Below are 125,991 nucleotides of genomic sequence, written 5' to 3'. Positions count from 1 at the left end.
CTATGAGTAATGCTACTTGCTAGCCACACTCACCAACTATTCAACCAATTATGTCCACCTACTGGAATTATTTGTATTTACACACACACACATCATAAATGTATTCCATATAAATTTCCTTTTGGGATTTTTTATTTTGTTAGTTATAAATTATAAAAAAATTTTCATACAAGACAAAATAATACACAAAAAAATATTAATATTATGAGTCAAAAAACTTAAATTTTAAAACTTAACATTAAGTATTCTAAAAAAAATAATCCAATAAGTAATAAATTATAAAACCATTCGACGCGTCGTATCATTTAAAGTTTTGAACTCTTCAATAACGTCATCAATATTCACAGAGTTTGTTTTCTCTTGTTCAACCAACACATTACTAACTATAATCAATGACCCATGGTTTTACTCATGGTTAGGTTTCTAGATTACCGTATATAATATACCTATTATTATATATTATACAAGACATAACATATTAGAATACCACCTCTATCTACTCCATGTATCCGAGCGCCTGTGTAGATAACATGTTACACTATCGATCACGGAAAAACCATGTAAACAATAGTCAATGATATTGTACGCAGCATCGCAGCATAGTAATGATTAGTAATCGTTATACCTTACATGATACGCAGTATATATATATTTTATTTACTGTGAGACTACGCAAGGTTTATATTATCATTATTATTTATTATCTATAAACCTTAGAGAGTAGGCTACCGCCATTATCATTTAAAAGTTAACATTGATAATTTTTCAAATTTGGCATTGGCAGAATTTCCGATGAAAATTGTAATTTGTATGTTACAATGTTATATTTTATTTTCATTTGCTAATTATTATATAACCCCTTGGTAAAATTTTTGTGGCGGCTGAAATGTCAAATGCAGCCAAGGCTGCAGTGGCTGCACCCGTAAAACCGCCTATGATAACTAATAATTTATTTTAATTTTTTTGAAATGTTATTAGTAATACACTAATACATTTGTAGGTCGGATAATTTATTGTTGTATCTACTATTTCGGGGGGGGGGGAGTGTTTAAACCCCTCCCCCCGCGTTCGCCCCTGGCGCCAGTTGTTCTCAAGAAGGAAGTATTCTTGGATCTTGGATGTGTCATGTGCTATTTATTTAAGGAAAAAAATACAGGCAAATAAATATGACGGTAGTTTGGTAACTATTCAGTTGTATGTAAAATGTGACAACTGTCAACTACTAAAACATTAACGTGTCTGAACTATGAAGTGTGAGTCATAAAGTAAAAGTCTTCGAGTAATTATTATTATAAGTCTTACTATATAGTATGAATCTAATCTTGGAATGTTATCGCTTGTAGATTATAATATTTAATATTTTAATAATCGGTGCGTTTACATACGTATATTACAAGCGCAATGCAATAATTTTATTATGGTCACCAGTGCCTAAACATTATAAGCACCTAAACGTTTCAAAAGATGATATCCCTTGAAAAAATATTTTAATTCATTGAATAGTAAATTAAGTTTAAGCTCAAACTATTATTTATGTTCTAAAAGCTATAATTATTAAAATAAAAATATAATCTAAGTACCTAATTATTACTCTCATCACTATTATTGCAAGTTGAAAAAACAAAATATATTGAAAATTGATTCGATTAAAACATGGCGAAAATAATGAATCACGATTAATTTTTAAAATTAAAATCTATCTAACCAAAATCCTAAAGTTATGAAAGTCAATTATTTCTATAAATATAATTTTTTGTATGGTGATTGCTATGTAGTTCCATGTTAAGGTTAACACTTTAGTATCTATATCGATTAATGTCTACATACATTAACTAAATAAAAATATATTTTATATACAAAATACATTAATTATACGGTGTTTTCTTTATTACTATCACGTTTATACGAAATTCCTGATGGGTATTAGATTCAGTTAATTCGGAAGTTAGGGCCACTATAAAGGCTAGTTAATGTGTTTTAGGATAATACACATCTTTAATTATATATTTAATTGAATAAATGACTGATAAAATCGAATTCACTTTTGTGCACATTAAAAAGAGCGTATTTAAACTTAGTATGTAACAACATTTTTAATACTTAATATAATTTAATATTACCAAACATCCGAGAAAGTTAATTTATATACATTTTTAAAAGTTAAATTACCTAGTAATTTTTGTAAAGTATTAAATATTCAAAATAGTACCTATTTTAAATAGGTAGTGTTATACCTAGGTGATCTTTAAAGTACATATATCAGTGAAAAGGTACATAGTGGAATATATAATATACATGAACGAACAGGGACATGATATATAAATAAATATATACTTCTAGAACAATTACTGTGAGACACTGGTGAATTTTAGGGGGCCCGGGGGGTATGACGATTACCCCCCCCCCCCTTAGGGCTTTTTACTCAAATTATAGCACTGTATGATAAAATGAATATAAAATTCTTAAGTCATAACTATAACTTAAAACTTATAAAGAAATGATACAAAAAAAGGTATTTTTTTTTAATGAGAAAATCGGAAATGTGTATTCAGTTACGTCTTTGTTAGTACCTATCAATCTATGATACCAAATCACACACTCCTCAAATAATCTTCAGATCCGCTACTGCTGTGAGACACTTTATAAAATATAATTTATCCTGGCTACGTCTAACTATTAAATACAAAATATTGGAGAATTAACAACATTTTTAATTTCTGTCCTTGAAATGTAGATATAGAAAAACTGATTCTGACGAAATGTTCATATAAACTAACAGATAATGCTGGAATAAAAAAAAAAAAAAATGGGCCAATTTTTATTATCTCATAGTCAGAGCAGTCAACATTCATTGATATAATGAAAAGTTAATTGTTTTAATTATTAATAATTTTTATTTGTAAAGTAATTATTCTATTAAATGTTTACGGCCTTAAAATAGGTACGTATATGTAATAAACACACACAATTGGGTAGAATTGCAGAATCATCGAGAACGTGAAAGGAGGGGGGTAGTCGTATCTAATAAAACCAAATCGACTTATTTGTTCCTACGCGCACCTTTTTATAGTTCATTCGTATATGTAAAACCAAATAATCTGTGCGTTATGTGGTATACTACCATGTATAAATATTAATATCAATAATATAGGTCAAGTACCAACCAAATTATAAAACCCAGGATGACATAGTTTAAATAAAAATATATAACACCTATACATATAGATAGCTAAAACTATTGGTATAAATTAAAAGTGTATCATATTACATGATCTTGGAATCATCTTAGACAATATCAACTTTAGTTTTTAAATGATGCAAGTTTATTGTCATAAAATATGAATGGGTAGGTAGGTGGTAGGTAGGTATTAAAAATAATAAACTATTGTTAAACTCCTATATTGAACACTAGTTAAAGAGTTAAGCCTGGTCCAATTTGTTTATTTGTCTATGAACACGTTTGTAATACAAAAAAATACTAAACATTTACCTACCCAGAATAAGTCCTTAGCAAATTTATGTCAAATAATTAATAAACGAATAGCATTTTGCTAACAAAACTTAAACAATTGTAATGCGGTTTTAAAAATAAAGATTGTCCATTTTTAATTTTTCATGTGTTTTCTAATGAACAGAAATCCTCATACAATGGTCACAAATACATAGAATATAAAATAAAAATATCTCCTAAGTAATAATCATGGGCACATTGGTACATAATATATTTTATGATAGAAGAAATTTATAAAAATGAAAACTGTTTTTTTTTTTTTTTTTTACTTATTGGCTCTGGAACTGCTACACCAATCGTAATGAGTATTATTGAACATACTTAATTGTAATAAAAAAATCAAAATATGTGACAAAATTTGAAAATAATATGGAATGGGGGCTTACCTACTCCGCATTAGCTATACTTACTTAAAGTAGTGCGAGTTCAAAGTCTTAAATGTCTCTAATTTCTAATTATTTTCATATTTTTAGTATAAGATTTTTTTTCAGATAGGTATAAATGCAAATTGCTTTTAGCTAAATTTTCTACTAATACGTGTTCTTGTGATTTTAGATTCTGAGCGGAGCGAGGAATGTATTGATTTTACCATGATATGTGTTTTTTTATTTAGATTTTTTTGTGTCTGTGTTCACGATAAGTTGTCGAGATAATGCTTCAATTTTCAACCTCAATAACCTATTCGGTTGGAAAGTGAATTTAGTTGGTGCGTTGGGGAGGTCAAATTTTGAAATTTCAAGTAGTTTTTAATAGTAACGGGAAAGACAAAAAATAAAAAAAAATAAAAAATAAGGAAAGCTGAATTTTTAAGCAAAATCGATTTTTGAGAAAATCTAGTTTTGATATTGTTGTAACTCTAAAAAAAATTACCGTATACACATGAATTTTTCACTGAATGTGGCATTTTCTATACTTGATAAAATTTTCAAAATATTTCAAATCTTTTTAATTTCTTTCTGACACTCAGAAAATTGGACATCTGTTCGGACATGTAAAGTACAAAATCGATGACCATAATATTAATAATTAGTATAATATGTGGGTCGCCTCAAACTGGAGCGGTGGAGGTAAAATTTTTTCGTCTATATACGGTTGCCGCCGCCGCGGTAGCGCTTGAATGTGTGCGGCTTCTTTTTGCCTCCACCGCCATCGCTACCGCTACCGCTGCAGTGTGTGGTATCCTTCATTGTTAATACCATGCAGTGTGCTGGAGGTAAATTTCAAATTTATTATTTCATAGTGATTGCTCATCGTGGTACCGCACAGAGTGCAGCACCGGCGGTGGTGCCCGTGTAACCCACCGCGAACGGACAAAATTGATCGTTGTACATTGACGACAATACTACATTTGACGCACATTAGTTTGAGTCCATAGTAAACTCGTATATTGTACTCGTCCATGAGTAGACTCATTCTACGGCTTTCACTCTGTTCAACTGTTGTTGGCTCATAGTTTATAGAAGGCTCTTCGGATACTGACGGTGGTTCGTGACGGATAAACTGGCAAACGGTAAACTTCCAAATAGGTGAGTCGACTATAACAGTCTTGTCGTTTTTCATTCACTCGCGCGTCCCCGCCATCTTGGTTTTACTTCGACGTTTGACAACTGCTACGAATTACAATGTTAACAATTCGGAACAATGTTTGATGCTATATCCGGATCAATGTTTATAACTGTAGCGCAGGTAATAATGGGCGTTGGGTACCTACTTGGGTAACTATAACGTTCTTCGGTCTATTGCTATGTGGCGTCGTGTGCGTTGTTCGCGGTGTTTCTCGCAGTTGATAGTCAACAGCCGACATGGTGGTACAATAACCAAATCCGTTATTGTTATTATTATTATTGTGGTTATTATGAAAATAATATGCAGGGACTAATTGCCCTTTGTCTTCAGGCAGCCATAGATAACTCGGGTCGACAGATAACCCCAACTCCGACGAAATGGCGTCCGCATTATTGTTGTTCTATACCACTTACGAATATTCTTTTTTTTAAAGTGATTGCGACGGGCGTCTCGTGACTTTACGTGTTAATTATATATACTTATAGCGTACTCATGCCTTACATTGGTGAAGAGATCATTTGTCATAATAAATAATATTATAGTGTAGTAGTGGTATATGTCATATATATTCTAATATATTCTATTATATTATAATACCGTCTTAATTTTTTCAGTGTTATCAAGAATTGTTTGACCTCATCCAACACTAATATCGCATAACAAGTACCTAACAATCATCATTTTCCAGTCATGTCAAATCAATCACTGTCCAAATCGGATGCGACTAATTCTAATTGTTCAATGGCGGACAACAGCAATCCCACTGGTGTCAAGCAAACTATAAATTTTGAATGGACTACAAAACTTGAGAAATGTTTGCTTTATAACATGATACGTCTAAAGCCTTGTGGTAAGTTCGATGTGTCACTGTTTGCATTGGTTGTGCATCAACCTAACCTCTCCTCAAATCAATTCATTATTGATTTTAAAATAGCATCGACTAATAATGATTATTTTTATTGTTGATTGTTTAGGTAAATTAGTTATTATAAAGATATACCAAATGTGTATCATAACATATTATCTTAAATAATTGTAAAAATAATCATTTACAGTAGATTCTCGTCATGTCAAATCTCAAGGGAAACAGGGCTAATTTTGAAATATCAAGTTTCTTAGTTGTTGTGCATATTTATTTGCTTTTTCAAGTAGAATTTCTCCATTTAATAGTATGTTATTATCTTTTCAAAGTAAACCACTTTAATAAAATTTGACTGATAGCAATTAAGAAGTCATCCTCATTTTACATATTTAAACAATTGTAATTCAACATTTTATCTTTCTGTTGAATAATTGATGATATTGTATTTGGTAGAATATTGAATTCATTGGCGATTTCAAATTTTTACGGTTATCCTTTTTCAATAACTATCTAAATAAATAATTTTTTGTTCTTACCTTAAATAAAAATATTATTTGTGTACTCAAGATAACAAAAAATGATTCAATGTATATCGATTTATCAAGAGCTAACATCATCAAGTGTAATGGTGGTTTTAAGGGGATTTAAATGTAGTTAGAGATAATGAAAGGTTTGAAATAGCGACGTTTGACTTTGACATAATAAGAATTAATTGCATATGTAATAAATTAATGTATATCATAATTCTATATTAATAATAATTATAATTATAAATACCTTGTACATATTGTATATGTTTTTTATTATTTTCATGATATGTATGCACATATCAAATATATATAATATTAATGTATATATCTAGTGTTAAAAAAACTGTAATTTTGAACTAGGTGCCCTATTATTTCAGATAATTGAGATTCTGCTGTACAATTATAATATACATAAATACACAAATTATATTCATAAATTATAACTGGTAAAATATTGTATTTGGTTTCAGGAATTAATAAACACTTGAGTATGCTTCTACTACAACAAAAAATAAATAAAGAATTAAAAATTAATATACCAATTGATGTCTTATGGAATTATTTGTCAACTAAATGGGATATTAGAGCTGCTGTAAATAATAACCTTATTGATGATATTTCACCTTTCTACATAATTAAGTCTAATATTTTTATTTTTATTTTTAGGATGTTATAGAACATATAAATTTTAATGTTACTGAGAAAGACTTTGTTTTACCAGAAGAATATGACCAGTTGATTGCTGAACAAGGAGAAAAAATTAAAAAAATGGAAAAAGAATGTAAGTTGATTATAATGATTTTTTTAAATTTTTTATCTTGAATATTATTTAATTGATATTATTTTAAAGGTTTACTCGAGGAAGCTAATAAGAAAAAATTATTAAATTGGAGTGGTAAAACAAGATCCAAGTCTAATTCGATGTCCTCTGTAGATTCGAAGGAAGGTCTCAATGAGACAATTCCTTCAACATTATTAGAAAGCTCTCCAGCTAAGACAAATGATGTTGGATCTGATGATGGTCCATGTACTAGAAGATCATTGCGTACAAATGATAAACTAGAAAATAGTAAATCTGATGAAAAAAATAAGTTAAAAGATTCAAAACAGTTAAATAAAAAAAATTCAAATCAATCTAAGGATGTGGAGAAGATTGAAATAACCTCAAATTTCAGAGGTCGAAAAATGAAAAGTAGAAACGTGTCAGAATCTAGTTTCAGTTCTGATAATAGTAAACAGCGTAGGAATCATAAAAATAATTTGACAGATTTAACTGTTTCGGATAGCTCATCTAGATCAGTAACTCCAGAGAATTTTAGAGGTAAAACTTCAAACCGTTCTGTTACACCTGAAACTACTAGTAGAAAATCAAACTTGCGCTCTAGTGATAAAGACCAGAAATCTAAACTTGCATTAGAAAAAGCATGTCTAAAGTTTGGACATCAAGTCGATCTAGTTTTACCAGAAATAAAAATTGAACGCCTAAAACCTGAAAAGCAATTTGCATCTTTAGCGGAATCAAAATCTAAAAATTTGATACAAGGTAAAAATGAAGCAAATAACAAAGTAAAAGCTAAAATACGTAATAGAGTAACATCCGATCTATTAGTAGTTCAACAATCTCCAGATATACAATCATTAGGTAGACGCTCTTGTAGCAACAAAAATTCATAAATTTTTAAAATGACTAATGAGTAATGGAACACAAAATATGACCTTTTTGTTAAATCATTTAACATTAAATTTTTAATGTTCAATGTGACTTATAACATTTCTTTAATAGCACTTATATGATATTGCAGGTAAATTATGTTATCCTAAATATTATAAATATTAATTTCTGAAAACGTGTACATTAAAGTAAAATTAATATTTTTTTCATCTCAGTAAATATTACCTATTTAGTATAGATAATAAATTAAATATTTTAAATATAAATAAAAAAATTGTATTTAATAATTTCTGGTTTAACTAGAAAATATCATACAATGTTGTTTACCAATTATTAATTATTCACAAATCATGTCTTAGATAATTGTTTTTCAAGGAAAAATATTTTTATTTTTTTTTTACTGGTTAACTACTAGACTTTTTTAAAACAAGTACAAACAATTCATTTAACATAATTTTATAATACATATGAAATCTTTAAATTAGAGAAGGTAGTAACTTAAGTAATTAATTTTTTTATTAGTTTCTTTAATTCATTAAGCTTTTAAAATATTACCTGGTAATTTTTTTTCTTACAAATACAGTCTTAAAAAATCAAAAACAAAATCTGCTCATTACTTAAATGTCCTTAAGTACTTTTCTAATAAATAATAATATAATTCTCTTTTTATTTTTGTATTCAAATAAATATAGTGTGCAAATTAAATTGCTTGTATTTTCTGTTTAACTTTGGTAGAAATGTCCCAGTGTTATAAGTTATACATTCACTTAAATACTAAAACAGTTATGCAAGTTGTTTTAAAAACCAAACTAACTTTTATTTTATTGATTTTTACTCCATAGCACATTATAACAATTTTAATAATTAATGTGTACCATAAAACTTATTTTTGATGTATGTATTTTGATAATGTTAGACTTAAACACGTTTAATTATATATAAATATATCATTGTATCAATGATTTAAATAATTTAAACTACGTTATTTTTATTTGTGTTCAATATTTGACGTTGGCAACAATCCCTTTCCAGATCTCACGATTTTCTGCCGATCGAATTGCCTCCCCCAGTGGATAGCCATTGATGGCTTTGATCTGGTCTATCCAACGCATGTGTTCTTCCGCGGCTTCCTTTTCCTTCTATTTTTCTTTCGATCACTAGCTTCTCCAGGCTTGATTCATCCCTTCTTATAATGTGGCCAAAGAATCTTAGGATCCTCTGCTTACACAACACTGGCAGTCTTGTTTCTATAATTTATTTGTTAATTATTCAATTCAGCAATATTTTTTTAATTTCTTTTATATTATTTAATTTATACATTAAAATAATCAGTGACGGTAAAAGGGAGGGATGAGTGAAGTAGATCCCCCATGATCTTTTTTCAATGTAAAATATCTAGTTTTTTATAATTAAATAGTCATTGTTAAAAAATCAGTCATAATCTCCTCCATGACAAAATCATATGACCGCCACTAGAAATAACTTTGTTTTGATTTTTATGTTTGGCTGCAATATTTAAAATTAAATTATTTATTCAATTTGAGAATCGTCATCAAAGGTTCAATTAAAATTAAAATCAACACATCTAACCAGACTTGCTTTTTTTGTCAAATTTTAATGTAAATAGATTTGTAAAAATGTAAATAAAAATTATTACATTCGTAGAAAATATTATTTTAATAATCTTAATTTTAATTTTATATTGAATCTATTCAATAAAATAAAATAACTTAATTTTCTAGTTTTCTTTTTATAAATATAAAATTGTACAATAAGTAAAATGTAATTTGTAACTAGTTACAAGTTACAAAACTTATTTACATTAACTATGTAACTATTACTCAAACTTGTACATCATGTGAAGACCACATAATTGTATAATATTACCTATGGTGTATTTTTGAAAATATAAATTATAATTTAATTTGTTCAAAACTTTTGATTTGGTTTTTTCCTTGTCTTAAATAATAACTTATCAAAAAAGCATTTTTTTGAAAAAAATTGTTGACTGGTAAAAAGGACGCTATTAGACGTTAAATATCAATTTATATATACTTTATATTACAAGAATGAATTGTGGCCTTGGAGCCAAAAGCGTCTGTTTCTTTCTGACAAATAACAATTATATAGTTTTCTCTGTTACTCTTCTCAATAGCCGATTAAAATAAATTTAATTTTCCGTTTTGTGAGAAACTGCAGCTGTTTAACTATATATTTATTCTCATTTTGAAATGTAAAGCATGCATTTTAACAAGTATACAAGATGTAACTGATAGAACTGACATTTGGACTAATTTTTTTTCACTTTAATATTATTATTTTATTTTTATTTTTTTTCATTCATTAATTGAACCTAGCACTACATGTATAATACATTTTTTGTTTTATTTTTTAGTACTGAAAATAAAAATAAATAAATTTAATTTAAAAAATGTTGGATAAATTCAAAATAGCCTATTTATGAATCTGATTATAAGAACAATTTTGATGGTAAAAAGATTTATCTAAAACAAGTAGTTTATTTTTCTTTTTGATTAGATTAATTGTGAACGCAATAACATTTAAAAAAATATAATTTTTGAGAATTTGCTGACTTGAGTATATTTCTTAAATTATTTATTCATCATATAATATTTAAAAAAATTGTCATACGGTGAATTGGCATAATTATTTTTTTCTGGTCAGGTCTTTCTGTTACACCCTGTATAAATCAAATTTGGAAGCATTATTAATAAATCGTGGTAAATCTGCGCATAAACTACTGATGACATTATATTAATAGCAAGAATTGTAAGTGCCATGAGAAAAGCCTATTTTAATATTAAAAGCAAAGGAAGTTGTATAGGATTAAAAATAGCACAGATAAAACTAAATACTTGTAACTATCTGCAGTAAAAGCACGGCGAAGAGTAAAGAACATTACAATTGGTGAGAATAACTTAGAAGTCGTTGAGTAATAACTTTGAGTTTCATGTACCTTGGTTCTGCACTCAATAATACTAAAAAATGTTCGAACAAATTAACAGAAGAATTAGGGCTAGCAATCATGCATACTTTACCAATATCTTACTCTTTAGATCAAAGCTGTTATCGAAAACCACAAAGTTGAAGTTATATAAAAATCTTATAAAGCAGGTATTGTGCTACTTAGCCGAAACTTGGGCGTTATCAAATGCGAATAGCAACAAATTAAAAACATTTGAAAGAAATGTAGTAAGGAAAGTATTTAGTGCTGTGTTTGAAGAAGGGAGTTGGAGGATAAGAAATAATGAAATAGAACAAATATTAAAAAATAAAATATATATTTAGATTCATTAAGGCAGGAAGAATAAGATGATTAGGTCATGTACAAAGAATGGACGAGAAGGATCTGCAACAGCTGGGTATACAGAATTAGAGAAATGTAACTAAAGATCGTGGCCTGAGACAGGTGGAGAAGAATTGTTTTGGAAGCTAAGGGTCATTATGGGCTGTTGTAGTAATCAGTAGTAGTAGTAGTAGTATATACTTTATATAGATACATCAGATTCTATAGAGTCTACATCCGTGGTTTAAATATCGAAATATATATTATAATAATATATGTTTTATATTATTTAATATTTTATTTATATTAATTATTATAATATTTTTGTTTTTTGAACATCACTAGCTTCATTGGGTGTTAAATGAAAAATTAAACACAAATTTTGTATCATATAGAGTTGGTATTTTTAACGGGTAACAAAGTACAAGAGTATCAGATAGTATTTTATAAATATTTCTACAATATCTGCATTATATTTTGAATAAGATTTACTGACTTGAGTACTTTACAAAAAATGGTTAATATATTGGAGTATCATATATTCAGGCGAGAATGGACTAATGTAATCTATTATAATATACTCTGTTAGCCTGTTCCTTAAAATAAGAACGCAGAGGGACAAAAAAATTATCAAAACTCGCATTTATAACTACCTCAAGCAATCTTTGTGACCATCTGTTCCGGCATTGATGGTTGCGACTGCAGCAGAGCAATCACAGATCTTGTTATAGGGGAGGTAATCGGAAAAAAAATCCCCAAAGCAACTATTTAAAAAATTACATAATTATAATAATATACCTAATTAGTATATTAGACTATTAGAGTATGTATATTAGTTGGTAAAAAAAAAATAATAAATAATAATAATGATACATTAATATACATATACAGCATAAAATATTTAATTTCTATACAATTATACAATTACATTTAAAACATTAAAATTTTTTAATAAATATGAATTTTTAATTTGTACCAACATATTATTTTATAAGAAATGCACTATAAAATGCATTTAAATTATATTTATTATATCATAATGTAGTTTAAAAATTAGAAAAAAATTGTATATATATTGTTTTTATTTTTATAGTGTTGTTACTGTAGTATTTGTTACTTGTTTAGTTCTGGGTGTACTAATTGGTTACTAATTCAGTATTAGGTACCTATCGAGGCCTATGATAAAATATTGTTATCGACAATAACTTGTCGTGCTATATAATTTATTATTCGTACCGTCGCCGTCGCGTCGGTAGTTTGCAGAAAGTTTCTTTTTTAATCGCAACAATTTTTGTTCATGTTATGAACGAAATTGGAAAAATTTTTTTTACCTACCAGCTTAAAATATAACTAGGTTTATCTCAAATTAACCATGACAAAATAATTACAATTTGAGAACATATTTATAACACATAAATATATAAGTGTCCTAACTATATGTAAAATTATTAAATTAAAATAAATCTTACCATTTTTATTGGCAGAATGATTGTGTTCATGGATCTCCCTTGGATTACTATTTTGATGCGATGTTTTTAAAATAGCTAAACATTGAAATGAACTATATTTTGCACACCTCCATCTCTTGAAAAACTTACAGTCTTTTTGGTGTACATAAGTATAACCATTTAAGCAAATTTTATCGTTCCCTTGATTAGATTTAACGACTTCCATAGTCGCACAGTCATACAAATTAAAGTTACTTAACAGGAACTGAAGATGTACTAACCGTAACCATTATAATAACGTATAGATAGACGTTTAAATAATCATTTTATAACTTGTATTTTCCCAATTTCACATTTTATTGCTCTATGCAACTGGCAGCCCGTGAACCTTTTTTATCTGTAAAACGCTTTCTTATTGCACACTAAATTTGTGGTATGAATGTGAACATTTTGGTCGGTAACAGTCATATTTATGTATTTATTTATACGTGTTCTTATTTATACATTTATATTTTTATATTTTATATTTTTTTCATACTTAATACAAATACTTTGAATTTTTTAATATAAATTTTGTAAATGAATATTTGTTGCATATATTAATTAATAATATAGGTATAAAGATATAATATAATATAATATTATTATTTTTATTATTATAATTTAAATACTAATTAGTTGCTTTGGGGATTTTTTATTATCATTATTATTTTTTTCCGGGGATTTTTTTTATGGGGATTTTATTTACCGGGGATTTTTATTCCGGGATTCATAGGGGAATGGGAAGAGGGTACGACTCATTTAGATTTGCCAAATGGTGTATTTTATGTATTTTTTTGAATAGAGTATTTAGTAATATACTGTATGACAAATTATTTTATTGAATTAGACTAATTAGAGTGATAATTAATATAATATTATATAATTTTTATGTGATTTAAACTTGTAAGTTAAACCAGTTTTTTCAAACGATTGATAAAATTCAAATTTCAAATAATTACTATGATAAGTAGTCTAACACAAAAATATATTTCAGTGCTTTAAGACTTTAAGTACACAGGAACTTAATATGCAATGATACAAGATATAATTAATTCTAAGATTATAACGGCACCCAGTTGCCAAACATATCACCTTTAAATTATTAGCTTGTTAAGGTTGTTTCTGGGAAGAGAGTTATTAAATGTTCAAAAACATAGATGTTTCCTGAATTAGAGGTCAGTAACTAATGTTACTTTTTACTACAGCTCACAATGGTATAAAAGATAACTTGAGCAAACTAAAAGGCAAAATAACTATTTTAAAAAAAATTGTTTTTTTTTTTTTGTAAATAATTTTCTTTTACAATATAATTAGGCTAAATATAGAATTTTAGATAAATAAATTACTCTACTTACACTCGACATAGAGCTATTTGTATAAAATAATACATAGATTATTAGATTGATATTTTCAAACTTGAATACATTTTTATTCAAAATAATTATTTTTACCATTAAATGTCATTATAAAATTAATTTTTTCACTTAAAAGCAACAAGATACTATTATTTTTTTATTTTAATTAATTTTGCTGTTTGTATTTCTATATTATGTTGTTAATATTGATTGTGTTAATGGTTTTTGAACTTTAAAAAAATGATATTTAAATTTACTCAGTTTTACAAATAATTATTTGATGTACATATTTTATGAAAGAAATTGATAGCTATTTCAAAGTATAATAAGTTTATAAATTCAGTTTCAACAATAATTTATAAAATGGTTGATGATATAAAAATTGCAGTTTTTACAATAGTATGTAATATTTATTAAAAGTAAAAAATTTTTGTAAATTACTGTTGAAACTAAATGCCAAAAAATATTATATTTTTAAATAGCTATACATTCTTCATAAGATATAATAATTAAATAATAGGTAAAACTATGTTTAAGTATTATTATTCAAAAGTTAAAAAACTAATAATATATGTATTGATTTATTAGCCACTGACACTATTAACAATATAATGGCTTATCTGAATATTATAAAATCAATGACACATGAATTATTTTTACAATATAATATGGCAAACATTAAATAAAATATTAATCAAAATAAAAAATTATATGTTTTAATTACATTTAAGACAATATAACAACTGTGTGAAAAAAAAAATAAAATGTTTTATATCGATTAAAGAAATAAATTATTTAAAAATGTTTAATATTTGAAAATATCAATCAAATAATGAATATATTTTTAATCAAACATCTTTATAAGCTAAGAGTGTAATTGTTAGATCATTTGAAATTCTATTATCAACCTAAGAATATTGTCAAGATAAATTAATAATTAAGAGGACACTACACCAGCATGTGTGGTCTCTCTTACAAATGTAAAACATTGTGAAAATGGTTTTGCGCGGTAAAGAACCACTCAAGTTGTAATCCGAGCTATGTAACCAAATTTTCATACTATAAAGAGGAGAATATTTACAGTGCAATGTGTTTTTATTTTTTCAATATTAGAACTAAAAAAAGTTTGAAAAACTCAAAAATAATGTATCCAGTAAGAACTTTTTTTGTATTCGTGATATCGAAAAATTAAAAACAACTTTTGCACAGTATAATTTCTCCTCTTTATAGTATGAAAATTTGGTTGATTAGCTTGGATTACAGCTTGAGTGATTCTTTCCTGCGCAAAACCATTTTCACATTGTTTTACATTTGACCAGTTTTTGATAAAGCTTTTGAGTTGAACTGAGCTTCTGGCCAATTAAAAATATGATATTTTGATTGTATCTGTATGATCATAACCCATGTTCATAATAAATAGTTCAATAATTTACAAAAAATAATCATATTAATGTAAAATTGGCAACGCAGTTTTAACTTATGACATAAATCATAATGATGAGCAAAACTATAACAACATTTAAATTAAATTAAAAAGTAAGTTTTTATAAATTGTAGTTAAATATTTCCAATAGAAATCCAAACTCACGTAATAGTTCATTTTAAAACTAAATTATAGTAAAACAATTTTAACTAAACTGCAGTTTAATGAATGAAGTGTTAATTGTATAATTATACATGTACATATAAAAAAATATGCATAGCATAACACTACTCTGCAATTAAATTAAGATCAGCCTTTGATTTTAACTCTCTCATAATGTAAGGTATCTTTTCATAATCAATAAGACCATCCCAAACATCCATTGATATTGGTAAAACTCCTATACCCAAAGCTTCAATTGTTTTGTTTGTAAGCATGTATGGACCTCTTAAGCAATTTAAATTGATGGCATAGCTATTTGGTTTGTAAAGTAATATACCAATTCTAAAAATAATAAGATATAAATATTATTGTAAACTAATGTATAAATTAACAGTCAGTGAGTCAACTTACGCAAGATTATCACTAGAATCAACAATGTTTTCCAACAACAATGATTTACTATCTTTGATTTCATTTTTAATGGCAACAGGGTATCCACCAGGTCTCATGACTACTAAATGATCTAAAATCAAATATGTTGAATGAAGTTAAAATTAAATTTTATGTCTTAAAATAATATTACGAACCAATAAAATGTCCCAATTGGCTTCGGACCCCTGTTAACACATAATCACTTCCACCCAAACCATGTTCTAAGGCAGCTTTTAGTGGAAAGTCATTGATATTATGTTGATAAATATCAATAGCTTTTTCAATAATTTCCTGAGGTGGCAATGATCCATTATAACCACCAGGATATAAAGTCTTTGAAGCTTGGTACAGTTTAAGCAACATAATATGATCATGTATATTATCACCTAGTTAGATATATAAACAATAATAAAAGATTTAATTGATACATTAAACTGAATAAACTAAATTAAAATGTAGAATAAGTTTTTTTAATTGTTAAAACAAATGTTAGTTACTACTTTTTATACTTCTATTTAACCCATCATCGATATCGGTGTGTTAGCGTTTGCTAAAATTAAACTTATTTTAGAAACCACTTGTTCAAATAAAAATAGATTGTTTTGAAACTCAATATACCTCTTACCTAAATAATAATAAATTAAAATAACAACAAAAACATATATAGGTAGATATTATGACTGGTAAAATTACGCAGTACCGATTAGAATAGTGTCCCGCTCACACGATACTAACTGTATTATAATTTTTTGAACATAATTTTTTTTTGATATACTTATAAATAATGGAAAAAAATTGTGAAAAAGTGTGTGCGTGGTTAAGTGAGATTGAGGATGATTACAAAGTGATTTGTTTTTTATTTTCATATCGAAAATTTGGTATTAAACAATTATCTATTGTAAGATACAACCAAACAAATATTTTTATCTATGTTTCACTATTCCCAGTTAAATAAATAATTCACAGAACCAACAAAACGATAATGTTAGCGTAACACTAATACGATACCAATCATGTTACAATATATAGTGATACCGATGACAGGTTAATTTTAAACTGGTAATAGATTACTTCGTTTTAAGAATCCATAAAGAAAATCTCTAGAAAATACTCTTTCTAAAAGTTCTTCTGACCAACAGCCTAAAACAGCCAAGTCAAATGTCACTACCAACCATGGTAATTCTAAAACATCCTGAAATAATAAATAATACAATTAATATAATGAGTTTATTAAACTATTTATTAATACCTTTTGCATGTTAAGTCTTGTCAAAATAAGTGGTTTTAACTCTTCGAAACCTGGTGGAATATAATTTGCATTAGCACATGCTGCAATGTAAGATAATAATACTCCAAATTTAACATTCTCGAAGATATCATGTTGACTTGTTAGTTTATTTGTCATGTAATCAAGTAATCCACGGTGAACAAATCCCTAAAAATACAATGATTATCAATATTCTATTAATTTTATAAAATTGTAAAAAATCAATATAACTTACAATCCTATTTAATTTTTTCAATATGAATGCTAGAGGTTCAAAACTCTCTTCCTTCTTTATCGCAAATTTCACAGCTGTATTAATAAATTGCTCATTATAAAACAACTCAGAATCTGTAGAATACTTATTTATCATTCTTGATAAGACAGCATTAATATCTGAAATTTCAGCTATATAATCTAGATGATTTGTATAATATTGTAAACATCTGTTAATTGTATCAATATATTTTTCAGTTGAATAGTCTTTGTAATATAAACAAAGTAATAAACTTTGAACAATTTTAGGACTTATTTGATCAATATTTCTTATGATTCTTGACATGACAAAGTCATATGTTTCTTGAGACAACCTGTGTTTAGCAATATAGTTGAGGAATTCAACTTGCCAGTATAAATTATCTTCTAATTTGTATTGTACTTGTGTTTCAAAAACTATTGGCAATGCAAGTTTTAAGGCATCAACTAAAGGGCATGATGATAATTCTTTTAACAAAAAATGTAAAAATGTGATTTGCTGTAAAGACATGTCATTTATCATTTTACTAATCAACTGTAATAACATCTGCATAATGTTACTATTAACAGATACGCCCAAATAAGATAAGCACTTGACACTATTCATTACATCATTTAGATCAAGATTTCTTGAATAATTTTGAATTTTGCGACACATTGCTGTAAATTCTGGGCTTCTTGTTACTTCTTCATTTGACAGTTTTGTTCTAAAATAAAAACAAGAGTGTTGATTAATTTCATGTAATATATACTATGCATTTATATTTTGGTCACATTTTTTTTTTTTTTTTTTTTTGATAATATAATACACAATTTGTAACATCCCAATGGTGAAAAAAAATCATTTTGTTTTAATATTTGAATGAAGTTAATAATAAAATGATAATTATTTATACTTTAAAAATAAGGATAATGTAAAATTTGCATAGTTCATAATTTAAAAAAATGTAGCACCAGACTACATTACAATATACTTTAATGAAAAACTTGATTTGAATTATTGAACAAATCGTATAACAATGATATAAAAAAAAAAATATTTTCCTTTCAAAATACAGTGAAAACTCTTTAAAACAAAACTCGTTACAACGAAAAACTCTATATTACGTAAATAACATTAAGTTAACTTATAATGGTTGGTTTGATTTAAAACCTATTTATTACTCTGTATTACGAAAACTCTCAATAACAAATGAAATTACATGGTCCCTTCAGGTCCGTTATAGAGAGTTTTCACTGTATATATGTTAAAATAATACTAGATTTCTTGATGTTTAAAATTATTGCATTTATTTTTATTTTTATATGTATTAACTAATCTCAGCATTGAGTTAAATTTCAACAATAAATAAATTAAAATTTACTATTTATTTACCTTCTGCTTTTTTGTAGTAGAAATAAAGAATTTAATGCTTGTAAATGTTGTGGAGCACTCATTGCAGTATTATGAAGCCTTAACATTTGTAACACATCACTTGTTTGTTTTGCACTCTTTATACTAGTTATTAAAATATCATTAGAAGGAATTATGTTAGATAAACCCAATTGACTAGTAGTATTTGATAAGTATCTCATTGATTTAAAACCTGTGAAATATTATAAGCATTAAACATTATTATAAATAGTTCCTAAAATTAATTACTTGAAGAAAAATATAAAAATGTTGAATTTGTATTAGTTGAAATTTGTTTTTGATTAATTATAAACTGTTGCTTCAAAATATTTGATGATAAAATATGAATTTGTCGCAGATACTGCACATACTTGCTGATTGTATTCATAGTAAATTTGTAGTCTAAAAATGAAAATGAAATTATTAGCCAAGCAGTAAATTAGGTATATAATATTATAACAAATAATTAACAATTGATATTTGACATTTGTACACTTAATTGTATTTATTTAAGTAGGTATACCACTAAAAACAGTAGTAAGCATATTAACTTTTTAAAATTCATTGTTATTATTATAATTATTAAGTATACAATATACCTAAATCTTAATAATGTTATTTCAAATGAGCTTAAATGATGGTAGTATGGAAAATAATCTATGATTTTTACTAAAATATAACAATTTAAATACATTTAAAACCATTTAAATTTGTTCTTAACATTTTTATAATACAGTAGAATTTTGAGAACTCAAAGCTCAAAATTATGAATACTGAATAGTATGATTACTATGATTGACAAAATGGTACAATATTCTTAAGTTGACTTATCCATTTATTTAAACAATGCAAATACAAATAAATTTAGAGTTTTATAATTGTTTATATATAATAATTAAAATAAACTAAACCAACTGATTTTAGCTATTAGTTCAAGTAATAGTAATATTAATATTGCTAACAATAATTTACAAAAATCTTAAAATATTTAATAAAAATATTACCTTTGTGTAAGTTGTCAAAATAATTTGTTTGATTATTATGACTCAGGTATTACTGAAATTAAAAGCATGATTAAAAGAGTAGACGCCTTCAAATTAATTATTGTAAATATGAATATTATTAAATATTCTTGAAGGGTATGGTAGTATTTAACAGTTTCCAATACTTTCCAGTTTTTAAACGTAAAATATCTTCATAACATGGGTTATTTATTTTTTAATTTTGTTTCTTTACCCAATGGCCAATATTAATAATTCAAACATAGCCTTAAATTATTGATAGAAATTTTGCTTATCACAACGATTAAAGATAATATATCTTTGATCGAGCTTATCACTCGAACACAAATTATCATAGATAGGTATTGGGTTGTTGTACCAACATCCAAAATTATTAACATCTCCACTAAACCATAATGTTGAAAGTCGTTTAATAACCCACCTAATGAATTATGTTATTTGGACATCTTAGAATATAATATTTCGTTTTGATTTATATGTAAAGTTCAGAATTTGTTTAAAAATCGTTGAAACTTGTCTACATTGTTTTCAAACTGTTTTAGATCTTGGATACAAATGTACAATAGTCAATGGTATATGCAATCTTGTATTGCATTTTTAAAGGTCAAATAAAATAGAACATTTTTATGAATTTCTTATACAGATTAATTAACAAATATTTGTGATCTTTACGTATTTTGTCAAAATTCCTACTTCATACGCTCATAAAAAATTATTGTGGATTAACGTTTATTTGTTTTTTTAATTTCCGTACTAACAACCACTTACGAAGAACCTTGTATTACATGTTTAAGTTTTTTGTTCGAGCGAACATTTTTTTTATTGACATGGACTAAAATAAAACAATAATAATTGAAAATTTCATATGCCTTTAATCTAAACATGTATCCAATTATTTATAAAATGTTATGGTGTAACGAATTTGCTAATATAAACATTCAGTGAAATTTCATGTATCTACAGTTATTTTTTTTTTTTTGAGTTACCTATACTAAAAACAAAAATGGATTTTTTATTATACTATTCCAAGACGTGATGATAAACACAAAAAACTCACATCATTGTAAAATTAATAAATTTATCGCACTGCTCAGAATCTAAAATAGATAAAGTTTTTTTAAATTTATATTAGTACCTAATTTTGTATTATATTTTCATGTAACTAAAAAAAAAAGTTAGTTTTAAATAATAATAATATATTGATTAGGTAACTTATTCACACCAAATGCTTAGTTTTAGAACAGAACTTAACAATATAATGGTGTAATTTTCATAGAAACATTGCAAATTCTACGACTTCTACATCCAATATATTTATTATTTATTACCTAGTATTTCTATTTTAATTTCATTATAGATAATAGACGTCTTGTTTAATGTTGAGTACTTATTACTTACTACTTGCATTATGAATGCATTATAAACCATAAGGTAGTATTATTTAACTGCCGTGCCGGTTAGTATATGTCTTTTATTAAATTATGATCATTACATAATAAACACTAATGAGGTACCTACCACGGTCAATGACCATCCACCCAAATACCCAATTATAAAGTGTATCGACAGATAAACTTTGAGTAGGTATACCTATATGATAGCCACCACTGTTATAGTACATGACAAATTTCGTTTACAGTTCTGTAATGGCTATAACGAAAAAATAGATAAAACACATTAACTCAAAATCACGTACTTTGAGTAAACTTAAACCAAATAATCACTCATTATACAAAAATACGGAGAACAATATTTTTAAGGGTTCTGCTTATAAATTTGAACAAAACATATTGTAAACAATTCAAGAGTACGTAACAATGGTATTTGTTGTCTCCGTCTTACCAGTGTGTAATATAGCAAATTTACGCTCAGCAGAATACTTGTAGCTCCTTTAGTTTAAAAATTAAAGTGAATCGATCTATTATGAAAGTGTATGGTCGTATGGTGAGTACATTATCTGTGTTTGTACGTTGGTTTTTTACGATAATTCAATTTTTAAGTGAGTTATGAGCATATAAAATATACACTACATTAAAAATGCTCATAACTCACTTAAATATTGAATTATCGTAAAAAAACCAACGTACAAACACAAATATTGTTAAAGATACAGATAAATTTAAGTATCCACGAATAATATTTTTAAATTACAACAATGTAACTAAAATTGTCGTTCTTGATTATTTAATATGTAATTTCATCGAAATTTCAACTTAAAATAACTATAAAAAAAACTGTATTTGTATAGTTTTTAGATTCTTTTTGGAGCAGAATCAACTACTTACGTGGAACCTTGTTTTAAATTTTCAATATTTAGCTATAAAAGTTAAATGTTTTATACATTTTTAACAACTAAAGAATTTGTAAATTTGCAATTCAATACATTTTTTTGAAATTTGAACTTTAAATGAAAAAAACGTGCCCATGTGTTTTTAATATTTTCAACTGTTATTATATTAACTTAAGGAGAACATTGTATTAAATTTTCAAGTTTTATGATTCAAAGAACACAATTTTATCGAAATTTATAGAATAAAAAACTAACAAAACGGAAAGTTTCAAATTCTGTAAATAACTTAAAAATTGTTGAAAATTTTATCAAGTATAGAAAATTCCAGTATAAAAATTTAGTGAAAATTTCATGTACCTACGATAACTTGTTTTTGAATTATACCAATGTCTAAAATCGATTTTATCAAAACTCTTGTTTTTCCTTAATTTATTTTTTTATTTTTCCCGGTGCTTTTGAAAATCACTGGGAATTTCGAAATTTATCATACCTCAACGAACCAACTAGATTCACTTTTCAACCATTAAAGTGAAGTTGAAAATTGAAGCACTATTTCGACAACTTATCATGTACACAGATACACAAAAAAAAAGCGGGTAAGTGGATGTCGCTCTGCTGTACAATAGGTGGTGGCGTGGACCTCTGACTAGGGTAGGTTAGATTTGAATGCAATGATAGGTATCATTGTATACGAAAAACGATTCTGAACGGAGATGATTTGTCAGTCTAGGATATATTATAGATTATTAAAATTTTTCTAATCTTTGATTTAAAAAGAAAATTTTGTATAAATTTCTAGCTTTAAATAATTTGCGAATTTTCGTAATTTTTACGTATTTAGTCAATATTTGAACTTCAAATGCTAATAAAAAAAAATTGTGCCTATGTATTTTTATAATTTTTTAATTACTATAAGAATAACTTATGAGGAACTTTGTATTCAATTTTCAAGTATTTTGATAGGGCCAAAAAAATTGTATCAACCCTTCAAAAAAATTTTTCAGAAAAATTGAAAATTTCAGTTGTCTATAAATATCTCAAAAAAAAGTCAAAATATTTTTAAAATTAAATCATGTAAAGAAAATGCCAATCTAAATAACTGATAAAATTTTCACGTATCTACGACTTATACTTTTTGAATAATAACAAATATTTAAAATCGGTTCAGGATAAATCGTTATCGTTACGCTATTTGGTAAAAATTTAAAATTCAAACGCACTTAAAATTTTTCCTATAACGATGCTTCGAGTTTTCTCTATAGCTACTTGAAGGAAAACTTAGTTTTGTATTTTTAATCCTTAGTTATAGACGTAAAAAATTTTATGATTTTTAACTTCAAAATTACTTGCAAATTTTCGCGTTTTCGACAGATTTCGTAAAATTTTGAACTATAAACGCTTATAAAAAAAAATTATGACTTACGATTTTTAATATTTTTTAGCTACAATAAGAAACTAAAAGAATACTAGAATACTAATAATTTACAGTTAATAATTGATATTGGTATTAACCACTAATCAATATTATTTTTAATATTAATTCTTCACTTAATTCGTCAAATTACACAAAGATCCTAAACTACTAACTAATATGATATAGAATATAGTCTGCAATATAGAATTAACATTCACTATGTATAGAAAATTAATATAGGTATGGTTCGATATAATTGAAGAAAAAAAATGCATACAGGTAAACCTTATTCAACCATTTCAAATTAAAGAGAAATTTATCTGATCGGTATAACGTTCAAACAGTAAATGTGAGTAGGGGAATATTTCACGATCAATTAAAAAAAGTTATACCTATTATAAAATTAGAATATACAATGTATGGTACCTGGCATAATTGTAGAAGAAAATTATTTTTAAAAAAGGGGGAAAGTAGATAACCGCTCATCTGTCGTACAGTAATAGGTGTGGGAGTATGTTTTAAATTTTAATTAAATGAACAATCATTGGGTTGGAAAAACGATTCTGAGCAAAAACGGTTTGTCAGCCTATATTTCTAGGTAATACCTATACTTATTCTATGATGTTATCAAAGTAAATTATTTTACTATACTCAGTAGGTAAAAAGCATTGCATTTGAAAATTAAATTTTGTTTATAAAATATATTGAAATATATTAAAAGTTTTAAGTTCCCACTAATAATAATATTTCTAAATTATTACAATAAAGTAATTAAAATCGTTATTCATTGATTAAGCATTTAATTTTGTCCAAATTTGAACTTAAAAAATATATCTAAAGACAAATTGCTGTGTTCATATAATATTTTAGTTTTTTGGGTTACAATTATACAGTATGAACTACTTTTAAGCCTTATATTACATTTTGAAGCGTTTTAACCGTACGAATAATTTCTTATCGACGTATATACATATACAGAAAAAACATGATGGAAAGCTCGTTTTGCGGGCATGCTGAATTCCCGGTTTCCAAACGCATTTTAATACAATGTAATAAACTTTAATTTCATAAACACGAACAGTGGGGCGGCGAGGCCCATTATCTTCTTGAAGAATAAAATATAAAAATATAAATAAATTAATTATGCAAATTAAAAGTGGTTTGGTAACCTTTTTATATAGGTACCAATATGTTTTTAATTCTAGCTAGTATACGAATCTATACCTATTAAATACTCAAACATTACTACTTTTTAATACTATTTAGTATAATTTTTTTTTGAATAGAACCAATATATAATCTTATATAATCTTAATACAAGCAATTGTGACTCTAAGTTATGACAAGAAATAAGTTTACGGGCTATTTATAAATAATACCTACTAGCATCAACAATATTATAACCATGTGCTGGTAACTAACGAACGAATGGACCGAGGACCGATGCGAATTGCGAAGGAAGATATAAGGTGTTCTAAACCAATGTTTAGAAACTTAAAAATAAAACTAAAAAAAAATACGAATATAAACATTTTGTGAATTTTTGAACTATATTTACTATCTAGGGTCATTTATTTTTCAGTGACACTAATAAAATAAAATTGAATTTATCAAATACTGGTTCTGCATAAAAACCTTTATTTTTTCTAGCTTGATCCCCTTCTTTTCAAAGTTCCGAACTTCCATTCATACCAAATTTAACCTAACCTAACCAATAACCATAATAGCCCTCAAAGTTGAAAGTCAAATCATTTTTTGCCCCAAAAAGTGATTGCAGACAGAAAAAAAATACACATCATTGTATAAAATCTATACATTCATCGATAAACTCGAAATACAAAATAGTGAATCGTTTATATTATGTATACGATCACACAATTATTACTTAGTATAATATATTTTATCAAAATTCCACTTAGGAACCTAAAATTCTCAAGTAGGTTTATAGATACCTGACCAAGTGAACAATCTCATACAATTTTTTTGTACTCACAAGTCACAATTGTATAATATGTGTAAAATACTAAAATGTATAGGTACCAGGTACCAGGTACCTATATGTATTTAATTTTTTTTTATTCAAGATAATATTTTATTTACCCCTCCTCCATTGTGCTTATTATAAATTCCTCTTACAGATTGTACAAATTAAATAAATATGTTAAAAAAAAGATATTTTTGAGCTAACCAATTTTTTTATCCGTTGAAAAAACTACTATCGTTGTTATATAGTTACTCATTAGAATTACTATACGATAATAATGATAATTTGGTGAATTAGTTGTTTAAGAGTTAACAAATGTGGTTTGTAACAAAAAAAAAAAAAAAATAACGGTGGTGTATTGTTACGTTTGTTTTTCAACGAATTTCCGTCATTTTATATTACTGGAGGTTTTTTTTTCTACCTGTTACATGGTGTACTGAACTCAGCTGAACCGGAACACTGCATAAACCCCACTCGTTTATCAGTTCCGGAAACATTGCCACCGATGTAGGCGGAATGAAAGTGTTTCGTCTTAATTAAATCGGCCGCATAATATTATGATAGTGGGAAAAAGCAGGATCTCTGAAAGAAAACCGGTGACTTCCATTATCGCAGTGGCGGTAGTGTGTTGATTAACAGTGTCAGTTAAAGTGACCGTACTAGATACCTAAAAACATAGTATTAAATTCGAAGCAACGGTTTAAGTCACTGCTACATTAAAAAATTTAATAAACATAAAAGCGCACATACCTACGTTAACATCCGTTTAATTCAGTGAATTTATAGTTGTATATAATATATATTTATTTTTTTAAGATTTTTTGTTTCGTTACTTACGTTTTTTGTTTAAAGACGTGTAATATTCGACCAAATGTCGTTCTATTTTCGTACGAGTAACTGTTGCTAAATTTAATTTTTGAAATCGTTTACTGCTGCAGGTTAGGTACTTGTGATGGCGAACAATCGAAAATTGATAAAATTGTTATTGGTGGTCAATATCGTGTACATTTGTATCGGTTTTACATCGACGAGGTCTCCGATTCTACATCAAAGTAAGAAAATGTCATAATAGATCTGCAATGTAATTATTACCTACCTATAAAAACTATAGGCTTTTATTATAGGTAGGTATCGATAGCCGACTTGATATACGTTCTATACTGATTATACATATCATTAAAAATACACATGTCTAGGTATAGGTATTAGTGGTATTACATTATAATAGGCACTATATTTGTAGGTATTCGTAATCTAATAAAGATTTAAATAATGCTATTAGATCGATAGACAAATGGCTTGTTATATTCATGTAATCGCGTGTTACAGTATATAAGTCTTATATAGATACACAATATACTACCTATGATTATTGTTTTTATAAATTACATTTTTATAATTTTATCAAATTAGGTACCTAGTCAGAGAATAATAAGTGAACGTACAAAAAATTACAATCCGTAAATTATGATTTTTTTTTTTACCATACTTGATTTGCGTATATATATATATGGCGATAAAACAAAGCATTACGAAAGTCGTCAAGAAAAAAATTGTACCTAGCCTAATGTACGCCTATGCTTAAAAAATTTCAACATAGATATAAGCATAATATAAAATCTAATATATCATCTTATTTGAAAATTGGGTTTCACGACTTTATATAATATAATTATATTTATGTTTAAAACATTGTAATCTAACAGTAATAAATGTTTGTTTAATACATAAATAGTTTTTAAGATTAATAATAATAAGTCTTTAAAATATTATACTAAAACTTATATTAATTTGTTGAAAAGAAATTAACTTATAAGTACCTAATTAATATGGTAGTATAAAATTTAAAATCTAAAAGTTTTTTGAAATTGTTTTTATTTATGCAGATTTAATAAATATATCTAAAACTATAAAACGTACAAGGCACTATTAATGATTATTAAATTTAATCTATGGTGAAAGTTGTATACACAATCTTTTGAACTGAATAATGTATATTTTCTTCTTAGGGTCATATTTTGAATAAATTATAGTATCAACATTTTGGCAAACTTCCATACCCGTTATTAAAATCTCAATTAAAAAAAATCTATTTGACCTCAATATACTATTAAAAACTAAACTATACACAACAACTAAAAATATAATTCACATAGCGAGTAGGAATGTTTACACTTTTTACAAATTGTAGGACTAGGTCTAAAGCCTGGGGTTATTTTAAGTTAGGTATTTAAAAAGGTAATAATAGATACAAATTATTGTAAGCGTACACAAAAAAAAAGCATTTAAGTTTGAAATTTAATTAGATTTATTTAATACATTAATTAATATTATAATTTTGAAACAAATATACAAAACACAATAAATACCTTGGAATATATTTTAATAATTTATCTATATTTACATTTTTGATAGAATACCTACTTAGATATTAGGTATGTCAAAGATAATGATGTTCACCACATAAGAGGGTACCCTATCAGGGTGATTCATGGAGCGTTCAACACTCATTATTTCCAAAAGTGTAAATGATTTTGAAAATATAATTTTACATAGCTTCAAGTCGTTTACAAAACCATGTTTTTATTAAAAAATTGTATTTTTAACATTTTTTTATCCCTATAATTTTTTAAGTTTTTTACTTTTTTGAATGACAACATGTAGTTTTAATTTGATATTCCAAAACAGAATATTTTTCTAAGTATTTCGATACATAAAAATTGAATTTAGGGCAAGTAGTTTATGAGTTATAAATATTTAAAGTATAGATGAGCGGAGTAGTGGACAAATATGTCGCGGGGTAACCCCGTACCACTCTACTCTACTCTACACTTTTTGAAATAATGAGTGTTTTACGCTTCATAAATCACCCTAATACCTAATACCATAATTATGGGCCTTTTCAGAGACTTGCTAATGTCTTATATGTTACCTACCTGAAATAAATTATCATTTAAAAGATAAAATAACATAAGATTTGATATAAATAAAATGTTACAAAACATATAAAATATAACATATTAGCTATGCAATAAAACCATAATCACGCATTTAAGTTAATATGGTCATCTTTTAAAATGCTTAAATTTAATAAACGTTTTTATAAAAAGAAAGCTGTAACTAGTCAGCTATGAGCTCATTGTGTCAGTTTTTAAATAGATTGAATCAGGTCGTGACGCTGAGTAAATAAATCACTGAATAATTACATAAAATCGATATTTGTTAAGTGTACCATGAATACAATATACTATATTGGTATATAGTATATGCTGGTATCTTTATACTAAGATGTCGAATAATGTCAATACTATTGTTCAATAATAGTTACCTACCTAAATCAGAAAAAAATGCAAAAAAGTATGATATAACAATTACGACTCCGTATAATAAACATTCTAAACTATTAAAACTTAAAACGGTTCAAGCTATTCGGTTGGATAATTATTTGAAATAGATCAATAAACGCTATTAAAATTGATCATCCATTAATCAATTTATAATATTACCTATGCGATAATATTCCCCTTTAGACAAGCATTATGTTTTTGAAAGAGAGACTGTTCAACCTTGTATCTGACTTTAATATTATGTTTTATGTTAAAATTGTTGACGGCAACAAATAAATAAATTATAATATACCATAATATAAAAATAAATGAATAAAATATTACTAGGAGTTATACATATGTGATTTAACTTACACGCACGTGAGCATTGAAACCAAATGTTGTATTTCAGGAAAATTACGAATTTTCCAATAATTTCAAGCTAATTATAAACGAATTTCATCAATGTAATTATGTATTTGAATACTTTGAATAGGTACATTCAAGCTTCATTTCTACATCGCCACAGCAATAAAAATTTTGGCTGTGTACTAATATAGTTTTTTGAATGTTTAAACTTATCTACACGAACACTTACTAGACGACAATACATATTATTTTGTAAAATCTATTTTATTAAAGTCAACATCAAAAACCATAGTTTACTGAACTACGTAATTATTCATCATTGGTATAAAGTATAAATTATTATGTTTTAAAAAATCCTCGTAGGTTGTATGGTTAATATTATACTAAAAAGATTTTGAATGTATTAAATGCTATAATATTTTGAATATGAAATATTAATAAAACATAAAGAATATATATATATATATATATTTGAATATTTCACGAATTTAAGTTATTTTAAAAACGACAAATCTTGTATTTTAATAAAATATAAAACGTTATACAATAAATTTACATACACCAAATGATATTTGACATATTTATCAAAGGCAGTATAACATAATTACAAACTTTAAATACAAATTAATAATTAAATTTTTCAAAAAAAAAAAAAAAAAATAAGAAAAACAGCTCAATTTCAAATTTTTTTATTATCTATATTATAAGAAACAATTAAATAATTTGTTATGGGGGGGCTAAGTCCCCAAAGGCATATCCTCTCACTGGTTGTGTTCATGCTTTAAAAAATATCTAATTTCCGTTAGACAAAAAAATGGCGAACAAAGCAGAGGAAGTCCAATCGATTGAAGCCGAAGCACCTGAAGTATCGGAGGCAGGAGAGAATAACGAAGAACCAAGTGATGTACCGCCGGAAAACGGTAGATTAAACATGAAACGACGACCGAATGGCTGTCCGTATTGCGATTCCAGTGTATACAGTTACTGCTCTGACAAATTGTTGCACGATGCATGTTGTTGCTTAGATCCACACGGTAAGTAAACGAAGCATACTATCCTTAGGTACTATTGTAACCGAATATTAGGGCATAAAATTTCAATTGTGTTTTCCACTAAAATAGACATATCTCGTGCCAATTATACAGACTAACCTAGTAATCAGATAAAAATTCTGAAATAGCGTAGACGAACGCGAATTTTTCTTGAGTTTTATTTAAACTTTTTTAAAGTTAAACACGTTACACATGTTAAATCTATCAAAATCGGATTTTTGGGGGTGTGTAAATTTAATTGTGTCGGAGGATGCGAAAGGATAAGAAGTCGGTTTCAAAGATATCGTGTGACAAAAGAATAATTTTTCAAAAAATATCATTACAATTTAAATAGGAAAATTATATTTATACAGGTTACAATCATTGGTAAAAGGTTGAGACCTACCTTAAATCACAAACAAAAATATTAAAATAATATTCGTGTATGTGCATGTTTTTTGTAATTTTTGTGTAACTACTTTGTGAGCTCTCAAATAATTTTATTGCACATTAATAAATAATAATGATTACTTACAACGCAGTACGTATACGCATTAATTTAGGATATTGCCTATATTGATCTCCTTAAAAACGGTCGGAATTGAATCCCCTTAATATGTTATATTTTATTATGGATACATATGGTTGTAATGTTGTATCATATATTATATTTACGTCTATTTGAGGTATTTGTTTAGTTTTATAATATATATGTATATATATATAAGACATAGCATATTATTAATATTATGTGAGTGTTAAAATTATCTTTATAAGTTTCTGAAAAAAATAATGTAGCTAAATATATATATGTATAATAAAAAAAAATTTTAAAAATTTAGATTTATAGATTCACCTTGCTAGATCACTATATTAGGTATTCTCAATTTGTTTAATGTATAATATAACAATATTAGGTATATTTTTAAATCATTTTATGTTAAAAAAATGATTATATCTACTTAATGTATTACTTAATAGATATTATACACTTACAATTTGACAAACGATTCACGAACAATAAATAAATATAATATACAGGGTGTCCCGTGAGGATTTACCCATTGCGATATCTCCCGAAATAATGGTGATATCGAAATTCTGGTTTTGTAATAAGACTCACAGGGATAAGAACTACAATTATTTCATATTTTAATTTATTTTAATGTTTTGGTAAAAAAGTTAAAAAATATATTTTTTTATTTAATTATTTCAAAAAAAAAAAAAATTAAAGATAGCCATTTGGTTGAGTTAATTTTTCTGAAAATATTGACGTTTCAAAATTTTAATTTCATTAATTTCCAGATTTTTAATATTTTTTTTAGTTTCGAGAAAAATTGTGAATTATTTAACACCGTAATGTTATCAAACATATTGTGACCCGGCACGCCGCGTACATTCCCATACGGCCGGCCGAATATTTTCCGTGTTCCTTATAGTTATAAATTTATAATCATATTTTATTTCTTCAAAACTAGAAAAAATATTAAAAATCAGAAAATTAATGAAAATAAAATTTTGAAACGTCAATATTTTTAGAAAAATAAACTCTACAAAATGGTCATCTTTAATTTTTTTGGAAATAATTAAATGAAAAAATTTATTTCTTAAATTTTTTACAAAAACATTAAAATAAATTTTAAAAAAGCGGGTAAGTCGTGGATGTCACTCTGCTGTACTGTAGGTTACTGTAATGGATGGGATTAAATTTGAATGCAATGATAAGTATCATTGTATACGAAAAACGATTCTGAACGGAGATGATTTGTCAGTCTAGGATATATTATATTTAAATATTGTCATATATTCTATTTTGAAACAAATATTTTATTTTTCAATTAAGACGCATTTTGCATAAGACATGGTTAATCAATTATTGTAGTTATAATGTAGTTATCATAATTCATAATACCTTATATTATCAATTATCATAGATATACGAATACCTGGTTTGAGGATAAATCGTTATCATTATGCGATTTCATAAAAATTTAAAACTCAAAACATTTTTCCTATAATGACGCTTCAAATTTTCTCTATAGCTATTTGAAGAAAAACTTATGGAAAACTTGTTGTTAAATTTTATAACCTTAGATATAAATACAAACAATATTATGAATTTTGAACTACAAAATAATTTGCAAATATTCATGGTTTTGACGAATTTTTGTCAATATTTGAAATTCAAATCCTAATAAAAATTTAATTTGAATTTCCGGTGGACATTTTTTTTGTGATAAAGATTGACTAATTTGTAAGGAATCTTGTATTAAATTTTCAAAGCTTAGATTTAAAAAGAAAATTTTTTATGAATTTCTAGCTTATAATAATTTGCGAATTTTCGTAATTTTTACGTATTTAGACAAAATTTGAACTTTAAATGCTTATAAAAAAAAATGTGATTATACATTTCTTGATTTTTCAACTGCTATTGTAAAAATATTTTAGGAGCCTTGTATAAAATTTTCAAATCTTAGGTATAAAAGGAAAAGTTTTTATGAATTTCTAGGATAAAATAATTTACGAATTTTTGTGATTTTTACGTATGTTGTCAAAATTAAAATTTGAATACATGTAAAAAAAAAATTGTGGCTATACATTTATTTTATTATTCAACTGCTATTATAAAAATATATTATGAGCCTTGTATTAAATTCTCAAATCTTAGAATTAAAAAGAAAAACTTTTATGAATTTAGATCTAAGATAATTTGAAAATTGCCGTAATTTTTACGTATTAATTCAATATTTGAACTTCAAATCCTAATAAAAAAAAATCGTGCCTATGTATTTTTATAATTTTTTAATCACTATAAGAATAACTTATGAGGAACTTTGCATTAAATTTTCAAGTATTTTGATAGGGCCAAAAAATTTTTATCGACACTTCAAAAAAAAATTTTCAGACAAATTGAAAATTTCAGTGGTCTATAAATAACTCAAAAAAACTCGAAAAATTTTGAAAATTAAACTGTGTATATATATCACTAACATTAATATTTGGTGAAAATTTTAAGTATTTACAGTGATTAGTTTTTGAATTACAACCATATAAAAATATCGATTTGGCCGAAAACTGGTTTTGCGTAAAATCATTTTTGTTTTGTTTTTCTCGATTTTTTTTAAAACTGTTGGAAAATGTTTACTTTTGACCTCTATAATGCGCCAAGGATCTTCAATTTTACATCAGAAACCATCCCCAAAGTTTGAAATCGAAGCATTATTTCGACTAGTTATGCTGTAACCAGACACAAAAAAAAACACACACACATCATTGTAAAATTAATACATTATCACTTCGTTCAGAATCTAAAATGAAGTAATTGCAGTTCATATCCCTATAAATCTTATTATAAAACCAGAATTTGATATCTCCATTATTTCGTAAGATATCGCAATGGGTAAATCCTCGCGGGACACTCTGTATATATTAGGAAGACATTTCTATACCTATTATTATTGAAATTAAATGCATATATCAAAATTTTAAAGTGCATATTTTCGAGCATATCTATGGCATTTTCAATGTATAATTGCATATTTTTAAGAGCATATTATTTCATCGTTTTTTAGGGCATATAAATCTGTTCCCTAATAATAATGAATAACTATGTTTGACATTCAATAACTTTCTAGATATTTTAATTACATTTTAGACGTACTGCAAAACATATTATAATGATTAGTGTAATTAACTAATGTTTATAATTTTTTTTTTGACGTCCAAACGGCCACGTCCATTTATTCTAGATCGTATTATTATACATTGTTTCAATTGCTATGTTGCAACGAAAATTCAAGTTATTTTATTTATTAAAAACTAATAAATATAAATTTAAATTAGTACTCTAAAGAGATGACATATTTTTCTCCGTCACTAATATACTTTTATATTTGATCAATATTTATTTTCGGTCATCTAAACTGTCTAGCCTCTAATAATAAATTTACTATCTATACATTTCCTTGCGTAATTTTCACTGCAGAGTACTGTGCGTGTATAATGTATAATACTATACTTGTTACATAATTTTTGAATATTTACTTCAATAATTTAAAATCATATTTTTAAGGTGCTTATACTTTAAGTAAGAATTCATTTAAATGATTTATTACAAAACTTTCGTGTCGTTCTAATTATTGTCAATAAATATAAATAAAGTGGTCTTAACTTATAGAATTAAAAAATAAATATTTTAACTATAAGCGTAAAAAATGACAAAGATTAGGAAAATGTTAAGATATGATGAATAATATATTTTTTTTAAATATAATTTAGACTATCCTGTACTGTTGGTATTATTATACTTATATTTGGTTAACTTAACACGTGTGAAGATTGTTTATCATAATATAGGTACGAAGATAAAATACGTTTTAATCGTTATCACAATCACACATTGTATAAAATATGAAAAAAATTAAAAAAATATATGCATACTGCATAGGTATAGTGATATATTATGATGAATGATAATATTAATACTTATACTAATCCTTATATACTAAATGTATATTACATATGTTCTAACTTATGCTAAATTATGTTTATTTACCTAACAATTTATTTATCTATGATTTGACTAGATTACAATATAAGTGTATAGCCATATTATAAGTGACATTATAACAGTAACACAAATCAAAAAACTTAAAATTTTATGATTATAATATTAGGCTTGTGTTTTTTAATAATTGAGGATATAGAAATATATACACATTTTTAAATTGCTCTAGTTTTTTAGAAATGCTATTAATTAAAATCTATTACGGTCTTAAAATTGGAATATGAAAAATGCAGTATTTAATTACTTAATTAAAAATGCATTTAAACTATTAATTTGAACTTTTTAAAATTTCTAACCTAGAGAATTAAATTACTGAAATGATATTAAACATTTACAGTGGCTCATGAAATAATTATTGTGTGTGGTACATCGGTCCAAATTGATTGTTTTGTATGCCACCGCATTTGTAATATATACGAATAAAAAAAGATATTTTTGTGATTATAAGTTTAACATAGAGCTGAATACAAACTAATTATTCCGAATCCTTTATTCTTGCTATTAATAAAACGATGACGGATTTTCGAAAATCATTGCGTCAACTGCCTTTACATTTTAACGCTAAGTTATAATATATGTATATAACTCTATATAATATTATATATTCTTCTGTGCATCACATATTTTGTAATCTTATCCATGTACAATGTAAAGATTTTATATTAATATAATATTATCTCAATGTCTCAGTGATATGATTATAGTCGGTAGTAGGCACGTGTAATAATATCGTTAAAAACGAGTATAGGTATTATTTTATGGCGTGCCTATTATACTCTTACAATTTCATGGATATTACACATTTTACACAACGTGTGCGGGTAAAACTTGCACACTTAATTCATATATTATACAAAGTATCTCGATATCAATATGTTTATCGCAAATTGTTTTTTTTTTTTAAATAAAAACACGGTATTTAAAACTCGAACCTTGATTTTGGACAAACGATTTATTTGAGTACATGTGACTTAAGAAACAACAACAGATATTCTGTGCTAGTAACACGTGTACAATATAAGACAATAAATTAATATTATATGTTATTAAAATATGTATTATAACATATTATTATCATTATCCTTCTGAACGCGTGCCAATTGTATGTAGGTAGTTATTCACTTATATTATATATTAATATAAGAATTTTTTTATAGCACATTTTATATACCATGATGAAATTATTATAAAACTCTCAAGAAAATGCAAACTTAATAAAATATTAATCAAACAATGACTCTACAGGCATTATGTCGTTCTATATCAGTAGTATAATATACTCGTTTGTCCCCTCGAATAAATTGTTTTTTTTTTTCATGAAATTTATATATTATAAGAATCTATTGGAAAGTTATAGGTACATCTTCAATTTTAGTTTTTTTTTTTTTTTTTATTGGTCTTGAAATTTATACAATTTCTGCTTCGACTATTAGGCCATTAGCATATCACTATAAACATACATTAATTATACATATAATAAGGAACAGAGCAAAGAAATAAGAGAAAAAACAAAAACAAAAAAAAAAAAGTACAAGAGAAATAATTAGAATTAATTTGTTTGGTATTTTATACATTGAAAGGTTGGCTAAAGTCAATTTTAGTTTATACTTTATACATATTGTATAATTTTATTTGAATTCGTATATGATCATATTATTATGAAACCTTTTAATCTACTGTTTCAAATATTTAAACTAAAGACAACAATTTTATTTTTTGTTTAAAATTTTACTACTTTTTAGCTGACGATAGTTGAAACATTATAAACACGTTTTGTAAAAACTAAAATAATAAGGACAATAGAGGCTTCGGCCCGTTAGCCGCCCCCTGAAAATACTATACTGATAGCCGATAGGTGTTATATAGGACATTAGGTTATTACTTATTACTCTATTAAGTATCTATATAGGTATAAAGTATGCACGTAATATACTATGTATAGATAAGGTTAGGATATTATTGTGGATTGTGTAACCATTGTATAACTAGGTGAATTTTTTTTGTTATTTATCATGTAAAAATACAAAATTTGACATGGATATCGATTGAACGGGTTCAAATGTTCCACTTAAATTACCACTGCAGATATCAAAGCTAAAATTATATTCCGATCTTTGAATTTAACAAAGTAAATTTCTGTTTCACTCATAAAATGTAAACATTTTATATCACTCGGTACACCGCAATACCACATAGTATAGGTATATATATTTTTTTTTATGTAGAATCATTGGTGGCATGAGTAACTATTTTATTAGGTGGGCGCCTCATGCATAAGTGGAGGTAAGTATCCCAATGACCAGGACCTAGACGCCCAGACCAATTTGTATAATTTATGATGCTTACATAGTCACATACAAGTATACATCCGTTTAAGATGTGTGAAAAATTGGTGGTTTGGATACTTATTTAAGGAAGTTTTTTCATAAGAAAAAAGTTAATGCTGCCACTGCTGCACGAAGGCACGATCATACGAAACATACGTAACAAGCTATTGTTATGAATAGTATTGTTATAAACTATTGAATTGATGATATAATATTTTCATACAAAATATGAAATGCATAGTATCAAATATAAAATTTTGGCATTTCGCTGAAACGATGCCAACGAGTAACGACTATAATATGAACCGCTATAAGTGCCTACAGAACAGCTTCACAAAATATTGTTTCATTTAAAAAAAAAATGTTATACATAAACATATAATTATAAAGGTATGTGTAATATAATATAGCTTAAGTATAAAACAAAATTGGTCCATCAAGACACAATCTAAAAATAAAAAATTGTCCTCTAGTTGATGATTGCTCATCTGAACCTCTAAAACAATAAATTGGATTGTGAGTGTAGAATCTACCTCTTAATATTTTAATATTACCATTAAATAAGAATGACTGAAGTGTAAATGCAGTGCGCCGTACGGACGACCGAAACGACTACGAGCACAACAACAACAACAACACCAATAACAACAACAAGTACAACAATGACGACTACGACGACACCTTTTCAGTGGTGGTAACAAAAAAAAAAAAATATTATAATATTATAGCACTTATACCATTTGGTGTAATGATGATGATATATATATATTAAAATACGCGCGCGCCTGTAGTGTCTCGCCTGTCCCCCGTTGGCGTCGGTGATCGGTGGTGGTGGTGACGGCGGCGACGGCGGCCAACGGGAGATTTGGGTGCGAGCCGGGTCAAGGTTACGCGCACCGCCACGGCCGCCCCTTGACGCTTCTGTCTGTCCCATCATGTGCCGTCGTCGCGTCATCCCGACACGCGTCAAGACAAATGCCGTCGCGTAGGGTTCGGATTTACCGCCGCACATTATCGCCCGTCTAGCGATCATCAGGCGTGGCGGCGGCGACGGGCAGAGGAGGATCGCGACGACGCACGTGTCCCCGGATCGACGGCGTTCTCGTGGAGGAGACGGACGACGGTTTTTACCATACGGTTACCCGAAAAACCAGTTTGGTTCTTCGGCGACTCGTTCCGCGCGATCGGCGTCGCCCAAACGTGTACGTTGATTAATAACAATAATAATACGACAACGCTTGTGTAAATTGTTATTGCTTTTCGTCGGACGGCCGAAATTTTCGACCGCGGCTGTCGTCCGGGTTTGCGGCCACTTTCGCGGGCGGGTGATTCCGCGAAAAATCCCTCCCCCTCGCCGCGGCAAATCGGCTCACTGGCGCCACCCGATCCGCGACGGGATTACGCGTATAGGGCGCGACAGTAGCTTTTGCATTCTTCTGTGACGAATTATTTATATTATTTCGCCCGGACAACGCGAAAGATGAACAAAATATTATAATTATTTATTTATTCATGAACAGCAATCGGAGCTTTTAATGACAATACAGGGTGATTTTATCAAAGAACACTCATTATTTAAAAAAGTATTGACTTTTTTCAAAATATGTTTTACACGGTTTCAAGTTCTTAAAAAACCAACGTTTTTATTAAAAAATTATATTTTTAAATATTTTTTATCCTTATCATTTTTTAAGTTTTTACTTTTTTGAATGACAACATAGAATTTTAATTTCATATTCCAAAGCCGAATATTTTTTTAAGTATTTTGATTCATAAAAATCGAATGTAGGACGAGTAGTTTATGAGTTATAAGTATTTAAAGTTAAGCCAAGCGGAGTAGTGGACAATAATTTTGCGGGATAACCCCGTACAACTCCACTCTGCCAATCTATACTTTAAATACTTATAATTCATAAACTACTAGCCCTAAATTCGATTTTTATGTATCAAAATACTTAGAAAAATAATCGGCTTTAGAATATGAAATTAAAACTCTTTATTGTCATTCAAAAAAGTAAAAACTTAAAAAATGATAAGGATAAAAAATATTTAAAAATATAATTTTTTAATAAAAACGTTGATTTTTTAACAACTTGAAACCTTGTAAAAAAATATTTTGAAAAAAGTCAATACTTTTTTAAATAATGAGTGTTCTTTGATATAAGAATCGCCCTGTATAAGTACGAGTGAATATACATTTATTGAGTTGTTTATTTTAGGGAACAAAAATTCCATTTATACATTTTACAATAACTATAGCATCATATTAAGCCATAAAATATTGTAATAGTTATACATACAGATTATATAAATATAGTTAGGTACATAAAGCTAACATAAAAATATTATGCACATTTAAACTGTGTGTATCATATAAACGTTACAAATTCAATTTGTAGGTAGGTACATTATAATTATTAGACTTGAATACTTAATGTCATTGATATTGCAAGAAAAATCTAAATTAGGAAAATTACTAACAGACATAAATTATACGGTTAAAGGACAGAGTAAGTTATCTATTAAATATTTTACTCGAGAAAAATGAGTCATTATTTCGTGCATTAGTAAATTTAGTAGCATTAATTGTAAAATTTAGTTTTCGTTATGTTTAGCTATGATTGATATTCAAAACACATCCCCCCAAAACTTTTTTCTGCGTACGTCACTGGCCACGAAGATATTATTCTCTCCAGTTTGTTATATGACCATTTGAAAAAGAAACCGAAAATGTCATCATTCGCATTCATAGCCGAAATGTGTTATTTTTTAAACAGCATTAATTATGTATAGAAAACACGAGTAAGAATTTTGAATAAAAGTTTGGATTTGAGATTGCACATCGGTGTTCAGCCAAAGATTCCAAACCAAGTCTTAGCTATAGATGATTATTGTATATTATACGGATTGTGTGTGATATAATATCATTATGAGTGTGGCCAGTGCGAGTCATGCCCCAACAACAATTACATTTTTACCCTGAAATATAAAATGAAAGCACAGGTGTTTTAATTTCAATTATTTTCGTCGGTGTACAAAATAATGAAAATTATGATCGGATAAAATAAACACTATTGATTTTGGCTCTTTGAGTCTTGTTCACGGCTTCGTTGTCTGTGTCTTGTCCTATAAAAAGATGGGACGTGGATGTAGTGAAAGATACCACATATTATTATTATTATGATTACTATAACCGATCAGAACACGATTGAATGATGGTACACGATACCGGTACGGCAGAAGAAATATCTGCATAGGCGTGCGCAGGGGGATGCTGGGTATGCCATGACATTCTCCGTAGATTTATCGTAATCTGCAAAGTTTTTAGCTGTACGTTCTACGATCAGAATTATTATAAGCTATCAAGATAGATCATAGACGCATAGTATCTTAGTTCATGATTAGAACTCGAATATTTTTATTTTTGTTTTATGGAAATTAGATTAATTAGATTTCCTTGTTACATTTTCATATTTTCACTAATATTTTTTGCAATATTTGACAAGTTATTTTATATTGATAGGTTTTGGGAAGTTATTTTCTTGTATTTAGTTAGTTAGTCGTGTCTAAAAACACCGGCATACCTTGCGAAACAAATCTGCTCACGCCTATGCATATTTATCGCGATTCCATTGCGTCTCGAATACGAATAAAAGGTATATATCGCGCACAGCTTGCAATAATAATATAGCATTATACCTACCGCCGTGTAACTGCTATATTAATAATTGCATGTGTAGTAATGTAACGGTTCTCACGGTCAACGATCGAACACGATAACAATAATAAAAATAATAATAATATTGTCGTCAGCATTCTCGGCGGCGATAAATGCAGTGACTTCCGGACAAACGGCTTTACGCACTTGTTGAGTACCTACCTATGCATATTCTATTATATAATATTATTTATATACGTCGACATGTTGTATAATAATATTACATTAACATGCGTGTATGCGATTTATCAAATCCATCATAATTTATGCACCCGAAGGGCGAAGAGTATAATCGCTCTCATCATATATTATCATAAAACGAATGTGCAGTTTTCTATACGTACCGGCACTACCGAAGCTGAATTTCGGTGAAATGCTTCTGAATGGGTCGTCTGCCTATTCAAAATCAGGTGCTACAATCGTCTGACCATACATTATAATAATGCATAGATTTATTTACTATAGATATGGAAATATCTCGAATGATCTAAAAATGTTAATACGGCCCCTCGAGTTGGATGTCTTCCACGAATTTCAAAACGTTACCACGCATTTGAAACCTGTTGTTGTTTTGCTTTGTAATCCTATATAGGTTCTAATGCGCCTCCTCCTAACACCACAGCCACAGCCAAACTACATACTTAAAATGGGAATATTTAATGAGAGATGACTATAATATTATGGTGATTTATCATACTTTTAGCCTTTACTAATTGAATTTTAATGAAATATAAATTGAAATGTATAAAATATGAGAGACAGTGGCGTAGCCTGCAGGTTTTCTTGTTAGAGGGGGGGAAGGGCTGATAATGTTTTTTCGCCGGGTTGCTTTAAATTGGGTTGATAATAAGTTTAGCATACTGATACTGAGGTTTTATTTTAGGTTTCCGTTCCTGTACGGTTGTACAAATTTGTATTTACAGTAACTTTCGTAGATCATGGAAGTTGTTTTTAATTTTCTTAACATTTCGAGGCAAGGATAGGTACAGCTCCCACTGCTCCCAGAATTCTTGGCTTAGCTACTGATAAATTTAATTGCACTCACAAAAATTTATATTTTCTATACTTTTCCATTGTATTTAACTTTGCATAATTCTTTATTATATTAATTATTGTTTTGTTTTTAAACATTTTAAATTTCAATATTTTTCCATTGATATATTTTTTACTTATAGCCACGTTATAGTTAAAACATGGTATAAAACGTCAAAACGAACTATTGATTAAAATTATCAGTATCTCTTGAAACCCGAGGGCATCCTGTCATGACACCTTTATTAGGTGTGTAAAATTATGGACACAATAGGACTGTAATAAAAATATCAGTACTAACATTCGGTGAACCCACTTTCAGGGTTCTTAAAAACGTACTTTTTTGAAAACCAGATTCATTTAGAGTAATGGCTTTTTTAAATTCATCCTCGACGATAGGAAATTGAAGGTGAATATTATGATGGTTGGTAAACGGTATAAACGATAAGTAGGCATCTACATGGTAAACAAATATTTTTCTCGGCTTTCCCTCGGCACTTGTTGAATAAAATTTAAAAATAAATAAAAATCCACCAACTAACCGAGTATCGTCTTGAGTATTACTTTTCAACAAAATAATAACGCACATTTTTTATCATATCATATACATCGCATACATTGTAGTTTGGAAATAAAATCAAGTTCGCGGGAAGTAAAGTGTTTATAACGCATTGTGTACTTGTGTAATATTATATCATAACAATTTATAATAATAATACAATGCCCCTCGAGCACAGCTCAACGGAATTCGGAAAATTAAGTTAAGCATGTAACGTCATGACGTGTACAACGCAGTTACCAGTCCGGTAGGTCATTTATATTTTGCGTAACATACGTGTAGGAAATTATACGTTATAAATTTATATATATGTATATATAATACCCAACAGATTGTGGGCACATACGACGCGTAAATCTATATCTCCCGACGACGTAATCGGAGTTGTCTCCATGCTATTTACTAAGTGCGAGATTATATTATATATATTATACCTAAGTATATACGCGTGTCTCGATGTGCAAACACTTGTACGTGATGTTTGTATCGCTTAAGTGCACACTCAAAACAGACAAAAAACTCTCAGACATGAGACATGACTGATATTACTGCAGTAGTAATCTGCCACGACAAACTAGCGCGGTCACACGAATCATGCCTATAATACGACCGACGTACCTACATACCGGGTATAATTCTTTTGACAATTAAACATTCATAATATCAAAAAGGATTGACGTTTTTGAATTTTTGTTTTATTTATTGCAATGACAACATAATATTTTTTTATTTCCTATTCCAAAATTTACGAATTTTTCTGAGATTTTTGAAATGTACAAATCGATTTGACTGAGTTCTAAATTAGTTATAATATATTACTGTCGTACAAAAAATTAAAATATTTTCAAAAATAATATTTAGTTATGAGTTATATTACACATACTTTTGATATTAAACGAGGGTTTACCGTTAAAACTCAATAATCACCCTATGTCGACACTATTCTGTCGAAAATCATCCGTCGAGACGACTGATCCATGACGATCGTCGCTCTATACTAATGTTATAATATTTTACTGTCAATTTTGACCAAAAGTCCAATCGATTATTTGTAACGTATTTCGATAACAGGTGATCTTTCCTATATAGAATTAGATTTTAATAATATTTACTATAATTTTACGCATATTATAATATATGGCATGGGTATAATATATTATACCGCCATAACTTGTATCACATTTTACACTGCAGCAGTGTCACCCATACAGGTTAGAAAGTATTGCAACTGCATGATGTGCTATTGAGGGGGTAGGGTATAAATTTCTGGTGTTACAGGAAAATTTGTAAAATTTATAAATTAATAATATAATAAACTATATATAGTCTAGAATAATTAATTTCCATGAACTACTGTGATTAATAATTGAGTTATATATACATAATATAGTTGAGTAAATTGAGTTCAATCGTGGAGTGCAGTAAAAATATTTTTTTTATTAATAAAAAAAATTGGTGGCTGGTTAAAATTTTTAAGTTTTAACTACATCTGCTCTCAAAATACCTCTGTGCGCAACTGTAGCAATGAAATCTATATTACATGTCTATAATAATGTAGTCTATAGGTACACGCTGTTAATAGTAATTTTATTTTATACTATTTATCATCAATCACAACTGTGAATACAACTGTGTCAGATAATCAATGATTTAAGCTCGTTGTTATGCGTTATAAATTTTTTTTACGGTTTAATAATATTATTATAGTTTATACATATAAGAGCTACTTAAAAATTAAAATTTATACATTGGAATGGCTGTGACGAAAACATATTTATCTCGTACTCGTGAAAGTAAAACGTGTAAAACAGTTAGGTACATTCTAAGAACGTTCATTCCTAAAAAAAATTAATATTTTTTTTTTACCACAATGAATTAAGTTTTATTGATACAAAAAAAAAATATTTTAAAGCTAACACTAAAACTATATGTAAAGCATACGGATTATAAGAGATTCACGTGTCAGTATATTAAGCATATCCTTAAATTTGTTTTATCCTGTAATAGATACATTTTTAATATTATAATTAAAATATACATTGCATATTATTATATATTATACTAATAATCAATAAATATTTCAAACATAGAAACAAGATTGAAAGGTATTTATATAATTAATTATGTTATAACATTAAATTTAAATTTCAAATAGTTAGGTATCTACACAATATAATACGTCAAGAAATCTAAACAATGTAATTTTTGAGGCTGAGCTTAAAAAATAATCACTTTATCTAGTTAAATGTACTACAAAAACTTTAGATAAGATAGATGTTCAACAATTACAAATATCTTGTTAATACTGACCTGAGAGTATTCGTTAGATACAGAAGTAAATTTTGGAATATTGTCCAGGTCAGTTCATAAATGACGTCATTGGACTTATGACACGTGCCAATGTCAAACTATGTAGACAATCAAGGTGACTTTAGTCTTTAAGAGCTAGCTACCAAAATGAAATTTGCTATTAATTAACTTAGCAATTTTTCATTTTTAACATTTCTACTTAATACATATCATATGACATATATCTACTTATACATTTTTCATTATTTTTTAATGTCTATAACATTTTTTTAATAAGGTCAAAACAATATTAAGATTCATTTTAAACTATTAGTGAAATGCTTATCATTTCATTATTTTATTATGAAGACTGGTATGTTTTTAACTTTCCCCAAAATTGTCATTTGTTTTTTTCCAAAATGAAATTATTGGAGAAAGATCAAGTTAACTACAAAAAACATAATCGAAATTAAATCGAGTTTTATTTGAAAAAATCTGTTAATCAACAAATTAAATATTTGTAATAAAATGTTATGTCCAAAATAATAATTGTAGTATTTAATTACTTTGGCAAGATGCAATTATTTTATTTTGTATACTTACTCGAAAATAGATTGTATTTCTTAATATTTAATAGCTAAAATTGTAGACCTGTTTGATTAAAAATGATTCAAATATTTTATTTATTTTACAGACACAGATTTACCAAATGAATGTCAATTCGCGGATTGTAGTTTTCTTCACTCAAATACTTGCCGAGAACATCGTCTGATTACTGCTTGTTGTTGTAATCAGTTCCTCGCACATAAGAAGTAAACATATATTATTGCAGCTATACATTATTACAGCTATATATGTCGTTGAACTTAAATCAATAAACATCAAACCAATCTTTTGCGATTACAATTTTTAAATGTTTGAAAACTGGTATAAAATAATAACAACCTATATTGATGTTATAAGAACCAATAGTCCTATTATATTAATATAATAGCCCTTATACCTACATATTTTACATTTTAAAAATTAAAAATTGTACAGTTTTATAGATCTTTTATAGTTTATAATTGATATTTAGAATTATCATAATTCATAACTTACAATATTTATAAATATGTTTAAATTAGTTTTTTTTGTATAACTACCTTGGTACTTCATTATATTTTTATTTTAACTGCATTTGAATGGATGTTTTTACCGATAATTATAATGTTTAAATTTTAAAATGTCATTGTTATGTAAAGTGGTATTCAGATGTACTATGTAGGTCATACGGGACATTTTTCCATCAAAAAATTCAAACTTTCTTTTATCCAATAACATTATTTATAGATCATTGTAATCTGGGGATATCTAAACACTTAATACAATTGTGTTTGTGTATTAGTAAACGCCGTTTTTTTATAATTTTTTTATGTGCTGTTTATCTGAAAATGTTGATTATGATAAAAATTTGAAATTTGTATGGTATACTTTTTATAAAACACGATTATTTATATACATCAGGGTCTAAGTGTTTTAGATAAATTTAATATTCTAAAATATTTTTAGCCTCAATAAACTTCTGCGGACGCCCTTGTAAAAAAAATCATATTAATATTTTTTATTATAATATATATTATATTGGTATATGACCACTTAAATGGTTTTACATAACACATATTTTAATATTTTGGTAGTACCTATTTACTATTTAACGCAGGTTAGATTATGTGTAGGATATCATAAAAGTGTTATAAACTATTTTACATTATAACTTATAAGTATTATAAAAATACGAGACATTAGAAAACTAGAATTTTAAATTATCAGTTATAAAAATTGACGATCTATCTTAAATGAAAAAAAATGATTAATTGAATATTAAAAAAACAATAATACCTAGTTATTATTGTATTTTGATTGAAAGTAAAATTTTATTTTATAATTTGTTAATTTTTATGTTTTATTCAGGGAATAATTGTATATCTAGTAGGTACCTCATATTAATTTACAATTTTCCAAATTAAATATTTAGTTATATTTTTATAATGTCTAGATAATTTCAAAATGTCCATTGGATACAATGATTTATACTACAAAAACATAATATTTTAGTCGAATACTTTATTCTCATTATGCATGGTTTATTAGATACTTATATAATTTAATTAACAACAGTACTACTATATTAAAGTACATATTTTTTAGCACATATTAATTATTATTGCAGATATTGAATACTGAATAGTATGACAAATTACATAGGTAATATGTTTTATTTAATATACCTATATTATATGTCTGATATATAAATTAGCAATTGTTTGATCATAAGCTTTATTTGATATCAAATTAAAAAATACCTTTAATTCCCGCAATAAAGCTATAATGAGATGTCTGTATATATATTGTTGTATCTATTAATATTATATTTTGAAAACTGTACTTTAGCAACTGATCTTATCTATAAAAAAAAAATTGTTTACGTTATTTTTAAATTATTATTTTGTCATTTATTCAGTGTTTTTATTTTTAAAATTGTATTTCTGAGTTGAAAATAATAAACAGTGAATTTTGTATTATGTATAAATTAAATTAATTTTATTAATATATTACCCAGTTCACAGTTGTACATAATACATATGTATTACCTAATGGCGTTTACATAACCAACAAACGAGATTTTTTTTCAATATTATCATAAATTGTCACAAGTTATTAAATATTATATTAATTGATAACTTAAAACAAAATAAATATAAATTTGTAAATATTATTTATTTGCCTAAATTTATTTAATATTTCAATATTGTTAAATGTTTAATATCTCTAATGTTTCTTTAATAGTTATAGTTATAATTTATCAATTATCAGATAAATAATAATATATTTGGTTATTGTTTACAATTATTTTTACAAGGTATTTCACTTTAAATCAGTATACCTAATAATATCTATGGATAAATATGCCATATGACCTAGGTCTTGGGGGCCAGTACTAATATTATGTATTACCTAATTTTGTTACTCATACGATGATTACAATAATTCACTTTTATATACAGATGTTATGTATTAATACTATTGTATCTATTAACTTCGATACTACAGACTACCTATATAGTTACTTTATAAGTAATGTAAAAATAATGCTATTATTTATTTCAATATTTGTAGCACCTTTTCTATTTGGAGACGTTTTAAAGTATCATCATGACTACATACGCAATAATACATTAAAATCAGAAAGGTAGTTGAATCATTAGTGATACAAACAATACACATAATTTATAAGTGCCTACTATATTAGAAATTCGCTTCAATAATTTTTTTTGAAATGAAAGCAAACATTTTCACTTACTAAATTATATTAAATAGTTGTGGTTAGGTAAAATAGTTATAGGTATCCATGATTATCAATAAAGTTATTTCAATAAATTATACGTTGGACTATAGGAGTAACAAATAATAAAAATGCAATTTAGTGTTCTAAACTTGTAACATGGAAATTAAGTTAAAGAACCGTTTATTCTCGAACATATTTTTAAGCTTATATAATTATAATTTTAGTATACGTAGTTACCAATAATTTGTCCTCTTGGTTAGTTATAACTATTCATCATGAAATATTTTTTTAAAGACTTAAGAGATTGTATACTTAAGTCTTTACGAAACAACATAAAATTAAATAGATTAATGCACTTCGTCAAAACCCTGCACAAAATAATAAACAACACTAATTAGTTCAGAGTTATTAATTGTGAATTAGTCTGTAGTCCTTGGTAAACACGGAAAAATATGAAATCTTATATAATTATAAAAAAAAATGACCATAATCAGATTAGAATACCTATGTTCCAATGTTCAGAAAGTCAGTGTAAACAATTTCAAAAATGTATTTCAACAAATTACATAATATATGCGTAACATATTATTTGTTAACTCTTATTAATTGAAATAAAAGAATCTAGGTAACAAAATAGTAATAATATTGATAAATTATAATTAATTGATTGAAGAATTGTGCGATACGGCAACGCCTAGAATATGTATGCATATATGTATACATACGTAATAGTGTAATACCGTATGCATTTTTCATAAATTTGCGAAAGGAAATGTTAGAGTTGTCTAGACACATAATTGCATTTAATGATATTGATAAACCGCCGTACAAAACAAATTAAAACGAGAGTAGTAAGTGATAAAGCAAATTTTTTTATGATATAATGATACTATATTATAAGTTAGAAATATTTTATAAGTGTACTTTTATTTATTTTTTTTTTTTATTGAAGATAAAAGTTTATTTACAATCTATACATACAGTGTATAATAAGTAAGTGTGGTGACTTAAAAAAAAAAAAAAATAACATTAATTACAGAGAAGGAAGGCTCCCAGCAGTGTTACCTGACAAGAAGTTAGGGTTTGAGTTTATTTATTTTATTTTTTATAATTAGGGTTTTTAATTTTTTTTTTTTTTTTTTTTTAAATTAGGTATTGAGCAGATCTCTTGGCCATTGCCTTTTTAACCTTCTAGGAATGATTGAGGTAGAGTATACTTACAGTAAATAAATAAATTAACGAAGCAATCAAATTAATATTATATTTCCCAAAGTAAAAATGGCTATCTTCGTTGTCTTAAGATATCGCAGTAATTTCAAAAATAATTAACATTTAATAATGGCATAATATACACCTATATATAATTATTAATTTTGTATGTGATCCTTTAAAACTTCAATTTATATAGACACAACAATAATATTAATAAATAATGAAATAAGTTGAGTGGTTTAGGGTATGCTAATATCCAGATGTTAGTCTATTAAGGTAAAATAGTTTCTTGAATCCACTCCTTTTTTTTTAAACATTGGATGAAACAGCTAGAAAATATATACATAAATTATAAATACATATATATTATTTATTTACCCATCTATACATAAAATAAATACAAAATGACTAATATAATTAAGTATATAATAGTAGAATATTAACCTATATTTACTTAATAGGTATACTATAATATATAGATATAAAATCATAAACGTATTATTATTTATTATGATTTAATTTAAACAATAACTATTATAATTTGTAATACCTATAACATAATCAGTTATTTTCACGAAGCATGCTTCCGACAGTAATATTTCAGGTGAATATATTGTGATGTATGGTTTCATATTTCATTACAATACCACACGCAAATAATAAAAGTGCATAATATTAATATTTTTTTTTTTTGTAATCTTAAGACATGCAAAAAATTTACAGCAATGATAAAATTATAAATTATACTTACGTTACATCTTAATATACTTATACATGTCTAAACATATATTAAGAAATATTAAGATGTATAAATTATATTATTCTATATTAGAATCATAAAATATAATGCGATACCAAATGTCTTTAATATATAAATATACTACAATAATCACTAGTGCAACTTACTAAGACATATGTATCTAGTGATAATAATAATAATTATAATACATACTAGATATATATCAAAAAAAAGGTACAGAATAACCTGGGAGTGGGGCAACACATGAGGTAAGAGTCCAACTTTGCTACCTATTATAAATTAAATTTGAAATTTATGGTCAATCTGTTTATTATCAATCAATATTTTATCATTTATCTAAGCACTTTCATGCGTTTGCACATTGTAGTAACATTATTTCGTTGAAATGAGGAAGTTTTAATCATTCAATCATCTGATATTATTATAATATTCCATTTTTTTTTTCTAAAGTTAATTGTGTGTATAGGTACTAACTACCACTTGTATTAGATATTTTTATTTAATTACATTATGTAAGCTTTATACATAAAGTGTGTAATATAGTATCATTACAAAGAGAAAAAGATGATAATGATGAAGTTATAAATTTTGATTTGAGGTAAAAGTACGAACCTAACCTAATGTAAAGAGATTATTGTTTATTTTTTTTTCACGCAATTTAAGTAATATATAAGTTGACTGTAAATTAACTAAGTTCTTTTTACATTTTGATTATTACAGTGGAACCTTGATAACATATTATATTGTAAGGCAGCGGCCAAGGCATTCCTTCGATTAATAGGAAATTCAACTTACAGGGGTTCGAGTTATCGAGGTTCCACTGTATTTATTGTGATTAATATTGTCAAAATTATTAGTACTTACCAAAACGTTTAACTAAGATTGTATTAATTTCCCATTAGAATCTTTGCCTCAACTCATACATCGGGTAAATTTCCTAATTTTAATTTTTTTCAATTTTTGTAAATCATTATACAGAGGTATTTAAAAAAAAGTTTACCAAATCTATAAATTGACATTTTTTATAAGTTTATCTTTTAAAAAGTATCACCTGGGAGGACTTTAAAATATTCATCACACTATAAAAACCACCAAATAAGTAGAAAACGTTAATTTTTATCCCAGCCTACTCTAGTATAAGTACTAATATGAATGTATTTATAAAATTATTACATTAGCTGCTACAAATAGAAGCATATATAAATGTGATTATGGGATTCATTACTCAATAATTTGCGTATCGTAAATGTTAAATTGCTTTTATACAAATATATGTAACGTGTAATACTGCTTGTCGGTAATATTTTATACACGAAACTCACAGTTTTTACTATCTGTATAATGTAATATAACAACAAAAGTTGGCCATATGCAAGTTTTTTATGCCAAAGTTTAAATGCAAATAAAATCTATGTTTAGCTTATTTCGGACACGTGTTATTCAGTATTTGTATATTATATATTTTATTTTTAACCAATATTATGTTTCTTATTCGATTAAAATTTCGTCGTCAAAAGTGAAATTTATAAATAAAGTAGTGTATATTTAAATAGTTAGAGACGAATATTCTATTCTTAATATTAATTTTCAGATTTTTGTTATTCATCAAATGAAATACCTAATATTTTTCAGGCTTAACGATTTTACTACTTAGTTATTAACTAACCATCCAAAGGTAAAGTAGTTGAATATTAAGGCACCTTCACAGCTCATCATGAAACGTGAAAATGATGATCTGAGTATCGTTGAACTCAACTATAGAAACAAAAAATAAAATTTCATTCAACCGCATGGTTCAACCAACCATAGATATAGAATATTTAATAAGAATTAACGGTCCACATTTTCACCGCGAAAAGCGAAAACCTTTATGCAGTAGTGAAATTCCCAGGTGCTGGGGGAGACCCTTGCTCCGCTACAAATAAAAAAAGTGTTAGGTTTGTGCGTAGATACCTATCATATGAGGGATCCTAATTGCTGGTAAAGGTTAAATATTTAATAATTTTATTGATGTAAATATAATATTGTAAATAAAATAAAATTCATAAAATTCATGATGATTAATAATTAATGGTGGGTGCTGGATGGTAAATTTCTAAGTTTGTTCCTTTGTGATTTGCACAACTACTTTCATTAATTTTTTAATATACGAGTATTATGGTGACGCGCTAAACACACGGTTTACACTCAATACAATGACAGTACCGGGTCATTATATCATATTCTGTATTTTTCATATGTATCCATAGTCTATAGGTAATAAAATGGTGGTAACATATGTTTGTTACCTATAAGTTGAATACGTTATTTAACATTATACGACCCTGGTGTAATGAGGACCATAAACGTAATTTCGATTTTTATTGAAACTGGTCAATTTTAATGACAATCATGTGGGGTTTTGCCTCTCCCCCAACCAAACTTTGGCTTACAATTAATATATTTTTTGAAATCTCATTAGATTTTTATACTCAAGTCTGTCTAGAAGAAAGACAGTCATCTTGTCATACTTTTAAAACAAATTCAGAATATGAATTTAAATACTTGGTATAATTTGTATTACTTACTTTCAAAAGTTTTTGGATATAAATCTAAATATTTTTTAAAAGTATTCAAAATACTTTACAAATAATTTTTTTACCTCAATAAATCTTAATAATTTAACCATAAACATTGGAAATATTTGATCAAGCATCATTGCAGAAAACGAGCATAAAGTAAAAATAAATTAAACGCCTATATGATGGATACAATAAAATTAGGTAATATTATAAAAAAAAATAATACGTTTCAATGAAAAATATAAATAGTTGATAAACATAGTATGATATATTAATATTTAGCTTACAGTAGCTGAGGATGCAGTTTGCCAGGTTTTAGTGACAAGTTGATAAAATGTTCTTAGCAGTTTAAAATTTAAAAAAATTATATTTTAAATGATTATTATTCATTATGCAATGAAAAATTATCTGATCTAAGGGTGGTCAAAGAAGCTTTGGTGGGTGATAAGTCTCCCTTAGCCACAAAATTTCGCTTACAGACTCAAAGCCCTGCTTAACAATCCCAAGTTATGTGTTGCCAGTCATAAACTCGTATATATTATTATATATTTTATTTATATATATTATAATATATTATATTAGTCATAATAAATGTTGTGAATGATGTGTGTTGTTTTCATATAGATAAATGTGCGTTACACAAAATTACTAATTTACAAATCACTGATTAAGCCTATAAAAGCCCCTCAACGGCAGTACATAATAATATTGATAAACTTTATCGTCAGAAATACTTTAATTTTCAAGACAAAACTTAACGCAGAATATATAATTCCTACGTGTTTATTGAAACTGTCCATACTACTATACTAGTCGTAAACTTAAAACTGTACATGAAGAAGCAAAGAAATTTCATGAATAAAGATTTCACAACAAACTATCTTCCCACTCGAATTCCAATACATAACGTTTGTATAATATAAATAAAATCTGAAAAATAATTTGAAACAGAAAAGTTTTTGTCGTTTAAATATTGTAAGGTAGTACAAGCGTCCACACAAGAAAAATCTCTAATGACAGAAACAATCCAAACACGTTAGGTATAATATTCTTTATACATTTTTTTTTGACAATTATTTCATTCCGTCAATGTTAAAAAAAATATTGAATGGTCATTGAATATTTAATTAATTAGTCTTACATTATAGGCACCTGGCACAAGGTTAGACCCTGTTTAAACCTATTATTTTTAAGACAATTTCTAAATTATTTTTTAGTTAAAAATGTATATAATGTGAAATTTTCACAGCTAAAGATTGAAAATTTAAAACATTGTTCTAATTAGTATTTATAATAATCTAAAAAATGTGAAGTCATGTTTTATAGGCATTTTAAGTTTCCGTTTTTACAAATTGGACAACACAAACATACAAAAATAACTTTTTTTTTTTAAATTAAAACTTTAATGTTATATGTAGGAACATGAAATGCTTCGTCATTATATAAAATATTATTATTAACTATGCGCACCCAATTAAAAATAAAAACAATATGTTTAATAATCTTGAACTTTTGATATGACAGACTTACTTTTTCACTGTTCTTCGGCAGTAACATTAAATAAAATAATATTATCATATTATGATACATTATTCGCTATTAAAATGTAATAAGACTATCTTTTTTTCTTCGATTTATATTGATAATATTATCAATTTTATTAATTTTGCTTTAAAAATCTGGCCAATCAAATAAGATAGGTTCACTTATATGTGTGATTTTTATAGCAGTTACAAAATATCAAAAAGTTACTCGTCGTATATTTTTTAAATGTCTGTATTTTAAATATTAATGGAAATTGTCAAAGTTAGTACTTAAAGTGTATAAATATTGAAGCCAAGGCAAAATAGTTTTTAACAATAATTTCAAAAATATTTTAAGCGTTAAGTCATATTTTTGTATATTATTTGGGATTTTTAAAAAAAATAACAATTTTAACATATTCTTTTATAATGATATTACCTAGTTATTTTGTTGTAATTCAAAAAACATTAACCTTGAGAACTTGAAACATATTAATTTTACTTAAATTATCAGTTTCAATGCTCAAAAGTAGTTTTAAAAAAAATTAAACTAATTTTAAAGTATTTTAGGAAATCAAATTTTCTAATTTTTTTAAAAGTATTGTTTAACATTTTTCAAAACGCCTGAAAATATAATAAAAAATCCGTTATACACGTAAATTTTACTTACTACTATTAAATAATATCAAAAACTCATATCTCAATTTTTCTTGACATTTCAGATCAATTGATTATATAGTTAAGCCATTTATGTAACAAATTTACGATTATATTCACGCATCACGCCGTTCTACGTTAGACAGTGACTAAAATATATACGAAAGAACTATTAGTTAATTACACACAAAATATGTGATAACATTTTATCATCATTAATAACACAATACATGTATGAAGTTTTTGGCAAAAAATAAAAATTAGATCAAAATATCGTAGCTACTTCTAACGAATTATAAAATATTCTCAGAAATAAAAACGAATAAAACGAACTATAACCCTTCATAAGACACATCTATCAAAGCTATTAATAGTGTTTAATTAGATGGTTTAAAAACTGGGATTTTCGAAAAAATTAAAAAACAAATTTTGTTTATTTTTAAGTAGACCTACAGTACAATTTCCTGTCGAACAATTATTCACAGTTAATTTATAAATTCAATTTCAGCTAGAAAATGTTTACTAAAAATAATAATTTTACTGTTGCCTGTGACAATTTTCAAATATGATGTGAATAAATGGAGTTTAATACAAGTTACATAATACGTAGATAGGTATTTATCTATATTTGTCTAAACATGATTTATATTTTACATAAATGTATTCTTACTGAGAATTTCGATTTTATTTTTGAAATGCCTTATTGATAGTTATTCAATTTATACTCTATTAAACCTAAACATCTTAATTTGGAAATAGAAACATGAATTATTAAATTATTAAAAAATGCTTAGTTTACCGGTGTGTATAGGTATTAGGTATACACAAGATTATATATGATGCGATATAACATATTGAATTCAAAAAACTGTGCGATTTAAATTATTGGGCTTACAATAATGTGGTTTACTTGGAAAGCATTTTTTTTTAAGCATCATATGTTTTCTAAATGTTTTATGTATTTCAATTATTAAAATTAAACACAAATGGTAACTACTTCAAGTAAAAATTTATTGAATTTTAAATTATAAAAATTGCAAGAAACTAATAGACCTAGTTTTATACAAGCAACATTTTTTTTCAATTCAGTGATTTTTTATTCTTTTCAAACAGTATAAAAAATGATGATAAAATACTGAGTGCTAACTGTTTTTTCCTTTTTTAAGAATTCGCTTGTATAAATGCGGTTTACTTAATTTTTGATTTATTGCACACATATTTTTCGCAGTGCTATCATTTTATCAAACAGTTCTCATTATAGTTACATCAAACCAAACCAGCATCAGTTGCATTATTATAGTTATGGGCGTGTGTTAAAAAAAAACGTTGTATGAAAAAACTCGCAGTTTTACTAAACAAATAAAATATGCAAAACAAGAATAAAAAACATATTCTAAGAAGAATATTTTAAATAGGTATCTGATATTGGACAAGGAAGAAGAAAGATTTTTTGTGTGGTAATTAGTATTGTGCCTTCATAAATATATGAGGTTTAAAAATATATTAATATCTTTTACTATTACCTAATTATTTAATATAATTAACATTCAATAACAATCGAAAATAAAGATCTGCGATAATAATCATAATAAGTGTATACAATTATAAAAACAATTTATTTTAGGAAAATATAATAAATGTATTAAAATAAATTGCTTAAAATTCACGTTTTTTATATAAAAGATTTTAAAAAATACACATAGCTTAATTCATTGTAAGACTAATTGTTACGGAGTTATGTATAAGAATTAAATTAAAAAGAAAACAATTTTTTAATATTAAAACGATATACACCCTCGGCGACATAGACCATTGGGATACAAAATTTTAGTTACTTTGGGTTGAGTTTACACAATGCTAAAATTATTATGCTATTATTGCTATAATTTATTGTGCTATTTAAAAAGCTTTGTATATATCTTATACCAATAGTTTACATGCACTAGATTTTAATATTTATATTTTTATAAATATTTCCTGGTAGAGTATTACCTAGTTAATATTAAAGAATAAATACAGATAGATATCAGCGTTTCAAAATAAATTATAATTGGAGAATTGTAAACTCACTGTACTAAAGTGAATGCATAATATTTTCAATACCTACCTACTTAAATATTTTACGTCAGTTTAAATATACCGTACACACTAAACACGAGAAATGGCGTATACTGTATACAAATAGTTAAAATTAAATTAATGATTAAATATGTAATTATAATTTTTATTAAAATTAGGTTTTACTAAAAATAACTAATAAATATCATATAATATCATTATACAATATATAAGAATAAGATTTGGACAAACCAATATTGGTATTTTAATCAAAGTTAATCGTAGGTACGCTATGTACCTATCTAATTCGCATCATGTTTTTATTATTGAACAAATAGGTTGCTAAATCATTTAGAATTTAACTATTCAATACATCGGAAAAACAATTATAACCCTGTCAAATTCTTTTGCCTCAAAGTATACCACTGATTAATGATCATTGCTTTTAAATCGGAATTAAAAATTACAATATAAATAATTTTATAATTCGTTTAAAATATTTAATAGTATTATTTCTGTTTGAAATTTTTTTATAAATTTATTATGGCTTAAGAAAACATATTGATATTAAATGACTAAATACCTACATGTTGTATTAATCATTTCGATTAAAATCCTATTTCTTATTTTCTGATGATAATATGCATTAATAACCTTTTAACTACATGTTAAAGATATTATCAAGTCTAAGAATTTGCGCATACCTAAAGAAATATTTTATTGTACATACTAATAATCATTTTTTTTTTTTGAGCACCTACGCTAATAGTGTACCATAATAGTGTAGACAAATTTAAACATCAAAATACAATTATTTTTCTTATTAATTATAAAAAAATTAGACACTTTTGTTTTGTAGGTTAAATCAAACTTTTAGGTGGGGTTTTTCATATTTAGACTGTGTTGTAAATGTCTGTGTTAACATACAAATTCTATTTTCATAATTATTATAGTCAACGTAAACTTTTAAAAAAATAAAATAAAAAAGTTGCCGTATAATAGCACACACAGTAAGTTTTTAGTTACCTAGTTGACACGTTTTTGTTGCAGTATTTTTTCATGATCATCATTGAAAGTTATTTTTACTGTAACAAATAGGTGAATAACTCATAATTATGATTACTACCTGCTATTGTTATTATTAATTTTTATTTGTACAATTTTAAGTTGTGTTAGTAAAATGGTTACTTCGGTGCAAGTAATAAGAAATAATATATAAGAAATTCTTAAGATTTGTTTAGCAGAGAACGCATAGAAAAAGTGTATGTTGCATATGAATGCATGTTTTAGGGGCAATAATGCAGAAGAACTTTAAGCATATTTAAAAACATGTAGTTTAAAATTGTATGCATTATAATTTTCTAAATAATTTATAAAACTAATTGTTTTCAAATTCGCTATTCATAAATCTTTATCTATAGATTGTATTCAGGTAATTCGTTTTAATAAGATAATATTATTTTACAAATAAAGACTAGCTTTAATCATATTTTTTTAAATTTAATTGTATTCTTTAATTGTCAATTTGATGTTTATCAAACATTTAAATTTATCTCTAAGTGTTAACTAACAATAAACTAATGTTCAATTTTTCAATAATTATGAAAAAAAAACTATAACTATGGTTATACAATATTTTGGATAATAGTATGTTTTTGAATATTTCTTAAACATTTTATGAGCATATAAGGTTGCACATTTCAAGGTTTGTTGATGCATAAATGCATACAAATTTGGACTATATAATAATAATATAATATTATTCGACGTATTAGGCTGCTAATAGTTGGGTGCTGTACGTCTATGCAACCGTACACGTGGTGGTTATATAATATTATTATTTGTATTATAATAAATATTGTAGTATCTGTAGTTCAAAAATCATATTATAATTTAAGCAGTTCTTGGCTGATACAGTAGGCTGATAAACAGCTGTAAACTTTGGAGACGAATTACATTTATCTAAATATACACTATACATAGATGATATAGTTGCAGTTTGAGGGTGTGAATGTGTGATATCTAGGTGCTGAAGAGTATAATAGTAAATAATTCCCAGAGTTGACTTGATTTGAACTTTTTCAAAAAATAACCTTCTGAATAATTATTATGAAAATATATACATACAAATATGTATTATATATTTATTTATTTTAGAATTGAATATGTTATATATTATCAACTAAGGAAAGAGACCGGGTAAGTCATATGTCATACCTACGGAATATACTTTTTAGATATTTCCACCGGCACTTCCTTGGTATTTTATGAAGGATTTTGAGAATTTGTTTTTGTCAGTTTTTTGATTTCGTGTTTTTTATTTTAAGGGGAGCGGGATATGTCAGGTATGATTTTATCCATTTATATAGTAAAAACTATTTTGTAACAAAGGCGCCTCACTACATAATTTGATCGAGCTTATTACCCGCATAATATAGTACTCGTATAGTACTATACTATACGCCTACTATGCATTCAGTGTATACTACTATAATATATACGACGAGTATGCGAAAACACTCGAAATTTGTTGACAACTTTATAGTAATATAAGTATTAAAATAAAATAGGTACCACCTAGGTATACAGGGAAATAAGTTATATTTACGTTTACAATAATGGGCATACTCTGACCGAGTGAGAGCGATTGTATAATATAATGGCCTTATAGGCGTGGATCGCGCCGACCGTTTTTAATGGCACATAATATAATATGTGCGTATATCGACGTGCACACGTGCAAATTTATCACGTAGGTTACCTATATATCTACCTACCGATGATAATAATAATAATAATAATACAATAATGTACAGACTATCGTACCTATATATACAGTCGCACTGCGCACAATATAACATATGGTATATGCATATATACAACATATACCTCTCGCAGATTTAATACAATATATTATTATATTATAATATGTACAATCACATAACATATTATATATATATATATATATATATATATATATTGTGATACGGTAGGTAGGTATGTGATGATAATAATGTGATCTGGTATGTGCGCGTCGGGAAAAAAAAATTGTTATTATATATGTGCAGCCCATCGGGCCACCTGCGACGAGTGTGCTCCGGTGCGGTGTGCGCTGTCGGACACCAAACGCGTATCTAAGATATATATAATATGATATTGTACCGTGTAGACACACACACACACAGATTTATTATATTATTCAACGTGTGTGTGTGTGTGTGTGTGTACGTCAACGGGGCCGGGCCGGTAGCGCGTGCGTCAAGCGCCCAAGTCCGGTTGTGTAGTAGGGGTTGTTGTTGGTCGGGCCGCCGTCAGCCGAGCGCCGCGTGTATGTGCGTATGTAATAATGGGGATGGCCCGGGCCGGCATATAAGAGCGCGCCGTGCAAAGCGTGTGCGCACTAGATCGGTGGCAATTTGTCATACCGGCCGCGTCGAGTAGGCACGATCGCGTTAAAATTTCCGTACGCACTGCGACCAGACCGACTTGTACCGTTTTGTCGTCGTTAAATCGCGTCTGAAACAATCATCCAAAAACGACATTACAATAACATCGCGATAATAATTATTATAATAACATGTCGCACCAGACCGCATCATCGACCGCGACCGTGTTGCGTTGACGTTCGTGTAGGCTCACGAAAGCCACTTTACGTTTCCAGACCGTTTCGAAGATTTTCAAAAGAGAAACAAATTTTTTTTCCACGCCTGTTTTGTTTTTTTGTTTTTTAAACCGACGGAAACAATCGTTTCTCGTCTTTCCGTTTACAGCAACCGCGTTTCCAACGCAGTACGTCGCGTGCCCGCACCCGGTGATCCGTCACCGCAGCACCACCATTATTAGCGACTCCTGCAGTCCATATAGAATACCGCACTCTAATAATAACACAAAATATTACACCAGCTGATACCACGGTCCACACCCGGGAGGAGACCTCGCCGACCGCAAAAACTACACGGCAACTGTTGCGGTAACCCACCCGACTTCAGCACGAACACACTGCACGGACAACGATGGACGGCAGCACGTTGATTTTGATATGCATTGCCGTCGCGCTCATCGCCGTCGCGCTCATCGGCCCGTTGATTCGCAGGCGTGTGTTCATCGCCTCGTTTCGATCCATCCCCGGACCGCCGTCACTGCCCATCTTCGGCAACGCACTACAGCTAAACGGGTCCCCTTCTGGTAAGTTGGTTACCGCCGTACACCTGGTATGTTTATATACGATCATCTATACGGTGTATAGGGCGCAGGTACAAACCTCGGCGAAGATCGCGTTCTTTTTTTTATTTTACTCCGGAACCGGTACCGAAACACTATATACCGGCTCGTATGATATAGTATGTATTGATTTAATTGTTTCACGAACATATCTCAATAACGGACCAACCATATTTAATGGGACTCCGAATCGTGTTTAAGGGACAATCAGCTCACCACCGTTGATTCGGTAAACTATGTTGATATATATATAGGTACAGTGATTTCTTATGCAACCCGGTATATTATAACATAGCAGATAGGTTTTTTATTTATTTATTTATTTACGACAATGTTTACACTTTACGACGATAGTACATACAATTTATAGGCACTTTATTCTGTTTCTATATTTATAACATAGTGAGTTCAATATAAATTACAATATTATTTGTGTGTACCTACCTGCTTTATATCCATTATATTAAAACGTTATATTGTTTTGTTAAATTGTTTTTCTCGTCATCTAAAAATCACGCCATTTTTCAGAAACCACTGTGCGTGTATATAAAGGTATATGAGTTAGTTTATATTATATATTTTGATATTATTTCTATATACACATTTTTAAGATACTACTACGACTATTGCTATATCGATCGGTTTACAGTACAACAATCGTTTTAGTAATAATAACTGCTCGGACGCAGGTTTTTATGAACATTAAGAACAGATAAACATCAGTAGGTATTATTAACTCGAAACACTTGAAAACTCCGCCGAATATCGTCCAATCATAAACAGGGTATAGATAAAAGATATACCTAGGTAATAAGTACACAACGTGATTAAATAACAACTTACATAATACAATGTACTTATTAATATAACATACCTACTTACTTTTACTTTTTTCAAAAAAATAAAAGGCGAAAGGTATCTTGAAAATATATTTAGCATAATACGAGTAGACCCCATTGATTAGATATTCATCTTTGACATTTTTGACTCTCCCAAAAAATTTACAATTTCTGATAGAAGATCGCACATAATTGATATGTAAACATAAAATAGTTAGTTGGATATAGATAATGACAACAGTTGTTAATTATTAGAAAAAGTTATGATTAAAAAATTACAAACAGCCAAGAGTATATTTTAAATGAAAAATAAAAATTTAATCGGGAACTATATCGTTGTTTTGATCTAAGCGCCTTAAGCTATAGCCACCTGTTTTGTTTATTATTTAAATTATGATAGGTATGTGTATAATTTAATTAACTCATTTATTAAAAATAAACTTTAAAAACAAAAATTACTACCTAATACCTAGATTAAATAACACATTTTAATTTTAATTTGTTGAATGGATTTTGAACAGTTTAAGATTTATGTTAAAATTCTGAAAAACCTTAAATGCGTATGATGTGTTTGAGTTTGATATATATCTATTGAATTTAAAATTTATAAGTCATAATAATTATGATAAACCATCACTCATATTTATTACAACAATAATTCTTAGCATAAAAAATATATTAAGTATTTTATTAAAACTGTTAAGTATCATAATTCATAATAAAATAATTAGTAATAAATTACACTACCTAATTAAAAATAATGTAATATGATATTATACCTAATGTTTTTTTTAACGTTTTGAATTATAGGTAATGAATGTTTTGCAAATAATATATTATTTTAAAATATACCTAGTGAAATGTGTATCTTGTAATTGTTTAGCTAGTATATGCCTACTAAGTTTTTTCCAGAGTGGGTAGGTATTTAACTTTAATTGTATATTTTTAGAATAGATAGAAGAAACAAAAGTATCAACTGTATTGGATAAACGAGAATCGGTTAGGTATATTATCTAGTTCAGCTGATTAATCAGTTATCGATAACCAACAAGTAATGAAGTCGAGATGTTTATTATAGATTAACGAAGGACGTAGGCAAAGACTAAATACCTAATGAGATAAAATTACTTTAAATATGTACTTGAATTTTATAATAATTTTATTTTGAACTTAAAACTAACCAAAAATCAAAGCTAAATTCTACCGATTACATACTTATGATACAAAAGCAATATCACATTGTTTTAAGTATACTTGGTCAATTTGTAAGTTAGGTGCCTATGTTATAACTTATAATTATAATATACTAATATGCTAGGCTAAATACATATGTTAGGAATATGTAGTTTATAATTATATTACTATTTTTTATTATTTGTATATAAAATAGGACATATGTCGGTATCTATATATTAAATTAATTTATTAGTTTATCTTTGCTATATATAAGATAACCTAGCCTAACCTATCTAGCGTTAGTTATTTAATTTACTTATATTTTATGTTGTCTGTAATTGAAAATAATAACATTTAGTAATCTTTAATATCATTTGACTATTGACACAATCGACATCTATTAATTATATTAATATATTACTGAAGTGGTTGGACAAGCAATGTAAATTTAAAACACTTTAAAAAAAAATATAAAATCGTTTTGAAAATCGAATAATGACCTCATTCTATGTTTGTATAAACATATTAATAAAGACGGGAGCATTTAATCGTAGTATTTACATACATAACTTATGTAACATAAGCAATTCATATATTTTATATACATTTTACGAGTATTTAGTATTTCATAGAAAATAAATGTATTATGTTTTGTTAGTTAGTATCATAATAATTGTTTACTATTAAAAGGGCATTCCGTTTTGATACTTTTTGAATTATATCCATGTCCCGAGTATGCTATGTACTTTCAATAGTAATGAAACGCCATACCTACGTAGACAGTAAATCGTAAGCCTAAGTAAATCGATGGTATGCATAAAACAAAAATAATATAAAGATAATGTTTGATGTATATTATTATTATTATTATGTATAATGTAGACACCTATGGTAATTTAAAAAATATTTTTGTGAATATCATACTTTTTAAATTCCTTATTTATTTTATTCGTCTTATAAGTTTTGATTGCTGAAAATTTGAATGTTAATTCATATATCTTATTTATTATCGATAACTATGTAAAATATAAATTTTATATTTTGATTACGTAGTTACATATTATTACTTATAAGTATATATTTTTAAAAAAATGATGTACTCATTGACTATCCATACATTTTTTATTTTATTTGAAAATATATGAATGCTAAAAATAAATAATCTAAATAATATTATTTTATTCGTGCTAATAATTTAATCATAATTGCTCATTAGTTTAAAACTACGCAGTTTTACTTGACTTTTTCTATCATTTCATAAGATACTCTTATCATTTATATGGCAGTGGAATTTATTTTTTTGCTTAAGGTGATAATCTTACAAATAGAATTACTAATGTAATTAAAATGTTTTTCTTTTTGTTATTAAAAAAAAAAAAAAATTGAAACCTAGATAGGTACTTTAGTAAAGTAAAAAACATTTATAGAAATTATAATATTACATATAAACTACATTACTATAATATAATGTAATAAGCAATTTATAGTTTGTTGCCACTTACAGAGAACCCTGCTGAACCGATTTTTCTGAATTGCATAGTTATTTATAATAATATAGTATATAATATATATATATAAATATATAGTTTTTAAATCGTTTATCGGTAATTATAAAAGAAAAACATTGTTTTTTGATTCCGATATTTTGGAGTTTACTTTTTTATAAAATTTAATTAATAATTCAGTATTTAAAATTTTTACAATATCTATTTCTTACCAATAATTGATTTCTATCAAATTCGTTAGCGCAATTAATAGTCAAATAATTTCTTGGTTTTACATAAATTAAATTTAAAATCGTAAAAATTGAGAAGGAGATAGGGAATATTTTGAAACTATTCCTTGAGCGAAAAGAAGGGTATCGTCATAAAGTATAACATTAAATTACCAGTATAAATCTTATATACGTACTACAGATAGGTTTCTTCTTATAAGTTTTCCAAGGACGTCTGTTAGAGGACAGGTGGCAAGGGTTCATTCTCCCCATATCCCATTCATTTATAATAATAACGTAATGTGGTAGGTATATATAATGGATATTTGTATTCAAAATTTAAAAAGCAATTTTATTGTGTAAATATTTTTACAGGAATTAGAGTCTGTTTAATAATTCTCTTATAGATCAACGAACCTCAGTCACCCTGAACTATTTTCTTGTAATCGCCCTTGAATATATTTTTATCTTTGGTTATTTTTTGTATTTTAATATCGAAACTAATAAAATAGCAACATTACTAATTCCGTCTTGGGCTCTTGGCAGTTACCAATTATATCATTTTTAACCTTCTCGTATGTATACACTTAAAATTCAAATGTATCTCGGAATAACAACATATTGATTTGTTATTTTAAACAGTTATTAAATATTTAAATAAACAGTTAAATATTTAAATAAACAGTTAAATATTTCAAACATTTTGAAACAACTTAAATTAAATTTGTTCTCTTTAAAATTTAAATATTTATCTTTTTTTAATGCTTACTGTTGTCTGTTTAGGTATGGTTTAATTTGAAAACATAATTAAAAATAAAAATGATTCATTTAAGTAAAAAAAACAATAAAAGTTAAGTATCAGTGCTATCAAACAGTTATATATTATTATCAATATATTGAGAATTTTTTGTCAGAAATAACTAAGAAGTACATTTATAAAATACTATTCACATTAAAGTAACATTTAGAAAATGACATTACCGATGTTTTTCCTGCAGGGTATAGATTTTATTAAAATTGTATTACTTATGAATTATTATCATCAGAATTCCATACATAGTTTAAGTGCACGTTATGATCGAACACTGATCGGGATTATTTATGAGATAGGTATGCCTTTTAAGCATTAAATTTTGATAACTATTGAATTAAGACAGTAAAATATAGTTAACAACGTAAGAAATTTAAAAATGAATATCATCAGTAGAATACCAAATACCTAGTGACATATTGTTATTTTCTAAATAAATTGTATTATTCAATAGGTACCTATTGATAATTTAAATAAATAAAAATAAATAAATGAATACATGAAAAATTCAAATGTGATAAACACGTCTGACTAAATTTGCAATACGATATTGAGTATAGGTGCAAATAAATTAAAATTTTATTTTAAAACACAATACTAAATTTTAAACATAAAAAATTCAAATATATGTCACTTGGTAAAAAGTTTAAAACATAATAGGTACCTATAATAAATGTATAAGTATAATACACACCTCAATTATACGTGTATATAGTGACGTTTGAGAATATGAAATCAATATGTTGATTACAAATGCATTTATTTATTTTAGTCCACAAACGTCAGAATTTCCTCTTCCGTATGAATAAAACATATTATTATAAACACGGTAGATCATTATCGGAAAAATGTAGACGGTGAAAGTAGGTATTTGTTGATTTTATTAGGTGAAACTACCTTTAAATGTATTATAATTTACTTTAAATAAATCGTATTTGTTCATTTATCCTTGCGAATTATAATTAAAATGTAATAAACATATATGTCTAGACTGTCTGACATGGTGGCTTTAAGAAAACGTTAAAAAAAGGAAATATAAATAAATATAGTAATATTTATTTATATTGTACGTTTTTTAATAGGTCAAATTTTGTGCTGAATATTGCTGCACCACGTAGAAGTGAAATAAACAGTAATATGGGACTGCATTTTACACACATTGCCAATGTCATGGTTGTGTTTATGCTTGCCTTTTATAAATACACAATGAGATAAAAAAAAAAAGAAATGGGTTATCATATTGAGAACAGTAAATTCATGAGTTCAGCATTCAAAAAAATATGTCTATACGGTTAATAATATTATAAAAATAATATTTTTAATTTAATAAACAATGAGTTGTATAATCAACAGATTTTTAGTAGCATTTAGTGGAATTTAAAAATAATTTACCATCTTTAATGTAAGTAACTTATAATAAAATAAAAAAATAATAAATAATAATCATCAAAAATATTTTCATTAAATAATGATTTTGAAAATATTACATGATTCATGTAGCGACACTTATGCTAGCATAATATAATATATTAATACTTTATTATGTAGGTTCATTTGCAGAAAATACCAAGAGTATTTGCCTTCCAGGATAGTGTGTTTATATTATAATACTGGCTGTCATTTTTTTTAACCTGAAACATAGTGAAATCATATTATTAAGTACATATTAAAAGAATCACCGACAAAATATAACCGGTAAAATATCGCGTGATAAAATTATCGCAACTAAAATATCGCGAAACCATTATATCGCATGGAATAAATATGGCCAGCATGAAATATAGCAGTAATTTAATTATAAATAAATAATATATTTCAAGTATATAATATTGTTATATTGATATATAGTAGAATTGATAAAAATTATAAAAATATGCATAATTTCATAAAATTGATATAAGTATTAGTATATAGTAACAAAAAAATAAATATGTATATTAATTAATGGAAGTATACTTATATATTCAATAAAATACCTTGAAGATAATCTTTAAACTCTCGGTTATGATAATCTGCCACTATTTCCTTTACTCGTTCAGCTCAACTGACTGTCTTGTTCTTTTTATTTGGCGTATTTGGATTTCCTACTATACTTTTAATATGATTAGAAAAGATCAAGTTAAATTCAATATACAGACGCGATAATAATGTACGGCGGTATTATTTCTTTACGATATAATTGTTTCGCAATATTTTAGTTGCGATATTTTGGTCACACGATATTTTACCTGCGATATTTTGTCGGGGTACAATATTAAAAGTATAGGAAAATCGCAATTATATTTTTTAATTTATTATGAATTTTACGTTTTATTTTTTTGAAAATGTTTAATTAAATGTGTAAGTATTATTAAGTAAAGCACAATATAAATTATTGAATTATTGCTTGTGTAGAATGATTCAATATTCACGATCGAGTGTTTAAATTGAACATATAATATATTTTTCCTATTATCATTTTTGTTTTAAAATTGGTTCTCCTTTAAGGGTTGCTTATAAAAGCTTAGCTAAAAAAATTATGTACAAAAGTTGCCCGAGCTGGCTCTTTCTTTGTAGAAAAAACTTTTTTTATTTAAACTAGAATTTTCAAGGTATGGGATCGTGTAAGATTAACTGTAAATTTATACCTACTGTTTTAAATTAATATATTATTTTTATTTTAATCGGTCCAATTCCGATCACTAGTTTAAGTAATATCATCCATAGGTACAGGAAATATAAGCAAATTGTAAAATTAAAATCAAGTTAACTTTAAAATTAAAAATGTCTTTAACAATAAAAAAAAGTAAAAAAAATTTAATTGGCAATATTTCCAATTTTTAGTGCTAGTCATGCATTTTTTTACCGTTTTTAAGTGCGTATGTCGAAGCGCTAAAAAGTGATTTTTTAGACTATTTCGTTTGATAGCTACTGAGAATCGTTAGCGATATAAATTATAATAACATCATCAGCGGTGGTGACGAGCTATATGTTATAGTAATATGTGAGATAGGTAGTACCTTTGAGGGGCAAAACCTTTGAATCGAAATTCGGTGACGCCGTTGCAGCCACCTCGCCACCCGCGATCACACCTTCGGAATACACACGTTGGAGCAATCGGCGAACGTCGTCGGCCGTCATCGACACTGCAGCAGGCTCATCGTCGGGAGGCCGACGTGCTAGGTCTTCAAAGTCCATGCGTCGAACGTAATACGGTAACAGGCCTATCCTCTGCACCGGAACGGGTCTCCGCCGACGAATCAGCACATTCGCCACAGCCGGTTTCTCTCGGTACGTCACACGATTTTCGTAGTACTCTGCGGGTTTCACCAGGTACCGATCAACGGTCCGGGTCGACTCCAGCACGGTGTCTGCTGCTGCTCCGTCACTGCTCGAGCCGCCACCGATGAACGACGGTAGAGCGCACCTTTGATCGCGTTGTTCCGTCTGTCTGGCACCTCTGTGTGATGATGGGCTGCCTTCTACCGCTACCGGCGTGGCATGGCCAATCCGGACGGCAGCGGAGGCGTTTTCCTCGAAACCGGAAACGACGTTTTCTCCGAGCACGGATGTGGCGTTACCCGCCGCCGACCAAATCGTCATCGTCGCGTACAGAACCAGACGAGTCACTACGCGGACGGTGCGCGCCATCATCGCGATCGTCGTTCTCGCCTTCAACGATTTATTATAAGCCGATCAAACACAATATTTACTGCGAACAAAATAATAATTTTATTCGTTGGCGATCTCTTGCAGCGAATTATAACGAACACTCGATGACCCGAAGTCCGTCATCACACTACTATTGCGGGAGAAATAAACGATGTGCAGCGTGACGACCGTGATCGGTGCGGTGATGTCTATTGGTTTTTTTCGTCCTCTTGTTTGGTCTTTTGGTGAAAAATTAACGAATCTTCGGCCCCCGGCGGAGAAAAAACTGCACTCGCCTTTTCGACGTTATTTTCTAATAACAATATTATACATATTATTATAATATTAGAGAAATTATTGTTTCTGTGTAACGGAACTCGTTCTTGGTAAAAACCACTGCGCTACTGCTCGATGGTTGTGTTAGCGTATTACATAAACAAAACATTTCGGAATGAATTGTACATATTTTATACAATACAACAATAATAATATTGCTTTAATGAAACATTAATCTACTAATCTACTGATCAGAGTGCTTGTACAATATACTCCACTAGGAACATAGATATGACATACTTAACTACCTAAACTACCTAGGTATATATTCGTCAAATTTGTTTAGTCGCACGGCACTGTTTTTTTTTTTTTTTACCACCTATTCAATCTCTAGTGTATATCAGTGATGCCCACGAAACAAAGTTTGGCTATATGAAAACGATAAGATACAGTTACGATATAAAATAATTTAGACTGATATGATCGGAAATGTAGAGCAGATAACATTAATTAAAACTTGAAGTCATTACGAAAAGGTATTTTCATTTTATTGATATACATTTTTAAATACCTATCTTGCACGCCTCTGTAGTCTGTATACCTATGCCAATAATGCATAATATACACCAAAAACATATACATGTATATATAATTGATTTAAATATTTTAACAATAATTAATACATTGTTATAAAATGTTCAGTTTTCTAGTTCTCGCAGTACTTACTACTTTGCTAATCAATTTTATTATATTTCTTTTATAGATTTCTTCAGACTTTTACTCGAATGGCATTCAAAATTCGGAGACATTTATCAACTATGGATTGGTCTTCGACCATTCATAGCAATGGCTGACGCTGATCATATTCAGGTAATTTAAAAATTATCTATGTTATTACGAACATTTTGTGTTGAGTTAATATGCTAGAAATCTTTTAAATGAATACAATAATTATTGGCCAAGCAGGTGTATAGAATAATATTTACCACATTAATTATGTAATAAAAATTAAAACTCCCCATGTTGTAATACATGGTTATAATACTCTAAAATCTTTATTTTAATTTTTAAATCATGATTTCAATTTATAAATTATAATAATAGGTAATAAAGAAAAATAAATAATAACGATTTTTGTAAATGCTTTCTGCAATTTATTTTTATGTTGGCACTGAATAGTTACTGAATATTTACTGTACACATTAAATTGTTGTCTGAACTTTGAATGAATAGACATTAGTTATAAAAATTGTATTACTTAATAAATCGTCTGAACGTTTAATGAGCTGACATTGTCTATTAAAATATAATTGATACATAGTCTGTACATCAGTTATCGACTTGGAGAAATAAAATTATGACTCTTAGAAAATTAGAAAATTAACTTTTGATTTTATTGAACTCAAACTAGCTTTTGGGAGGTAAATCGTCATGCATGGTCCAACCATTAGTACTCAAACAAAAAATTACAATATTTGAGTACTCATTAGCTATTTAGTTAAAATGAACAATAGTCTTTTATTCACACTTAAAATAATTTGAATTAATCAAATGCATATAAATTTTTAAATATAATCATTAAACTATATAAAATTTAAATTACAATTATATTGGTATGAAAAGGTGGTGGTTGAGTATTTAAATACATTTTTGATTTTCGTATAGGTATAATTTATAGTAAGTATATTGTTATTTAGGGTTGAAATGCAAGAAAATCAGGTAGTGTATGATACTAGTATCTTATTTAATAACTATAATAATGTTTAAAAAAAAATTATTAGACTTAGGTTTTAAGAAAAATGTTATTGTAGTATAATATACGACGTCACATGATTATCATAAAACAATTTTAGTATGCGTTATAATTTTTTATCACATTTTCCTATGAGAAAAATATTAAATTTCAACATCATTATAAGATAAATATTTTTACGGTCTTTTTACTTGATTATGTGTAAATATTACAATATTACAATCCACTATACATAAAACATTTTTTTTTTTAATTAAAATTGCGTATTAGGTATATATTATCGTTAATAATAATCAAAATTGTAGATATTTTTTAAGTACTATTTTTAAGTACCAGAAAAGTACATAATCCCGAATTCCCAATCGAAATCATGAGGTAGTATCGGTCATTATCATTTGAAAAAATATTATTTCTTATTTTTACAAGCATGAGACATGGTCACATAATATCCATGCTTCGATTCTCTAAAGAAATATCATATTAACGCAATACAATCATTATTTTCAGAAAATAATTTATTTCTCGCTTAGGGATGGTCGCAGTTTCCTAGTCATCCCCATATATTATTATGGACAGTTTTCTCGTAAAGTAATAATTATATCTATAAAATATTATTCAATCATTTCGGTTTCGAGTAAAAATACTATACCTACAAAGTATTATGCATTTAGTTGTAGTTATTATTATATTATTTACAGGTATCTGTAGTCAACATATTTGGTACCTACATACCTAATGTTTCACTGTTTTTAGGTCATGTACGATTGCACGTGCCTATCGGAAAAAAAACTACACACTTATAGTAAATTACTAATTGCTGTGTATAGCTTATGGTTGAATTTCCACAACGACCTCCCTTGTTTTATATTAATTGAGCCTATCATTAGGTTCTACTTTTGTGTTTATGGCATCAATTTATAAATTATATTTCCTTTACATGTGCAGTGAAAATACTATATCTTCTATTAAAAGTTATGTGTATATATACATATATTATATATAAACTGAACGTTTTGTAATAATGTATTAATTATTGTTAAAATATTTAAATCAATTATATATACTTGTATATATATAATATATACATAAATCTTGCACTTCTGTTTACCTTTGATTTTTTAAATTCATAAATTTTACAAGTACTATTTTGTATGAATCCAACAATATTCTATTGTAGTAATGTGCCAAGGAGATGCAGCCATAATTTATTAATTAAGATAACAAACAACTTTTAAATATTTAGAAGAAGGTATATACGACACTCGGTTATCCAGCATTAAAATAAGATAAAATTCTGTTATTGTCTAATTGGTGTGTTTTATTAAGCACATATTATATTTTTGTTTGGTAGTTAAAATATTTTTGTTAAGTTGTCACTAGTCAGTTTTTAAATTGTAGGTATTCATAACCTACAAATATTATGAAAATTTGATTAAAAACCATGAAAATTTATTTTTGGTGGTTAGGTATAATATGTAGGTACTATATGCTAGCATAGGTACTATTTGAAGGATAGTTTGATTAAAAACCAATTTAATTTGTTTTTCTTTTTAATAATTGGTACAAATGTGCATTAAATTAGTGAATTTTTCATTGTATAGTATTCTTATGAGCATTAATAGATACAAACAATTTACATACTCACTGATTACCTTAATTTTAAACCAAAAGTCCATATACCTATATTATTGTAAAAAGAACATTTATCAAACAATAGGGATTAGGAGGCTTATGTTTGAGTAAATTAACACACAATATTGGCTTTCATTTTTAAATATTGCAATCTTCAATCAAATCTACTTGAATGCGTCACACTAATTACGAGTTATGAATGTTTAAAACATATATTTTACTTGTAAAAATACATAATATATAAACATCTTTTTACATCGGTTTATGTTTACAATAAATTAATATTAATGTATGTAAAATTCTAATTTTAAACTTTTATTTCAGCAAATTCTGAACTCAAGTACTCATATTGATAAGAACCTAGAATACAACCTACTACTTCCGTTTATCGGTACAGGACTAGTGACCAGTTCAGGTAATAATTGTTTTGAAAAATTATATACACACAAAAACTAGTTGTAATAAAATTGATTAATTACATAAGATATAAAACCTGGTAAAAAATTAACTATAAGCTTAATATTTAAATTTCTTTAGACATTTTCCATTGACAATATTATAGTAATGTAAATTAATATGGTAAATTGTAATAAAACAATAATAACTGTTTTCAATATATATATATATATATTTTTGAAAAATAAACTAGTATAGCATTTCACATTGCTAATAATCTCAAATAATTTGTTCATATTCTTACAATTATATAATAAAACTATGAAGCATAAATTTAATTTTATATAAAGTGCACATTAACGAATAAACGAATTCATTCAAATCAAATATATAAATTTAGAGCTCAGATGATGTACATATCAAACCATGTTACCATGACCTAAACTACGAATCACGATGACAAATTGATAATGAATACTAGTATCGTAAATAATAATTAATATGTTTATTGGTATTAAATTTATCTTTGTTTATATTTTTCTTAAAACTATCCATCTATGACCTATAGCCTATATTGGTGTTTTTATTTATATAATATAATGAGATTAAATTTTATATTAACAATAATTATTATATCACCGTATTATCGTTTTCCTAAGAGAATATCATTTCAACGTATCAGATGAATAATAATCCAATATACTTACATAACTTACATAATATACAATACATGTATGCATTATGATGAAGTAGCTAGTACCTTTGGCTAAAAAAAAGTATTTCATTTATTTTGGCAGATAATATTTATTATTTGTAACTATTAATCATTGAACATATGTTTAGCATATTAGCATATGCTAACTGTTATTAGAAGCTTTAAAATAACAAATAAATTGGGTTAACAAAGAGACGCAGACAGCGTTTTAAACTTTTAATATCGATCTATTATACTTAGGTATAACATATTATGTATTTAAAGTTTTAAGGTGGTAATTTAATTAAATTTTTAAAATTACAATTTGAAATCACAATTCTCAGGATTAAAGGGTAATCTTTGGAATACAAAAAATGTTTTAATGAGTTTTCTAAAAACACCGGGAAAAGTAAACAATGTACCGGGTGATTCTTTTATCATTGAACACTCATTATTTCAAAAATTATTAATGCTTTTGAAAATATTATTTTACATAGTTTCAATTTGTTAAAACCCGACGATTTATTAAAACATTATATTTTTAAATATTTTTTATCCTTATAATTTTGGGGCCACTCCACTCTGCCAATCTAAACTTTAAATACTTATAACTCATAAACTACTCGTCCTAAATTCGATTTTTATGAATAAAAATACTTCGAAAAATATTTTGCTTTGGAATATGAAATTAAAACTCTATGTTGTCATTTTAAAAAAGTAAAAAACTTAAAAAATTATAAGGATAAAAAATATTTAAAAATATAATTTTTTAATAAAAAGGTTGGTTTTTTAACAACTTGAAACTATGTAAAAAAATATTTTCAAAAACATTAGTAATTTTTGAAATAATGAGTGTTCAATGATAAAAGAATCACCCGGTATAGAGCGGGGACATTCCCAAGTCAATTAATTCACTGTATTAATATATATATACATATATATATATGTATATATATATTATACTTTTATTCACTACCATTGTCTATTTTAATTATTTCAGCTCTAGTATAAACTTTTTATACTAAGTAATTTAATTTTAATATGAGCTTACAATTACTCTCGTATTTCTATATAGTAATTTTATATTAAATTATGAACAGTTTTACAGCATTACGTTTACCTCCAATTTGTCATTACTCATTTGTATCAAACAATTAGAGTTTTGGGTGGTTCGGCAAAGGTCCGATTGCTAAAACCTGATAACTAATAACAAATTAAGAGGGCGTTGCACTCACATGTGTTATCTCCGTCTTACACACGTGACACGTTCGACATGGCAAATTTTTGTTCATCAGTTTTAAAAGTGTGATGTTAGTTTTGATATTAGAGTGAACTTAAGTTATGACATTTTGGAAACTGCACATTTTAAAACGATTATAACTTACTTAAAAAAAGTTATATCAATAAAAGCCTACATGAAGCACTAGATAATAATCTTATCTTTAAATTTTATTGTAGGTCAATTTATTCTAATAGCAAAACTAACAGTACATTATTGAAACTAGTGAAAGAAAATTTGTTATTTCGTACATGTGTAAGACGGTGTAACATCTTCTCAATAAAAATGAAATTTCTCATAAATACATTCAGATTGAGTTCTTTACTATGCGTTGTGGAATTTTGTTAATTCTTCTATAAATACTGAGTGCGTAAAATTGTCTCGCGTAAAACATGTTCCTGCTATGTTGTACGTTTATAAGACGAAGACAACACATATGTGGGTGTGGCTTGTTCTTGAGATAAAATGTATTTTTAGACTTTGTAAGTAGTGTTAAGAGTAGGAGTTGGGAATGAAAAACGACTTTAAAAACTCAGGACAGTCAATATTTCTGGCGAAAAGCTTATACAAAGAGTATAATTTTAAACACAAACCATAAATTTAAATCTAAAAGTTGTTCTAGTGTTTCAAATTATTTTTATTTGACCAACCAGTTTACAAGCTATATCTTTAATCTTTATTAATAAAATTGCAATTTTTTGTCAATTGTAAGATAGATAGTGTAGTTAATAATAATAAATTCTTCTGTTTCTAGCCATAGGTAAGATAAATAATATAAAAACTAAAACCCTTATTTTTTATATGTTTTGCATATACATTATACATAATATATAAAATGACATAGGCAGGTAATGTTATTTGTTTAATTTATCTTATGAAAAATCAATATTTAACTATTCGTCTAATATATTATATTCGAAATCTCATTACTCATTAGATATGTTGAAAATAAAGTTTATTAGTTAAACACTTTTCAGAAACTTAAAAGAAAAACAAAGCTGAAAAATATTGTATCGGCTTATTTTAACTAATTCACAAGTCAATGCCGGATTACTTGGCTATATTATAAGATTTTTCCACTTAATATCCTTGACTGTTGCAGTTATGGTTAGACATAGGATAGCGAGCTTCCGTATCATAGAATATATACGGTTTTTGAATAAGATTTGTACTTCGTGGACCTACAGTTCAAAATGTTAAGTGGTATCCATTAAGAACTAGTATTCGCCAGTAGCGCTAATTGAGAGTAATGATAAAACAAAATGAAAGTTTTAAATTAATTATTCATGTTAATTTACATTAAAAGTTGTTTAAAAATATGACTATGAAATTGATCGAAAACTTTCAAAATTTCATCAATTTAAAATATTATGTACCTTTCTACTACCTATATTGATTTCATGGAAATATTTAATTTTTTTATTTATATTTTTGAAATATTAGTGCGATAACACGAGTTTTAAAACTCAAGACACTGTACACCACAATTTTATTTCCCTTGAAATTTGAGTTATCGAGCCTCGATTATAATCGGTTAATCAAATAATTTATGATTAATTATTTTTAAGTTTTTATCACGATGCTTAAACAATATCGAAACTTTAGGTGTGGGGCACGTTTTTATGATTAAATGAAAAAAAAATAATTTGATTTTTTAAATTAATTTATATAACTCAAAATATGTATGTTGTGATATTATAAAATGCAATAAATTAATCACAAATTCTTAAAAAAATACCGTAAGAAATATTATACATATTCGAAATTATAATTTTTTCAAGTATTAAAAAAAAGTTTTTTTCTAATGAGAATGATGCGATTGTACCAATACAAAATCAACAAAATCGATACATTAACATGTATGCATATTGTGAATAAACTACAGGAAACGAGTGAGAAAAAAACGCTTGTAGAATATAATTATTACCTATATTAAACAATAGTAGAATTAAGATCATATTTCATATTTTTAAACACATATGAACATTGTGCACATAGAATAAACTGAAACAGTTTATCTGTTGATAATATTCAACCTAATTTCCTATCTAGGTACGAATAATAAAAAATTTAAATAAATAATAATATAATAGTTTTGTTTTGTAAATAAAACAAACACATATTTATGTATGTTCATAAATATTTTAAATATGCTGATATGCATAATAATAATAATAATAATAATAATAATAATAATAATAATAATATAATCATTGTATATTGTTAAACTCAGGATCGAAATGGCATAATAGAAGGAAGTTATTGACACCAACATTTCATTTTACTATTCTCGAGGAATTTATTCCATTGATAGAAAAACAAAGTAAAGTTTTAGTAAAGGTGTTAAAAAAAGAGGTCAATAACGATAATGGATTCGATATAAAGCCATACGCAAAATTGGCTGCACTAGATACCATCGGCAATACAGCTATGGGCTGTGAGATCAATTCACAGGAAAATTCCCAACTGGAGTACGTGAAGGCACTCGACGAGTGAGTAGAAATTTATGTACATACCTACCAAGATATAAAATGTATTGTACCGAAAACTATATAATATATAAAACTATCTGAACAATGAACTTTGAGGAGAAAGTAAAAAAAAAAATTCAAATGGATAAACGCCAATTTTTGCTTTTCAACCTTTAAATCTGTATTTATGTATTAAATATTTTTATTTATGATTTATCAAAACTATAATAGGTACTACTTAATTAACGAGTTATCAATTTATCATAAAAATAATCGTTTTGAAATGTAGAACTGAAGTTCAAATTTTTAATTTCAGACTTACTGCAATCATGCAGAAACGGTTTATAACACCGTGGTTGAAACCAAACTTATTATTCAACTTAACATCTCTTAGTAAAAGACAAAAGGCATGTATAGACGTTATACATACATTCACAAGAAAGGTAATGTCATTGAAATTAACTATTATCCGCAAAATTATGATTATAAATAAGTACTTACCAACTGTAGGTACGTTTTTGTATAATATAACCATAGATATTTTTAATTTATTATAGGTCATTAAAGAGAGAAAAGAAAACTTCAAGTTATTTAATGATCAGATTTCAGATGCGAATAAAAATGAAATTCAGCATGGTAAAAATTACACTGTGATACGTGTTGATAGAATTGTAATAATTTTATTTCATTTTTAGGGAAAAAACGCAATAGAGCATTATTGGATTTATTGATAGAAGTGTCCGAAGATGGAAAAGTATTAAGTGATGAGGATATTCAAGAGGAAGTCGACACTTTCATGTTTGCGGTAAGCATAGAATTTTAAACGAAAATATTATGCATTAATTTAAAAAACTGAATTTATTTTATGATCTATAATTTTTTTAATAATATTATACTGTATGAAGTAAAAATATATAATATGTCGGAAATGCATTCATTTAAAATTTTTTTTTTCTTTTTTTTTCAGGGAGTTGATACAAGTTCTGTTACTTTTTCTTGGATTATGTATGTCTTGGGTAAAAATCCACATGCACAAGATAGGATTGTCGAAGAATTAAACGAAAAAATTCCAAATTTTGGTAATACAAAGTTATCAGTACAAAACTTAAGTACTCTTGACTATTTGGAGAGAACAATCAAAGAAGTGTTACGACTTTTTCCATCTGTGCCATTTATTGGCAGACAAATTTACCAACCACTCACAATCGGTAATAAAATAATTAATATATATTAATTTTAGGACTTTAAATGATCAAATAGTATTTAGTTATAATAATAATTATACTTAGAAAAATCAGTTTTAACCAAAAAATTGTCTTTAAAATTAGTTGTAATATATATAGATAGGTATTAATGTACCGACAGTTTTTCAAAATATGTAAAAAAATTCTTAAGCCCCTTAATTAAATAAATATGTTCAATACGTTTATTAATATTGTGACGTCTGATACTACACTTTCATAACTACATTTTAAAATACAATAATTGAAAAAAATTTTAAAGAACAATTTATGTGTCAACATGATCTTAATACAATACCTAGGCAGTCCATTTATTCATTAAAAAATAAACAATTCCTTTTATACTTGATTTTTAAAGCGATAGTAATTGTTGTCATAAGTTGAATAAGATTATATGTATATTATTACACACTAGATTCAGACAATCACCAATCTAAAACAGTGTGTCAGTGTCATATCTGTGCTTCGTAGAAAGCCCATTTTTTCTTATAAATATTTAACTGTTTGTATGTTATTAATATTTTCATTGTTAATAAAATATGTTTGTGCAGGTGATCACACTATTTTGCCAGGGACGTCAATTTTCATAAATGTGTTTGCTTTACACAGAAACGAAAAACATTTTGAAAATCCAAATGTATTTGATCCTGATAGATTTTTAAAGGAAAATAAAAACGAGCGACATCCATATTCCTTTATACCATTCAGTGCAGGAATGAGGAACTGCATTGGTAAGTAATAAAAGAAACATTACAATTTCAGTTTTACCTATATATTTATTTCGATGATAAAAAGCAAACAAAAGAAAGGCTTTATTAAAATTGTGCAGAAATCTATAAAATTCTCATAAAACAAATTGTCGTGCATTTATTGGTGTTTATTTTTAACTAATCAGACACAATATCCTAACAAAAATCGTTTTTAATTCCCCCATTTGAGTGTTGGATAAGTTCTAAAAATACTTTTTCGATATAAATATGTTTCAAAACTTGAAAAATCATTTTTCATAATGTTAAAATTGTTATATTACTAATAGTTATTAAATAATTATAGTAATTTTTTTTGATTTAATACAATGATCAATATAGTCTGACTTATACATATTCATAATTTTTCTAAATATATTTTTTATTTTAAGAAATTCAGAACTTTGTAAATAATGATTATCTATTTCATTTATTTACGTGTAATTCACTATATAGTTATTTTTACGTTTTGGTTTTTTGAACAATTTTTTTACTTAATTGTGTATAATATTATATTCTCATAACTAACAAAAACAATTCAAAATTATATAATAATAAACGGTTTGGCAGTAAATCTAATCAAGTAAAAAAGATTATTTGTCAACGGTAAAAATTATTTTAGCATTTAATATGGCAATACACATAAGTATAATAGGTACATAATACAATAAGTATAACGCCATTGCATTTGTAGAAAAAAATGAAGTCTAATATATTATTGTCTCATATGTGTATACGAATCCAGTCATTGCTGAAAAAACAGGTTTACCACCGGGTCTGAATATTATGTGCCAGTTATTATATGAATATTTGTAAAAAGATGTATTTTTTATTAGATGCACAGATATAAGATTTGCTGACTAACATTATATTTTTAGTTAATCGCTATATATCGCCATTCATAATCATATAGCACAGTACGTTTCAAACATAATATTGACCTATTATAAAATTGAAAAATTTAAACTTTTGTAAAGTACTCACATATTATGACAATCGACTTATTTCGATATAGTATTATACCGAAAACTAATATCATTATGTTATGCCGTCATTTTACCTTGCGCTATTAAAATATCGTGTGTTTATAATATTATACGTTATTTTATTTTTGTATTACTTATGGGTAAGTATTACAAATATGTAACACGTAGGTAGTAGGTTCAAATTAATGTTTGCCTTACGGGTATAGAATTCCAAATACTTTTTTTCAAAGTATTGACTCCTTCGAATATATCAATTTTTTTTATGTAACATACTTACCTATTTTTAATTATTTATTTTTCATCCTTGATAAATTATCTATAGCTCTTCATAACAATCTGACTAAAAATAATAATACAGCTGAACTGTATGATATTTATCAGTTTGCTGATTTCTTTTGGTAGGTATGCCACAGATATTTGAATTTTTTTTTAATATTCTGATTAGATTCCAGTTTTTTTTTTTTTTTAAACGGTTTTGATATTTATTATAAATAGCATTAAAAAAATATTTTGTTCAAGTATACTAGTTGACACAACATAATGACATGCGTCCAATTACATGAAATAAAATATTTATTAATCAAACATGTATTTATGTCGTATGTTTTACGAATTGTTTTAGGACAAAAGTTCGCGATGATTGTGATCAAAATAGCTGTCGCCACAGTAATAAAATCGTACAGAGTTAAGTCAATAGACCCAGAAGACAAGTTAGGAATTGTAGGGGAAATCGTGTTGAACGCACTAAACGGAATCAACGTGACACTTGAAGAACGGACGTAGACTTATCCAAGTGCTTACTGACTTAAATACATACATTCATATTGTATTGACTACTTCCACTGCATATTATAAATTGTATTATGTATTAAGTTTTTAATTATATTGGTATTATAGTTTAAGTTTTTATGCATTGGATGTTTTTTTTTTCATTATCATTATTAATTATGTACCTAAGTTAATATAACTATTTGCTTAATTTTTTCCATACCTATTATTATTATTATTATTAGATTTATATTTTGAAATGGTATTCATTTTACTATGATGCAAGTATAAAAATAGTAATATACATTTTTCTTTTATAAATAAACCGTGTTTATTTATTTAATTATATATGACATGGGTGCTATTAATTTTTACAAAAAGCATACTGAATTTTATTGAAACAAATACTTTTATATATGAATATGTTGCAGTAGGAATACTTAAATTATTATTATTACTATTATGTATTAATTTAAAAATTTAAATTTATAATATATTCTAAAGAGCTTATAAAAGGTTACTGATTAGCAGTTTGTATACATGATTTCAATATATCTATCAAAAAAGATAATATAAAAATTAAAGAAGGAATTAATTCTTTAAAATAGTTATTGTGCGTTCTACAGTTTAAATACAAGAGAGAGTATCTAAATTATAGTTTTCCAGTTACTTGTTAAATATATGTATGATAATTATTGATTTTTCTGGTAAAAATAAAATGAGTAATCTTAATACAGTCTACAATTTCAAAATAATTACATTAACATTTCAATAAATAGGTAAGTATGCAAAATAGCAAAATATAATGGATCGTCATTTTCTAAAGATATATAGGTAATGTCACTAATGTGCATATGTACCGGAGTCGGTAAATTGCGTCCCCCAAAAAAGGTCATAGTTATATACTACGTAAATTGCGTCCCAGGTATATTTGAAATGTACGTAAATTGCGGCCTGGGATATTCCGATTTCCGGTCGGTTGTACAATTTAAAGATAAGTATTAATCTTTGAATGATCGATTTATATAATAATAATATATTCACTAACATAATATATTACTAGCAGTCAGTGTGCATTTGATCGGAGACCTTATTTAATAACACATTTTTACTGACACATTATTACTAATTGCTAATAATATATTTTTTAATTAAGAACAGCAAAACCAATATTTTTAATCATACCAATATTGATAAAATTATATTGACATCCCTAAGTCTGAAAATTGAGAAGGAAAATATTGATTTTAATATCATTGATAAAAAATATTTGGGTAGGTAATAAAAATTATACCCAGGCTGCAATTTACGTGTATATAAAATATAGCCAGGCCGAAATTTACGTATGTGCAAAATATGCCCGGGTCGCAATTTACATAAAAAATTAAAAATGGGCAGCAATTTACAGCGAACCATATATACATGGATATGCATTGATATATTTTTACGTACTACGTGCATAGTTACCTACATATTTAGCTGTAGTCAATTTGCACCAAAATTAAAATCGATTATTTTTTCGATAGTACCACCTTACAAGTTTCTATATCCTAATATAAATTTAGCTTGATTGTTATTTATAAAATAGCTGAGCTTATACACATATTGTTGTAAGTTTATATAAAATCGTATTATTTTTCTGAAAATTTTCTCACAACGCCAAAGAATAATTATATATTTGTACTTTGTAGTTTTTGTTTTTTATGCAAAATAAAAAGTATGGTTATTCTATTCTAAAATATCTCCCCTCAGATTATTTTTAGCTATCTTAACTTTCATATTTGAAGAAGAAAATTAAAAACTGCACTAAAAAAAAAAAAATGTTACATTAAATTACGTATTACGACGAAACGGCAAGACTAAACGTATAGCTTAGTATTTTATCGAAATAATGAACTAATAAACATTATGCGATTACGATCGATAATTGGACGTAATAAATGTTAAAATATTATCAGATAAGGTGAAAAAACCCGAAAAATTATTATTGTCATTCGTGTCCATTTAGTCTTTACGTCAACGAGGATACCGAGGAATAACTGAATATTTCAAAATCGAACAAACAGTTAATAATCATTTTGGTGCAAATTACAAATACTATTTTTGACTACCTGCAGTGGTGAAAATTAAATATCTTTAATTTGGTTCAAATTAAAAACTTCCACATATTTGATACTAAACTATATATTTAAATTTTAAATAATCAAAATCGCAGTTCTTTATTGCATAAAATACTTTTATCAATAATTGGCTGAAATAATTATTGAATAAACATTTTTAATTATCTAATAAATTAAAGAAATTTAGATTTAATGTTAATTTTAAAGCAACTAAAAATCGTGTTTAATGTGTTGCTACACCTACACCAGTTAGAACGCTTGTTTTTATAGTGTTTAAGGGATTTCAGACTTGAGTTACTAAAAGTTAAATTTACCAACTTAGAAAATACTATTTTTGCAACATGTAAAGTAAACAACAAACCTGAGAATTTAATTTAATTTTGGATTCTGATTGTAGTGATAAATCTATTGGTTTACAATTAAATTTCTTTGTGCACCTGGTACTTTGACTTTACCTTAAGTAACAGTAAAAATAACATTTTAAAAAACCTTAATTTTGGAAATTGTTTCTGGCAAAAAAAAATCAAAATCAAAGTGCATGTTAAACAAATACAATAATGATTTATACGTCAAACCAGTTTTTAACGAAATTAATTATATTTAATTATTTATTTTTTTGTAACTCGTAACAATAAAAGAATATAATCGTAGAGACTCGACGTTGACATTGTCAAAAAATAATTTATATCAGCATTTTATAAACACGATATAATGTTAAACATTAAGAAAGACGTGGAATTGCTGAACGGTGGCCCAGATTGGAAAACAAAAGCAGCTGACAGAGAGTCATGGAGGATTGGTTGTTTTGACGGGATGGTCCTAGTGGCCGATAATACCCAAGAAGAAGAAGAAGAATGTTAAACATATTTTAGATCTTTTTAAGTTATTTATATTTGAAGTACATTTTCTACTTTTTTTAGTTGTGTTTTTCATTTGATGTCGATAAAATTGATTTTTCAAATATTCCAAAACATTAGTTTTACAGTAAAAAAATATTAACATATAACATTGTATTGCGTCGGTCTAGTGATGCCTATATTTTCATATATTAATTTATCATCATCACAGTTATATCTGACATGGTCGAAACCATTGGGTTTTATGTTTCTATATAATTGTGTTGAATCAGCACGAAAATATGAAAAATTAAATCTTAGGACATAAACACGTTTAGACTATAAACACGATTTATGCAATTACTAGAGAAAAATAATACCTACCCAAACTTGGGCTTAGTTCTATTTTTAGCAACTATTTATAATAAAAGCAATATAATATTTTTACCTATTTGTAGTATTTTACCTTCTTTATATTACACTTTTATACAACTGGCATATTTTTACTAGGTAACTAATATTTTTTTCAAAACACTGTAGTTACCAATTATAATATAATTTATAGATAACATAAATGTTATTTTCAACTGTTTTTATTCTTCATATATTATTACGAAAATAATTCAGCCCAGACTAATTTGTTCACGTTATATGTATCTTGTACAAAGAAAATGAACATTTTTTCAAACTAAATCAAACAAATATGTTTATTTTTATATTCCGATTATGTATGTCAGAGGTATTCAAACTTTTTTTATTCTACAGCTTCTTCGTTTTTTCATAATATTTTGACGGTTCCCAAATTGTTATGAAAACGTCAAGACAATACCGATACAATATGGCGAATGATAAAAACAGTGACTTTGGTGATAGAAATAAAACCCCAATTATGACCATGACAACATGATCATAAATAATATGTATTATGTATATAATTATACAATAATTACATTAAAGTTGGTTTCCGGTGCTTTGAGGTCGGCTGTCTTCGCCAACTCTTTTGACGCCCCTTGGAGCAGCGTCGCACAGTTTGAATACCACTGACTTTCGTATTTTAATAAGTACCTACCGCATTGATTATAAATACTTAATACAATCAATGATAATATCTAAATGATACATGCATTATAATTCATAACGAAATAAATACATTTTTGTGTTTCCGATTATGAAAAAAAATATTATATTTTTGATTTTTTATAAGAGAAAACATAATTTCATTAAATCTATTTAAAAACAATAGATAGATCTATTTTTTATACCCTTCAATTTACACCATTGTACGGTGGATACGTTGGTGCAAGGTAAATAATATTTAGCATAAATATATTATAATATTATAAGCGATGTTTTTTGCCAAAAGTTAATTCAACTCATCGTAGCTAATGGAAAAATAATTTACTAATTTAACCTATCCTTCTAATTTGTATTGTACTCGTAAGTCCGATAACAGTAGGCATTAATGTATGTGAAATGTAAATATGAGACGAAATCCGATAGATACTCATTTCGGAAATGTATGTAATTATATAAACACGATTCTACAATTATTAAGACATTGTGATGTATTGATAAAATGTTTTTGTAATTTTTTGTTTTGTTTTTTTTTTTTTTTTTGACACACGTTCCTTCTAAGAACTTGTTTATTTATAATTATGTGCCAGAAAGGGTCTTCTAGAAGAAGTTTGTTCAGTTGGAATTTTTTTTTTTACATACCTTACCTACCTATTTTTTCTTCTAAGCATCGTATTATTCGTATTGATGAATATTAAAAACGGCCTCTGATCATACTAACTATAACTATAACCTTATAAGTGAAACATCTAACTGAGTAAAAATTCTAATTAATTTTTTTAAATAAATATCAAACATGTAAGTTTGTACTATATAAGTATTAAGTATCTATCTATAAAAAAATAAAATAGATACACCTTTTGCAAATCTTTACTTTTTGTTTTATTCATTATTATATTTTATTACTTTTCAGTCACGATTTGTTAATATAAGAATGTAGTTTTGTAAAAAAATTGAAATACCATAAATCTGAAAAATGCCTACTTTTATATTATTGCTTATCATTGCAATTTATAGATTGATGTTTTAAGAATTTAATAAATATCTGAATAATATATATTCATATAAATAATCTATGTAAATTGCTGATATTCAACATAATTGCGTATACAAATGAATGTATGCGTAACAGTAAACACTACGTAGGTACAATGATCGGGCGCCAAGATAAAATATTTAAGTATTAATATAATTCTATCATTTTGAAAATACAAACAACAGAAAATGTAATCTTTATTAAATTGGATAACGGCGGCGGTTGTCTCGTATGAGCCTGTTTGATATTACCTATGCCTAATGCGTATAGCAAAGTAAAAAATTATGATACCAATGCAATTACAATAATCACTCGTATAGTCGTAAATCGACTATATTATCGATGTATTTTAGTGTGAAATAGCAGACGGAAAATACGTGATGAAATGTGCATTTCGTTGCAAGATTATATATCTATATCCATATTATTGTAATATTGTATGTGTTATAATATTATTTAAATATTTATAAATTTATTACAGAAACAAAAGTTATTGTATTACCTTTTATTGGGTTCGTGAAGTATATGAAATGTAATTAATTCAATATAGGTACCTATAGGTATTTTTAGAATAATTATTTATCAATCATCGGTATCTATCTAATGGCTATGTAACGTTGTATAAATTAAGCCATTTATTATATAATTGTTTTATGAATTTCAAATTCAAAATAATTTGCAAATTTTAGTGGTTTTGATGAATTTTGTCAAAAGTGTAATTTCAGATGCTTTTAAAAACTGTAATGAATTAATAATATTTGAATTTCTATTAAAAAAAACTAATGAGGAACTTTGGATGAAATTTTCAAGTTTTTTGACCATATTTTTTTATCGACAATAATTAAAAACAAAATCAAAATAATTTGGAAATTTTTGGCATTTAGAAAATGCCAACATAAACGTTTGGTTAAAATCTCATGTATTTACGGTTATTTTTTTGGTATTACATTAATAAATAAAATAACTTAGAAAATATCAGTTTTTCTTAACGATTTTGAAGTACCTGCTGGTATTTTTTTACTTTTGACTCAACGAATTAGCAACTAGATTCACTTTCCTAGCAGAAAAAAGTAAAAACTTGAAACATTTATACCACCCGAAAGGTGACGACAGACACAGACAAAAATGCACACATCATTGTAAAATCAATGCATTCATAAATCCACTCAAAAACTAAAACATATCTAACTATTCTGTATGAATATACGTCCTGGACACTATTAGGTACATATATATGAGAATGATATGGTAAGTAATTATAATTGAAATATCGAATAAACAAATAAATACTCTTACACAGTCAAGTATTTTGTTATTTTTATGATAAATATCCATATTTTTTTTATGATTAACTAGATATTATATAGTATTTTATACATTTTTTATCGTATGTATTTAAGCTTTCACAATTGAGCTTATATGTGTAGGTATTATAATTTATATTGCGTCAAGACTTAAGAATTTTAGATCTGATACTTATTATTTAGTTGGATTTTTGATAGTGTAGGTATACAACATAAAAGACTGATAGGTCAATCGTAAAGTGGAAAAAAAAATGTTTCTAACTACACAGAATATGATATATTGTAACTATATGGATATACAATTAGGTGCAGTTATATCTAGATAAGGCAAATTCCATATTATATTGGTGCCATGTAAGTTCTTTCCATACGACTGCAAAAAAAAAAAATCAAGAATTTTGGTGATGTAATGCGGTGTCACAAATAATTATTGTATCATATATTGATAGCAGTGTTTGCTTCGTATAATTATTATACACGATATATTATCATTGTTATAATAGGTACGCTTGTGGGGGGTGTGATGTCAGTGTCTGAGTATATTTAAAAATAATCAGATCGAAGACGCTATTAAATGGTAAACAAAATAGTTTGAAAATATAATTGTATAATAACATTAATATTATAAATGTAGTAATAAATTTAATAGTATACACATCACAATAATTAAAAATGCTGTCATAATATTACTTTAATTAATAAGTGGTCAAATAGTATAACCCCTCGACTAGGTAAGATAATATTGATAATGTTGTAATAATTTATAGCTCAATTATTTAAGATTATTAATTCATCATTACCTATCAAAAAATAAAACCAAATACCTACTAATTAGATTAAAAACGATTATGTTGGTAAATATCATATTTATGTGTCTCCTGTAAAATTTTGTCTTTGTGGATTACGTCGTTACCTATGGCAGTTAGCTCTAAACCATCCATAATAATATAGAACAAATTAAAAATTAAATAATATAGGGGGACACTGAACCAGATAGGTACACGTGTTTATAAAATATTTCATTGGTATAATGATAATAATTATAGGTAGTCATCTTGTCTTAATAGACATCTACATTTTCAGAAAATCATTTACACTTCGATCTACTAAAGTTAATTCACTTTCATATTATTTATATATGTAGCAAAATTACAGGATGACATTTTCATATTAAGAAGTTTCAAAGGATAACCAAAAAAATTATTATTCTCTCGAGAATATTTCGTGAAGCAAAAAAAATCGTTAAAATGGAAGTTTCAATAGGTATTTAATATATTATTAAAACAATAATATAATTTCAATATAAATTATATTATTCTACTGTAAAACTTAGATTCGTTTGTATACGAAAGTGATGTAGTTAGATACCACGAGTAGTTATTACCAATATACATTTACCTACTATCAACTTATTATTGACTTTTTTTATTTATTTATTTTTGCCAAAATTAATGCTAAGTGAAATTATTCCGAATAGTGTCCTTCTGTCATCGATTTGCGTTTTAAAATAATGGTGAGCTAACCCTAGAAACAAACATTTAAAGCATTTAATTTGATTAAACCAATAGATTTGTTGGTGGTTAACAATTAATTGAAGGTTGAAAATCCTTAACGAACAGTCCAGAAAGTAATTGGCATATCTGGTATAGGTACTGTATTTTAGGCACTTACCTACCCATAGGTAGTTATAGCATTGCACAATGTTGTTTCTTTGTATATTTCACTTTAAATAGTGTCGTGCATTGTACCAATGTAATTTTAAAATATATATCCTAACTCATCTTTAACTTTATTGCAGTTTCAGTGTCATCAATGATGTTTGGATTTTGGATAAGTATAATTCGGCAGACATTTAAAAAATGACTATAATTTAACGCAATCGATAGTGAGGCATTAATATGATTCATTCGATTTGTTCTTTTTTTATCTATATATTCACTAAATAATATTATATCTTATACTTTTCAACCGATTATTCAAAATAATAAAAGGCATTTATTAAGTACACTACAGTAACGTCTGCCCTGACTCTCTAGCCACCGTAGACGGCTATATAATATATTATATTATACTTAACTTGTGTACTTACAGAAGAATAAGTAAATACAAAAACTCACGACTGTGTGTTTTGAATAAAAAATGGTACCTAGTTAAAAACAAATTTATTCTAAAATAAATAGAAACCATATTAGTTGTTTGTGCGATAAGCACTACACCGAAGTTCATATGTCAAGTGAAGTTACCAGCATTCAGTATATCTTAATGGTAACCGGTTATACAGTATTGCCCAACACTTTGAACACTCTAGACGTGTTCAATACAGTTAGTGAATATTGTCAGTAAATTCTACACGATGTTGCTGCGTGCGATTTGCAAGAACAAGTGGTCTGTCAAATCGTTTTCGACAAAAGTAAGTATTCGGATTGGTAGGTAGGTACCTAATATTATGTTATTTTTTTATAGACTTACAATGTTATTACTGTGAGTACCTACTTAAAAACGTAAAATGTACTCACAATACGCAAATATAATATTATGTTTAAAATTGGTTGAATGTTTAAAATGTTTGGCCTGCGGGCAGCGTGTTGTAAATTGTAATTTATGTAAGTATAAAGGAAAAAAAATCGGTTTAATTTAAGTTTTAAGCAATAAAAGTATAATGAATGTATGTTTAACGGCAAATTTTTTTTTGAACAATAGTGATAAGTAATAACCAATGCCTAACTGTTATTTTATGTCCTGCACGTGGCTACTGTTGTAGGCGATAAATTATTTGGTACGTGAACTGCAGTCTACCATACCTATCTAACTGTTTTTAGTAACTGGCATTATTGAACAGCCACATGGCACACGAATAGATACTCTGTATAGATAGTACCTAAGTAAGAATGACAAAAACAAAACTACAAAAACATATATAGGTATAGGTACTATGTTTTGTCATAAGATCATAAATAATCCATATATCTCTTAAACTTCTTATCAGTTATGAAAATATACTACTTAATGAAAAATTGACTTTTAAGTTTAAACACTCAGACCAACTTGACTCCCGAATTTTTTGTCGGCCTTGTCTAATCCTGCGTGCGCACTTTATTCAAATACACATATTATCGTATTAATATTAGCATTATAGGTTTATGATGGTTAGTATTATGTAAATAATAATTATGCTAGGTATATGTGATACATTACCTATATTTAACTGTTTCAAAAGTGTACGCAAATGAGAAATTTGAAAGGAATAGAGATTTTCAACTGTAAAACGAGTTATAGCATATTGGTACATAATATAGTATTTAATAATAATTGTAATTTAATTATTATAGATATGCAATATGTTTGTATTGTAATCTTTTAGTTTTAATTTATTTATTTATTTGGCTTTTAGTTTTAAAGTTATCCAAGATTCTTGAAAGGACATAAAGAAAACATTTTAAATTTAAAATATCAACTCTTCAGAACTATTTTAAATAAACCGTGAACATTGAAATAAATGTACATTATTATTATTCATTAATGGTAGATACAAACGTATATATTGATAAATATAGGGTCATTATTTTTCATCATAGTCTTATAATTAAATAATTGTTCATTATATCAACTAGATATCTACTTTGAGAGAATAATGGTGACAACAAAGCATGTATACATTACACAAATATATAATAATATGTTAAACTGTTTTAGATTTAGGTGATTAAAATACTTTTTATTGAGTAATAAATTATAATAAAGAATAGGTATGTAACACGTTCGATTTTGTGGTCGACAACATCTTGTAGTTTGTTTATTATTATTATTACATTATATATATATATACAGTGGTGTAGTCGTAAATATTGTTTTGGGTATACACCTAAATTGAGAAATATTTAATACGTGGGGGGCTCCGCCCCCCACACCACCTGTATACCAATATACTTAGATTTATCTATTATTCTAAATTTATTTAAATATATAATAATATATGATTCCATTATAGCAAATTTATTTATTTATAATTTATAATTTATAAAATTTTCCACAGTGATTTTTTGTCTGTTTGTTCTTCTAATGCCTCCACTTTCCTTGAACGGGTATCATCGGCTGATCTGTGCTGCAACAGCCAGCTTCCAACATATTTGGTTGGGTTCCATATATTAAGAGGTGGCCCATTTATATTAATAAACATAAGATTTGCTATATTTTTTATTGTCAATTTAGATCTTAGATCAGAACATATTATATTCATTAAACTGAATCCCCGTTCGCATTCTGCAGTAGAAACTGGCAATGTTTTTATAAGTATATTTAATTCCTATATTTCTTCATTCATTGTATTGTTATGAATAAAGTTTCTCATTCCTTGAACTAGGTAGTACAGGTGTATTTAATAAAAATCTACGGCCCAATTGTTGTATTTCATTTTCTCCATGTCTTATATCAACATCTATTGGCCATGTATGTTTGTTTAAAATTTGAATATTGTTTAATATTAAAGTATCATTTTCATTATTGTCAAGTAAACGGGAATGTAGATTATTACATAGGTACACTTGTTATAAATTGACTTGGGTTGATACAAATTAATTTTTGGTTATTATATATATTATATATCATATTCTATACCTGCATAACATCCAACTACAAGAATATTATAATTTAATAATATAAAAAAATATTAATAAAATAACTTACCTCGATATTATTTGGCTTTGCTTTTGCTACTTTTGAAAAGAAATCATTTATACTTCTTTTTTTACTGTTTGATGCCATATTGCTGTCGTTGTAATATTAATTTAATTTTAAATATTTGTTTTATTAAGTTAAATATTTAAATGTAATAAATGACAAGCATGTATTATCAGTATCTGGTACCTAGCCCCTGCCTAATGTATTATGTTTACGTAGTATTCAATGTTTATAGTTTATTAATAACTTCTGATGATAAATAAATACACCACAAGTCATTTGTGAAGTTATGACGTTTGGACAATTTTAATTTTTCCTATATCTTATCATTTTATAATTAATCATAATCACAGTTTATTATATCCATTATATCTACAACCGTGATCATAATAATATTAACCTCAATTATTCTCTTGAAGTAATGATACTAAAAAAAATCAGAAATTTGTATATAAATTGTGGTAATATGGTTATCAATAACCCAAAAGGCTACGACCGTATACCCGCGTATTTGTTTTATTTTTTTTCCTATACGCATTTAAGAATTTTAGCATTTCGGGTATACGCCGTATACCCGCGTATACCCTCCACTACACCACTGTATATATATATATATATATATATTTTTTTTTTTTTTTTATATACCTACCATCCCTTACTTGCATACTTGACTGACATATTTTTCAACACTGTAGATAGGTGCATTGATAAAAACCTAATACGTTTTTTATAATTTAAATCTGTTAGTTTTATTAACAAACGTATATTATTATGAATATCATATTAAACCAAATAATGTAACAAAATGTTTTTTTATAAAATTATTTTAAAAAATGTGTCAAACAATAATACAGTATCTCATAATATAACTTATAATTTATGAATGGTTAAAAAAATTTTTACAATAAAGATATTACTGCCAAATCTTAAGAAGTATAATGTTCATAAAATAAATACATTTATTTGTTTTTAAATTTGAATGGTTAGTTAATGTTTTTAGTATAATTTAGAAAATAGAAACACATTTTATGGCATTATAATGTAAATATGAATTAAATGGTGTTTAATATAGAGACTCATCAGACAATATTGACGAACAATCGATTTACTAATACAATATCAATATATATTTTTATTTTTTTGTACTATTGGTATTTCTAAGAATAATCTTAAATATATTTTAATGTTTGAATGTGACTAAAATGCAAGTAGCTAATTTTAAATACATTATCCTGTATATTTTGATACAGTAAAAAAATTAAACAAATAAATAGTAACTATAACGGTTAATATTAACAAGTCATCGTATTCGTAAAGATGTTTCATTTATACTACATATTATAACGTTAAACGTAAAATTATTGAAATTTGTTTAGTTAATATTGCAGATTGTATTTACTGCAGACTGATTTGAAGAAACAGCTTTTTCTAGAAAATAAATGTTCCTTCATTCCTGATATGAATAGATTTAAGTTTGAATAATAATAATCTCAATACCTATATTATTATTTATTAATGTATTCAACATCTTATAGACGAATAACACTTGTTTTAGAAATCATCGTTCGATGAAGTTTTGATGGACACATTTGGTAGGAAACATAATTATCTTCGAGTGTCGCTGACCGAACGTTGTAATCTTAGATGTAAGTAATCACTAACATCCATTTAAAAATAAAAATAAAAATTACCTATCAGTTTGAATGAAAAAATACTGTACAAATTGTCAAACTTTAAAAACTGTACTAACCTAACCTGTATTAGGTATGTATAAATATAAATATAAAATATTATGTAAAAAAATTAAGTAATTTTAATGATATTTATAAAATCTTTGTTTTACTTATAAATTTTAATGTATAACCATAACAAAATGTGTCCAGGTGAATATTGTATGCCACTTAAAGGAGCAAAGCTGTCAGAACAGTCAAAATTGCTTTCGAATAACGAAATAGTCCGTTTAGTATCATTATTCGCTAAACAAGGGGTTGATAAAATTCGAATTACAGGTGGAGAACCTACAGTGAAAAAGGATATTATTCAAATAGTTGGTAAGCTTATATAATTTTAACATAACTCAATTCAAGTTTTTAAGTAATAATAATAGTATCATTATATTTGAGCTTTTTTATTAGACGTTTTAAAAAATAAAAAATTATCTTTCTACTTTTTGAATCTAAAAATTGAAAGTATAAATAAAGGTACTTAGACACTTAATTGAACTAAAATATCTGAGATCGCTTGGAAATTTATGTAAAATGTACATTGGTACTTACAAAGCCTATTTAACTCTGAAGTTCTCTTAAAATATTGTGTTAAAATTTCATATATTATACTTTAAAAAATGAATACACCTTTTAAAATATGAAAACAGGATTTTTATCGTAATAAACTAAGTAGTTTAGAAATATGAATTTTTGATTAAATATTTGTATCAGGTTCTGATGTAGGTTACAATTAACAAACCTTAGACCTTACTATGTACAGATACCGTTTATTATGTCTAAACTTTAGAATAATGACATCGTTGATTTTTTAAAAATTTTGCTATCAAATATTGTGCACATGACGTATGATACTATGATAATTAAACTCTGTGTTGTGTATTAGAATCGCTGAGAAATATTAAAAATCTCAAAACGATTGCGATGACCACGAATGGTTTGACTCTAACGAAACAATTGGTGGACCTCCAACGAGCTGGATTGAACGCACTAAATATTAGTTTAGACACGTTACAACAAAATACATATGGAAATATAACTAGAAGAGACGGCCGATTGTTGAAAAGAGTGTTGGCAGGCATCGATTTAGCATTGCAACTGGGATTCAATCCAGTTAAGGTGCGTATATATAGATACACTGTATTATTATATACATAAAATTGAGTGTTGTTTGACCTTTAACAGCCTAATGATTTTTGATCGTGTGTGATGCATCGAGTACAAAAAAATTGTTTTTAATATACCTAAGAATAAAAGTATTGTGGTTCTGATTATTATCTTTGTCTCGTATTAAATACTTGGATAGTTCTTCGTACTATAGAAGGATTAAAAAACAAATAATGTAGTACCTACCTAATACTTCTATATGAGAAACTTTAGCGTGAGAAGATGGATTATCATTGATCAGTGTACTACCTACTGTAATACCACATTAACGTGATGGTAAAGTTTATTTTATAGTTTCAGAATAGTAATGGTATTCTTACATATGTAACGATCCTTATGTCTAGGCAAATTTATGAAGCCTTTTTTTTCCATAATACATTATACAGCAGAGTAGTTTTACGTGGTGTTCTGAACACGTGCTAGAGAAATTATATTTTTTCACTGAAAAATTAAAATACAAATAGATATTTTATTTTTATTTTTTCAAGTCCTATTTATCAATCAGTAATTGTAAATAAAAAATGACATATTAAAACATATGACATACGATACAACCATGTATAATAAATCCATTAATATTATACGTATCGAATACATTTGTCGTCGAAATGCAGTCGTGTGCATTTGTCCATACTTGCTCATCCATTATTAATTCTTATCCTATTATATAACTTGTTCATATACTAATGTACCTATGCATGAACATGAACTGCTGGTCGGTTTCGATATGGACTTGAGTTAAAATTGGCGCACCGGTAAAACTTTGGTACCATTAAAATCTTTGATAGAAAGATTATTTCTGAAATACCAATTGTTTAACACACATATCGGTTGATTTTTGAAAATGTTAAATAATTAAATCAACTTTCTATTAATTTTTAAAATAAGATTATTATAAATGTTTGATAATTATTTCCGAAAATTGATCAAAGAAAATTAATAAACAGTATTTATACTCGTGTCAATTGTTATCTTATTCGTCAATACGTTCTGAATAACTTGGCGTTATTTGTATTTCTTAATTTGAAGCTGGAAATTTCGTAAATTTTGTAGGTCTTTTCATTTAATGAAATGTCACTTTTTTGCATATAATAATATCACTTTGTCGATCACACGTTAATATATTATAAAATATGATAATAAACTTTAAAACAACGTATTCAAATTCAAATTTAACGTCTAATTAGGTAGGCCTTTCTGGCCTACACTGCAGTCCAAAGCCCACCCCCTCATTTGGGGCCCTGTCTCTATGCACCTTTATGCCGCATCCTGTAGTTTTTAACCTGACAACAACGCGTTCAGCTTGATGGAATGATAATCGTCTCGTTATTTGCAGAGGTGGTCGTCGACACAGGTTTTAGGTACACGATTTTTGAATTTCGATAAGTAATTGATTTCATGTTTGTTTTACGCATGTCTCGTGCCTTCTATGGCATCTATCACACTGCCCAATACGTCACTAATTCGTGTGCCAAATAATATTGCGTCGGGTCTTGAAACTCTTTAGTCAACCACCCGATGCTATAAATTCCGTGTTCAACAAATTAAAGTTGTTCAGCTAATATATATGATTTTATTGGTAAATGTGTAGCTCTCGCATTTACAATCCACTCACATTGAAATTGATTATATTATAATTTTTTTCACTGACGTTATTGGATTTTGGTTTTATTTTATAATTTAGTACCTATAAGATTAAGTACCTACGATTTTGCGATTTTGAATTAGATCAAAAAGCGAAATTGATTCTATAATGATTATTTGAGTTACATAAATTGCCAACTTATATCGAGGATTTTAAAAAGTAATGGAAATTTTTTAATTAGTAGCACAAACTAGAAAATTTTCTTGTACCGATACTATTTTGGTTATTCAACACTTAATACATATTATTATATGATATATATACAATTATCAATAATGAATTGTTCGCAACAACACTTATGATATAGGTACATTCTTTATATTTTTTAGAAATACATCGACAGATATGTTTAGTCGTACAATTGTAGTTATTGATATTATTACTATTAATTACTATAATTATGTTTTTATTGCTATAGGTGAACTGCGTATTGATGAAAGGAATAAATTTTGACGAATTAGCTGATTTCGTTGAAATGACTAGAGACAGGAAAATCAATTATCGGTTTATCGAGTTCATGCCGTTTTCGAAGAATGATTGGGACGAAAAGCGAATGGTACCTTATAAAGAAGCAATCCAAAAGATCACGAAGTCACATCCTAATTTTGAACCCTGTGATAACGAGCCGAATTCAACTTCAAAAGTAAGCTTTTATTTAGTATAATCACTAATTGAGTCATAAAACCAAGTCCAAAATCGTAATAAAAAATATAATAAACAAAACACAAATACACTACTTAATATAATATTATTCCATAATTCCATATAATATTTGTCAGTGACACAACCGTGAAATTTTTACGTAAAAACCGATTTGAATGAAAAATAACCATTCAAATTACAGTCATATAGCTAAGGAACCATCACAGGAGACAATACATTTTGATGTGTCTTAAAGTTGTTTAATTTGATGATATTATTATTTTTATTAGTATGAAAATAGTTGATATTGTTTTATAAGTAATAATTTTTGTGTTTATTTAATCTTAAAAAAAAAACTTTTTGATTTTGAGGACAAAGCGATAAATAATTTAATACAAGTTTTACAATGATTGAATGATATGTATTTTTAAGTAGTTTTTTTTTTTTTTTAATTAATACTTAAAATTTTTAAAAATTTAGGAATACTTTCATATTATTCAACTGTAAGTATGGTTTCTGACATACTACTACTGAATACTGATGCTATAAAAATCTTATTAATTTATAAATACATTTTTTTTATAGACAAGTTAAGTTTAAATTTAGAAGTAAATGAATATAACAACAAAAAATACAGATTTTAGCTATTTTGTTGTCGTTCTAACATTTTTGACTTGAAAATGTTGCGTATACTATTATTATTATATTTTACAATACACAATTTAATTTTCAAAATATTTTGATTGATTTTAAGCTATTTAACCACGATTCACATAATTCTACAGTACTTTAAAGTCGTATTGACCATAAAGTTAACACCTTATGATAATATAATACATTATTTGTTAAACCTACAGTACCTTCCTTTAATGTTCCCCAAGGCTAATGACCTCAGTTGTCGAAGCCTTAACCCTAAAAAAAAAAAATACATTATTTACTATTAGAAATTTAGAATAATTAATAATATAGTAAATACTATGTTTTTGGTAAAAAATAATTCAACCTACCGTATAAGTTATTGGTTATTACTAATAATAGTAAAATACATTACTAAATAGCAATACAATTTGTAATAAAATATACTTAACAATGTGGCTTTCAGACAGTTTCCGTAATTCCGTTCACTATTCAGAATTATTTTTCGTCAATGATTTATCTTTAAATTTAAATTTAACATTTTCGCTATAATGACCTGAAATGCGTGGTCACTCGACTTTAAATTACAACGGCTATCTATAATTACCTACTTTTTTGTATCAATTACTTTAAAAATAATTTTAAGTAATTCATGTAAATTTAGTGTATTAGGTACCAATGATTGTAACCTAAGTGGATGTTTTTCATGCTATGTTGTTTAAAAAAAATTTAAATAAAATGTATTTCTATAATATTGTAATTTAAGGACGATGGTACTGACATAGTGACACGGGACTACATATTGTAATAGTTACATTGAATATTTTTCAATGGTTGACAAAAATTGCCTATATCAAACGCCTTAAAAATGGTCTTGGTTGTATCATGATTTATACATTCTAATCATTATTTTATACTATAATAATATAGTATCATGTGGATTTGCATAATTTAGGCAGCCCAAATTAAATGACGTTTTTTAATGAATTACTATAATATGTTTCGTAGATGTATCGAGTACCAGGATTTGCAGGCAGCGTTGGTTTCATATCGTCAATGACCGATGATTATTGCGATAGTTGTAACCGACTCAGATTAATGGCCGACGGAAATCTAAAAGCTTGCTTGTTTCAAAACAACGAAATCAGTTTGAGGTGACTTTAGAACGCAAATAATTTTAACGCAATTAACATACACACGTTACTATTAATGATTAACATATTATATTTTACGGTTTAAGTAACAATCTAACTATACCTAGATTTTAAAGTTCTAAATCGATGCATATTTTAGTATTTATAACAATTATATAGGTAATATGCAACATATCATTAAGTCCATAAACAGTATAGATATTCAGAAAATTCTCGTTTTTAAATTGTTAATACATAGTGTTAAAAAATAAATATAATTATATTATATACTGAACAATAAGCATCAAAATAATTATTTATGAATGATAAAAAAATTCTTATTTGAAAATAAAACCGTTTGTACGCTACACAATAGTGTTTAAATCGTTAGGTTAGTGTTTAGATCGTTTTATCGTCTTATCTGCCGTATATGACTTGCATTAACTACGATAATCGGATAATTTCAAATGGTAAAATGAAAATTGTCAATGCGTATTCAGTCCGAAATCAATCGTTTAATTTAAAATATTTTTTTTTATTGCCGTTTTTGGAGCCTGAAAACGTCATAGACTGCTTTATTGACGAATTTTTGGCAATAACCTAACCTAAAATAAATAGATAATTTTGATTTAATTAAATCGTTGAGTTTTAAGTTTTTGCCAAAACAATAGTCAATTAAATTATTATACAATATTATTAGGTAATAAACCACAAAAAAATATTATTAATATATGAATGCTTTTTTTTTTACATTATCGTCATAATGTATTATACCAATACTTTTATTTTTTTCAAGACAAATATTAATACAAGTACGACAATTTATAGTATATAGAAAATACGTAATATTGTGATGTTTATATACTATATATTATAGCCATATAGTATATAATATATAATATATATAATATATATATATATATATGTATTTGTATTTTATACATTATTGTATGGTCGCAACTCGTACGTCATTTAGGGATTGAGCCACAACTCACAAACACTGCATAATTTAAGCATAAATGCAGAGGATACCTTTTATATATCTACTTAAAAACATTACCTTGTAAAGTTTGCCTATATATGTTGTTAAAGGCCCGTATCACTCTAACTGTCCCCGTGACTGATCAATATTTATTTTAAATACGGTTTTTTCAAACTGTAATGTATAAGAAATGTATACTGTCAAGACTTGAATTGAAATCTTCATAAATTCTCGTCGAACATTTTGCATTTAAATAAATTGATGTGTTACAGAAATATGTATGGGACTTTTGGGACATTATACACTGTATCTATTTTATGTATGGTGAATACATATTATTGAAATGCTGATGCTGATCAGAAAAACATTATGCAATTTGGATTACTTGAATATTATATTTATCTAGGGATCCGCTTCGGGAAGGAGCTTCAGATGAAGAACTATTGGACATCATATCGAATGCAGTGAAAGATAAAAAGAGGAAACATGCTGGTAATATTATAGTTTTGAATTCGTAGTTTGAGTCGTAAGAAAATCTCCGGATACATTAACGAGCAGCGAGCTGATTTTAAAATGTATTTAATCACATTTAGGCACCGGGTAGTCATCACAAATTCAATAATGCTTATATATAATGATTAATGACTATATACTAACATGAAACCACAGCTATGTGTTTTATATCAGATTAACGTACCTAATTAAAAAAAAGGCAATATTGCAATGAATATTTATACCACTTTGCATGTTTTGTAAATTGTTCTGAGACTTAATTTATACGCACATTTCAAAAACATCTGAACCGCAATTTAAGTAGTATAGGTTGTAGCTTGTAGGTACTTATACATGAATATGACTTTTTCGTGAGAACGCAGTTTACCTACTCCATAATTTTTAATAATGATGAATCCTAAATTATATTATTATCCATCATTGTTTGTTGATTAATCACGTGCAATTTTGTAAAGACAAATTATTTTGTATACAATTTTTTTTTTCATAGTACCTATAATTTACCCAGTGACGTGAATTGTATAAAGTATACATGTCAGTTTCGAAGTTACTGAAGAATGGGGGGTACTTATGTAAATTGTGTGGAAAATAAACCAAAAAAAGCCACGTCCAAAAATCAATAAAATATAGGTTATAATTGCTGGAGTAGGCAGGTACTTTCATAAATGATAGTTTATAATGATTAAAAAATTAATTAACTTAAGTAGGTACACAATCGCATCAGCTTGGCGAATGATATTCATGAAATCTTCACTAAATCCTTTTACGTTTTTTATTCGTTTGTAATCTCGTTTCGTGCATTCAAAACACATTGATATGTACTTGCAAATAATTAAACAAACAAAAAATTATTGTGTTTTGGATTTAATCAAGCTTTTTTTTATTAGCGGGAACTCACAGCAACATAGGCCATTGGGTGTGGGGTGGCATGATAGGGGTTATTTTTGTGTATTAGTACCCACGTAGGTTTTGAGTTGGTAGGTTGTAACACGTATCTGTGTATGTGTGGCAAGGATGTGTTGCTGAAAATCCCTGGTGGTCACCCATCGGGGAACTAGCAACTGCGGCTGGTACGTACGCTCAGTGCGTTTCCACGCCTCACCAAGCCACTAATCAAGCTTTTATTAGTAATGTACCTAACGCGTTCTATACCTTATCTATTGCCAATAGAAATAAATTAGTAAAATAGTAGTTAAATCATAGGTATGTCTTACTCTAGGTAGATACCCTTATTAAAAATATTGATTTACCTATTTGTTTTTTGTTAAAATTATGCGCTTTTTCATAAAAATGAATTCATCAATTAATATCAATTATAGTTATACTAATAAAGTAATAACCAAACAAAAACCATTAGCATTATTATAAAAGTGCGATGTTCTTAAAATTCTGAATAGAATTTTACTGTAATATACACAATACACATTTATATAATATAAAAATGAAAGATTATGATACCTAGTTAAACCGTAACATCTACGTAATACAAAAGAGGTATAGAGGACAATAAATGCTTTGTTATTATATTAAATAAATTATTAGTTTTGAAATTTGCTTTTTTATCATTTCCCAACTATATTGGGATTTTCAGCATATTATAAAACCTATTCTAAAAAAAAAAAAAAAATGTAGGTATAGGGCCCCATAGAATTTTGCACAGGCTCCCACAATTCATCGGTGCCGCACTGGCGGGTATATGTCAAAGAAGATAACGTTGAATAATATGAAGATATTGTTAACGTTAAGCAAACAGTAGTCATTGTTTTCTGCCGATGTTGACATCTATCCGATATCGCTTACTAGGTAACGATTCAGCACTTAATTCAATGTTACTTGTCGATTCATATTTTATCAACTGCATTCTTTATAACTGATGAACAATATAGATTATTCAGATATGTCTGCAGCCGTTGCAGTCTAGAAGTTCAAAAATGAAAATTTAGTAAAATAACTTTATTATTAGCAGAACTAGATAAATCAAAATATTTCTGGTAGTTAAGTACCTACCTACCTAACTAGGTATATTGTGTAATGTGTATGTCAAAAATGTAACGAAGAATCAGTCAAATATGTAATATCCGTCAATTAATATTCATCATAATCAATTTCTTATTGATAAATTCTGAATTTTTTACATAAGTAGGTTAGTAGGTACAATGAACAATGAATATTATTTAATATCATACTGTAAGGTTGTTGTATGGAAATTGTTTTTTATCAACTGACACGTGTGTGGTAATTACAATACCTATTACATTACAAATATTTGTCATTTGTATGTCTATATCAATAGGCAGGTAGGTGCATAAAATTTAAAAAAAAAATTAAAATACAGGTACATATTTTTTTTCGTTGGATTGTATTACTATTATATACTATACTACAGATAGGTCAATTTATAGTGACAACACTAAACCATCAAAATAACATTTTAAGTCGTAAATATGAAGTACAAGATACCAATATTTATCCAACCTTAAAATGAAAATAATTATTCTATCTAGATTCTGGACATTTGTCTTAGATTTATGCCAATAATGGTTCATTTCAAAACGTATTAATTATTAGAGTACCTATAAGTATTCGTGAATAACTCAACTCACGGCCTTGCAAAAAATATATATTATAAAAACATAATAACGTAATGATTGAATATAACGATGTTTTAGGAATGAAAAATCTTCCTCGAATGCCGAATCGTCCAATGATTTTGATCGGCGGATGAGTAAGCCCGACAACAAATACACCGTATAATAATGTATTACCTATCCACTAAAACAAATATTTGAAATCTATAGAACCTTTATATTTATAAACGTACCGCGGTACTTTTTGACTGGAAACGTACCTACCTATTCAATTTCTTTGTAAACAGGAAACGATGTGATAAAGGATTAATATGATGTATCTACATAATTTAACTTTTTGATGTTTGTATTTAAACATGTTTCATTTAGTCGTTAATAATTATATTAATTACCTATACATCCTATTATATTATCCACCACTTTAATTTATATAAAACCTACAAACTATAATATCAAACTGTTGTGTTTGAAAATAAATAACAAATAACTGTATATTTATATAGATCAGATATTTTATTTGGCAAATCAATAATTGATTGTTGGTTCTACTGTTCTACAGTTATCGGAACGATTGGTCTCAGCTGCAGGTTCATGCAAAAGGCCAAATGTTATTATTATTATTGTACATTCATGACCCATGACTACCTATATCAAAAATCAGACATAAGTTTTTCAGACATAACAATTTATTTTTATGATAAAAAATGAAATCATACCGTTCATATACCACTTTCACTTCGTCGTTGAACTAAAGTATAACCTAAGCCTAACAAAAATGTTAAAACCAATTTTCAACATATCTGTAGCTAACGACCCCCCCCCCCCCCCCCCAAGAAAAAAAAAAAATTTCTCCGATGCCTAATATAATAACTTATATAATATACATCAATGATCTCGATTAAAAATATTTTCTGAGAACTTATTAAAATTATATTATTAGTTATTACAATGGTAAATCACAACAGAGTACTAACTCTCGTTGGTATATCTTATGTGCCTACCTATACCTACATTGTAGTAATGTACAAATGTAATCCCACCGACATTTTTTTTCTAGTTGCACCACTGTAAATAATATTTATAAAGCGTTAAGTTAAAACGATAAATAATCCAAAAGCTAATTGTTTTTCTTAGGATTGTTTTTTCAATGGGTATCGTACATACCTTAAATAAGTAGGTCCAAAATAATAATTTTTGGTTAAAAATTTTTATTCGGTACCTATCTACTTAACAAGTTGATTTTTTTTTTCATTGTTTTAATTCACTCATAAGTCATAACTCCATTGACTCATCTACTATAAAATACAATTAATAATAGGTATGTTTTTATATTTATATATAATTTATTGCCTACCATAATTATTTATTTTTAATAATACCTATCATATTAGCACAAATTAGTAATTACACCGCAGTATTTTATATAAAAAGTGATCTAATCTCCAGCATCAATTATGATATTATAATTAAAGCGTTTTCGGAAGTTACAAATCAAGAATTCACATTCAATTTTAATTTTTTAGAACATATTATTTTTAACCAAATGTTACTAACCAAGTTAGTTTTGATATAAAAATTATTTTTAAGACTAATAAATTTTTTTTCTCAAATAATTTGGTTGTTTTTTTTGTAGCCTTTGAGCAGCAAATTCCTAAATACAACGATAAATTATGTTTTTCTTTAAGTACTATATGTATCTACCTAGCACTTACTATATTGATTACCTAATTCACGATTACCTAAATACCACCTATTGATAACATCGATTGATTTTCAATAAATATAGGTAGGTAGGTACCTACCTATATCTACTAAATGTTATGTACCTACCTGTCTCCGGATAATTATAAAATAAATTACAAAATAATTGATCTACTAATTTATGCACAATAATAAGTGTTACCTATTAATATATTTGTTTTTCTTTTGAAATTAATTACCTACATTTTAAAGCCCTAAACTGTTTTTAATGATTATAATTTATAAGCAAATATAAAAAAAATAGTCTCGTCATGCTATATGAAATAATTTTAATAGCACAACATTTTTTATTTTCATCTTTTAAGCAGTATAAGTGTTTTTTTTTTGTTTTAATTGAGATCAAGTGAAAAATTTATATACCTATTTAAATTAAACACACTATTAATTTTAACATTATGATGCGTAAACTATAATTCGTTCCCGCAGATCCTGCACGATTCCAGGAATTCTCACACGTTCATGGGAATATCCATCAAATCGTGTTCGAGGGAATTGCCCACCCTTAAGCTTATAATATGAAAAATTATATACATTTTTCTTAATTTTTATGATCCGAACATTGAGTCAAATTTTAATATTTTTTTTTTAAACTGAACTCATATGACCACCGTTGTATCTAGATATATACAGCTGACGATTGAAAACGTGCCTATCAAAGATTTTTCTCCCTTTTTATTTTCGTGTTACAGTCGCTGATCGGACAAAATCGGTGGTCGCCGTGATCAGAAACGGCCGTCTCGTCAAAAACGTTTGTATGGTCTCCAACGACGACTTTATCGTCAGAAACGTTTATAGGGCATCCGTCATAGGCCGTCACGCTAGAAACATTTATACGGGTAGCGACGGCGGCGGCGGTGACGACGAGCCACGCCTGACGCACGTGGACGGTAGGTCGGGGGACGCGCGCATGGTGGACGTTTCGGGAAAACGTGAAACTCGGCGGACGGCTACGGCGGTGGCTCAGGTGCTGTTGGACGCGACGGCCACCCGGCTAATTGCCGAGGACGCGTGCAAAAAGGGCGACGTGCTGTCCGTGGCCAGGCTGGCGGGCATATGTGCGGCCAAGGTCACGTGGCAGCTGATACCGCTGTGCCACCAGATCCGGCTGGACTCCGTGACAGTGGACGCCAGGCTGGACGAGCTCCACGGCCGCGTTCACATAACGGCCACGGTGGTCAGCACCGACCGGACGGGTGTCGAGATGGAGTGCTTGACGGCGTGCTCAGTGGCCGCACTCACGGTTTACGACATGTGCAAAGCGGTCAGCCGAGAAACGGTCATCGAACACGTCAAGCTCTTGTCCAAGACGGGCGGAAAAACCGATTATCGAGCAAAGGATAACGACGATGATTAGCGCTAAAAATCCAATAGGGGCAAAGGACTCGTTTATTTAAGCGAGTAGGGAGGTCATCGACTACCCGATTGTTTTTAAATATTTTTCCATAGGCTCAATTTCAACTTTAGACTTTGGAGGGGGGCAGAATATATTAAAAGGCAAGCAGACATTTATAATACAGCATTTTAAAATTGTATGTTCTAGATTTGTGAGAGAAGGGCTGAGCACCCCTCAATTTGTGCCTATGTATTTTCCGTCAATAACTTAAATACTTGTTTTTGTAAATAATATTTTAAATTTTATCCCAGTAATCAGATGATGATTGATGCTGATCGATTTGTTTTAAACGTGTAATATTTAGCAACATAAATATTGCATAATTTGTTAGGTAAAGGAACCCATTATGGTTCGTAGTTTATAATTCGCATATTTTTAAGTAAAATATTAAAATAATATATGTTAAGATAGATTTTAAAATAGCAATTTGTACTTCAACATACAACGTACAACCGATAACCATATAAAAGTACCTACGTTTAAATCACACGAACCAGCGAAACATAACTAAAACAATTAATTCAATTTTGACAGATATCTATTTAAAGTAATTCACTCGTTGAAAAATAAATTTTTTTTTCTTAAATAGTACCCATTTGTACAGTTGTATAGATTGAATCATAAAAAATCATTAAAAATTATCAAATGTTTAGACTTAAATGTTTTAACTACCTATTTCAAGTATATACCACAAGTACTTTAGAAATTCTTTTGCATAAAGGTTAGGTACTCCATAGTCCATAATATGTATAGGTATTATATATAATACATTAAATTAAGGAAATCGAAATACAAATAATTAATGAGTCACAATATTAGGTAGGTAGAGCACATATTATGTACATATATACCACATATGTTATATGCTTATATATTATTAAATTTATTTGTTTACAGTTAATTACATTATGAGTATATGGTATTATAAATATAGAATATTATATCACTTGGGTCTATATTATCATAATGGGTATGTTTGGCATTAAATCTACGAAATTGATAAATATTATATCAAAATGGTAACTATAAGTTGTACATGTTTTACATTCATATATATATATAAGTATTATTATTGAACAGTTCAATATACAATACAATATTATTTAACTTATAAATTATTATAATACTTAATCATAGTTGTTTCCATAATATTAACATATTATATAATAGTATGTGTTACATATACATAATAATTTATACTAACATTTTAATAAATAATAATACAAGAATTAATTATATTTCTAGAATGACAATTAAATGAAAATATTAAAATGTACATAAATATAGTTTCAATTATAATATCATAATTTATGTATATTATTAATATGCTTAAATGTGTGATTAATAACATTAAATGACCGCAAACAAAAATAATAAATCAGCAATAAAATTTTAGCATTTATGCAGAAAATAAAATATTAAAACTTGTAGGTATGATTATTTTGAAGGGTTTGTTAGATTGACTTTAAAATAAATTTTAATTACATTCGAGTATTTTATTTATAATCATGCTAACATTGGAATTAAATTGTTTTATACACAGATGTCATAACAAATACAAAAATTCAGATTTTTTTATTATTTGTCTGATAAAATATTATAAAAATTGGTTTGTTTTTACTTTTAATTTTGAAAACATAAAATTAGTTATTATAATAACATTGTTTAATGTAATGACTGTGCATAGACAATAATATTACGGTTTTTAAATTAAATATATACCTACAACAAATTAATATTTAAAGCCATTTTAGGCTAAATAATAGCATACTAAAAAAACCTTTATCACATATTTTAATTATTTGGCTTTTAAAATTACATAGTAAACATTAGCTGTAAGTTATTAAATTTTGATCAAATTAAGTTGGTAGTTATTATATACATAGTCATAATTTGAGTAAGTATGTAAGTACCTAACTCGTACAATATTTTTTCAATTATGTTAATGTATCTTATTATAACCGTTGATAAATAAAATCCAATCTTTTTTTTACAATAATCTTTGAACTGAATACTATTTTGATAAAATTCTGAACAATTTATGGAATGAAAAAAAATTTAAACTACTTATTGCTCCAGTGAAATATTTGAAGAGTTGAATTAATAGCATCATACAAAATTATTTTTACTGCATAAACAAAGTGTTAAAACAAAATATTAAGCCAGTCAAACCATTATTTTCAGTTACACAGTAATATGGATAAATAGTAAATACTATTGAATACTGAAAAAAATAAACATTTATGATCTATCTATAATTTTAGAGCTTGGGTAATCAGTAACTTAGTTCAATTATAATAAATAGATTTTGTCGAATTTTTGAAATTTTTACACATTGAGCAATAATCCAAGAATGAACAGGATCTTAGTGAATTTTTATTTATTTGGTTAAAAGATTAATTCGGGTTTTTCATAACTTTATACTTTTATTTTTATAAGTATAGTAAAGTTAAATCATAAAACAAAATAAATATCATTGGTTTCAACTTTTAGGTGTATGAACCTTAATAGTTTCAGAAAATTATGTGATACTGTCATTAAAAAAAAAAAGGAAAAAATGTCTTTCCTAGTGATTCCTTAAATGTACACCTCATAAGTGTCTATACAGAGATGTTGTGTTGACCTAGATTTTCATATGGGCCAAAAATAAAATTGAAAACCCAACAATAGCAGCAACAGACACAAGTACGATTAATGTAAATAGAAATGTATAATTTTAATTACACATTTAACATATTACTTATAACAACTGGTTTTATTTATTTTTTCTATTTCTAATTATTAGCTATCTTATTATTTGGGAAGGACATCCTTAGAAAATTTAAGTACAAAATGAACTCCGCAAGCCATAAAGTTAGAGATTTGCAGGTCTATACAATTACTTTTGTAAGAAGAAATACAAATTAAATATTCATCACAAAGCAGAAATAATTTGATTTAAGAGTTACTTGATTAAAGGTAAAAGATTCTTATACTTAGAATATAGAATATGTTAAATAATACAATAAAACAATTTAAAGCTGGCCCAAAAACTGTAATAATGGCGGCAAATAATTAGATTAAGTCAAGACAGGTACATTAAGACGTTATTTTGTGTTTGAGATCTTGGGGATGATCAAAATTATGTAAATAATTTGTTTAAATGACTGTAAAAGCTTTTAAAAAAATGTGTACGAATTAGGTTTTTATAAACGTTAATAATTTTAATTAAATTATTAAAGGTATTAACACTTTCAAGAATTATCATTTTGAATTAAAAGAAAATTGTGATTATTATAATATTCACTTCTATGTATTTAATAAAAATAATTAATACAAGCTATAATTGACATAATTGCTGACTCGAATTATCAAATTAAATTGACAAATTTTATTTAAATTTTAAGTAAGAATGCTATACATATAATTTAGCATTAAATCAAATTAATCAAATTAAAATAATGATTAAAATAATAATAATAATAATAATTACACTCAGTGATAAAATATTGTGAAATTAATATTTGATACCAATTTATATATTGTACACCTATTTATTTTTAACTAAAAAAAAATAATAAATCTTTTAATATCATTGTCTTTTTAGTTTTAATTATAAGTATAAACAATAACTTTAAATATGATTAATAAATGTGTAGGTACACATCATTAAATTTACACGTGGTTAATACTAGGTTAAAACCATTTTAATCAATTTTATATTACCTTTTTCAATACAGATAGGTATTTTATAATGTAAACCTTAATACAGCAAACATCAAATACATTATATTGTCACTTATAAAATATTACAAACATTGAATTATTAGATATTAATTAAATTACTGTGCTTAGAGACAACTAAGATAGATAGCAAGATAATTCACATATTTCAAAATACCTGATCATAGGTAGACATTTGGTTAAATCTTTGAGGCAAATAATGCTGCTTACATCCAGGTTAAAATATCAATGTAATTTGAAACATGGGGCAATTGATATTTTTGGAGAAATACAACCCTGGAATTACACCTTCTCAATATGTCCCAGCCCCATGCAGTTTAGTAAACTTTGAAGTAGTTTAGTAAGTTGGGTATACTCACACAATATTTATATTGAATAAATTGCGAATACATTAATTATTTTTAATTTTTGTTCAAATTTTGTAAAATAGGGTATTTATTTTATGAGTGATTTAATAGAATATTTAAAATTGAAACATATATTTAAATTTTTCACATTTTAGATATATCCAAAACAATGGTTTATATTTTGTGTAAAAAATACTTACTTAAAAGATATTGTATTCTATAATACACATCTTAGTTACATTGCAAGCAGTAAAAAAAATATATTCATGTTTTTAATGTTATACTGGTTAATTTTTAATTTTTTAAATTAAGTTAAAATTGTGCATTAGTATATTTTTCCACATTTTTTGTATAACATGGAATATAGAATATATATTAGGATGAATACATAGTATTTAATAAAATCATTCAAGACAAAAATGTATTTAAACTTTAAAGGTATGGTTTCCAAGCTGCAAATGGCCACAGTGACGACTATAGTCTATTCACAATAAGATCATTACTCGGCGGCCTAGTTGTGCGCATGGGCGTGGCTTTGTTCCGTGGCAGCGGCTGACGCGCCGCCGCCGACGGGAGCAGCGCTTTAGATGCTTGTGGGCGGAGTCTGACCGCCGCCGAACGAAAACTGGTCGCCGCCGAGTAATGATCTCATTGTGAATAGACTATAGTTGAAGTTTGAAAACAATACCTTAACCAAAAAAAGAAACTTTCAAATAGCAAAGATTTTATTTTAAATTCAATCTGATTAAATTTACAAGGAAAAGTAATTGAAATTACAATATACAACAAATTACAACTATTATTGTTATCTACTGTTTTTGTTCAAATTCTAATTATTAAAGTATAATTGAATATGTTTTAATGGTCGGTACTAAAATCAACCGAGTTATTTTGTTATTGTATTAAAAATTTATGAGTATTTAAATAATATTGAAAAAAATAATAGTTTTATAATAAATATTAACAATTTTAAATATTTCTAGTATCATAAGTATTTTAAATAATAAAACCATTTTAAGCACACCGAGGTATAATTTACTTGTTAACATAGCTACATCATAAACTGGATTATTATTTTTAATTTATTTTAAAATACTATTTTATAAAAAATAAATCTATTATTCATCAAAAAACAAAACTATAAAACCATGCAATTATCTAACAAAAACATTTATACTTGTGATAAATTCTATTATATATTAGTCAATAATGATATTAATATAAGGATAATGTTTTTTAAAAACCACATTTAAATATATATTGTTTAAGTTTAGGAACATTTGTATCTAAATAATAATTAACTGCAGAAAATGTCTTTGGTACATTTTTAAATATTTAACCTATTTTAAAACTATAGACACTAAAATTAACTAAATGAAAAATTATCATTAACATTATTATATTTTTAATCATTTATAAACATATCATTTGAAAGTAACAATTTTTGTGTTATATGACTGGTTACTTTTTGAGGTATACAATTAATCTAAACAATATTAATTTTAATTTTTTTTCTAAAAAAATTATCTGGTTGCATGTTTTAAATTCCATTTATGTTTATAGTTTTTGAAATATTAATGTTTCAATAAATAGTTTTTGGCTAATACCTAAGTATAAAAATGTTATCATTTGTTAAAGGAAGATAAAACATAAAATCTGTTATTCCTTTAAATTGTATTAATACAATTTTGGAGCTAATCCAGAAAATGAATGTTAGCATTTATATTTCAAATGTTTGTATTTATTTTACTATATTTGTAATATAAATAGCATATTTTCAACAATCTATGCATGTATACATAATTATATGATTAGATATGAACTTACATGAATAATGTTTATAAGCCATTAATATTAATTCAGAATGATAGAAATGGTTGAGTAATGATTTGTCAGGCTAAAATTAAATATTTATGTGTGTGCAAATGTATTTTAATATACATTTGAAAATATAAATTGAAATTAATTTTCTATAACAGTGATTGTAAACTGACACTATGTTCTTACTCAATTTTAAATTTTATTTTTAAAGTTGTGAAATAAAAAAATCACAACAAATTGCTGAACTAATTTTTATATTATTTATGTTTTATACTTTTTTTTAAAAAAACAACTTAAATTAATGTTAAAAGTATGCTTTATGATTGATAATTTTAACATAAAATTAACAAGTAAAATATACAAAATGGTAATATTATTTTAAAAATACATGTTTGGCAACAAATAATAATAATCAAACTAAGATTAGAATTACTCTCTTTTCAAACTATACAAGCAATTTTTTTTTTTTATAGATGAAATAAAACTTTACTTCTAATTTAGTTAAAAAATATAAATCAAAATAACAATAATTTAGTCAAACGAGTAAACAAATGGGAAATTGAAGTAATTGGGCTTTTAAAACTATTAAACAACTATAAAGCATATAAATTATATACCTTATTTTGATATTAAGGAATGTATCACTCAATATTATCACAGCAATTAAGTTTTATCATCATAATTGTTCGTTAAGTTGTGTTCGTAGTTCTGGAAACATTTCTGTTAGTAAAACATCTAAAAGTCTGTAGAATAATTGTTTATTCATCACTGAATTTTGTGTACATTGAAATAAACACATATACAGTGGGAAAAAAACTGAATTATTCAATAGTTTTAAATGTTCAACTGAAATTTTATGATCAGTCTTTTGTGGTGCATCATCACCGGGAAATAGAACATCTATAAAAATTAAAAATTAAATTAAATATCTAAATGTTTAAGGATTAAAAAATTTCTACATACTTTCTAACAGTTCGATTAAGTTTGAAATTTTAGAAGGTGTAATCGATCTTACAATCCGGAGACTTATGTAGTGCTGTATAATAGAATCGACAATATTACCACATATTGATTGTATAGCCAAAATTATTCGGACAACAGCATTTGACATATTGTATACATGTACTCCAAAAAAAATTATGCAGTTAATTGGAGTACAGGGAAATTTTATTTGATCTGATATTTCTTCTAATGTTGTTTGGGTTTCATCTTTAATTATATTTAAGTTATTACCAAAAATCGAATTTTCGGCAATTTTAAATTTCTTTTCTGGAGGATGTTCACTTAAATCTTTCCACTCATGTCTGTAATTTAAAATATAAATTAATGAGATATTTAATCATTAGTATTTAATTACTAATACTATAATATAGTAATATACTACATAATAACAAAATTATAATTTGTTTACACCTTTGTTTTAGTTTGGTTTCGACTGAAGCCATAAAAACAGAAATGAAAGATTCTAAATTTTGTCCACGTTCTTTTCTCAAATTCATCGGCATAGATTTCCTTAATAATCTTCCAATAGCTGATTCAGAATCTTCAAAATTGTCCATGGACGTTAAAAACATATGCAATAAATCGGATCCCTTAAGTTCAGGTTTTTGTAATAGTTGATTAAGAAACTGCATATATATGTCATTATTTTCTGTTTTTTGTAATAAAATTCTTCTTGAAGGTAATCGAGCATCCACAAAAACTCCGTGAAATTCAGTAAGTTTTGATTTTAAGGTGTAAAAGTCAGCAAGTCTTCTTTCTACACACCATTGTTTGATTGAATCATTTTTAACTGTTTCTACAGTAATAAAAAATACTAATGATTGACCACCATTGGATCCAGATTCTAATTTCATAGCTGATGTTACATCAGTTACCTTCCAAGTGCTTAAATCTCTTTCACTATTAATGATTTCACTATCAATAGATAGATCTTCTCCATACTCAGGATCACATTCAGAAGATAAAGAATCAAATTGACCATCATATATAGTACTTGACTTCATAGCTCCTTTTATCCTATTTAGTTTGCGACTAAGCTTAGAAGCATGATTTTTTTTTTCACTATTTGACAATGATTCTTGAGATGAACTAGTCTCTGGGATATTACGTGGTCCACATATCCAAGAAAAATATTCATCAGAATTATGAAATTCTATCCAATAACTATTTTGTAATAAAGAATATGTTTGTTCGTAAGCTTGATATAGTGGTTTTGAATTTTGAAGTTTTATAACATCCTTGGATAAAACTTTTCTCAGTTGACTCACTAACTCAGGATCAAAACTTATGCAATCTGGAGAATGGGAACTAAAATATACAGAAAATATATCCCAAGCATCTCGATAGAGCATGTCAATTTCTTGAGATGATATTTCCGGTTTTAACATGCGCTTATTAAACTGGTCTACATCTAGACAGAACTGTAACAAATGTACAGCATCTTTTCTTTTCAAAAAAGCTGTAAATGCAGATAAAATAGTAGAATCTTTAAATATACTACGCATTTCAAGTTGCACAGTATCATTTTGAGTTTCAGCAATAAATTTTGATAAAAATTCAACTAGTTCATCTTTACATGTTTTAGTTGTTGAAATAATTGATGATCTTGATAATTTTGACCAAGCAATAGCAATGTTGGTTGGGTTACATATTACATCAGATATTGGTAATAATATCCAAAGTGAAAAAAGTTCTCGTAGAAAAGTATAAAATATCCTGTAAAGTAAATATAGTAAGTAAATTATGGAGACATCAATGTAATTTGAAATAGATATAATTTTTAAATGAAATATAATTATTAATTAATTATTTTCATACATGCACTGAAGATCAGTTTGTCGTATTATGAATGGTAGTAAACTTGAAGACACTTTTTTAAGGTACATAATTTCAACCTTACGATTACTGATGGCATAATGATGTGCAATTTTTTCACCCTTTTCTATTCTTTGGCAGTGCCTTATATGAGATAAACATATTGGAATTACTTTATACTGCATAATATCTTCTAAATTTAACTGAAATATTATATAAAAAGTAAATGATTTGTTCATGACAGTAATATAATATGACAGCTCTTTATTTAATATGAATATTATCTATCAAAGTAATACTAACCTGTAACAATCTTTTAAGCAATACACTTGTTGCAAATCGTATGACATGTTTAATTTCCTTAATAAAATGTGGATCATTTGAAATATTATTATACCAACTTTCTATATATACCTTTATGATTTTTGATAATAACTAAAAATAATAATAAAAATTATTAAATATAAAATTTAAAATTATAAAATAAATTTTACTTTATCTATTGAAGAATCAATTTGTTCTGGTATTAATAGTCCTTTCCATGGTGTTTCTTGATTTAGACATTTTAAATGTATGTCACATGAAGTACAGTTTTTGCAATTATTACATTTATATATTTTAGTCTTCTCAAATATATTCTCTGATCTAGAGGTGATATTTAAATTTTGATTTCTGTGAAATAAATAAAATTATAAGCAATTTTTTGAGGGTACCAAATACATTTTCTAATTTTATAGTTACAAGTATTGTTATTCAAATAGGTAAATAGTATAAATATAACTTACTTAAGGGCATAATCAAATATGTAATATCCACAACCGATTGAAATAATAACAATGATGAAACTCAAACATCTAAACGAAATAAAAATAAAATGGTTTATATAAATCAAGTTTAATAATATTTATATTGTTTGAATATTAGCAACCAATGTATAATATTTATTAAAGTAGTTTGACTATTTATAATAGTAGAAATTTATACCTTATTTTTAATCTAAATACTCAGAATTTTATAGTTTAATTTAGGTTTTAAGCAGTATCAAAAACGACGAAAACTAGTAAAAATGTACCACTAGTTTTATATAATGTAGATAAATATGTCATCAGAGCCGATCATTTAGATTTAATGTTTTTGACACTCGAAAACATAGGCCATTGAATATATGGGTTCACCTATCAGGGAGCCAATGACGCTGAGTGATGTTTGGCTGCGGTATACATAGTGATTGCGGCTAATTATCATGTCACACTAGGCTCACTTAAAATTACATTATTATAATAGCTTGTTAAGATATCAATTTACAATTATTTATCAATATTAAAGTTTGAATAAAAAAAGCCTATAACATAAAAAATATAACAAATCTTAGAGTAGTAGGTTATTACTTGGTAGGTTACTCACATTAAAGATTTTTAGATTTCTATATTTATAATAATAAAAATGAATTTTACAACTGAATTCTAATGTTTTATAGTATGTTAAACACATTTCAGCACACTATTTTTCTTCTTCTAACTAACTCATTTTTAAATAACAAATATATGTTGAGCAGAACTAATCTTGTACTGTTGGCTTTAATATTATTAGAGTGAATTAATTGAGTAGGTATCAAAAGTAAATTAAAATTTATTTTTTACACCACTAATGTATTTTAAAATCTTACAAGAAAGAAAATTCAAAAAAAATTCTTAGTAAATAGTTAGAAGACAGTAAAGAAGTAAAAGCAATCAGATGTGTAATGCTTTCAGCAGATACAATATTTAATCTTTATATAATATTATATGTTTATTAAATTCCAATGTGACATGGTGAACATAAACTTGTACATGTTTAAAAATAATTGAATTCTAATATTAAACAATTTTTTCAAATAAATAACAGAATTATAATGGTTAGAATGATTTTATACCAGTTCATAAAATAAAGAATACCTACCATAGATATAAGTTAACAAATGAACGAAATTCGCAAGTATAATAATAATTGACACGATTTTGTTAATCCCTAACATATTGTGTACCAAAAGTCATGATGTGCATTGATGTGTTCACCACTTACCCCCATACAAGCAAATTGAACAGAAGTACACAGCTAATGGCCGCTAAGCCATAGTAAACAATCCTGTCATCTGTCAACAGGTCGAGGATGTCTTTCATTTTGCTCCATAACAAACACCCGAAGCGTCGTGCAGGAAACCGACTAGAGACCGTAAAACACGAATTGGTCGATTAAAATATTATTCATAGTCACTATTGACGTGTATTGGTATGTATAACTATATACAATTAACAACGATTATTATAATGACTGCATAATAACATTCGAATATGGTGTAACACGCATAAAACATATTAAATTATTATTATTATTATTATTGTAATAAGCCTCTAAGTCGGTGATTTGTTAAGAATTTTCGGGTTATCTTATCAACAGTGATTACGTTTTTATCATCGGGCGTGCTCGTTTCTCAACATAATAATATTATATCTATGAAACTAAATAACGGGCGCGGCTCTTAAGTGTATGGCCGCGATCGATATGCCATAATATGCAATATATCTATATACCTATATTGTATTATATAAATGGTGCCATGTGCATTATAATAATTTCTAGGTCGTCGTCGGACGATGTCAATTGAATATTATTGTAATGAATGTAATGAATTATAAATGAGATTTGAGAGCAACTCATCTCACCATGTACAAATAAAAATTAATTTGGTGAAAATGTCAAGAACCTATATCTACGGTTAATCGTTTTTAAATTATAGCAAAATATCAAAAATCAATTTCGGAGAAATAGTTAACTAAAGGATGAATGGGTAGGTACTAAAAGGCCTATTACACTGCAGGACGTAGAGTAAAGGCAAATAATAAATGAGTAGCGTTGACTCCTAAAACCTCAAACTTTTAATAAATTACAGAACAAAACCGCAAACATTTAATACCTAGGTTAAAATCGCACAATTTTTAAAATTGTTGTATCCAAAAACCATACATTTTTAATTTTGACTACAAAAAGGTCACTTACCTAGATTAGATATGCTTCATAATTTATAATTTATTTAAAAAAAAACAAAAAAAAACGTGTATACAAGTATTCAAATTTAAAAAAAAAGCTGGTAAGTCATCGTGGATTTCGCTCTGCTGTACAGTAGGTTAAAGGTGGGTATTGGGTTACTGCAATGGATGGAATTAAATTTTAACCAATGATATAATATATTATATCAATGTATACGAAAAACGATTCTGAGATGGTTTATCTGTCTAGGATATATTATATATTATTAAAAATTATCAAATCCTAGATTTAAAAAGATAAATTTTTATGTATTTCTAGCTTAAAAATAATTTGCAAATTTTCGTGATTTTTACGTATGATGTCCAAATTCAAACTTTGAATGCTTGTAAAAAAAATTGTGACAACGCATTTCTTTTATTTTTCAATTGTTATTGTAAAAATATGATAGGAGCCATGTATTACATTTTCAAATATTAGATATAAAAGGAATTTTTTTTATGAATTTCCAGCATAAAATAATTTACGAATTTTCATGATTTTTACGTATGTTGTCAAAATTCATAATTTGAATCCTTGTAAATAACAATTGTGACAATATTTTTCTTTTATTTTCCATCTGCTTTTGTAAAAATATGTTAGAAGCCTTGTATCAAATTTTCAAATCTTAGAATTAAAAAAAAAAACTTTTATGGATTTCTATCTAAGATAATTTAAACATTGCCGTAATTTTTACGTATTTAGTCAAAAATTGACTTTTAAATGCTTATAAAAAAAATCATGCCTATGTATTTTTAATATTTTTTAACTGCTATTGTTACAATGTGTTAGAAGCCTTGTAGGTATCAAATTTTCAAGCTTTTCTACCGAACAAATACATTTTTATCGATATTTATAGAAAAAAAAACTAAAAAAGTTGAAAAATTGAAATGTCAGTAAACAGCTCAAAACAAATCTAAATATTTTGAAAATTTTATCAAATATAGAAAACGTCTATATAAACATTCAGTAAAAATTTCAAGTATCTGCGATTATTTGTTTTAGAGTTACACCAAAATAAGGAAATCGCTAAAAGTGAAAATCCAATGTTGTAAAAACTTAAATTTCAAATGCTCATAAATATTTAATTTGAATTTCCCGTGGAATTTTTATTTAAGATAAAAATTGAAAAACATTTAAGGAATCTTGTATTAAGTTTTCAAATCTTAGATTTAAAAAGAAAATTTTTTATGAATTTTTAGCTTAAAATAATTTGCGAATTTTCGTGATTTTTACGTATTTTGTCAAAATTCAAACTTTGAATGCTTATAAAAAAAAATAGTGACTATGAATTTTTTTTATGTTTCAACTGCTATTGTAACAATATGTTAAGAGCCTTGTATTAAATTTTCAAGCTTTTCTGCCTAACAAATAAATTTTTATCGATATTAATTTAAAAAAAACTAATAATGATCGAAAATTTCAAATGCCTATGAATAGTTCAACTTAAGTCGGACATTTTTGAAAATTGCATGATGGATAGAATATACTTATATAAAACTATATACATTTTGATAATACTACATATATGGTTGTAATTTTCTCAGTTGTACAAACTTATCGTTATTTTATGAAAGTGTCATGTTTCCAAAAGTTTACAAAATGACACCAGCTGTGAAATGTATTTAATGGTTGACATGGGTTTTGGCTATCGAGTTTTATGTCCAGGAAAACAGTTTTTAATAAGATATAATACGGAAACTTTCTGTTTATAACTTATGAAGTTATAACTTTTTAATATTTTCTTCAATTCTTCATTATTGTTCGTATACATTTTAATGCCATAGGTATAGCAAAGGTCACACAGGGAGTGAGGTCATTGTCGTCTAACTGTCTGACGTACGATGGTAATGATGAGTTTTCTTTTCTTCAACAATGACAGCTAGTGTGTTTGCAGTCTCTGTATGCAATATAATATACGACGTGTCTACGACCCACCACTAATCACATGATTAAATTAAATACACATATATACAGCGCAAGGCATGCATGTATAAATCTGACTTAGGTACATATATAGTAGTGTACAGTAGCTATTTAAAATATTACAATATCCATAACAATATAAGTATACCTATATAATAATGCAATAATCTAAATAATGAACAAATGTTTCATATTATATTGGTTAATGGCCTCCTCATGATAACTTTAATAATAAATATAGAATCCAGTTTACTTGCAGATAAATTTAATCATACAGTTCAACAGTATAGCAACTTACAAAACTTACAATCGATATTAATAGTTTAATCAGTATGACGTGTACACTATATACAACTACAAGGTTTCTCACGAAACTTGATTTTAAAGTAGGTAATTTTGTTTTTAATCGAAATATTTCTCACTTTTACTTAGAAATTATTCTATAGGTATAGTTAATAGGCAGTTCAGTAGTTGAGTAGCGTAGTTCATCTTTGATTTCTACCGATGTGTATTTAATTTTGTGATCGTCACTGCGTCAAACTGTCTGAAATATTCACACTTTATTACTGGCATTTGCCATATTGTTAAAATTACGATGGAGGACGACGTAGTTATGGAGTTTTGGTCCATTAGTCAGTACACTTTATCTGCAGGGTTGTGATTTTATTGCATTTGCATATTTCTTATGAGATTCTGTAAAGAATAACATTAAAGTTAATTAATTAAAACAGCAGAGTAAGCTAAAAATATGTTTCATGATACAGAGAACTCAAACTAAAAATTTTTTTTTGATATTTTTTGAATATTTTGCGTTTTTTTTTCATTTCTATTGCATTTTTTGGTTTTTTTTTTAAATTTTTATTACCTATTTTGAATCAATATCGGTCATATTTTATGAAACTATGTTTTAGTATACGTGTTTTTAGAATTTTGTCAATTGAATTATCAATACATTGTTAGTGAATAGATTAAGTAAATAGACTAATTACGATTATATTATAATTACAGCGATAATATATTGGTAGGTAATAATATAATATAATTTAACGATAATTTCGTATTAGCTACTTGGTACTTGGTTCTAATTTATGTTATTTGCTGATTTTGTTGGGTTTTTTTGTCGATTTTTACTGTGATTAATGATTATTAATCACCGATTTATAAACGAAAGCGTTGAATGTGTTTTAACTGTTTTAAGTGATTAAAAAAATATAAATTAATAAATTTCATTTTTTTTTTTTGCATATTATGTTGTTTTCAATGCATATTTAGCGATGTTTAAGGTAATAATATTATAGTGCATATTTATGCAAGTTTAAGTGGCATAAAATCTCAACACTAGTCATTACTCATTACCCACCATTTTTGAAATAGGCGGTAAAATTGTACAATCTCCTTGATATTTCTTTTTTGACAAACATAGACCTATAAACTGTAGGTCTATGCCGATAACACACGCTTGCCGACAAACTGATAATGTTAGTCGAATTTATGATTCTGAACATTATCAAAATGTTAATTGAAAAAGATAATTTTAAGTTATATTATTATTATTATATTTAAGACTTTAGAGCTTTTAATTTTTTTATTTTGCATATCCTATTAAATATTATTTTTAAATTGTTGTGTATTATAACTCGTTCTTTTTTCGGCACGGGTTACTGTTCACGTTCTTATGAACGTAGTGTGATCGTTGTGAACACAATATAATTTTATCGTCATGGACAAAATATTGTACATCGTCTCGGCAACGCATTTGGTTCTTTGCCCGTTCACCAAAGTTGAAGAGAGTTTCAACATACAAGCGATGCATGACATTTTGTACTTTAAGACCAATTTATCTCAGGTGTGTGTAGACAAGTAGTATTGACAAGTTCCACTACAAATTTTGGAATTCCGAATAGCGTTGGGTGTTTGTGCCAAGATGTCATGCCAAGAATCATTTTGAATTATTAATTTTAAATAATGATATTTTGGTTAGAATGCTTAATACTATTAAAAATATTTGTTCTTTATAAATTGATGAACGTTATCTTTTCAATTTTTAATGCATTACTAATCAAAAATAAAACAATCCAATTCAAATCTTGAAGAACATTTCAATTAACAATAATTTTCTGCCTATAGCTACAAGATGATACCCACAATTGAATAACTTATTAAGTTTGATTAGCTTATTTAAAAAAAGTCATTCTTATAATTTTATGTAGGCGAACTAAAATTATTGATAATATTCTTCGTACAATATTAATAGGTAAATTTAATTTCTGTATATTTTTTTATATATTTCCCTATTAACTGATTCCCACCAAAATAAATAAAAAATAAAACATAAATTTAATCAATATTTTAGCATGAAGTTAATACTTTTCCAACATGAATCTTGTAAAATGTAAAAATTTGAATATTTTATTCAAAGTTGAAAGTAATCATTATTTTGGTTTTTTACTGTAATAAAAAATAATATATATGCATGTAATCAAAATGACTAAAAAGAATCAAAAGTTAAACTTATTTCTGTTGATAGGGGGCCAGACCAAAACAATTGCATAACTTATTATTCTATATCTTTATAAATATTTTTGTAAACATACATTATTAAAAACAATTAAATCATTTATATTAGTAATACATATTTTATTTTCAGTATGATCATTTAGAATTTCCTGGTGTTGTACCAAGGACATTTTTGGGTCCACTGTTCATATCAATATTGTCATTTCCATTTACCTTTGTTCTTCAATATCTTCAGCTCAACAAAATATTTAGCCAATTATTAGGTAATATTGTTATAATATTAATTTTTATTTGTAAATATTATAAAATTAATTAGTATTTTAATTTACAGTTCGTGCAGTATTAAGTATTGTAGTAGTCACAAGCATTAAATACTTTATTAAAAGTATTGCAAAGGTATTTGGAAATGGTGTTGGAAACTGGTTTATAATCCTAACAGCATCACAGTATCATTTGATGTTTTATTCAAGTCGTCCACTCCCTAATATCATGGCATTTCCTTTAGGTCAGTATTTAATTGGTATAATTTAAATATCTATATGATATCTATGTATATACAGTTTTGTAAAGACCCTTATAATACAAACAAACAGTACAAGAATTATTTTTACAAATTTATAAAATATATAATATTATGTATTTTGAGTATTGTGTAAAATGTTTCAACAATTATAAATTGTAGTACATTTATAAATGACTTATTATCAAGGTCCAAGAAATTCTTACAAAGTATATATTTATATATTTTTGATAATTCTTAGAATATCCAAAGTAAGATATGAATTAGTTTCATTTTCCTGGTATAGTATACAACATTTTTGAAGACTTAAAGTTTACAGATAGTGATATTTTGCCTAATTTAGATCTTAAATGCTTATTTTAGTTATATTCTCATAAATTAATGGATTCAAATACATTTTGTTGAATTTTTACCGTATTTGCTTATTAAGAATGTCTAAAATTTGACATTAAATTATATCATTGGAAATTTACTAAAAGCACTCGTATATTGAAGAGAATAATTTTTTGAGTAAAAGAACAGCTGATCCGATTCCTAAACAGTGAGAACTTTATCACTTTATATCTATCTGGTAGATATATTATACAATTATTCTACTTTATAAGTACATAAATAATGATGAAAACAATTTTATTTTGCTTATTTTCCAATTATTAGTGCTATTTATTGCAAATATTTTAATGTTTTTTTGTGCATATTATTAAAGTCATAAATAGTAACTTTCTCTGTGCTGTAAGTTCCGAGCCTTGATTATTATCTAAATAGATAAGACTATACAGTTTGAAGTAGTAAATATAATTAATTATATTGAATAATAAAGATTATTTAAAATATATTATTTTATGATTTTACTTTACAATACTGTAGAGTGTAAGAGGTATTTATAATATAAACATTTATACTGTAGTTTGACCACTATAAGTTAATGTTACATAATTAGTTAAGCATTTTAAATTATACTAATTTTTTCGTTAGGGATACAGTAATGGTAGCTCTGAGTTCTTGGATTAGAGGAAAACATACCTTATTAATATGGAGTTCGGCAATTGCTGTTTTAATATTTCGTTCAGAATTGGTTATTTATCTAGGTATTATTATACTGATGGAGTTGTTATATAAGCGTCTGAATCTATTTAGGTATGTGTTGTAGTTATTATTTCATAATTGTTACATCATTCAACTAGTTTATGTTTATTTATGATCATATGCATTTTAAATTGTTATTTTTAGGGGATTAAAAATTGGATTTTTTGCGGCAACTATTGTTTTGATTTCAAGTATTGTCATTGACTCTATATTTTGGGGTCGCCCAGTATGGCCAGAAGGAGAAGTTTTATGGTTTAATGCAGTGCTCAATAGAAGCAGTGAATGGGGTGTATCCTTTTCAACCAAAGCAGTCAACTTTTTTATGCCATAATAAATATTATGATGGTTGTTCATATCTACTATTAAATAATGTTACTTAAATAATTTTTGTACAAAAAAAAAAGGCTATACTTATATATGTATATTTATAAATTATATATAATTTATTGAAATACTCATGAAATTTATTATCAGTTGACCATATTAGCGTAACATGAATAATAATTTCTAATTATAGTAATAATAACCTATCAAACTTTAAATAAATTACTACTGTTATTTAAAATTTAATGTTGATTAAGTAAAAATGAATGTAACTTAAAGGGTAGTTATTATTATTAATCATTTTTGATGATAATTAATTTTATGAAGTTGGAATGTTAATATTATTTATATATAGTTATTAGTTATATTTTATAATCCATAAATATTTTTCTTAATTACATAAAATTAGACTGCACCATTTTTATGGTACTTTTATTCAGCAATACCACGGGGCGTCGCATTTACTATATTGTTAATACCATTTGGTGTTATATATGATATTCGAGTAATGAGGCTGCTTATTCCAACATTGATGTTTGTATTGATTTATTCAATACTACCACACAAGGAACTTCGGTTTATTATCTATGTATTTCCAGTTTTAAACATATCTGCTGCTACCTATTGCAATAGAATGTATGCTTGAATATTATTATAATTATACTTTCAATGAGATTTAACTTAATTTCTGTTTACAGATGGCGTACTAGATTTAGACCAAAAGGATTCAAGAA

General features: G+C 26.5%; 9 protein-coding genes across 11 annotated transcripts in view; 5 read left to right on the top strand and 4 right to left on the bottom strand.

Annotated features, from left to right (window-relative positions):
• The first annotated feature begins 4,715 nt into the window (after positions 1 to 4,715).
• MrgBP (MRG/MORF4L binding protein) lies at positions 4,716 to 10,423 on the top strand. The gene is made up of 5 exons (XM_015509006.2): positions 4,716 to 5,037; positions 5,692 to 5,927; positions 6,940 to 7,061; positions 7,136 to 7,250; positions 7,320 to 10,423. The coding sequence occupies exons 2-5, from the start codon at positions 5,768 to 5,770 to the stop codon at positions 8,141 to 8,143; spliced, it is 1,221 nt and encodes a 406-aa protein (XP_015364492.2). The 5' UTR covers positions 4,716 to 5,037; positions 5,692 to 5,767; the 3' UTR covers positions 8,144 to 10,423.
• LOC149060899 (uncharacterized) lies at positions 8,934 to 14,285 on the bottom strand. Its single transcript, XM_089217923.1, has 3 exons — positions 12,918 to 14,285; positions 12,102 to 12,212; positions 8,934 to 9,388 (listed from the first exon to the last, which is right to left on the bottom strand). The coding sequence occupies exons 1-2, from the start codon at positions 13,120 to 13,122 to the stop codon at positions 12,103 to 12,105; spliced, it is 315 nt and encodes a 104-aa protein (XP_089074049.1). The 5' UTR covers positions 13,123 to 14,285; the 3' UTR covers positions 8,934 to 9,388; position 12,102.
• Positions 14,286 to 15,919: 1,634 nt separating this feature from the next.
• LOC107162202 (uncharacterized) lies at positions 15,920 to 20,491 on the bottom strand. Its single transcript, XM_015508990.2, has 9 exons — positions 20,227 to 20,491; positions 19,472 to 19,624; positions 19,205 to 19,415; positions 17,813 to 18,536; positions 17,560 to 17,745; positions 17,382 to 17,502; positions 16,466 to 16,696; positions 16,290 to 16,401; positions 15,920 to 16,220 (listed from the first exon to the last, which is right to left on the bottom strand). The coding sequence occupies exons 2-9, from the start codon at positions 19,608 to 19,610 to the stop codon at positions 16,004 to 16,006; spliced, it is 1,941 nt and encodes a 646-aa protein (XP_015364476.1). The 5' UTR covers positions 19,611 to 19,624; positions 20,227 to 20,491; the 3' UTR covers positions 15,920 to 16,003.
• A 6,045-nt stretch (positions 20,492 to 26,536) lies between these two features.
• On the top strand, positions 26,537 to 47,908 carry LOC107162212 (uncharacterized). The gene is made up of 3 exons (XM_015509010.2): positions 26,537 to 26,984; positions 30,434 to 30,661; positions 45,845 to 47,908. Exons 1-3 carry the CDS (start codon positions 26,885 to 26,887, stop codon positions 45,964 to 45,966), a joined length of 450 nt encoding a protein of 149 aa, XP_015364496.1. The 5' UTR covers positions 26,537 to 26,884; the 3' UTR covers positions 45,967 to 47,908.
• A 12,727-nt stretch (positions 47,909 to 60,635) lies between these two features.
• On the top strand, positions 60,636 to 82,207 carry LOC107166646 (cytochrome P450 4C1-like). The gene is made up of 10 exons (XM_089219395.1): positions 60,636 to 61,434; positions 70,680 to 70,786; positions 73,626 to 73,716; positions 77,904 to 78,162; positions 78,458 to 78,584; positions 78,699 to 78,777; positions 78,837 to 78,946; positions 79,109 to 79,349; positions 79,934 to 80,113; positions 81,737 to 82,207. Exons 1-10 carry the CDS (start codon positions 61,263 to 61,265, stop codon positions 81,895 to 81,897), a joined length of 1,527 nt encoding a protein of 508 aa, XP_089075521.1. The 5' UTR covers positions 60,636 to 61,262; the 3' UTR covers positions 81,898 to 82,207.
• On the bottom strand, positions 67,012 to 69,988 carry LOC149060898 (uncharacterized). The gene is made up of 2 exons (XM_089219401.1): positions 69,010 to 69,988; positions 67,012 to 67,641 (listed from the first exon to the last, which is right to left on the bottom strand). Exons 1-2 carry the CDS (start codon positions 69,641 to 69,643, stop codon positions 67,637 to 67,639), a joined length of 639 nt encoding a protein of 212 aa, XP_089075527.1. The 5' UTR covers positions 69,644 to 69,988; the 3' UTR covers positions 67,012 to 67,636.
• An 8,332-nt stretch (positions 82,208 to 90,539) lies between the features above and the next one.
• On the top strand, positions 90,540 to 108,016 carry Mocs1 (Molybdenum cofactor synthesis 1). 3 transcript variants are annotated; one of them, XM_089219302.1, is made up of 8 exons: positions 90,540 to 90,662; positions 94,485 to 94,575; positions 94,813 to 94,980; positions 95,540 to 95,772; positions 97,884 to 98,108; positions 99,752 to 99,897; positions 101,265 to 101,350; positions 106,410 to 107,993. In XM_089219302.1, exons 1-8 carry the CDS (start codon positions 90,606 to 90,608, stop codon positions 107,072 to 107,074), a joined length of 1,671 nt encoding a protein of 556 aa, XP_089075428.1. In that variant the 5' UTR covers positions 90,540 to 90,605; the 3' UTR covers positions 107,075 to 107,993. The 3 variants fall into 3 exon arrangements, with proteins under 3 accessions (XP_089075428.1, XP_089075434.1, XP_089075432.1); XM_089219308.1 differs by lacking the exon at positions 106,410 to 107,993 and adding an exon at positions 104,041 to 104,764; XM_089219306.1 differs by having other exon boundaries at positions 90,541 to 90,682; positions 106,410 to 108,016.
• Positions 108,017 to 109,634: 1,618 nt separating this feature from the next.
• On the bottom strand, positions 109,635 to 118,206 carry LOC107166644 (sorting nexin-14-like). The gene is made up of 8 exons (XM_089219291.1): positions 117,883 to 118,206; positions 116,607 to 116,675; positions 116,316 to 116,493; positions 116,125 to 116,256; positions 115,825 to 116,024; positions 114,418 to 115,722; positions 113,968 to 114,308; positions 109,635 to 113,904 (listed from the first exon to the last, which is right to left on the bottom strand). The coding sequence occupies exons 1-8, from the start codon at positions 117,978 to 117,980 to the stop codon at positions 113,681 to 113,683; spliced, it is 2,547 nt and encodes an 848-aa protein (XP_089075417.1). The 5' UTR covers positions 117,981 to 118,206; the 3' UTR covers positions 109,635 to 113,680.
• Positions 118,207 to 122,309: 4,103 nt separating this feature from the next.
• Positions 122,310 to 125,991, top strand: part of Alg12 (Alg12 alpha-1,6-mannosyltransferase) — a 5,563-nt gene continuing 1,881 nt past the window's right edge. Inside the window, exons 1-7 of the mRNA XM_089217212.1 lie at positions 122,310 to 122,656; positions 123,458 to 123,590; positions 123,659 to 123,832; positions 124,831 to 124,984; positions 125,078 to 125,222; positions 125,667 to 125,893; positions 125,956 to 125,991. The exon at positions 125,956 to 125,991 is cut by the window's right edge and continues 222 nt beyond it. Of these exons, the coding sequence (XP_089073338.1) occupies positions 122,531 to 122,656; positions 123,458 to 123,590; positions 123,659 to 123,832; positions 124,831 to 124,984; positions 125,078 to 125,222; positions 125,667 to 125,893; positions 125,956 to 125,991 (995 nt within the window). The 5' untranslated portion in view covers positions 122,310 to 122,530. The remainder of the gene's footprint in view (positions 122,657 to 123,457; positions 123,591 to 123,658; positions 123,833 to 124,830; positions 124,985 to 125,077; positions 125,223 to 125,666; positions 125,894 to 125,955) is intronic.

This window comes from Diuraphis noxia, unplaced genomic scaffold (assembly GCF_037042655.1).
Source record: "Diuraphis noxia isolate RWA-SAM2 unplaced genomic scaffold, SU_Dnox_SAM2 contig0001, whole genome shotgun sequence".
Classification (NCBI taxonomy): domain Eukaryota; kingdom Metazoa; phylum Arthropoda; class Insecta; order Hemiptera; family Aphididae; genus Diuraphis; species Diuraphis noxia.
The sequence above is the reverse complement of the archived record's forward strand: the minus strand, read 5'-3'. Positions and strand labels throughout refer to the sequence as shown.

What these genes read in the sequence shown, in the direction of transcription:
- MrgBP (XM_015509006.2), top strand. Translation starts at nt 5,768, where the DNA reads ATGTCAAATCAATCACTGTCCAAATCGGATGCGACTAATTCTAATTGT. An exon ending in AATGGGATATTAGAGCTGCT is followed by an intron (nt 7,062 to 7,135) that starts GTAAATAATAAC and finishes TTTTATTTTTAG; the next exon opens with GATGTTATAGAACATATAAA. An exon ending in TAAAAAAATGGAAAAAGAAT is followed by an intron (nt 7,251 to 7,319) that starts GTAAGTTGATTA and finishes ATTATTTTAAAG; the next exon opens with GTTTACTCGAGGAAGCTAAT.
- LOC149060899 (XM_089217923.1), bottom strand. Translation starts at nt 13,122, where the DNA reads ATGGAAGTCGTTAAATCTAATCAAGGGAACGATAAAATTTGCTTAAAT. An exon ending in TCATTCTGCCAATAAAAATG is followed by an intron (nt 12,213 to 12,917) that starts GTAAGATTTATT and finishes TTTTTTAAATAG; the next exon opens with TTGCTTTGGGGATTTTTTTT.
- LOC107162202 (XM_015508990.2), bottom strand. Translation starts at nt 19,610, where the DNA reads ATGAATACAATCAGCAAGTATGTGCAGTATCTGCGACAAATTCATATT. An exon ending in CTACTACAAAAAAGCAGAAG is followed by an intron (nt 18,537 to 19,204) that starts GTAAATAAATAG and finishes TTTTTATTTTAG; the next exon opens with AACAAAACTGTCAAATGAAG. An exon ending in TTATGGATTCTTAAAACGAA is followed by an intron (nt 16,697 to 17,381) that starts GTAATCTATTAC and finishes ATATCTAACTAG; the next exon opens with GTGATAATATACATGATCAT.
- LOC107162212 (XM_015509010.2), top strand. Translation starts at nt 26,885, where the DNA reads ATGGCGAACAATCGAAAATTGATAAAATTGTTATTGGTGGTCAATATC. An exon ending in GTCTCCGATTCTACATCAAA is followed by an intron (nt 26,985 to 30,433) that starts GTAAGAAAATGT and finishes AATTTCCGTTAG; the next exon opens with ACAAAAAAATGGCGAACAAA. An exon ending in TTGTTGCTTAGATCCACACG is followed by an intron (nt 30,662 to 45,844) that starts GTAAGTAAACGA and finishes TTTATTTTACAG; the next exon opens with ACACAGATTTACCAAATGAA.
- LOC107166646 (XM_089219395.1), top strand. Translation starts at nt 61,263, where the DNA reads ATGGACGGCAGCACGTTGATTTTGATATGCATTGCCGTCGCGCTCATC. An exon ending in CTGACGCTGATCATATTCAG is followed by an intron (nt 70,787 to 73,625) that starts GTAATTTAAAAA and finishes CTTTTATTTCAG; the next exon opens with CAAATTCTGAACTCAAGTAC. An exon ending in AGGAATGAGGAACTGCATTG is followed by an intron (nt 80,114 to 81,736) that starts GTAAGTAATAAA and finishes GAATTGTTTTAG; the next exon opens with GACAAAAGTTCGCGATGATT.
- LOC149060898 (XM_089219401.1), bottom strand. Translation starts at nt 69,643, where the DNA reads ATGATGGCGCGCACCGTCCGCGTAGTGACTCGTCTGGTTCTGTACGCG.
- Mocs1 (XM_089219302.1), top strand. Translation starts at nt 90,606, where the DNA reads ATGTTGCTGCGTGCGATTTGCAAGAACAAGTGGTCTGTCAAATCGTTT. An exon ending in CGAACGTTGTAATCTTAGAT is followed by an intron (nt 94,576 to 94,812) that starts GTAAGTAATCAC and finishes AAATGTGTCCAG; the next exon opens with GTGAATATTGTATGCCACTT. An exon ending in TGGGATTCAATCCAGTTAAG is followed by an intron (nt 95,773 to 97,883) that starts GTGCGTATATAT and finishes TTATTGCTATAG; the next exon opens with GTGAACTGCGTATTGATGAA.
- LOC107166644 (XM_089219291.1), bottom strand. Translation starts at nt 117,980, where the DNA reads ATGAAAGACATCCTCGACCTGTTGACAGATGACAGGATTGTTTACTAT. An exon ending in TTCAATTTGCTTGTATGGGG is followed by an intron (nt 116,676 to 117,882) that starts GTAAGTGGTGAA and finishes TATTTCGTTTAG; the next exon opens with ATGTTTGAGTTTCATCATTG. An exon ending in GAAACCAAACTAAAACAAAG is followed by an intron (nt 114,309 to 114,417) that starts GTGTAAACAAAT and finishes TTTAAATTACAG; the next exon opens with ACATGAGTGGAAAGATTTAA.